The sequence below is a fragment of the Streptopelia decaocto genome (genome assembly GCF_964273445.1).
Source record: "Streptopelia decaocto genome assembly, chromosome: 1".
Classification (NCBI taxonomy): domain Eukaryota; kingdom Metazoa; phylum Chordata; class Aves; order Columbiformes; family Columbidae; genus Streptopelia; species Streptopelia decaocto.
Genome location: NC_138663.1, coordinates 34,663,250 through 34,807,428, shown reverse-complemented (window position 1 = coordinate 34,807,428; position 144,179 = coordinate 34,663,250). Strand labels below are relative to the sequence as shown.

The window sequence follows — 144,179 nt, the reverse complement described above, 5'->3', positions numbered from 1 at the left end:
TTTTATGCCTGCTTAATTGCTATTGATTTCTTGATCTTTTAGTCATATACTAAGTGAGCACATGTATATTAAAGTACAAATGGATTCAAGAAAGAACAGATATCTGCCTGTACTGGCTGTTAAATGCAAAGTCTAGATGCATCCTTCAGATGAGGTTTGCTGAAACAGAGATAATTCAATGCCTGTCTTGTCCTGGAAGGTGAATATTTGGTGAGGTTATCTCTTCAGAGGCTACAGCACAGCCTGGGCATAGATGCTTTTTGTTCCAGACCCTGTTCAGTCAAGAAAACATGGTCATCTTTCATGTAATATCTGCTACCAGCCATGCTGAGAAGCTCCATACCAAATTAGCTGTGGGTTTAGTCTGGCCTCACCCTGCACTCATTTTGTTCTTATATTTCCTTCATTGCTCTCTCTAAAGGGTTTAGAAGCCCAGTACAGCTTAAAACCAGCTTTTTTTACACACTCCTGTTTAAAAGGTTAGTTGGTCTACCTAGGATTTTTTGAAGGATTACTGAGGCTGCTTGTAAAATAGCAACAAGGATTATATCTCATTTGAAAAAATTCTCCACTGGCAGGACTGATCCCCAGGCCAAGCAGAAGGGGACAACCTGTGTTTGTGCTCCTGTGAGCTCTCCCTCTGGAGTAGGTCAGCTATGCCCACACTACACAATGCTCTGGCCTGGGTCTCTCCTGGGTTTTCCATGACTCTCCTATGGTCCTAGAACCTAACTACCTGTCATTCAGTTTACTGAAGTTTGAAATTCCTGAAATGATGGAAGGATTGTGCTGCTGCCCACATGAATACTGTCACAATTATGGTATCATGCCAGGCCTGGGCTCTGGCATTAAGGGAAGTTTTCAAAAGCTATTGGGAATAATGCTGAAGAACCAGGAATGCAGAGGTAGCTCTACCTTCCTCTACTTACACTGCACAGTATGTGCTCCCTGAAGTGTGCTATGCCAGGAGTTGTATATGTTTGTCTCAAAGGAAAATGCATAGTTCATTGCAAAAGAGAATTAAGCAATATGTATACATTCAGGGCAGATTATCAGGGGACCAGGTAGGATTTGGGAGCAAAATAAAAGATGAAATTGTTTGGCAAAATGCACCATCTACTATCTGATTCTCTTTGAAAAATATGTTCGGCACTTCAAAAGTCCTTTCCTCCTGCATGTAAGTATTTTGTGTCCAGATCCATATTTTGTTTCTTCATTGAAATAAGATAACTACCTCATATTTATGCATTATATGTATACACACTTGTATCATGAGGAAAGAATACAAGTGGAACAATGAGAATTAGTTGCACAGTTGTTCTTATCTGTATGTTGCTGAGTTCTCAATAAACCGTGATAGGCAGCAAGAAGGACTAAAATCAACATGTTTTCTACTGGATACTTGGATACATGCTTTCTCTGGATACTTGAAGTGGAATATTCAGAATCAGTTTTACTGTTTCTTTTGTCCCTTGATGCTCTACTAATCAAGAGTTTTTCTTATAAAACCAACCAAACAAAAGCAAACAAACCAAACAAACCTAACAAAATATTAACAAAACAAAAACATGACACACAACTATAAATATCCTCTGTTCTGGTTCTGAAAGACTTTTCCTAGACAGATGAGGGTGGAATGCACTGCACATAAATCAGAAAAGAGAACATGAAGCATCAAAATGAGATATTAACTTCTCTGTTACGGACAAGCAAGGTAACTCCTAAATCAGGTATCTACCATTGTTAGCAGTCAGGGTTCAGCTACTTCTGCCTTCAAAGCCAACTTGTTTTGTATGTGAATATCAAAAATTTATTGGCAAACAATAAACAGAAGCATTGACCTATTTAGAGGAAGAATTATAATGTGATGAGGTCTACAGCAGGGAGTACAGAAATGAAGAGGTCAAGAAAGAGGCTGTGAGGTTGTAATATTTAAAATTATAGACCTAGAAAAAGCTGATGCAATTTACTTACTAAGCAGTTAATACATTGTTCTAGAAAAACATTATCAGATATACCTAAATGATAGAAAAAAACTCAAATAATGAATTAAGGGAAAAAAGTATTTCATAGATATAGTATACTACAGAATACATTAGATTTATTATTTTTTAATTATTCATTTTTTCCTTAATATACTGAGCAATTTTTTCAAAAAGTCATAGTTTCATTATTCCTTAAAGGTATAAGAAACACTTTTCCTTACAGAATACAGCTCTTCACTGGCAGGATCCCATAGATTGTCACGGTTTTACATTTCTCACAATTGCTCAGCCGTTCAGAATGTAAAAGGATGAGCCCTTGCTGTTGGAGATAGAAGCCATATATCAGATGAAAATGTAGAAGATTCAAACCTCAAAAAGGGTGCATGAGGTATATAACTCATATAAAAATATTAGAAATGCAATGAAAGAGTTGTACTTATGGTTGTAGGTGGGCTTTCATAAAACACTGAGTAAATGGAGTAATGTCATTTTGGTATTTTACCTAAAGTTCTGCTTTTGAAATTAGGTTTCTGTAGATAGCTGCCAGTGATCAACTAATTTACAAGTACATAGCTGTGCTGAAAACAATGCTTTTAGGGTGTTGTTCCTTGTCTCTATTTTTTCTCTAGGGAAAGGCAGTAAGTCTGGCTCACTTTCTCATGCTATAGAAATCTCTTAAGCCTAATCAATAGTGGGAAAAAAAATAAAAGCCATTCTTTCCAATCCTCAGTCATTTATGAAAGCCATTCCTCAATCACTCTGATTTTTCAGCTTAGAAATTATTCCCTAATACTCTTGAATAAATTAAGCCTCCTGGCTACTTGTTGTTTGTTTGATTTGTTTTGTTTTGGTTCATTTATCTTACACAGAACCCTCAAAAGTAACAGATTTCAAAGGATCACATGCCTCATAAAGGGAACTGCTACAATGAAGTTAGTTTTATATGAGTCAGCTTCATGTATCCTCACATTAACTACCTAAATGTTGAAGTACATCGCTGGTTGAAAAGCAGACTGGGAATCTAGTTTCCCTCTGTTGTGTCACCCTGTGCTCCTCTCTTTTTTCTCAGTTACCATACTGAGTTCTGAATCATAAAATCACAGAATCATAGAATAGTTTGGGTTGAAAGGGGCCTTCAGAGGTCATCTAGTCCACCCCCCTGCCATGAGCAGGGACATCTTCAACTAGATCAGGTTGCTCAGAGCCCCATCCAGCCTGGCCTGGAATGTTTCCAGGGATGGGGCATCTACCACTTCTCTGGGCAACCTGGGCCAGTGTTCCACCAAATGAAAACAAGCAAGCAAGCAAGCATCTCTTAATCCTTTGTTCTGTTTCTGAACAAAGTTGAGGCACATAGTGGTGGGTCATTCTAAATTTTACACAGATATGCTAGATAGAAGAAGGAAATACCCAGGGAGACTGAATTTGCCAGAGTAAAATGTTAGCGACTTCAGCAGCACATCGAAAGCTCTAGAGCAAACAAAATAAAACCTCAAAATAGAAATAAAAAAGAAGGCAATTTGTTTTAAGCCATTTTTATGATACCTGGAGAAAACCTTTTCATTTTTATGGAAGGAGAAAAAGTAGCAGCATTTTGTGAGAAAAATACTGGTTTTTCTGTTAGATACATCTAATACAAGGATGCCTAAATTAATTATAACTTCTTTATAATAATGCTTATACCATTATACATATTTTTGTTTACTTATAAGAAAGACATCTAACAGGTTTTTTCAGTAGACATTACCTAATAGACAGTGTTTTACCAGTGATCTTATTAGCAGTTTATGTTTTAGAAATACTCTGTTTTGTCTGAGTTCTTAGTATTCCTCTTGACGTGGAAGCCATTACCTTCAAAACTACCATAAAAACTACTTTTTTTTCTTCTACATAAGGGAGCGAGAAGTTGTCTAAATAACTTAAGTTCAACAGATACAGACTGATTCATATGGTTGTTTCTATTTATTGTGAAGTGTTCCTACATAAAGAATGCAGGCTGTGTTTCTAGACCATCAGTTCATGGTGCTCTTAAGAATTAACGAGAAAATGAAGCAGCAGGAGAACTACGTGATAATTTTTCCTGCATGAAGGCACTAATCAGTGTATAAAACTGGTGGGGCAATGCTACTGTCTTTCAGCTGCTTTCTTCACCAGCCATGGCTGATAACAGGAACTCTACTGATGGGGGTGAAGCAGAAGACAAGCTGCGACTTGAAGAAGGTGAATGGAAAGGTGACATAGAAACACACCTTACTGCTGAAACTGGTGAATTAGTTGGTATCCTTAAGGGTTTTCAGCCACAAAGGAGTATGGTTTAAATAAGTGCCTGTATCAGACTTGGAATCCTGTCTGGTATCTTTACTGAGAATCCCAGGGAACACAGTAAAAAAGGAAAACGTATATTTTGGGTGAATTTTCCAAAACTCCTGCAAAACGCCAAGCAATTCTTCTTATTATTTTTGCTGCTAGCTTTTAATTTTCTATTCAAAACTTAATTGCTTTCAGTTTGATCACTCTTTTGATTGTGTTAGTCTAATTTTCACAGTATTCTTCAAACACGGGGCTGGTAGATAGTCACCTCAACTCCATTATCATTCTCAAAGGAGTGATTAATGCTGCACCTGATCTATTTGAGAAGCCAGTAGAAGCTGTAGGCATTAATCTTTTTTCTATTTTTGTAAAATGTAGAACTGTTGATATACCTGTTTATATCATGAAAATTGTCAGTGTGGGAAGGCATGATCCCACACACAAGCAGGTTGTGGTACCACAGATATCTCTAGCAGTACTGACAGGTTTTTTTAGGTGGGAGGAGGGGATTTGGGGTTTTTTTTGGTTGGTTGGGTTTGGTTTTTTTTTACTATTTTGACATATATTTTCTTTTACCTTAGATCCTCACTAGTAGCTACAAGCAGCACAAGCAAGAATTGATTAATTAAATGGAAGAAGCAGAAAAGAAGTGGCAAGAAGACTGCTTCTTCACAACATTTTGCCAGCAGAGAAATTATAACGCTGGGTCACAGTGGATTTTATTGAATAAAGTGGAAAAGAGCATTTTGTACTTGAAAGAATTAAGTGCTTGCTAGTAGTTCTGCTGAATAAATTAGGTATTTCTGTTAGGTCCAATAAACAGAACTTTATGAAAGTGAAGAGCAACTGATAGGCTTGTCTGAGAAGACTCAATGCCTCTGTCATATGGGTAACTAATCCTTCAGGAGGAGTGTCATGGTTTCCGTTGGGATAAAGTTAATTTTTCCTAATAGCTGGTATAGTGCTGTGTTTTGGATTTAGTAGGACAAGAATGTTAATAATACATTGATGTTTTGGATGTTGCCATCAACGTTTATATCAAGTCAAAGACATTTCAGCAAGAAAGCTGCAGGTGCATAAGAAGCTGGAAGGGGGCACACCTGGGACAGCGGACCCCAACTGACCAAAGGGACATCCCACGCCATATGACATCATGCTCAGTATATATTTGGGGGGAAGGAGAGGGGAACATTCAGAGTTATGACGTTTGTCTTCCCAAGTAACTGTTATGCGTGATAGAGCCCTGCTTTCCTGGAGATGGCTGAACACCTGCCTGTCCATGGGAAGCAGTGAATGAATTCCTTGTTTTGCTTTGCTTGAGAGCATGGCTCTTTTGTATTACTTACCAAACTGTCTTTATCAACCCACAGGTTTTCTCACTTTTACCCTTTCAGTGCTCTCCCCCATCGCACCAAGAGGGAGTGAGTGGCTGTGTGGGGCATAGTTGTTTGCTGGCTGGGGTTAAACTATGACTAAAAGAAAACTTCACATTGTAAACTCCACCCTCAAAGCCCTCCCCCAGATGTTGTGGATAAAAAAAGCTAGTGTTCTACCTCAAGGAAATACTTCTTGAGAGGACAGTGTACACTAGGAACCCATGTTCTAAGCCATACAGGGATTGAGTGGGGATCCAACTTCACCAGTGGACAAAGAGGGAGGTATTTGTTTGTGGTTGACTCTGATGGGAGTTTGTTTGGTTCCTTTTGTGTCATATAAATTATGGTATTTTTGTTTCCTATTCTGAGTTTTAGAAACAAAAGACCCCATAGATTAATTCCTAGTTTCCATTGTTTTATGTTATAGCTGGTTACAAGCTAGGTCAAAGCTCACCATCCCTTTGACATACCTTCAGTGAGGCAGGAGGTATATTCTCATCGTTTGAACTCTCTCCCATTTATGGCTCCAGAGAATCTCTATGGTATTATTTGTATTCTCAGCTGTATTAGCCAAAAGCTAGTGAAACAGAAACAGTCATACATGCAAATGAAAATAATTCTCCCAGAAGAGAATAAAGCAGTGAAGAGCAAACCTGCATCTAGAGGTTCCCAGGCAAGATAGTGATGTTTTTATTGTGACTTTTGTCTTTATTATTGTCACTGAATTTCATGACCACAGGGGTAAAATAATCCTCATAAAGGGCTTTCTACAACTGTCATTAAAAATTGTGATAAAATTTGACAAAAACAAAACAAAACAAAAGAAAAAAACCACAAACACTGAGGGCAAAGCTGACATCAATTAAAAAAAGCCTTGTCAAACTGACTTTGAAAAGGACCAGAACCTGTGGTCTTGTTAAACTTCTTTTCCTATCCTCTGGGGAAAGAAAAAAAAACCCACAACTGCCACCAAACACAATAAAACACGGAATTGTTCACTATCATACATACAAAACATCTTATATTGTATAAATATTATAGAATTCTGCAGTTTCTAGCTCTTGATGAATGATTGCAGTTAGCAATAGGACAAGGAGCCATGGGCTTAAACTCTGCCAGGGGAAATTTAGGCTGGATATTAGAAAGAAATTCTTTACAGAGAGGGTGGTCAGGCATTGAAATGACCTGCCCAGGGAGGTGGTGGACTCGCCGTCCCTGGAGGTTTTTAAACTCAGATTGGACATGGCACTTAGTGCCATGATCTAATAAACAGACTAGAGTTGGACCAAGGGTTGGACTTGATGATCTCTGAGGTCTTTTCCAACCCAGTTGATTCTGTGATTCTGTGATTACATCTGGAAACCAACCATTCTTATGCCATAATTATGTGACCTGCTGTTACATCTATAAAAAAACCTTCTTATTCGATATGTTCCTAACAACTTAATACACCTTGTCAGACTTCAAGACATCAAATTCATAAGAGAGATCAGCAAAAATCATAAGACACTTTTAAAAATCTTCATAATGTTAAAGAATGATTGGAAAAATCTCCATCAGAATCACGTTAGCACTCCTCTTTGTTCGTAGTACTACCAGCTTGCTTAATTCTGCCTTATAAAATAAATCTCCTCATGAACTCACTACAGTTTAAGATTAATTTTGTCTATATTAAAACATCTAGGATTTTTGTTGTTCACAGGAACAAGAACATAGTTGAATGTTAGCATTATCTAGATTCCTCAGTGATGTTCATGTGTAGGGCTTGATATGGGAAAATATTTTTCTTCAGAGAAAAAAAATCTTAATTTTTAATATATATTTAAATCCCATAAATCAAATATCACCTTCATGCAGTATGTATGGGTAAGACCACACAGCCCATAACCTGAAGTCATCAAGTCAAGATCAGATTTCTGGAAGAAGTTTCTTAGTCAAAGAAAACTTATAGAACTTGTTACAGAAATAGGTGCATTAAATTTTCCAGTTTTGTTACGTAAAGTGTCAGGCTAGATGCTCTAATTATTGCTTTCAGGATCAAAACCTATGAACATGTTAATATGTTATCTTGAATTATGACAGATTTAGATACGTATTTAAGTAATTTTCTGTACCAGATTTTAAGTTTAAACTTTTTTTTTCTTTTTTTTTTCAAGTCAAATATTCCTGAGAGAATGCAACATTACTTTTCAAATTAAAAAAAAAATATATAAAAATCCTTACCAGTAATGCATTTGGCCTTAACTGTAGCTACTAAATACCGTTTTTTGAAGTAATTCCAGAGACTTTTAATTATGGATTCAGTAGAGAGACAAAAATATTTTTACTGTGATTACTTAAAAAGAATATAATGAGCAGTTTGAAGCAACCTACAAACCAGAGACTGTGCAGAGCAGATAATTATATAATTGGGAATATGTCAGGACCTATACTCTGAATCAGAGAAAGGACTTGAAAAGGAAAACATATTTCTTCTTCTATTCAAATTTTATGGGTTTAAAAAAAAAAAAAATAATCAATCACCTCTCCTTGAGAATAGGTGTTAGGTTTCTTTCCCTGTAATTTATACCAAATGGTCCTCTGACATTTCATTTTGCCGTTTAAAATTGTTGCAACTTTGAATAAAACATTTTTTGTGCTTTTTGTGTTGTAAATTAATTGCTTCTGTCAGACGAACAGCTCATCTAGGGAATATAGCAAATTATTGTATGCTTGACAGTGGTTTTCTAGTGCACCCATGAAATCTGAAGGAAACTGATGCAAAATAAAAACACAAAACAAAACAACAAGCCCCACTCCTCCCTGAAAAAATAAAATAATAAGCAGAGCTTAGTTCATCTTGTAAAAGACCTCCAAGCACTGTCACATCAGATATTGGAGAGTAGAGTACATTCACCCTTCAGGAAAGACATTTTTAAATTCATTTCAGTCATTGCTCATAATCGAGTTTAACAGCACAAAAATCCTTCAGTTGACCTCCTGTCTATCTTTGTTTCTTCTTCTAATACAATTGCTCACAAAGTGAAAAGTTTATCCAAACAATCTGGAATAACAACAGTACATATACATACACATACACACATATATAACAACAATACATTATACATGGGCAACAATATGTATATTGCATTGGTTTTATATACATATATGTGTAATACATGTATTGTTGTTAAATATACATAACAATGGATATTTATATATCCATCATACACCTACACACAGAATAAAAAAATGTCAAAGCCATCTGTTTTGGGAATGTTAGAACCGAGGCAGATAAATAATTTCAATTGCTTAAATTTATTTTTTCCCATACACAAATAAAATCTCAGAGCTACATAATACAAACAGATGAGATATGGAAGCTAATTAAAACCCTATTAAAGTGAGCTTGCTATGTTCAAGTGGATTGAGTGAGCAAGAAAATGGAATAACACTGCTATAAAATTTGGCACAATAAGTTGGTTTTATTTAAAAATATCTTGAGAGAACATAGAAGCTGAAATAGCTTGTTGCAAACACTGTTTCACACCGGGTATACTTGTTGCGCCCCTACTATTTCAATACCTTGAAGTCTGTAACAGTAAAATTCTTCCAGCCTTATTGGAATACTATCCAAACACTAGGTCTGTATCCAATTTTGACAAAAACCTATAATACCTTGTTCTACAGAAGAAAGAGATGCAAAAAAGTAGAATATGGACAGCACAAACTAAACAAAACACCAGTAGGAACTTTGGATTTGCCGCCTTTTAAAGGAGAACCTCCTAAAGGTACCAAGAATGATCTAGTTGCCTAAAGGCCTGAGAGACTGCAACTCTACCTCATTCAAAAGCATTCTTCTTACTTAGAGATGTTGGCTTTGCAGCTCACAAATAATTTCAGCTTTGTACCTGTCATATCAACATTTCTTTTTGAAATGTGATCACTGTGTTTGACTCAGCTAGTAGTAAACTATGGACTTCTGAAGGAGGCACTTACCATTGCACCATCTATCAAATAGAGAAGGTGAGGAAAAAGAAGATTTTGATAATTGGTTTACAAAACTACATTCTCAGACATTGTACAAGTCTGACTTCTACCATTCTTGTTGCCTCATTTATTTCCCAGCTAGGAGAACAGCCAAACCTTTTCACTCCTAAGGAAAGACAAGATAAAGTTTGACATATCTCTACTAATGGTTTAATCATCTTCTGAATACCTTAGATCTGTTCTTCTAAAGGAAAAATATATTCTTACTTAGGTTTTCTGCCTGGTCTATTCCAGTACTTTGTCCAGCTCCACATCTGATAGCAAAAAACACTGTCAAAATTTATCTCCAATATAAAAGAGCTGACTAACCTGGAGTTTCATTGGTATTTCTTTCAGGGCCCTGACCAGCTTCACCTGGAGCCTCCACCCACACCAGTTATCCCAGCACCACTATTTGAATGTCGCCTGGGACATTCAGTTCCTGTCTGAGCTATACCAGAAAAGTGGTAGTTTCTAGCTCAGCTATAGCCTGGTTATGGGTGGTTTTGATCCTGATCTATAGACTGATTTCTTAGCCCTGTCTTATCTGAAAATTGCTGTCCCTCATCCTAACCCTGGACTTCAGGCTAACTAAACTTGATTAAGTATGCAGCATTTTTTATGGCATATCCTTGGGTAGTTAGAAAGTGGTTTTGTCACAATTTGAGAAAAACAGTGGACAAATTAGGGTAGAATTGAAAATCTTTAAATATATTGATTGTAATTATAAAATGGCAGAGAAGTATGATGCAATCCTGTGAGAAGAACCAAAAAAAGGAATACAGTTTCTCCTGTGATTATGTAGGAATGAATAAGGTAACAATGTTAACTTCAATCTAATCATGGTCTGGGACTCTTATGTAAGTTTCACAATTCATTTAAGTATCATTTAAGAAGGGAGGTTTTTTGTCATGTCAATGATGAACAGAGAATGGAAGATTTTGGTAACTAACATTTGTTTATTGCTAATTCTGTGTAACTTCTGCATCCAGTCTGAGTAGTAGGAGTTCGGAATTTGGCTTTAGTTTTTAATGTTTGTTTTCTTTCCTGTAGAATACTTGCACATACACTGGTTAGGTATAAACACGTTGTACCCTGTTTAGGGTAGAAGAAAGTATATTCTGTTAAACAGTATTGCCTTATGAATGGGGATTGGAAGTCAAATCAATATGTGCATGTTTAGACTACTTATATAAGTGAGGTCTGAAAGGTAGCTTTGTGTTTGGAAACAGGCTTCTTTCTTCCCATTTACCTGTCATTAAAATCATAAGTGATATTGCTTTTCATCTTCCTTGGTTGCAGGACTTCTGGACTTCCCATTAAAGTTTTAGGCACTCTATTCTTACAGTGGAAAGTTTATTCAACAGCATGAAGGGTACAGTCATTCACTGCTGCCAACGGAAGCTTCATGTAAATATTTCAAAGATTATTTCTAGTAATTAATATATGTAGCTTTACTACGCCCAGGAGCTCTGGCCTAGAACAAGAATGATTAATTGATCTCTACAGCCTACACTCAGTTTGGGTATCTTCCACTGCACATCCTGCTACCTTGTAAGATTTCCCAGATCCAGACTCTGTTCAGCAGTCATGTCAAAGCAGGACTAGAATAAATCATTGCAGAGTCTCTAAGCCAACAGATATCATTAGGCTTGAAGTTACAAGCTTAGACAGATGTCCTAAAACTGCAGTACAGAACCATCTGTAATCGGTGAAAATGAAGAGAAAAATTACAGTTGTATCTCTATAGTGAGTACTGATTGAATCCAAAACTCAGGTAGAAACAGCCAAGGTAATTTGATCCAGTTCTTTTGATGAGATTTAACATGACTTTATGCAGTGGATCTAGACCTCAGTTTTCATACTTCCAACACATCTACAAATATTAATCCAGGAGGACTATTTAGAAATCTGAATCTCACAGAAAGCAGCCATTCAGTTCCGCCTTCATATTCAGAAATTATGAAGAGGAAGGAAAGGAAGAAGATTTTATCCTTTCTTTTCATTGTGGCTGCAGAATAGTCAGCTGAAAAATTTCAATGGCTGTCAGACTTCTTCCTCCTTAAAAGATCCTGCAGGAAATAAAAGCTCAGGTAACTTCCCATTTCCAGTTCTACCAGTAATGGGAGCACTGGAAGACCTGCCAAGTCTGTACTTTCATGACACTTTTGTTTGGTTGCAGAACGAAGTAGCTCAGAGCATAGAAATTCATATGAGATGAAATGCAGATTTTGTCCTTCAAATTACAATTTCAATGACTTTGACTTTCACCCAATCAGCATTCCAGATTTTCAGACCCTTTCCTTGTAACCTTCCTATGACAGTTTCCTGACATCTCTTGCTGTCATCCACATTCAATAAAGTTACAGAGATAGTGTTTGTAATGTATATATTAATTAGATTCTTTTGAAAAGTAACTCTTATCCTGGCTCTCAGAAGGGACTGGCACATTAGGCAAAGCACAGGAGATGCTTTAACAATACCTGGAAAAACTAGTGAATTTGAATTTCTTTTATTTTTATTTTGTTCTAGTTGATTTATTGCCCTCATTTATAGAATCAGACAACATATCCATAAAATTTCATTCTCTATTCCTCAGCTAAGTTATTGCTCCATTCTTATGTTAAGAAGCCTTCAGAAAGCAGACTTTCACATCTTCATAGCAGAATGGATAATTTAGCTAACATATTTCACTGAATGAATTTATGATGTTTTCTCTTTGTCTGGTCGCTGTGAGTGGATCTATCCAATAATGATGTTCTCACTCATTGGATCAATTAAGAAGATACTAAATTCAATTACACTGTTATAATATTCATATTGCAATGAAAACATCTAAATTGCAAATAATTGTTTTTGTTCCTTAATTGGCTGCAAAATCAAACCCTTTCAACACAAATATTAATGGTAATTTAATACTGCTTTCCATAGTATTCATGCCAGTAAACTGTATTTCTTCAATGCTTGTGGAAAGCAAAAAAACCCTGGAACTTGGCTAAATGGATTAATTTATAATACCAAAGAATGTTCCTAGGACGTTTTGTTTTGTTCACCTTATTCTTTTTAATATTAAGAACTAATGTTGATCCAGGAGAGAACTTGATCCTACAGTGGGGAAGGAGACTAAGCTAGAAAGATGTCATTATCCTGCATTTTGTGGCCATGCATTTCAGCTTGCATTGCACAGTAGCAACTTTAAATAAACTTGAAAAAAAGGAAATTGTTCCTACAAATGTCACCAGTAAATCATTCTGAAGCTGTGGAACATGCAGACAACAGTTGCATGCATTTTTTTGACTTAATATTGTGGTTGTATATATATAGCATAGTGCTGATATTCTAGTACTGAACACTGAATTTCTTTGCAGTAGTATTTTTTTTTTAGTTTTTTTTTAGTTTTTCTTTTTTTTTTTTAACTTCTAATAAACATCTTAAAATACATTTTAAATACATTCTTTTAGGTCATTGAAACTTCTTTTTCAAAGGTTCTGGGTGGATTATGTTTTACTTTGACAGTGTTCACTCACAATTTGCTTCTCTGATCATATGTGAAAGAGAGAATATAGAGCATGTTGAAACAATCATAGATAGGTCTTATTTTGAATGTTGATTTTATTCCTGAGTAACTGAAGAATGGAACATATGACACAGGAAGCATTAAATGCAATTTCTGATATAATCTTTCAAAATTACTGTTATGAAAATTGCAAGGAACTGGATACAGAATGAAATGGCTTCAGTGTTTTTTTAGACTGACTCATGAGTATGAATTCTTACTGATGTTGCAAATCATGCTGTGCTCAGGGTTTGACCATTAGCTGAAGAATTCAAATCAATGGTTCATAATTTCCCCACAAGGAGTCTAAATGCACACCCTTGTCTCATGCAGCTTGACAGAGTACAATTCTTCTTTTACTTCAGATTGCCTTACTGCCTCTATTTATAATATTAACAAGTCCCAAGCAGACTAGACAGGAATGTAGAAATTAAATGTCGCTCTGAAAGCACTCAGGTGGTTTTTTTATTTTGTTCTGTTTTCTCCCTTTATCTGAGAGAGTAGACATTTGAAAACATCACGGTAGTGCAGCAAAAGAGGAGTGATTTCTGAAGAGAAGTTGTAAGCAGAGCTGATGATCAGCAGAGGTAACTGTCAGTTCTTGGAACGGGGAGCAGACAGAATCACTGAGCAACTGCTGAGATGAATAGCACACCAAAAAAATGTTCACACATCATAAAGAATCAAGAAAGAAGGAAAAACATAATTTAAAAATTGCAATAGAAGGAATAACTTCTGATTTACCCGATACATCCATTGTCTAACTTTCTAGAAGAATTGTTCCTGGTTCATACGTTGCTACTTGGGAATGCAGTGGCCTCTTCCTACTATCCTAATATTTCTAATCTCTACTGTCCTGAACTGGAAAGGTGATTATGTTGACAGTCCTGACTCATATACAGATTAGTTTCAAAATATAAATGCATGTCTATATATTTAGTCATTTACACAATCATTCCCATATATCATATAATGGATTTCTGGGCAGATATTATGCCAATCCATTCATCACAGGAGAAAATTAATATTCTAGCTCAATTTTTTACCTGATACAGAACTTTAAAATAGTTTAGGTATGGAGGTGTGCTCAGAAATCTCAGCAGCTGGTCACATTATCTGCCTAAACAATGTCCTCTGCCATACAAAATAAACTGACTCATACTGTTCTGAATATTCCCCTCTTAATCTCCCTTCACTGTGTGTTGAATACATATTAATATTTAGGTATGTGTGTATATGTGTATACACCCCCCATGTATGTACATGAATACCTGAGGGCTTTTGTCATTTCCAAGGACTTTGGCTTGAAGAAATACTTGGATAACAGTTGTGCTATTTTTAACACATCCCTTCTGAAATGTCTGTCAGGCTTGAATTTGATGACTTCATCTATTTTGTCCTGTGTGCTTCAAGCTACAACTTAAATGAAACCTGAGAAAACTTCGTCATCAAATAGTCGAAGAATGAACTAAATAGTATGCAGCAAGATATCCAACATGAAAGTTGGAAATTAAAGACCTTCCTGTCAGCTCCTGTTTTGAATCTTTACAAGTATAATGTTATGTATCTTTTAATCTAGTTTTTAGTCTTGAAGCCTCAATAATTTTCTTTTTTTTTTTTTTCCTTTTTTCTTTTTTTTTTTTTTTAAGGTAAAATAACTGATCTGGGGGAATTGAGTTAATGGCACTCTTGTAATTTGCTTGCTATTGTGAATTTTCTCTAAACATTATTAGTAAGCAGATACGTGTGGTATTTTCTAAATTTATCACACTTATTTTAAGAAAAAAACAGGATGTGTGTTATGAACAATTAGGGATCTTCATTTATTCATTAATGAGCAAAGCAATGCCTCAGATTATGTATCTCAGAGGCCTGAATTACATACTTATCACTTAATATGATCACACCTATTGTTATTGTAGAGAAAAAAAAAAAAGGTAAGAGAAGACAGTCCTTTAAAATAATACACTTCTGTTCCTTCTCTCTCTTCTAAAGAAAAATAGAAACAAAAAGGAGGAAATACTCCTAAGCAAAATTCTGCAATGTAAATTGTCATAGTTTAATAAGTTGGTGAATGAAAATTGGCTGGTTTTGCTGAAATTTAACCAAAATATGTATTCTGTGTTCTGACATAAATGCTTTGTGCTATTCTTGCAGCGTGACACATCCCAGCTTCTCTTTTATCTTTTTTGTCATTGTAACTGTTTCTTTTGCGTTGTGATTTTCTGGTGTTTAGGGGAGAATATGGGTTTCTCTCTGATACTATGAAGAGATTGCTCTTCCAGTCCTAAGTGACTGAGTTCTACAGAACATTATGTGGTCTATTTTTCTTTCCCAGTTGAAGACTGCTAGCAAATACACCTATGGAAGGTGTTAGGAGATGAAATTATACACTACATCCTCAATGAATGGTAAGTGAATGGTGAAATACCTTCATCTCAAAACTTACATATCATCTGAAGTGTTGATTCTATCAGGGAAGGAAATGTAAATTAATGCATAAGCCTTTATGCAGCTTACATATTTTCTCAAGGATCTCTGTTTAGACGCCTGAGAAAAAACAAGGCTTTATTTTTACTGGTTCTAAGTCAATACTTGAATTCCAAATGGCAACTGATTTTTTTGTCTGACTCATGGATCACTAGAACTGCTATATTCAAGTTAGGAATATATTAGCATATGTTGTGCCTGCCAAAGTTGTTCCTGAAGCTTCAGAGTAAACTAGTCTTCTTAAATTCGTTCTTCACATTTCATATTGAACTATTTTATAAAAAGAGGAGGAGATACAGGGGAAAGTGGGATAATCATTGAGAAGTTTTTTTTAACCCTAAGCTTTTTTATCATCAGTCTGCCTCACTATCTCTAAAATTAAGCACCAATATTGATTACTGAATGCCACACAGAGAAAGCCAAGATGAAATACAGAGTACACAAAATTTCCAAGAGGCATCTTCTTACTTTCTGTATTATTAAATATTCAGCTTTCTAGCTATAATATTCAAACTGATGTAGCCACTTAAAAGTCAATCTGTTAATTTTAGTCAAATTTTGAGTTATAGTATAAAATGCAGAAAGGACCATGAAACAGAGTTTTCACCAAAACTGATAATGTTGCTCTCTTCAAAGATATTTCTTAATCTCTTCAGAGTTTAAGATACAGGATTATGGGAAAGGCTTAAAAAAATTTATCTTCTCTAAAAATTTGTAGATAACATTAAAAAATTGTTGATATTTTTAAGCTTCCCATGTTTGGTGGCTGAAATCTTGGTATTTTTGACATCAGTGAGATCAGAATTTCAGCAATGAGTTATAAAGTTACTGCAACAATATCTCTAGCATACAGATATATTTTGGAGTTCTCCACATACCAGTACTGAACTATTGTAATAAGTTACAAGAGTCATTTCAATAAATATTTGAGAGTTCATGTACATTTATCTGAAATTTTACAAAAATATTCCACTAGAACTCGATAAGTTTGTTCATATAGCAATTTAGAACTACAGACTGCAACTGATGACAATAAAATCTTATAATGAGGAAATAGGTTTTGTAATTTTGCAGGTCCTACTGGTTTTGCTGTATTCCTGAGTTAATACCTATTCAATACTATTGTTAGCACACATAGACAGAATAAGATGTAACAGCCATGCATTTTTTAAAGCCATGCCTTGACAAGTGCTGACAGTTGAACATGACAATTTTGGAGATGTTTATTTGTTAAGAATTCACAATAATCACTTTTCAGACTTCTCACAAAATTTCTGTTAAATAATAGTTTGAGGCAGCTCAGCAATAGTATTCTATTAAACTAGAAAATTCCTCCTCAAGCCATCTGGGCTGGCAGGTGTTCATCATCATCTGATCGAGGTTGCTATGAGACAAGAGATGCTAATTAGTTATGTAGCAAGAAATTCCAATTTTGCTCATTTGAAACAACTTACATTTGCAAGGACATATTATCAGTACCTGTAAAGCTCAAGGTGTAAAATTCAAATTAAGAATGTGAGAAAAAGCTGCTTTATATCATGGTCTGTGATAGGGCTACTCATACACATAAAAGCTCTCAGGTTCACCCCTACCTCTCTGACCCACGAAGACCTGCTTTATATGAACAATGTGTTAGCATTTACCTATGTGAAATAGATTTAGTCCCAAGTCCATCTCAGTCTTTTAGTTTAACTAACGGAAATTTGGAGTGTCTCTCCAAGCTGGAGGCATTGTAGTGTTTAATTTTTCTGCTGTGAACCTTCTTAATGCTTCCAAGACCAGGACAGGAGAAGGCAGGAAATACTATGCAGTTCAAATACTCCAGTTACGAGTTTTTGTTATTTGTGTCATAATAAAAGCCAGAAGCTCAATCTACAGTTAATGGAATATTACGTGGCTACGGAATGTTCCAAGCTGAAGTTGGAACAAGCAGACGATAAAATTCAGACTAAAATTCAGTCTAAAATCTGCTTAAATTGAAATAAATTCAGACCAGACCACCTAATCCTGGTAACACTAAGTAAAAGAAGACTCCAATTTTGGATCCCAAGTTCCCTACATACTGGCTCCCAAACAATCCATTGCATATGACCATCTAATCACTTAGTCTCTTTGTAAACAACATCAAATTCAAAGATAGGTTGAAAGAGGTACGCAAGAACTGATTTTGTCCCCACTTAGGCCAAGACAATAGAAAAGGGGCTGAGTTTATTCTGAAGTACTGTTGTTCATGATTTCACAGTTGTGGTTTCATTCAAGAATGTAACAGCAGGGGACAGCATAAATAACTCTTGTCCCTGCATCCAGGGTTCTGTTTGCATATTTTTTCTTCGATGCAATATGTGTAAGGATTTCCAAAAGACCAGAACTCAGGAAGTCCTCAAGCCACTGGGATACAGTCAAACTTGACTTTGCTTATTGTTATTTTTGTCTTGTAAATCTTGCAAAGCTTGTATAATCGCCTTTGGTGGGAGAAAGGCAGCTTGTCAAAGTCTTACTCATAGCTGTAGAATAATATTGTAAGTGAAAACTGAGGGTTTGAATTCTCTCCAACTTGTGGAGTCCCCATCACCCTTATCTAATGCAGTTTCTCTGCTTTTTCTAGTACTCAAAAGCAGGTTATTTTTCTCTTCAAGTTTCCTATGTCTATTCTGAAACCCAGCTAAGAGATAACTAATGAGCGGCCCTTAATCAACTGTCAGGGCACCAGAAATCACCTTAGACATTTTCTTTGTCTACTGTTTTTCATTGGCTGGTTGTAGTTGCTCCCTGCCAAACCTTCTAGAGCACTGAATCACTCATTGAAGGTCCTGCTGTCTGTTAAAGGACTGAGACTCCCATATCTGTGGCCATGTTCTCTCAGTGCAAGGTCATGAAGTTATATCAGATCCAGAGACAGCATCTTGATCTCTTGAGGTCATATATTCCAGGTATGTAATTTGTTCAAATAGCATAACAAAATTTTTATTTTTGCAGCTGAAGTTTGTGTTGGGTGGGTTTTTTTGGTGTTGTTTGTTTTGTTTGCTTGTTTGTTTGGGTTTGTTTGTTTGTTTTTCTACTTTGTCTCTCTCCTGTTTATTTTTTGTTTACTCAACATGATACCTGTGGACTTACTCCAAGACACTCCAGGCAGTTGTAGCTTCCCCGGTGACTAAAATACTTGATCATGTCTGTTCCAGGACAAGCATCCACCTGGCTTAACTGACATACAGTGGCTCAGACTCTGTTTTCCTTTCTCTTGATGGCACACATCCACCTTGACAATAAAGCATTAAAAAAAACAAAACAAAACAAAACAAAACAAAACAAAACAAAACAAATCTGTTTTTACTGTGACAAACCAGCCCATGATGAGCACAAAAGTGCATTAGACTTTTAATTCATAGTGCTAATAAGCAAGAGGCAGCTTTCCACTAAGTAGTGATCTGCAGTGTGCAGGTTATGTTGTTATCCCTGATTCTACACATGCCCCTCATTTTTTTTTTTCCTTTTTTTTTTTTAATCAGAAGAGTCCCTGTTTTCAATTTAAATACTTGCAGAATAGCCAGAATCCTAGGACAAAACTTTACAGATAAAACTATGCATTTACATTAACGTTGCAGGCCAAATTTTACTTAAGATCCTCCGGGTGAACATTAACCATCCTTGGCTCTGTCTACATAAACAAGTCACAGGAATAACAGAGGTGCATCTTCAAGAATGAATCACATGATGCTGAGGACCTGATGTCCATATGTGTTTAGGAGGTTGAGATGGTGTTGTTAGAATTGGTATACTTTATTTCACAAAGTTCTAATGCTTGACTGAAGATGTGATTTTGGATCTCAGCCCATTCCTAAATTTTTATTTTCATTGTCTCAAAATATTAAAAGGCTCAAAACCTCTAGTCTAGTTTAACTCTGAATAGTGGTACTATTGGAATTCTTGCAGAGCCTCTCTATTACAGGTTGAAAATAAATGTCCCCCCTGCCTCCCAATCCTTAAACTTCCCATAACAAACAAAACCAAAAAAAATAAAGTAAAATAAATCATCTTTGTGAAGTTGACCTGAAAGGGATTCTTTGCTTTCCCCACATAGAAAACTGTTGTGGCAAGATATAAAGCAATGTAAAGTGTTGCACTTAATTGATGAATGGAATCATTCGGTTGAAATCCTTTAAGTCTTATTCACTCATGCAGCAACCAAACTGAGAAACCTGCTGATTCAAGAAAAGTTTGATCATTTTATAAACATAATTCTTCAGCCAATTAAGGAGATGCAAAGTTTGGTGCTATCTTGGTGTGGGGAAGAGGAAAACAGGCATTTAATTTTCTGGTAGTAGAAGCTCTTTACAGATTGAGAAAAACAAACAAACCAATAAAAAACAAATTAATCCTAATTTTTTCATGAACCATGTACCCAATGCTTCTCTTTTTAAGCTTAGTGAAATGTAAAAAACTGTAGGGATATTGTGAGATTTACATAAATTATTGATGCGTACCTTCTTATCTTAATTCACCTCTGTTTCTGAGATTGATAGTTATCCCACTGACATTTATGCTATGTTGTTGGAACGAATAAAAGACTCTGCACTCCGATTCAATGTGAATCACGCTAGAGCCATTTATTACAGAAACAAGCCTCCTTATATATGCAACTATTCTCTAATCATGCATCCACGCTGCAAGCATGCATTCACTAATTGGATATCATTTATGTTCATGAGCTGTCCACATGCTGGAGTCACTGCTGATAGGTCCATTGATTTAGTCATGTTGAGGCCCTGTTATTGTAGAACTGCCTCACCCCCACAGCAGGTCCTGTTTTCAGCTTTCTGAGGTGGCCTTGAAAGTCCTTTGGGCCTGGCTAGTTCAATAACAAATCTCCATCTAATAGAAACCCATCCACACTATGTGTTTTTGTGTAATTTTTTTTGTTTGCAGATATATCTAAGGAAGAGATTTTATCTGCAACTTGTACATGTCACAGTACAAACACTGGTGGTTTTTTTTACTGTATGCTTGCCTCAGGTGGTCTGAAATGCATGTGTCACAACAAGAGGAAAAGGTTAGTTTTCCAAGTCACCAAACAATCAATTAAGATGAGTGAGAACGAGGAGGACTGTGAGGATTATCCTATGCACATAAGGGTCCTTTGCTGGAGAGCTTTTGTTTTTCTTTAAAAAAAGTGTCCACTGTGTAGCTGGGTTATAAGTTGAAATATTAGACATAGCATAACATGCACTCTGCATGGCTGCATTTGTGCAGACACAGCATAATGGGCTATGGGCTTCCTGACTAGTCTGACTAGTCGAAGAGCTGATGGGAAGGAGAAATAGCGAACACAGTTCTTTGTTCAGGGAGAAGTGCAGAACCAGGAAAAAAAGGAGGAAAGGCAGTCATAGAAACAGAACAACACTACTTCTTATAAGTTGTGTACCACCCCTCCAACAATATAAAGGCTGCTGAATCTTTTATCATATAGTCCTACTGTATTCTGACTAGCATCTCATTTTCTGAAGTGCAGGTCACTAAATTCCAAAATAGTAATTTAGAAAGCAATGTTTCTAAATTTTTAACGAAGTTTTTAGCTTAGAACATCAACTCTTAAATTCCATTTTCAGAGACCCATGAATACCTATCATTGAAAGCATTGAAAGGCAAAGAAATACTATATTTTCTATTGTTTCTTTAGGTGTTTTTAAGCAAACATCTTTTCTATCTGCTAAATCAAAGTCAGATGCAGCCTGGAAGTTGAGATGCTCTATATGTCTGAAAATAACCTGTTCAGACAGCTGTCAGAACAGGAACTAAAAAGAAAAGCTGATTCTGTAATAAAGAATATATAACCTGTGATTTTTATTCAATCTATAGTATTACTAACATGGACAAAATAGTGTATGTGTGCACACATACAAAACCATGCAAAGGCAGGAAGAGCAGGTGCTGCAGTAGTCACAGCCATTGTGGTGGGTATTGCAAAACTTCAGCTGGGTATAAGAAATTGGTTTTGCATAACAAAGAAATAAGAAGGAGGAGAGGAAAAGAAAGTTCTGACGTAAAAAAAAAAAAAAGGCAGAAAAAGAAAATAAGAAATTATGCAGATTATGGAGTTTTCTCTGGGAAGAGTTAACATTAGCTCAATACCAACCATAACTTTACTTACTTTTAGAATAGAGGCTCAGGAAATATTGTGTCCTGTAGTCTTTGGTATTGAAGTCACATATGGTGTGTCACCCTGTTTGCACTTTTGAGTCAGTCACACAGTAAATTAGAATAGTTTTTCACTCTTCTTCCACTGCCCGTGTCCTTAAAATACCTATTGGTGAACAAAGTAAAAGTCAAGTCAGCTAGTCTGACTGCTGAGAGGCAATTGTTCCCGCAGCTGGTGGTCCTGGCTGGCAGGTCACAGCCCCAACTCCTCAGCGGAAACGACGTGTGCCCACATGGCACTCCCCACTATGAGGTCTACAATGCACACTGCCCATGGAAGCTAGGGAAGCTGCCTAACCACCCCCTCAGCAGTAGCAGTCATGTCAAGCAATGTGCCTAGTAAAGAGGGAGCACCCCAACCCACCTCAAGGCACTGGGGACAGAAAGTGCCCTGGCAGTGTGGTTACAAAGCTGCCATGATAGTGAGCTCGTGCTTTGTCTCCTGATTTTTAGGACAAACCTGAGCTCCCTGTGCCATTCAGAGAAGCCTATGTCCTTCCATGACTGAACACAGAGCGCTGCCCCTACACTATAACTGAGAAGGGTAAGTAACAGCCACACATTTCAAATAACACTTGAGAATTTCCATGCCACTGGAAATTTCTCTTGGACCTCCATTGCTACCCCTACAAGACCCCTATGATTCTTCAATGATGTATAAGGATGGAGCCACAAATTTGGCCCGCACCACACTGCTGCATACAAATAACATTGCTCTGAATTCTTTGTCTCAAAGGATGTTGACAGAATTTTAAAACATGCTTCACAGAAAAACATAGTCTTAGCCATATATAAAGTCCTATAAAAACACTTCCCTTAAATGAATCGCTAATTGCAAAGTGTTTAATGCTTATAGTTCACAACACAGGACATTCAATTATTTTTTAAAATTTTAAATAAATTAGTGAAATTCTGTCGCTAAACTAATTAGGCATTGCCTTTCATTATATGCTGTTTCGGCTTCTTGCCAGCTTGGATTTTTAGAAGTGAAAAGATTATGATGATTCCAGCTTACTTTCTAGCAACGTGATACACTGAACCCTTATATCTGACATACCTCAGCAATTAGTATAATGTCCAAATTTAATGGGTTTGCTGGTATAGCATCTGAGCTCCACCTCTGGTAACTAATGTAATTAACTAAACAAAATAAACCAAGCATGCTTTGTTGAAGCAGAAGCTTATTGACAGCAAGACATATGAAAGCTTGAACCCTGCTTTACTTCAGCTGCACATTCTCTCCCGGCATTTGTTCCATCTATGAGAATAATAAGGTAAACAAGAGTGAGTAACAGTTCAAGCAGAGGATTGCTGTGTATGTGTAGAAGACTGGGTATACAGTGATAAGAAGGACTTCATCATCAGTCTCTGCAATGTAAATGGGCAAATTTGGAAATGTTCAAGGTCAGGTTGGATGTGGCAGCAACCTGATATAGTGAAAGATGTCTAAGCTTGTCCAAAGGTATGCTGCTTCTTAGGTGGTAAGCTGTGAAATAAAGACAATGGCTTCTCAGTGAGAAAAAATACATTTGGAGACCAGGGCAACAGGATACAATAGGTAAAGATGTGCTGACAGCTAAAACAAACATTCATTCCTTTCTATGACACAAAGAAATAACTAAATTCTGCAGCAAGGTGGACATAAGGTCTCCTCAAAACTCCCTTTTTTACCTCCCATCACATTTTCTTATCCTTGAACTCATTGCCATAACAAAGCACCTGACAAAACAAACAAACAAACAAACAAGCAAATAAATAACTCAGCTTCTCTGCCCCTCAACCAAAAACGTATTGCTGTTGTTTTCTTCAGATGAAAGCAAGACTGAAAAAAGGTGGGAGTTTAGTACAAGTTGAGTAATAACCAAGCCTTCCACAGTAAGTACACTTTTCAAGACTCAAATCAAGAAAACAAGATAAGAAGCCTTCTACAAAGTGATAATGGATACATTGTTCATAATAATACCAGCAATAACAGCAAGTTGCATTTTACAATAATGTATTTTCTTGTACAGATGATAGTGTTAAGACTCCTCTATGCCCTTTTTTTTCTTGCTATGAAAAATGAATTGTAAACATTAACAAGTGCTTCTGCTTAGTGTCTCGATTTTCTGTTTGAAATACGCCACTTTTAGGTAAAGAAAGCTTCAAAACCCTGCCATTATCAAATCACAGAATCACACAGAATCACAGAATGTCAGTGATTGGAAGGAACCTCAAAAGATTATCTAGTCCAATCCCCCTGCCGGAGCAGGAACACCTAGATGAGGCTACACCAGAATGTGTCCAGGTGGGTTTTGAATGTCTCCAGAGTAGGAGAATCCACAACCCCCCTGGGCAGCCTGTTCCAGTGTTCTGTCACCCTCACTGAGAAGTTTCTTCTCAATTTTAAGTGGAACCTCTTGTCTTCCAGTTTGAAACCATTACCCCTTGTCCTACCATTGGTTGTCACCGAGAAGAGCCTGGCTCCATCCTCATGACACTCACCCTTTATATATTTGTAAACATTAATAAGGTCACCCCTCAGTCTCCTCCAAACTAAAGACACCCATCTCCCTCAGCCTTTACTCATAAGGGAGATGTTCCACTCCCTTAATCATCTTTATTGCCCTGCACTGTACTCTCTTCAGCAGTTCCCTGTCCTTCTTGAACTGAGAGACACAGAACTGGACAGAATATTCCAGGTGTGGTCTCACCAGGGCAGAGTAGAGGGGAAGGAGAACCTCTCTCAACTTACTAACCACCCCCCTTCTAATACACCCCAGGATGCCATTGGCCTTCTTGGCCACAAGGGCACAGTGCTGGGTCATGGTTATCCTGCTGTCCACCAGAACCCCCAGGTCCCTTTCTCCTACACTGTTCTCTAATAGGTCATTCCCCAACCTATACTGGAACCTGGGGTTGTTCCTGCCCAGATGCAAGACTCTACGCTTGCCCTTGTTATATTTCATTAAGTTTTCCACCCCCTCAAACCCTCCAGCCTGTCTAGGTCTTGCTGGATGGCAGCACAGCCTGCTGGCATGTCAGCCTCCTCTCCCAGCTTGGTGTCATCAGCAAACTTGCTGATAGTACACTCTATTCCCTCACCCAAATCAATGAATATATTGAATAATACAGGTCCCAGTACTGACTCCTGAGGCACTCCACTAGATACAGGCCTCCAACTAGACTCCAGCTCATTGACCACAACTCTCTGGCTTCTCTCCTTCAGCCAGTTTGCAGTCCACCTCACTACCTGATCGTCCAGACATCACTCCCTCAGTTTAGCTGTGAGGATGCTGTGGGACACTTGTGTCAAACACTTTGCTGAAGTCAAGGTAGACCACATCCACCACTCTGCCATCATCTATCCAACTCGTTATGTCCTCATAAAAGTCAATGAGGTTGGTCAAGCACGACTTCCCCTTGGTGAAGCCATGTTGACTGCCTCTAATGACCCCCTTATCCTTGATATCCCTTGAGATGGCACCAAGGATAAGTTGTTCCATCACTTTCCCAGGGATGGAGGTGAGGTTGACCAGTCTATAGTTACCCGGGTCCTCCTTCTTGCCCTTTTTGAAAACTGGAGTGACATTTGCTTTCCTCCAGTCCTCAGGCACCTCTCCCATTTCCCAAGACTTGGCAAAGATGATGGAGAGTGGTCCAGTAATGACCTCAGCCAGCTCCCTCAGCACCCGCGGATGCATCCCATCCGGACCCATGGATTTATGGATGTTCAGATTGCCTAATTGCTCCCTAACCCCATCCTCATCAACCGAGCCAAACTCCTCCACTGTCTTGACTTCCTCTGAGGCCTCAGCAGTACGGGGCTCCTCAGAACAGCCTCTGGCAGAGTAAACAGAGACAAAGAAGTCATTCAGTAACTCTGTCTTCTCCATATCTTCTGTCACCAGGGCACCCACCTCATTCAGCAGTGAGTCTACATTGCCTCTGGTGTTAGTTTTAACTGCCACGTATTTGGAAAAGCTTTTTCTGCTGTCCTTGACCCCTCTTGCCAGGTTTAATTCTAAGGAGGCGTTAGCTTTCCTAGTTGCCTCCCTACATCCTCTGACAACAGCCTTATATTCTTCCCAAGTGGCCAGCCCCTCCTTCCATGATCTATAAACTCTCTTCTTCCACTTGAGCTTACCCAGCAGTTCCCTGTTTAATCAAGCAGGTCTCCTGGCTCCCTTCCTTGACTTCCTATGTGTCGGGATGCTCTGATCTTGAGCCTGGTAAAGCAGTCCCTGAACACTAACCAACTATCTTGGGCCCCTTTACCTTCAAGCAGCCTTGCCCATGGGATTTCTCCTAGCAATTGTTTGAAAAGGCCAAAGTTTGCCCTGCTGAAGTCCAGGGTTGTAATTCTGCTTGCTATTCTGTTCCTGCCACACAAGATCCTGAACTCCACCATATCAAGGCCGCTGTACCCAAGGCAGCCCTCGACATTTACTGCTTCAACCAGATCCTCCTTGTTAGTGAGGATGAGGTCCAGCAGTGCACCTCTCCTAGTCGGCTCCTCCACCATCTGCATGAGGAAGTTATCATCAATGCACTGGAGGAATCTCCTGGACTGTGGCTGGTTGGCTGAGTAGTCCTTCCAGCAAACTATTCAGGGAATTTAAAATCCCCCACAACAACCAGGGCCTGTGACTGTGAGGCTGCTCTCAGCTCCCTGTAGAAACCTTCATCAACTTCTTCACCCTGATCTGGTGGCCTGTAATAGACGCTCACAACAGTATCACCCCTGCCAGCCTGCCCCTTAATTCTCACCCATAGACTCTCAACTCGCTCCTCATCTGTGCTGGACAATATTCAATATATTGTAGTTGCTCTCTCACGTAAAGAGGAACTCCACCACCTTGCCTGGCTGGCCTGTCTTTCCTGAAAAGGACATAGCCATCCATGACCACATTCCAGTCATGTGAGCTGTCCTACCATGTCTCTGTAATTGCCACCAGGTCATAATCTCCTGCCCGAACACAGGTTTCTAACTTCTCCTGCTGATTCCCCATGCTGCGTGCATTGGTGTACAGGCATTTCAGAAAGCAAACCAATTTCACGCAAGGAGTATGGGAGGCCTCCCAGTCTTCACCAACTCTAGAGTGCTGCCCCACTGACACAAGCCCAGCCACAACCCCATCCCCCTTCAAGTCTAGTTTAAAGCTCTCCAAATGAGCCCTGCTAATTCCTGTCCCAGCATCCTTTGGCCCCTGCAAGATAAACCTTTCCCACATATCACTGTCCAGACTGGTGTCTTGTAAAACCATCTGTTATCAAAGAACCCAAAGCTATATATGTATATATATACATATATATATATATTTGTATATATATATATACTGAAATAAAATCAGTATGAGCTCAGGCATTTGTACTCTCAACCCTTGTTGGATCTGTAGCAGCATTAACACTCACACTCAAATAACCCTGAGAAAGCATCCCATGCCCACCACACACACACACACACACACGCACACACACGAGACAAAATTTACTATATTATTTCATTCATTTATTTCTTTGGATGTAATTTTGTGCTGAAGTTCACTAGTCAAACCTCCTTACTCTTTAAAATTTACCATGGCTGATCCCCTGTATAAAGGCAAAGAAAAATATATATCAAATCGCACTGTCATCACCCACTCTTCTAAAAGAGCAGTGAGTAGCCAAGTAGCTGTAGACTGTAGTTGGAGCCATGATTTCTATCCAGATTTGATGCCTGGATGAGGGCGAGTCCAAGGCAAACCACAGATGTGCAAGGAGTTCATGCTGGTGCCATAGCTGTGACTCAGCTGGTGTTCCTGCCTTAACATCAGAACTGAACGGCTTGGCATTGGGATGAAGAAATGGACCAAAAAGCTGCAGATGGTGTTCTTTTAGTAACTGAGGCAATTAAATAACATGAGAGTGGAAAGAAATTGGATATTCCAGAAACTTGTGCAGGTATATTAAGTTGTGCACAACTAGAAGTTGACTGATAGTGCAATTACCCAATGGAAAATAAAATTAAGTATTTCCAAGAATTTTTAACGCTTGTTTTTCTGTTACCCTCTGACCCACATGGAACTGTTCATCTGTCTGTCATGCTCAAGGGAGTCAAAATGGAAATAACAGAATCATCAAACAAGTAAAGAGCAAATGACAAGAACTGGAGAGAAGGAAGTCTAATCTCTGCCCCTCAAAGGCTAAACCCACACCGAATTTGGCAAGGATTCAGCAAAGGCTCTTCCCATGCTGCCTGTGCCATGGAAGGGAGTATGAATATTTTCATAAACTAGTAGTTCGCTCCATTTCCTAGTAGTTCACCAGAAACAATCCTCATGAGTTGCTCAGATGGTGACAATGGAAGTTCTGAATCTTTTATTTTCATCTCTACCTGATGCAGAAAGCCTTAATTACTTCCATGGAGTTAAAACAAACCAAAACCAAATGAAACCAAAACAAAAAAAGACAAGTTAATAAATACAACAGTTTGAGTTTTATTCTTGTTAACACAATTTTCAAGACAGCTCAGTAGTTGCACTAGATTTGTCCCTATGTGAGAATTAAAAAGAAAAACCAACTTCAGTACAGCGTATTGCATAAGCAAGACCTGCCATTCTTACTTTCAGAAACGATTTTTTGGTCGAGTAGATGTTCTCTGGATGCAAAGATTCATTAGCAATTGAATGTGATTACTGATGAGTTTTAGACTTATTCTGTCTCAATTCACGGAGAGATATCAAGATTACAACTTCCTGTGGAAATTAGCATTTTCTTTTATCTCTCTTTTTCCCTTCAGCTTTTTCACCTAGAAGTGCTTAGAACAAATGACCATAGTTATGGGCACAGATATATCATTCCTAATCTAAATGAAATACTATCTGCATTTTTATGTTCATATTCACTGAGGCTCTAAAAAAGGTTAGCAGAATCGTATATGGGTTTTATTATTTCATAGCAAACAAAGATTTTAAATACAGCAAAAAAATACATTTATTGCACAAACATGCGCATTTAAAAAACTATATATAATATCAACACCCAAAGGTAAGTCTGAGTTTTGAATTCATAACTCATTTTCAGAAGCAATTTAAAGTAATAAATGAGGTAGTCAAAGGTTATATCTCTATGGGCCCACCAAACATTTGATCTACATGCAAGAGAACTCAATGGCAAAATGTACTCATTTCACTCCACTCTAAGGTACAGAGTCTTAAATAAATAAATTAACTCACAAAATCCATGGGAGTGTAAAATCTATTACTTAATCCTGGTTATTATTTTTCATACTTAGCTATTGGTGACAAAATCACATAGAAATGTGATTTGATCAAAATCAAATTGTTTTCTGTAATTGCATAAACCAGATTGCACATAAGAAAACTCTCTAATGAACTTCCCCGTAAAACTTTGTAAGAGACAGCAGATTTCCATAACAAGCATACAAGTACTTTAAATGTCCCCAATATAGAGTAAGTCTTCTCTCATTTTAAAAGTCATCAGAAGTGTCATCCCAAAGGCAGGAGAAGATTGAAAAAGTTTCTTGATAGCAAGCATGTAGAATACATCACCTTCCATTAAAAAATCGCAAATGTTTCCCGTTATATCAAATGCAATTTCCTTCTCCAACTCCTAGGAGGTTTTGAAGATGATTCCAATCCTATAAATTTTACAGACATGTCAAGTTACCATTTCTCAATAAAATACCTGTGCTTATTTAACTTCAGTGCCATGATTCCCAGGAACCTTTATCTTTTGTGTAGTCTGTATTTCTTAAAATTCCTCAATAAGGCATTAAGCCACATTAAATTACATTTAATCAAGAAACTATTAGTTTTTAATGAAGTAAGGCTGCAGGAAAAAAAAAAAAGAAAAAAAGCTGGACCGTTTTACTGTTATAATGTCAGTGGATTTAGTATTTCTGGAAATAAAATTTGATTTCAACAACTTTGGCAATGCACATTACCACACAGTGCAAACACTATTGACAGTGACCACAGGGCTCTGCCATGGGAACTGGGGTGTGATTAATCTTTGGACACAGAGTAAAAGGCTAATAGTCATGAATGCGTTCTCACGGCCTTTTGATGTAGCTGTGAGGAATGATTAAGTTGGAAACACTAATCTCTCTCATTTTCCTTTGTAAACCAAGACAGCATGTGAACAAAGGCTTTCAGAGATGAAATAAGATGTATTGACTGACAGTGTCATTAGTCCTCAGCATTGCATGTCTGGATTTGGAGAATATATTTCCGCTTAGAAAAACACAGAGTTTTATAGTAAAAATATGTAAATCAAGGGAGTTAGAGAATTGTTACATCATCCAACTGCTGGGAAATCGACTCAAGAAAGTTTGTCTTTCATAGCTATATGTGACAACAGGCAAGAATGTTTGACCTCTATGGGATTTTTCCTATCAGATATTGGTGACAATACTATCACATACACAATTCTTTACAGAGGAGTGTGCGCTTCTAATGTTGTCCATCCTCATCATGAAATGTCCCCTGCTGGGTAACATGACAAAAGCTGCGCCTCACACACAAGGAAGTGCAGAGGAACACCACAATTAGGGGAATCCCAGTACCACCCTGCCCAGTTCCTCCAAGTTCCCCACAGGATCCATCAGCCTGTGAAAGGCTCATCCCCATGGCCGCAAAGGATCACAGAAAGATAATGATGAGGGGTGACCCCAATGCCCCAGTCAGACACAGGAGCTCCTGTCCTGGCCCCAGCATTGTCTCAGTGCAGCCCCAGTCCCATGGTCCAGGGGACACCCAGCACCAGGAATCAGTGAAGAGGCTCTCTAGGTCATCCCACAGACCAGGCACACTGCTTGAGGTACAGGGCTTGCTGAGGGGTGTAGGGAAGAACATTTCAGGGCTGCACAGGACTTACTATAGTATGTTAAGAGGAAGTAAGGAAGGTGGGGAATGGGAGGGATTGAGGTAATTACTCCAACATTTATACAGTCCTAAAATTACATTTGAACCTTTGAAGGCAACTGTGAGGCTGATGTGGCCTCCTGGTGAAAAGGAGTTTGACACCCCTGAACTATAGGCTTTAGTTGTACAGTTTAGTCAGGGTGATGTCCTCATGTGCCACTGGGGGAGAGGAAATAAAGTCTCTGCTATTTCCTAGTATTCGAGATTTTTATTTCATGTATGTGTGTGTGTGTGTAATCTCCACCTTAAAGTACTTGAATAAAATTTGGATATGTTCACGGAAAACATGTAGCAAGGTTACATGCAAAAAACATCTGTTGTTTCAGCAGAATATTTTAGGTGTTCCCATTATTTCAGTCATGGGGAGCACAGGGATACTTTGAAAGCACAGTATTACTTCATTTTTCAGGGAAGAACATGGTACTGGTGGGTCTGAAAATGCAAGAGTTTTCAGGGAGAAAATCATTGGGAAATGATCAGTGGGAAATCATTGGTGACTGCAGAGTAAATTGCTAGAGGCTGAATGGCTATCAACTGCAGTACCAAGTTGCTGATTTACATGTTGTACACTTGAAAAGAAGTCGGTGAGTCTAACAGACAGGAGATGTGTTTACTTTCTTTAACAGTTTTTTCTTGCTCCAAGTATTTATGCTTTTCCTTGAGGTGCTTACCATGAGGGAATGTTTGTGACTAATATATGCTTTCCTTAAACATGACTTTTTGGCTACATCCATTTATAATATTTGAATCTGCTGATGGAGATTTAATATTTAAAATTGATGTAGTTACTAAAAGCAATTAGATGTATTTACCAGCGTTTATTCAAATTATGGATTAGATTGATTAAAAAAAATCAGATGAAATTTCTATCAGCAATGAAAAAACTTGAGAAGGTAACTGCTTAATAACTGATCTCAGTTTAAGCATTACTATGTTCCTCTTGCCTGTGTGAGGAGCTATTTTTTGACAGTTAGGTTTTTTTCCTGCCTAGTAATCTATAAAGCTATATCTTGTTACATATTCTCATTAAAAATTTTAGGGTCTAAGGTCCAACGAAAATAAATCTGCTCATAAAAAGAATGTATATACTTTGGCCTAATGATAATTTTAAATACCCACATTGTTTCAGAAGCCTTTCAAATTAACAAAAAACAACCAAAAAAACCCACATCAAATAGATTTAATTTTTAGCACTGATGTTGAATATCTACACTTTACAATTTGAGATGTCAAATTGATGAAAAAATTGAGGATGAATTCTATATAAATCTTTGGAAATAAGAAGAAAACAACTGATATATGGGATTAACAATAGTTTGCAATCTACAAACAGAAGTAAAGGAATATTTAGCAAAAATTTCTGAATTATTGAGAACTCCAGGATTTGTTTTGGTTTTCTTTCAGCTTAAAAGTGCAATTTCAAGCAGGTTAAATAAATAAATAAATAAAAGATGATCCTGTGGTTATAGCTGGGTGTCTACTTGACATGTACATGATATTAATCTTTACGAGGAAAAAAAAAACAAAAACAAAAACACAACAAAAAACAACAAAAACCCCAAACAAACAAAAAAAAAACAAAAAAAACCCACAAACAACACAAACATAACCCCCTAAAATAAAACAAAGGAACATCAACAAAACAGGCAAACAAATAAACAAACAAAAACCCCCACAACCAAAAATCAAGATTAGTTGGGTAACTTTTTGTGCTGGGTTAGCTGAAATCAAGGAAATTTCCATGCAGTTATAATCTTTTCTTCTTTATAGCTAGCATGGTCTTTTGTTTCGGATTTAGTTTTAGAATAATGAGATAACACTCCAGGACAGATTTCATGTTTTCTTCCAGTAGTTTTCCAGCGTTTGGAATTTGATACAGAAAAAAATATAAGAACTCACTAATATCTTTGCTGTTGTCAAGGAAATGAAAGACTTCTCCAACTGTCCAGCTGCAGGTGCAAATTAGTGGGAGGAGGGGCACAGATGGGACAGCACCTAGATTGACATCCAAGTTGATCAATGAAGTATTCCATGCTGTGAACATCATGTTCCATACATAAGTGGGAAGTTGCTGGGGACGGCCCTTCTTTGATGTCCACTGTCCATGAATGGTCCTGCTACTGCTCCCATTGCCTGAACCACTACTTCCCTACTTCCCTGCTCTTTTTTAATTATTCTATTAAATTTGCTTCCATTTCAACCCATGACCCTTTCCTCCTTTCCTGTTCCTTCCCCTAGGAGAAGGAAAGGCAAGAGGGAGAGCGGCTGTTTACTGTTTGGCTGCTGGCCCAGGGCTGAATGGTAACATGAAAGTCCAAAGTTACCACTGAAATGAAACTGTATACAACAGCTGCTTACATGTAAAGGTGTATTTGTGCTCTTTGATCTGAGAGTTCCCCTGATTCCTGCACATCTGGCTATGGTGCATGCACGAGCAGGTTTGGACTTTACATTTGCCTAAGCATTACTGAATTCTAAGAACTACAGTAATAATCCAAAGGTTACTTGACTTGTTCTATAGACAACTTTTCCACATGTCTAATGACACTAACAGGAATTAGGCATTCATTAAATGGCAGGTGCAGCTTCTCACTACTACCTACCCTACACATCCTAGTGATTATATCCTTTAGCCCTACTAGAATAATAAGTTTTCCCTACTTGAAATGGAGAGTTCTATATTTACATTTCTCCATTTAATTTCCTACAAAATCCTTAGTAGGCCAGATAGCCTGCAAAGCCAGTATTATCCCTTCTCCTCTGGAAACAGTATAAAAAAAATGGAGTTTAATGGTTAGGCTGCTGACTGACTTCAGTGTTACTAGACACAAGCCCCTCAAGTACTTCTGCAATTTGCATTATATCGCTACTGAATAAAACAAACAACAACAACATAACAAAACAACAACAACAAAACACTGGCTGACCAAAATTCAAGACTCCTTTTGGTAGGAATTGCATAATATAAAATTATAGAATCACAGTCTTTTTTTCTCTTCCTCATGTCTGCAGGACAAGGATTCAGCATCACAAGAATTACACAGAAGAGAGATAAAACATTCTCAGCCCCCAGATCATACCTCTGCTGGAAGTTAAAGCACTTTCCTAGGAAGCATAACTTTGAATCCTAGTTTTCCCTGAAACACTGAACCAAGGTATTCCTCTCTTGAATAACCCTTTTGATAATTACATTAAAAAAGGCAAGCTTCTTGTACACCACTGCCATCAGAAAAACAAATAACATAACTAAATTCTGAACAACAATCCTCTGAATTCATTTCAGGGTCTAGATTCTAAGCAGTAGTCTGTATTCTTGCAGTACAGGACTGACTAGGGTTCAGTAGCCTGAGTCTGACAAACTTTGAAAAGGAGGCCTAGTTTGAAGGCATACTATCTGCACTGTTTAACTTAAAGACACCTAAGCATTTAACTGGATCTAGTCTTAGAAGATATTTGCAGGACTATCTTCAAATATGTAACCAGCTCTGCTTCAATGTAATGCACGAACAATTGCAGAACAAGAAAATGGTACTGCATTAACTGACAGGCTGCACAAGTTCCTGTCCCTTACTATTTCAGGAAAAAGATTTAACCATTTAACCTAGCACCAAGTGGAGATTATTGTATGTTCTAACTCAAAGGAAAACTGTTAGATAACCACCACTAGTAATTCCAGCGTCATGCATATTTTACTTGATCGCCGATGCAGATTGAATGCCTCCACCCTTCCTCCCACACATTATTTATAAGATCCAACAAGATAACAGTCCAGAGCAATATGGCTGCAGGACACATAAATAAATATTTAACATCTACTAAGGGAAATACATTTTTTTTTGCTAATAACACTGAATTTTACAAAGGCAAGATAGAAGAGTCTGCAGGTGCTCCATAGCCTTAGAGGAGGTTCTAGTCACATGATGGAACTTACTAATATTCTCTCCAACTGGAAAAACAAGCAAACGTGGTATTTAGAAGCTGGCCAAGTCACATCATCCCCAGTGGTAACAGGTCTTACTACTGTCAGGACAAACTGCAGCTGTACTCTGGAATGCCTCTCAGAGTCTCAATGTTGCACTATCAGGACAATTGTAGCCATGTCACAGATCCCTTGTCTTTCCAGTATCCAGCATAGACCAGTAGTCACTCTGATTTCCAGCTGGTATACACACACCGACATATGCACCCTCACACAACATGCACACACACAACAGTCTGTCCAGGTGCTGGCACCACAGATGTGCGGACCCACAGCCAGTAGTCTACCCCTGGCACTGTCACTCAGCTCCTGCCCCACACATGCACACAGCCCAGACAGCCCTTCACCCAGAAAATCACTAGACATAGAGTTTAGTGAGAAGCTGGGACAGACTGCACAGCCAGCCATACAACCATCCCAGTTCCTCTTTGCACAGAACTGGCTCCTTTTCTCCCCTTCTCCCTCCATTTTCCCACATTGTTCCTCCCCAAACCACCTCAATTCCTCCCATTCCCCAGCTTCATTACTTCCCCTGAACATACTACAATAAGTCCTGTGCAGTCCTGAAATGCTTTTCCCTACTCCCCTGAGAAAGCCCTGTACCCCGAGCAGTACCCCAGAGAGCCTCCTCACTGACCCCTGGTGCTGAGTGTCTGCTGGCCTGTGGGACTTGGGCTGCCCTGGGACAACCCTGGGGCCAGGACAGGGGTCCTGTGTCTGACTGGGGCATTGGGTCACCTCTGCTATTGCAATTCTGTGTTCCTTCTTGGACATAAGGATAAGCCTTTCAACATCCCATGAGATCAGCCTATGGTTAACACAGGCAGGGTCTGCAAAAGTGCCTTAGGAATGGTGGCATGAAACCTCCATTTTTACTCCACTCTTCCAAATGGAGTATATGTGAATCCCTAAAGGTCTCATGAGTCTCTTTTTTTTTTTTTTTTTTTTGAGATTTGAGGTCTCTTTATCGTTCCACAAATTAGGTTGGCTAACAAGTACAGAGGTATCTGTGCATTACCCTTTACACACAGTTTTCTTAGATTTGTTAAAAGAAGAAATACAGCTTGCAAATATAATATTCTTCTCCTGTCTTGAAAATGATTTTCTCAAACCCATCAAATGCAACTAGTGAGACTTCATTTCCCAAAGTAAATCAAGATCTTATATTTGAGAGTCTATGCAGAACATCTCTGGTACATAAAAGAATGCTCCTAGAAATATTAACATTCTTTTTTTCTTCTATTTACATTTGTCCATTACTTGAAGTGTCAGATAAGAACAGATATTGAACAGATATTCTCTATTTCTCTATAGTTTTTATAGCTAGGACTGTCTTACTTCTTTTTTTTTTTTTTTTTTAATCAGTATTTGCTTTTTATATTTTATAGAAATCTTGATAGTAAACTTTTCTGGTTTGTGTATTTAGCTGTATGCCATGATCTATCATGTAAGTGAATTCTGTTCTTACCAATGATTAAAGGCAAAAGCTTTCAGATTCCATTATATTAAATGTTTCAGAGGCTGATTATAGTCAGTAATTTAAAAAAAAAAAAAAAAAAAGGGAAACAAAAAACCAAACAGAAAACAAAAACCCCCAAACCCAAAAAACAATGTTGGAAAACTGCACAAAGAAGTAGAAAGAAAAAAAAAAAAACAAACCTTTAAATAAACTTAAATAAACTTATGGGCTTAAAATTAAGCAAATACAAGAAAGAAGGTGAAGCATAAAGTAATAGCCATTTTTATATAAGTATAGTTCACTAAAATTAAAAAAGTAATCTCATCGCATCTAAGTCAGTTGGTCCCTTATTCATTAATTAGTCAATAAAAGGGATTTTCTACTAAGAGTATTTTTGTGTAGGGGATATTCTTTAGGATTTTGTTCACAATCACATCCAAGCTAGTGCTCAATTATTCGTATTAATTAAAAACAAAGGTCAGCTCAAAGGGGTTATTTAAGAAGACTTACGTCTTTTTAAATAACCAGTAGAGCACATTCACAGGCTATTTTGTAATAATTCCAGATTTACTTCTTTCTGATTATTACAAAAGGGCAGTAAATTTTATTTTGTAAAAACATTTTCAGTTAAGAGACATAAGGATTAATTTATGACTTATTTTTGTTTTTTAATTTGATAAATTATGAGAAGTGACTCAAACATCAGTAATGACATTTTCAACTGTTAATGTAGGAATTCAAGCACAGTACACAGAGAGGAGTTATCATTTCTCTGTCTTGTCAAACTCCTCAATTCTTGCCCATTTTGCAGTCATTTACATGTGTGAGTGACAAATGAGAGTCAGAAACAAATGAAAATAAAAGCTTTTTCATTCCCTTTGAATACATAAAATGGCTAAAGTGAATTCTGTGATTTGGCTTTTATGATGTCCCATTCGAAGTGGTGTTTTAATCTAGCCTTGGTATGTTATTCTTCTCAAATGAAATAATGGACAAATTTAAGCACAAATTTAATTGAATGTAAGTTCAACAAACCAACTAGCACTTCAGTCTTCCTCTTGTTGGCATTAGCTCATCCTATATCCATGTTCTACTGTCTAATAATGGTGCTTTGGCAAGGCACAGCCTACATCTCTGAGGGAGATAAATATGTCATATTGCTTCATAACAGGATTCTTTGTTTCCACACAACTTCTGATACAGTTACCCTTTATCCATTTTATTTTCCTAGCTCAAGGAAAAGAAGAACAAACAAGCAAAAAATAACCCCTGTATCTTCCAGTATCAGTGATAAAACATCACTGACTGCTGAGAAAATCATTCCAGTGGGATAGAAGATCTGGAAAGAATTCTGTGGTAGAGGATGCATAAGAATAACTGAGAAGAAAATTAGTTACTAGAAAAAAACTTGCAACTAGAAAATTAGAAGATCTTAGGTCTGATTCTGATATGAAGATATACATTACTTGATTCCTGTTTTATTTTAGATTTTTTTAATTACTGACTTATACTTGGTTCAGCAGAGTCCTATTCTTTCTGATGATCAAGAGGAATCAATAGTTACCATTATTTTCCTTTCATCTCTGAGGTATAGTAAAGAACAGCACAAACTTGTAGAGTTGGCAGGATAAAGTCCAAAAATAAAGAAATAAATAAGAGATAGGCAAGCATAGCAACATGATTGGGAGAGAAGAAGGAATATTTACAAATTGGAAAAGATTTAAATAGTCACACAAATTTCTTTAGTGGTAGAGACAAGATATGGTACCAAGCAGTTTTGATTTTCTTTCTGTTCCTCACCAAGGCTGACCCAGTCTCGCACTTAGTAATTACATGTCTTTTATCACAAAAAGTACATCTTTGAAATGAGACTCCATGAGCCAATTAGGCAGATTGGTTTCAAAACACACAGGATGCAGCAGTTCTCATTTGTTGACCTTTGGACAGCTGTGCTAATGGCTTTGTCTTTAAATTATCAATGTATTAGCTCAATTACAGCTACTTTGTTTTTTTAAAAATGTTAGGAACCTGATTAGCTTTCCTAGCCTAGCTTGAATATGTGGGCTGACTGTCCAGCTGTATCTTCTGTTGCTGAGTTTACAAAACATAAAGAGGACAAAGACACAGTCAGTGAAGTGGAGTGTCAGCTCAAAGTCCAGGTCTAAATGGTCCTAATTGTGATTGCTTTAATTGGTTTTATCAACAGGAATTTTCTCTGTAAACAGTGCATTGTTTATTCAAGATATAGCTAGCAACATCACCAGAAAAAATACGTATTTTTCTCTTACTACATAAGCATGATGAATGTTTTTATTTATTTCTGGTTTGATTTATTTTTAGAATGTTTTTAATTTCTACATTTTTACTTTCAATATTATGTTATGTATAAAGATACATGCTTTAATTAATGTGAAAATATGGAAGCATATGCAGTAGTCATTACAATTCAGTAGTCATATTTATGTCTTGTCTTGAATTTTAGAATTATTTGTAATAAGGTAAGGAATCTACAGTCATTCCTCTCCCTGCTAAAGTTATGTGGAATACTAAACTTGCAAACAAATAATAAGGTTTAATAATTCAACAGGAATAAGTCAGCATATTATATCATAACTTCCTCTCAGCCTGCTGAATATTAATTAGTTATGGCCAAGAAAATACTCAGAGTTGAAGCATGATGATCTTCGAAAGACTGAAGCAATGTGAAGTTTATAACATCGTTTCCTCTGCTTGCCACTAATGTTATGGGGAAAATGACCCTTATGCCAGACTTCTTGTGTCACACTGGTGATGGTGATGACTGTACTCCCAAATCCATTAGACGACTGCTGATGAGAATAAAAACAGTTCAGGAAGACTGGTCTGTGCAAAGCACCATCAGGACCAGGGTTCTGTGAAAAACAAATTTATGAACTTCAGCCTGATCTAGCTCTATCCCAGAGGTGAACTAGGGTTATGATAATACTGAATTTTACTGTTTCTTAAAAAATAATTTTTACAGGATTTTAACTTTGATAAGGTTTTTGTTGATTTTTTTTGTTGTTGTTGATGATGGGTGAAAACAGTTTTTTGTAGTTTTTTCAGTGAAATCCAAACCCTGTGAAGGAAAATTAAATTTTACAGGGAGAAAAGAAGTGAGGGAGAAGGAGAAGGAGAAGGAGAAGGAGAAGGAGAAGGAGAAGGAGAAGGAGAAGGAGAAGGAGAAGGAGAAGGAGAAGGAGAAGGAGAAGGAGAAGGAGAAGGAGGAGAGGTATTCCACAGTCAAAGTGTGCAGGAAGAGACAGGAATCTCAAAAAAGTAATTAATCTCACCTTACTTAGAGATCTGAGAACAGCAGTAATCCTCCTCTAGAATTAATGTCAAGAAAGAGAAAAGTGATTTGATGTGTCACATAACTGAGGTATCAAATTCTAGCAATACACTAGTACTGAGTTACGTTCAAATAGAGTAAAACTAGCTCGATAGCACAATACCTGCATAAATAACAATCAGATTTATCATGAGTAGGGTACAAAATCAGATCTATCATGTAGCTAATGCACTTTTAATGAAAATGTTGGATTTATTTATTGAGCTCGTGAAAACTAAGAGCTCATTTTTTTTTCTTGGAGTACTTTCTACTATGACTTCAAACCTCATAAAACCTTTGTTCTTTTTTTGTTAGTTGAATATAATGATTAAGTAGGAAAAATGTTATCTGAAAAAAAGAAATACACTATGCTTGTATACTGTGCAACATTGCAATAATAGTACTGATTTACATCAGACAAGGATCTAGGTTCTCAAAGAGCATTATTTAATCAAATGTTATGGACAGTTTTATTTGGATGTATTTTTGCTTAACACAGACTTACACTTGTTTGTATATATTAAATGTTTCACAGGTTAGATGTGCGACACATCAAATCTTCTCATTTTTCCTCAAACTATTTGTGACGAATTCATAACTTTTAGCACCAGGCTTGGAATTCTCCAGATGATGTATGGCTTATATGGTGAGCTCCTCAAATGACCCAGTATCAGATGACATATCTTCTATATGCCAGTCAAATCTCATTTAATTCTGGGAGGGTAATCTTATTTTTTAAATTATTTCTTGCATTCTGTCGACAATTTATTTTTCCCTCACAGTGTTGAATACAAATATCTAGCAGAAATAAGCCAAGAAATTCCATGGAAAAGCATATGCCACTGGGGTGCAAGGAGGCTATTGCTATATGAGAGTCATGATGGAGATATTTTCCATAATGTCATGGAAATAAAAGAATCAGAACTGGAGGATTACTGACTTTGCACAGGTATTCACTGCAATGCAATGGGCAGCACACTGGAAGATCAGGTTAACAGAGACATGCTGAAGGGTCAGAAAGCTGCAGACGGCCATAAAATCGAAAATTCTCAGATGATTGCCTAAAGGGTTGCTTCAGAACATTAACCAGGACTTTGAGGAGCTTTAAATATGGTGTTTGTTTGTTTTGTTTTGTTTTGCTTTGTTTCGTATTGTTTTGCTTTTTAGTGGGTACACTTTGTTCACTTTGTTGTACTTGGGAGAGCCTTTTCAAACTACTTTAAATCAGTTTTTCAAACCTAGCCCAAACTGATTTTCTTACAGGAAGACTTGAATCACCCTTTAAAGCTTTAAACCTAATTTTTTTATTCTCCTCAGCTCAATTGTAATCTGCAATCTTGAAGTCTGAGAAGGCCAGGGATGCCTTTCAACTTCTGTTAAAGTATGGATTTTTTGAACAGAGCAGCAAGTATGCTTTTTGACTTTACATGACTTCGATTACCAGAACATTTCAGAGCCCTTCCTTTAATCTTCTGAGAAGATTCTCTTGATGACTTAGATTATAAGGATAGATCTCATTTACTGATCAGTGCAAGCTGACTAAGTTTCTGACACTTTTATAAATACCATTTTTCTTAATAACCTTCCTAACAGAAGAGCTTAAGGAGATGAAATATAAAATAGACAGTTAATTATGAATATAGAGAAGCTGCCTGAATTAAATGAGGATTGTTCCCTATGAGTAGGAAAGATTTAAAACTTGAAATATGAAATATTTTTTTAGTAATTAGTATTTTTTGATTCAAATGAACCAAATGGAAATTCAGCTGAAAGTTACCTAGAGAGCTCCAGAAGACGTGTATACTCAGTACAGCAGATTCCCATGCACCTTCAAGCAGAATTGTTAGGGAAAATGAAAGTGAAGAGCTATAAAAGCTGGATTCAGTACTGAGATTTTTAAATTATTTGATTGGGCAGAGAACTTTTTTTTAGTGTTAAGTGAAAACTTGCCTGACCTTTTTTATAACTCTATTTTCATTAAATGAAAAAGAGACCAAGTAAACAGTTCTGGGAAGTATCTGCTTTCTGAAGTAAATTATTTACATTCTTTCATCTTTAGGGACATTTACAGTATGTTGAATGTTAAAGCACGTGTTTATTAATGTAATAAGACAATTTTTAGAAAGATATGTATGTTTTTTCTGTTTATATTTATAATGTAAATATATATATATGTTCCTGGGGATTCATTTAAAATTACGATTCACTGCAGTCACAGTCAGTTTTCAGAACTGTTACTTGTCTAACCAGCTGGCAGATTTTAACAGTAGGATTTATCCAATGAAACAAATGGCTGGTATTTTCAAAGCTGTTCCTTACATATTCAGCTGAGACTCATAAGCTCTTTTAAAACAGGTTACAATCAAGTAACAAAACTGTTATACAAGATTGAAATTTGCAGAGCTCCATGAAGACCCTAGGTTTTCATGCATATTCAGAAATTCATTTGTAAATCCATAGCTAGGTTTGGATGCACATCAGAACGGGCATTTGCACTCTTGCTCTGTGTTAAAAGATTAATTGCAGAAGGCCATAAACTATCTTCTTAGAAGTTTTTTTCAACTCTTCTATAATGTAATAAAAATCATGCTTTAAATAAAAAGTGACATTCAGAACTACATCACAGCAGGCAGAAACTCTGCATTACACTTGTTAGTCATTGTCATGTAATGCAACTGAAGACAGGAGGCTAATTGTGATTTTTGTCTGTTCACAAAGAGTTTCAGAAACATTTGTTACCTTCAGAAAAGAGACTGCTACAGTTTGAACTTCACAAATCAGACAATGACTAAGAAACAAACTGAGCTGATCATGTCCTTTGTGGATTGCACTCATTGCTTCCTTCCTCCTTGCTCCTTGTGTTGGTACTGTTGAAATGAAGGCTTTGGAGAACACCTTACTTCCTGCTCCTGGGGAAACGTTTCTTTCCATTGTAGAGTCCTAACAGGCAATTAATTTATGGTGGTCGCACAGGCACACGTACAGACACATGTGGGTTAGTAAAGCAGAAGCAACCACAGCATGTGATGCTAGATCTCCCCACTTTCTCCTCTCACCTTGTAGCTTTACTAATGGAGATTCAGAAGCTAGTTTGAAGTGCTGCTCATCAGCCCATAGGCTGCCTGTGAGGACTCCACACACCCACCCTCTTCAAAGTTATTCACATTTTTAGAGGAAGTTGTTGATTTCAGGTGGGTCAAAAGAGCAATATATGATGTGGTTTAGAGAGTTACCTGTTTAGTGGTGTGGGTCAGCCAGACTGAGGAGAGCAGATAAAACAGAAATTGTGTGGATGGTAAGTTAGCGGAGATATAAGTGGTCTACTTCTCCATCTTGAACACTGCATAAGTGAAAGAAGGCTTACGTCGTCTTCTTTTCTTTTCCCCACATAAGTCCCTACAGGTCTACTGTAAAAACCCTGACTGAAGCAAGTGGCTGCTGTGATGTAGATGTTTCAGTGAATAGCTACAACATATGTCACAACCTGTCACACAGCAGCAGTGTCATATTGTTGTAAAATTATAAAATTATTCATTTTCAGGAATCACATACATTTTCAGTTAGAGAACATTTTGGGAGACAGAACAGTGCATTTGGAAAGACCCTGTGAAAGGAAAAAGTGTGAGAAGAGCTAACCAGATAAGAACCAGGTCTTAGACTCTATTTGCTAGCTTTTAGGGTAGGCACTATTCATGTGTTTACAGGAAAGCTGAGTCTCTCCCTTTTGTTGTATCCTGTCTCTAGACTGGGAACTATAAAAGAGCATGCCCTCTTTTGTGAAATGGAGGGAAAGTTGTAGTGGGAAAAGAGCATGTTACACCAGCTTTGCTGCGTATGATCTTCTCTTCCACCACCCTTGACAAAAAGGAGCTGCACTTCAACACATCACCTAGGAGTGCTCAAAGGAGTAAAAGGAGGTATGGACCTTCCCTTTGCTCCACATCTGATGCAGGTCCACAAAGCTGTGTAGTGTTAACCAATTAATACACTTTTGGGGTAACCAAAATCAGCTGGACTCACAGATCCTTATTTTCATAGTAGAAAAGCAGGACTGGTGACTGTGAGCAAGATAGCTTTTCATGTATATTAGATACTGTTCCTGAAATTCTGGCACTTCTATTTTTAGCTTCACAGGGCAATATACATTCTTTAACATCTAATCCATTAGCACTGTTACAAATGTGCATATCCTTTCATGTGGTAATAAAATTCACTTAGAAATAAACAGCTGAGTAGAGAAATGGTTGCTTTTAATTTAATATGTGGCTTTTAGTTTTGTTGAACTATGAAGTTATTTCTAGGCCAGAGGTGTTAGAAATTGAATAGGTGTGTGGTGCTCTTTCTTTAGGGATGCCAGCAACCTCACGCTGAGAACTTATTACCTGCAATTCTGTAAAAGGAGAAGTGGTTCTTCAGCTGCTACAAAGGTGAAACGGAAAACGGTATGTGTTCTGAGAACATAAAAATATTAGTAATAACTGATATTACACCTTGAATTCATATGTTTCACCTTTTTTGTGAAGATTTCTAGGCATAATTTCTTTTATGTTTAGAAAATAGAGACAAGTCCAGAAATTGCTTGGAAATTTCCTAAAATGATCTGTAGGATAAATGTGAAACAAATTCCAGTTGTCCTGCATTTTAATATCTTTTTATTTATACTGTCACTCTATTTTAAAGGGACAACTTTCTAAATACACAAGCTTTCCCGTGAAGTCTGTATCAAACAAGAAAAGCTTTTCAGGAGTAGAAGAGAGACTCCTGAATCTGAAGTTCCTGAGTCTTTTTATATTTGAGGTTTGCTTATGTTGCTTTCACCCACTCAAATATACTTCCAGCATAGAATTCCTTAAAATTTTCACAGGTACATGTGTATATTGATCAAAAAAACTATTTCAGAATATAATTTTCCATACAGTAACTAAAAAATTCTGGACAGAGAAACCCTCCTAAGGACAGGAATCCTGAAGTGGAAATATCTGTTCATAAAGTTTTTTTTTATTTGCTTTCATGTGAGGTTCTTAAGTTTTCTTGCAAAATCTGTCAGAAAGAGAAGTCCCAAAATTAAATACTTTACATTTTTCCTGTGGGTTATATTCATGCACACCGAGGTTTACAACTGTCACTGAAAGAACCACAGAAAATATTCAGCCTAAAAGCTGTCCAATGAGATGGGTGCCTGAATTGAGCACCTTTCAGTGCTGAAGCAAGGCATTGCTTAGCTGTTGTGTATTGAGGGTGCTTAGCTGTAGGATGGAGAATGTGTGAAAAGTGTGAGGCAAGCAATTTCCATCCCAGGCTCTGCAGTCAGCTGTCTGGTCTGCACTTGGAGGAAGGTGAGAGAAAGGTTATTCCGTGGATGCCTCTCAGTGACTGTTGCTTCAGTAAACAGAAAACACATTGCCTACTCTGGTGACACAGATGTGGGAATAAGTTATTAACTGACACACAAAATGGAGTTGTAAATGGCTTGTTGTTGATGCCCTACACCAACTGCAGAATTTAAAGCAGTCCTCTGGCTGCAAATTCATTTTAATCTAAAATTATTGAGGGCAATTGAGTATGTCACACTTTTTAGCCTGTGGGACTACACACTTCTGTTAACAGCCCACTTGCCACCCTCTGCCAGCTGCACTGAATCTCCAGGTTGTAACTGCTGCTGTTCTCAATGCAGAGTTTAAGAATGAGTTTTTAATGTCTTTTTACTTGATTCATTCTAAGACAAAATCTTGCTTTAATAAACTTGAGTGGAACCTAGAATTAAGACCACTTAATGACACTGCTACTGTTGGGAAAAATATTGCTAGAAAGAGTAAGTCTCTTGGAAAATAATTGCTACTTTGGGGCATTATTTCCTATTTTCAGTTTCATTTTGTATCCAGACAGAACTTCTGTGCCTCTGGATTCTAGGATGGGAAGATAAATATCTATTTCTGTGAGGCAGTCATTTTCAATCAACTCAGACTCCACCACTGATAAAACAAATGCATTGTCCTTGTAAACACAAAACAGTTGACTGTGGATTTATTAATACCCAATGATGAAACCTTTTACTTGCAGTGGACATCAGCTGAGTAAAAAGAAAGAGAATATTAGCAATTACAATCTACTTTATTTCAGTCTTTCAAAATATATGGATAGTGTATATTTTCAAACCAATGCATTTTCTATAATATTCCCCAAACACAATTCATATTTTTTTTCTGGCGTGCAGGTATCAACAATTTATTTTATTGGTGCTCCTTCACTTTGCTTAAAATATTGGCTGTTGGAAGACATGTAGTCCAGATGCTAGAGTGCCGCCATGCAAGATGGAACAAAAGATTGCCTGTCTCTGCATTGGTAAAAATTATCAGCGGCACAGAAACTCACTCTTGAATCCCAAACAGCTTTAGAAGAGGGAATCATAGGTTGGTTCATGTCAGAGAGAAGAAAGAACTGAATCTGTCTCTCTGCATGTCTGATGAATTATGTGATGATTGCCTAATCCTGTTGTTTCATATATGGTATCCAACTCACCCTTTATTTCCATTCAGAAGATCCAAAATGGAATAAAAGAGCTTTGTTTTGTAATTAAGATAAAGAAACAGTTTTTCTGTGAGTGGAAAAAAAGCCCCTTCAGATCAACCACAACCATTTTCCCCTAATTATTCAGTTCAGTAATGGAACTGAATAATTACACTGCCTAACTGCTACTCATCTATCATTCAGGCCACACTGGAATTGCAATTATTAATCAAAGTATATTATGAAGGTTGGCAAAATGAATCACTGTTCCTCCAAAATAAACTCTTTGTCAGTGAAAGCTGATGCATATATGGTATTTCAGAAAATTTTCCATTTCTTTTGGTACCTAGCTACAGCTTTAAGGTTCTACAGGATAATTTCTGAAAATATTTATTTTGTGGAAAATTCAAGCACATATAGATTATGGATATCTGAACCAGACTATGCAAGAGAAATATTTTCTATTAGCATTCAGTTTGAACTTATTTTAACAGTAACTTTTGAAAGTTTTAAATGTCTGAATAACACATTTTTGTAAATATTTCACGTGGCTTTTGTGCTCAGAATTCAAATAACATACAAAGAGTTTTATTAAATGATTTTGAGTTTTGTAGGTCTCCATAAACTTTGGTGAGGACAAATAAACCAAAATAAACTGTGCTGATGTACTTCTGCCTGTTTTAAATTAAGAAACAAGTGAAGTGGCATTAGCAAATTTCCCATTCCAATATCATAGACCTTAAAGGGTTCAAATAGATTACGCACATTTCCAACTTATGAAAAATTATATGAAACATAGAATCATGGAATGTCCTGAGTTGGAAGGTACCCACAAGAAAAGCGGGTCCTCAAAAAGGTAATTATGAAGCGGAAAAGCCATAAGACTTGGGTTGGCTGGTGTATAGTTGGTATAGAAGGCACCAAAATTCTTCTGCTGTTACAGTAAATCTGCAGTGGCTTTATAGACATGTCATGGTTTAACCCAGGCAGGCAACTAAGCACCACCCACCTGCTTGCTTGCTTCCCCACAGTAGGATGGGGAAGAGAACTGGAAGGGTAAAAGTGAGAAAACTCACAGGTTGAGATAGAGACCATTTAATAGGTAAAGTGAAAAAAACGTGCATGCAAGCAAAGCAAAATAAGGAATTCATTCACTGCTTCCCTGGGCTTGCATGTGTTCAGCCACCTCCAGGAAAGCTGGGCTATGTCACGTGTAATGGTTACTTGAGAAGACAAATGTCATACTTTCAAATGTCACCCCCTTTCCTCTTCTTCCCCCAGCTTTATATGCTGAGCATGACATGATAAGGTAAGCAATATCCCTTTGGTCAGTTGGGGTCAGAGTCATATCAAAAGAACGAAAATCAATAGTTTTCGTAACCAAACAAAATAAACTTTTGCATAGATACTACTGCTTAAAAGCACTCATTAAAATTGCCAATTTCCAGGCACTAGCATCTAATTATATCTTTAATTGAAACAACATGTGCAAAATTTTAGGATCATATCTGCAAATGCTGAACAGTATATCCTGCAGTCATGCATTTGGATTCAGTTTTTTCTTTATGGAGACTTGGCCAAGAAATTTCTCAGAGATTTTTTTTTTCATAAAATTTGAGAGTTTTTGCTTTTCTCAATGGTTGGAAAATAACTCCCCCTCCCAATTATGTTCTACTTATTGCTGTTCTTTGGGTGTTTTTTTTTTTTTTAAAAAAAGAAGATCCATGCTTTGCAGCTAAAACATATTACTTGATGGATATTTTTTCAGTGTGGTTAGTATGAGTGAAAAAGTTAGGAGAAGAATAGAACATGAAAGAGGGAAAGTGACTTAGTTACCTTCCAGGCCCATTTACTCCAAATTTTGACAAAATGCTAAAAGGCAGATCAATTAAGATTAATATTAGTTTTTAATATTAATTTTTAAAACTTACTTTTCTTTCAGATATACCAATTTGAAATCTTGATGTGAGGTAATTTGTAAATAATAGCTGGAATCTGCCATTCCAAAATCTAAATATACCCTCATAGCTGAATCAGCACTTCCTTATAAAGATTATAGATAATATACTTTGAAAGCAGATTTTACAGTTATTAGAAATCTAAAAATAAATACAATTTGTTTTCATAGACAAAGTTATTTCTTTCTTATTCAATAGTTCATCTTTTAGACCTTTGTTTCCAAATAGCTTATTGTTCTTCTGTGACCTTAGCATCTCTAATATTAATATTATCTCTAATTTCTCCTTAATATCTCTAATTTTAGATATCCAATCACATTCAATAAATAAAGACCAATTTAACTGGGGCAAGCAATCATAACCTTAAGTCAATTGACAAATATGTAGCATCTGGGAACGCTTATAAAAATGAGAATAGAGTTAACTACATCTACTATTTCAAGCTATGTGGATAGACTTTTCTGTATAAAAATGAGCATTAGTGATAAATGAATGATATTGCATGTACATGGAATATAGAAAAACAGCCCACTCAGAGTAATGGGGAAAAATCCTGGGTGCCCAGATGGTATTTGAGTAATGTCTGAGATTAAGTCATAATTGTGGAATTAGGAACAGCAAGGGGCTGGTAGCATGTTCTGCTGCTCATACTGTCTTTCTACGCAGGAAATTTTCCAGTTCTGTCCCTGTATGCAAGGAGAAGCGATTCTCAGATCTTAGCTACATTTGAATAGTGAATCAATTAATATATTAATATTTGCGTACTTTAAAAGTGTAAATAACTTACTATTAAAGAGTCTAAAAAACAGCAGTTACATGCTTTCGGAAATTTACATGGAAAATTTATTTTAATTTTTCTTTCTTTTAATTGTTTATCTTACACATTTTTCATTCTAAATTTTCATAAATATATATGGGCAAACTTGACATATTAGACACTAGTACAAGCTTGGAATAGAAGTTAATGAGCACATATGCTTTTAAATACAATGTAATGCAGTGCAAAAGCATTTTACTGGGTTAATATACATTATGAACAATGAATTTTGTCAGGTCAAAAAAGGATTTGGCATCTAGAAAGAGAATGTTATCATTCATCCAAGTCTCTTTGGAACATAAATAGCACCTCTAACTAATAAATGATTGTCAACAAAAAAACCCCCAAAACTAGCCAATATATTCAAGTGAAAACCATACAGTATTGCAAAATACAAAAAGAAAAAAATTTGTTACTCAACAACTATGGCTACTGCATGTTTCATTATTGCATAGCAATACCAAGTTCTGTTGGTAGACTGCAGATATGGTGAACTTTCCAAGTAGGCTGTAAATGGAAAATGCACCTATGTCACACTTCAGGAAGGGTATTTTTGTAAGTACTTTACCACTCTCAAAAAATATCTCAATAACTTTAAGGTAGAACTTTTAAGGAGCCAGAGACAAATGTAGACATTTCATTGGCTTGCCTACTTGCAGACAAGTAAAAAAGAAAAGAGAACAAACAAAAAAAATTCTGGAAAAGATAATTTAACAGGAAAACTGTTTTCAGGGCTTTGAGTACCCTCATTCTCCACACTTTTTACAACAGTATCATGTCCCTCAATACCTCATATAATCTTGTCATACGGAATAAGATAGATAAAAACTCAGTCTATGTGTTACAGTCTGTTCAGAGATCATCTAGTTAATACCTTCACAACAAAACCAACCAATCAACCCCTCCACCAACAACGTAGGTTTTACAGTCTAACAACAATGAAAATTCTCAGTGATTGTATGCCACTTTGAACACAATCATGGTTGAAATACTGGTGTTATATAATATTTCAGTTTTCTGAATGAATTTCCAACATAAATAAAACCAGCAGAAATGGAAAAACTATAAAATATTACTCTTGTAGAAAACCTTTACATTTTTTGTCATTTGCTGAAGTCTTTTATCTGCTTACAAATATGATTTATTTATCAGGCACAGTATATAACTTACTCTAAGACATTATATATATTTTATATATACATAAATATATATAATATATATAAATTAGAGTTTTATATATAGGGGAATAAATATACACACACATATGCATATGTATTCCCTTGTATATAAATCTATATATACATTCCCAAAAGACATAAACCATTTTCTCTGGAAATAACAAAAATGAAGATTATAAACTAATGAAGAAAGGCTTGAAAGAAAATAGATAATTTCCTTTGGGGTAAAACAGAATTGTTTGGATATTTATTTAAATATATCCACTATATTTTATAATCTACATTCAGAGTTAATGTTCGATTTTTTTTTTTATTATTTACATAGGCTATTAAAATGATACATATTGTGCATTAATTTAGGGACTGATTCATTCAGAATATTATGCAAGCATAGCTTGATTGCCAGTTGCCACAAATTCTGCATTTGCTGTGTTATGTCTGACACTCCTGAGATTTGATATGGAGAAAATAAGGCTGAAGCCTCCATTGAAGCCACATTACCTCCAATGTCTGATAAAGCTTTTTGACTTTGAAAGGAATTTTTATGTTGGCTTCATTGGACTTCATACTAGATTCTAGAAGTCAAGAATAGTTTGCAGAATAAAAAGAAGAATATATTTGAAGAAACAATCATCTCTGGTTTTGTAAAGAGTATATGAAGGACAATCATTATTCCTTGGCCCCAGTCCAGCATTCTGTGACCATCTCCCTCATCTGCCCCACAAAAGGGAAATGAAGCTAAAATTCTGTATTATTTCTAAACCAAAGAAACTTCTTTTTTTTTTTTTCAGGGATGCAAAATGTGTTCTGTAATACTTTTTAAAAACTGCTTGGGTATATTAACTACATAATGTTTGCATTTAGTTACTTTCACTAACTGAGAAATGGAAATAAAATTTAAAAAAAAAATGGAGAGCCAGCATCTCACAAAAAGGGCAGTAGACTTTGGATATCTACAGAAGATGTTGAGTTTTTATACCAGTTCAGTGATGTAAAAACTACAGGAGTATGGGTTAAAATCTTTAGATTTAATAAAGCTATGCCAATTGAAACAATAATTTGGTCATAAATATGTACTGACTTAAAAATAGAACTGTAAGTAGCTTAAAATATTTGGGAGACTTTCTAATAGTCTGTAGAGGTTTTATCATTACGCTTTTTGCTAACTGTATGTTAACTGAGTCATGCAAGTCTCCAAAGTTGAGTTAAGAGGTAGATTACAAGAAAAATTTGAACTGCAAAACAACAATATGCAAATAATGTTGAAATTACATAGCAATGCTTATGCAAATTGTGATCAAAAAGGTGATAAAACATGCAAACACTTTCAATATATATGCAAAAATATCGGAAAAGCATCCACACTCAAAAAAATCCAAAGTGCCTTGTTAAAATTGATATGTCATCTCAGAAAATAATTATTTAAAAATTCCCCTTATATTCCTCTCTTTTAGTAGAAAAATAGTAATCTATAGAGAAACTAACAAAAGTTGCCTTGATTCAATTTTGTTATAGGTAAAACTGTCCGTATCAGTTACAGCATGTTCATCCATAAAAGTGGTCAGTGGCTTTGTTCAGTGAAATCCTGATGGCTGCCGCAAATCTTGCCGCATGTGGTATCTGAAGTTTATTATGTATCTGAATAATACCTCCCCACTGATACTCATAACCATCCAGACATGAAAGTAGCAAGTGAAAAATGTTGCTTAGGAAACAAGGAAGCATTTAAGTCACTAGTGCCAGGCTCAACTTCTTTGTGTTACATCCAAATGGAAAACAGGGTGGGGGTGGGGAACCTTCAAGAGGAATAGGACTTCTTTGGGAGGAACAGTTACGTACATAGTGAAAAATGTTTTTTAGGCACACTGGATGCTGACATACAAAAAGACCAATAAAACTCATGCGAATTTTGAATCCTGATGTCAGTGAAATTGCTGCCATTCACTGCAGTAGTAACTTGAACTTCCCCTCATAAGGACAGCATCATTTAAAAAAAAAAAATCTATTTGAAGATAAAATAAGATTTTCCCTAGCTCTGTCAAAACAGTTCATACATCATATTCCTGAAATAAAAGGATTGTAGTCTGATTACTTATGTTACAGGAATTCATACAAAAAGATGCTTTTGGGATTTTAAATGAAATACAGAACTGGCAACAGTTGCAAGCACAGTTCAACATGGAGAGGTGGGAGGAGTGAACCTTTGATATGTTCTTGAAAAAGTACTGAGAATTACTGGTGAGAAGTCTTCCTCTGGAGTTGGAAAGGGCAATACAGAAGAAACCTGCAGCTACTAGAGAGTACGATATCAAAAAACCATAAAAGTATCCACATGTATACTCTGAAACTACTTAAAATAAAACTTTGACATTAAATAGGAAAAATATTATTTAAATTATCCCCTTTTCTACTAATTCTAAAATTTTGGCATTATTTTTCTTGATTGATCAAATAAGAGCAAGATGATAATTGTGACAGAGACATGAAGAGGATGAAGTATACATAAGTATAAATGAGATTAAGATCAGTTAAGGATTTGCTTGCAATGACTGACAGAGACTACAGACTCCACAGTGCAAAACAGATTCATGTGGTATGTCCTGATGTTTGAGAGCACATTTCTTCATTGCAGGACAGGGGTATCTCTTAGTCCTGACCTTGCAGTGGTCCAGACATGGGGAGAGGTAATTAAAAGAAACCAGGAGGATTTAGAGAGATGGTATATACCCAGGTCTTATCTCGAAAGCAGAAATGTGATGATGAAATGATTTGCAGTACAAATTGCAGCTCATTGCAAGTAAGAGTGATATTCAGGGGTTTGAAGGCAAGTTACACTAATTTCGCTACTCTGTTGCTCAGTATAGAATTGATTCAAGGCAATATATTATTATTATTACTTTTAGAATTAAGAGCTACATATTCAAGACAATTGCCCCTTTAAGACCTGTTATTTGGAAGACACAGGTTTTTTTTTAATTCCAGACTGGTTTTGCATAGATATGGTTCCAATTTTCTTCATTCATCTCTGGATTTTAATTTTAATTTTCAGTAATATCAGCATATTCTGATGGTTTTTGTTCTGTTGCTAGTATTAAGAGGAAAAGTAATGAAAGAGGTGTAAGGGAATGTTTCACTTGACTCAGTTCCCACTTTATAGTGCTCTAGTTGTCTGCTCCATCATTTTACCTGATGGGATTAAAAATTGCACACTGGTGAGTGGTGGTAAAGCAGGTCATTCATTCCTGTTATTTATCAATATAATTGACCAGAGATGAAAGAGAAGTACCTCTGCAGAGGATTATGTTTATATAAATTTTTATTTCCTCTGAGATAGCAACATAATTTTTGTTGCTGTTGGTCAAGTGCATCTATGGCTCAAGGAACCTTGTTTGTCCCTTATTTCCTATGCTATGTTGCGTCGCATTCTGTGATCCTGCATAAATACATAAGTTGCTTGCATGTTTCCTGAGAACCTTTTTGATCTTTTTTCTGAGTCCTTTATTTACTCAGCAGCAACTTTTAACAGACTTAAGTCAGAAGTTGACACTAGTTGTCTTCTACCCTGAAATCTTAATCAAACTTTTTTGCAAAGAGATAATAAGCACCTAGAATTTTGCCTCAGTTATTTTGGTTCAACCTCTATATTAATCTCTTTTCAGATAATCTCTGCCTTTCTACCACTTGCTGTCAAGAGCAGAGTGATGTTCCTGATGAACTCTTTAGCTAAAATTTCAGTTAATCTTTCCCAATCCAGTATTTATAAATGATATTCCTCATTGTATGAAAGCCGAGTGTCGATGAAACTCTTCATTAGTTTTTGGCTCTGGGCACACAGAGCCTTCACAGATCCTGGAATTCACCCTATATATCTGTATAGCCAAAACCAGAGCACTATTATTACCTCATGGGGTGCTGTCAGGGCTACGGTTTGGAAGGAGGCACTATGTTTTTATTTCTTCCCTGAAGCTGGGGACTGAGAGAGGAACTCTAATTTTATGGGGACTAAATAATTCTCCTTTACACAGTTCACTGCTCAAATCTGAGCATGTAACCCGTATTTTCCCCCAAAACTCTGAAAAGCACATATTTTGTTGCTGATGCACCTATAAAATTACAGGACTTATAGAAGGTGTTTGTTTTTTTTGCATATCATTAGCTAAAAAGTAGGTATTAATTTCTGTACCATGCTGTGAGTAGATTCATGATGCTTCTCCTCTAAAACTGTGCCAACACAATGAAAAAGTTCAGCATTACTGTGGAAGTTCATAGTATATAAGATGATAACCCAGCAAAACAGAAACAAAACTTTTAGAAGAATGAAAATATTATATTGGACACCACTCTTCAGGAATGGCTTTCCTAAAAGCACTGACCTATATGCTAGATTTTACTATTATTTTTTTTTCTTTTGTTATCGGCACTTCAATGGGTGTTTAACACAGCTTGTTGTCAGTACAATATATTTGCAACTTTTTCAGGTTTAGAAGAGGGCTAAAATGAGTGATATGCTTTTCCGTGAATTGAATCTATGTGCATCCTGCATAAACAGTGTATAAATGTTTTATGAATCAGACCCTTAATTTTCACAATTTTTGAGGCATTTATATGCACGTCTCCCAAATGAATAGCTCCTTTCCCCACCTACAAATAGAACAGAAATATTGTCACTTAATACCTTCAGAAGCTTGCACTTTTAGTTTTCAAGTCCAATGCTAAATAATTTCTGTGAAGTAAAATTGTAGATTCACATTTTCTTTAGCCTAAAGGAAGAGAAACAATTGTGTACATTTTAATTGATACAAAAATCAGTGTGAAATTGTAGACACAAGACCAAATATCTGGCACAAAAATGATATGTTAATACAAGGCTTCCAGACTGGCACTGTTCTGTGTGCCTTGCAGCAATTTTGCTCAAACTGGCATTAATAACAAGAATTAACTTTTCACTGAATACATGGGAAAGGGAGGAGAGAACTGGTATGAAGTTACCTGTCTGCAAAGAGCTGAAGTTCGACCTTAACTCTTCTCTCAGTAGGCTGTCAAACAACTAGTGACTTGTCAATAAACCCATGCATCTACTCTGAAGTCGTTGCCATGAAACTGATTCAGGCCACAAAAGCCAAGGTTAAGCATCTTTTTAACATCAGCAAGTTCTGAATCTAGTCCCTTTGGAAGAAGGCTTCATAGTCCAGCCCAGTTCCTTCAGCCATACAGGAATACATAACCAAAAAAGCTAATTACCACTCTTGTTAGCCATGTAAATCTTAGTTTTAAAGGCTTTTATGTACAGGCAGATTTTAGCTTAGTTTGAATTAAGTGAGGTCTGAACGTATTTTGTGTTCAAATGTATATGTTGAAGTACAATGTAGTCAGCTATCACAGGAGGAAACAACATCTGGAATATATTGTAATTCAGCTGTTTATTGCATTTTAGAGATGATGCCCACCAATTGTTTGTTTTCTAGCCTTAACTTTTACATTCATATTATAATTGTTTATACAGATATAATGTATCTTTTTGATCTAGTGGGCATACAAAAGAGAAAAAAGTTTTAGTGTGCTTCACCCAGGTGGTTTGTCTCTTTTGAAACAGATCTTTGAGCTTATATTCTTTGTAATATTAGTGGTAAGTACAGTTTGCGCAGATTATTTCAACAGACTTTAATAACACTCTAAAGATGAACACAAAGTATCTTCCCAAATAAGACTAAGGGATGCTTTTGCATTAGATATAATTTTGAAACAAATCTGTTTGACATTGGAAGGCTTTATAGTGTGGTTTACCTGACTCTTGATTGTCCAGAGTCATAATCTGATGGACTCATTTGCATGAAGTCTCTACCCCTGTAATCTCAATTTTGTATCACTGAAATAAATAAACTGTAGATAGTAATTTGAGTCTTGCCACATGGCAAAATCTGTTCCCATCCAATATTGTGACTGATCATTATTACCACAAAACCTGGCCTGTGCCTTGGAGACATATTTCTAATGGAAGTCATAAATGTTGCATTCTGAGTTATATTGCAGATTAAATATTGGTTTCTCTTTCTGAAGGATCTTCAACAGCTTTGTCAGCTCTGCTGGCAGCATCTTCATTCTCATTGTTCGTTAATGGTTCTGCTTCCTTCGGGTCAGCATTCTTCTGTTGTTTCTGCTTCTCATCTTCTAGCTTCTTTTCTTTTGCCAAAAGCCTGTAGTTAATGGCGTTGCCAATGAACAACCAGATACTGGCCACAATCACAATCACTCCACAGACAAAATACATGTACTGATATTCACCAGTAACATCCACTAACCAACCTGAAATACAAAGACAAAAAGAAAGAAAAACAGTTTTTAGGATAGAATGTCCGACACAATACAGATCTTCCCCTAGGAGGAATATATATATCTTGTCCGGTTTTGAAGTTGGAGCAGAAAATAATTTTCAACATGTTCAAGTTGTCTAACATATACAGCAGAACTTTAATGAAACCTGTACTAGTCAAGCTAGCAATTGTCATTGGATTCACTGACAATGATAAAATATTGAAGAACAAAGTAAAGTTAAATTAATAATGACAGACTGTTTTTTAGCTCTTTCATTTTCATTCTTTCATTGTCTTATTATTTTATTCACTGCCTAATTTTGTTTCCTATTGTTTTGGAGTGACTGTCTGATACTCATGGAGGCTGCATACAGACAAAAGGATAAAGAGGTATGTGCCTTTTTAGGCTGCTAACACTGTGCATCAGCTGCTTGATTTTCAATTTTACTTTCCTGTGACTGGTGAAAGAGATAGAAAGGCTTGTCCCTTCAACTATCACATTCAACTGCTGAGTTTTGAACTCTGAAGCCTGTACCTGAAAATTATATCCACACCTCTGAGATTAATATGGACATTACAAAGAAAATAAAATAAAACTGCTCTTCCACTTTATGAGCAATTCTTTCTAATTTTTCCCAACTTGCAAATGAACTGTATGCATTCAACTATTTAGCTCTGAACTCTGCTACATTGTCATTGAAATTCACAGGGTAACCTGCACCCTTCAATTTAGTATGTATGTAGATGCTTTTACTGGGTTGAAGCCATAACACCAGCCTATTTACCTGATACACATTCACAAGCCTTCAAATAATTTTAGTCTTTTCTTTATTTCACACCTATCAGTGTAAACAGTACAATTTACTGGTTTCTATTAATAAAATGTCTGATAAAACTGATGATTAAATATGAAATTCTGCATTATTTCAGCATAAAATTGTAAAAGTTATGTAAAAGTCAAAGTTGGAATTTAGCTTTTCCATGGATTCATCCCCCTTTGTTGTCTCTATTTAACAAGATAAAACAATTATTCATAAAGTTATAACACAAACACTTGTTTTTCAAAACTTCTGCAAAGCTATTACACTGAAAAACAAATAGTTGCATATGCTGTTGCTCAAAAATATTAGATTTAATCTAATCTGTAGAGTTAATATTAGTATTCACTTCAGAATCTGACTGAAAGGGCTGGACTCCAGTGGTCACAGGCTCAGTCCCCCCACTAGGTGGCATAGGAAGAGTCTGTGTGAGAATATATTGTGTTCTGCCATCACCAAAATGAATTTGTGTTTTAGAAGATGAGGGAAATGTGGACTTTTTTGAGGACTATTAAGCATTTACTTGTACAAATATTATTGTACTGAAGTGAGTGGAATTATTTTGGCATATTTAAAATTTCACTCAACAATGCTATTTTTATAGAAATACTGACAGTAATCCTTAAAAAATGTGATACATATAAATTGGTTTAGGCACACACAATCTTGCTGACTTTTCTGACATTGTTTATGTGGGTATAGTGTATGTGGGTATAGTCTGATAATCTCAGTATCTTCCTGTTTTCATATTGTTGGGCTTACACTGCAACACACACACATGCATATGTACTTTTAACCAATACTTTTCAATAAGATCTGAGCATCTATTTCTTTAGTCCTTATATCCTCAGAAGCCTGAAAATTATAAAACTTATTAACACCATTACTATATATTGACTAAAAAGCTAGCAAACAGAAAATATTTTAGATAAGACTCTTTCTCATTTTTGGTGTTAGAAGCCCAAAAGTTATGAAGAGTCCAAGCTATATATGTAGGCTCCTTTTTAAGCTCCTCTTACACTCAAAAGAGAGAAGTTGACACCATCATCATCCTTCAGTCCATGTAGGATGGTTCATACTCTGAATTGCCTTACACATACCTGTTGGCTGCAGAAACAGGCTAAAGGACTGGCTGTGAGCAGGACCACAATGTGAAATCGTGCCAGGGCGCAACGCTTCATGGCACCAGCTGGCATCCCATCACATGCATGCCCTGCCAAGTCTGTTGAGCCTCTCCCTACCCTTTCTGGCACCTCCCTCCTGTTTTTTTTCTCTCTAGAAGTGTCAGTCCTCTCTTTTTAGGCAAACTAAAGTTGCTACTTTAAATTTACATGCATGTGTATCTAGCTGCCATCAGAGAAAATAATTATAAGTCCCTCTGTGAGATGTTCACAAGAACTGACCAGTGGATTCACCTAATTCAAGAGAGTAAGAACTGTGTTGGCAAAGAGCAAATTTGAGCTGAATCCTAGTCACAGAGAAAACATTAAATAACATTAAGGACTATGTTTATATTAATTCAATGCTAAATTGCAAGATTATGCTGTAATGTCTAAAAAAAATGGAATAAAAGAAATTCTTACCTCCCAGAGGAGGGCCTATGAGTACAGGGCAACACTCCACAATGGTGACAAGTCCAACTGCACTGGAAAATCTGGCAGCCCCAACAAGGTCCATCAATGTCTCAAAAAGAACACTGCTAACCATGCCAAATGCAAACCCAAAAAATACAGCATATATCACCAAGCCAGTGTAATTTGTTGCCAGAGGACACAAGACATGACAGACGCCATTGTAAAAGACAGCAAAACTAAAAAAGTACTGAATCTTTGGCCGGATAAACTTGGAGTTTGCTACGAGTCCCATTGAAGGCCTAGCAAACATGTCTACAAAGGCTAAGATAGATAGCAAAAAAGCAGAAGAATATTCATCAATTCCCTTGTGCTTCGCATATGGAGCCAAGAATACTATTGGAGCAAAAAACCCGATAAACATAATGACATTTCCTGACAAATAGATCAGAAACCCTCTGTGTTTGAAGAGGGACAGATCTAGATATTTATTCATAGTTTGCCAAAAAGACTTCTTGTTGTTTTTGTGCAAGGTAGAATCTCCTGTGCCTTTCTCAGCATCTTTTTTCACAGGAGGGACTGGTTTTGGTCCAACAGGTCTCATAAGTGACCCAGCCACACAGCAGTTCAACAGAAGTCCTCCCAGAATGAGAAAGCTTCCTTTCCAGCCAAAGGCATTAAAGAGGAATTGATTGAGAGGTGCCAATGTGCTCAGAAACACTGGACTTCCAGCCATGGCCAATCCATTAGCAATGGGACGCTTCTTATAGAAATACTTGCCAATCATGGTCAAGGCAGGCTGTAAGTTGAATGCTAATCCCAGACCTAAACAACACAGAAAAAACAGTATTATTTCAGGTCATGCACTAAAAATATATATCACATCTATCTTGAGTTATTTTTTAAATTACCAGTATATAATGCAGTGATTTCCAATGAAGATATTATAGCAGCAAACTAGCATTAGTGAATGAAATCCAGCTTCTTTGCTAATGTGTGTTAATGCCAAGACTATTACCATTCTGCCATTTCGCCCGGTAGCACTGCAATAAAAGTCAAAACTCCTTGTGTTTCAGCAATGATAGAGACAAGAGAATCACAGAGGAATTATGGTATCAGCACCTTGACTCACCATTTTTATGTTTACTAAGCTATAATTTCTTGGCTCATTTGACAAAAGTTATTAAATGTCACCTGGGCTACAATGAATGCAGTGTGTATTTAAATGCATAAATCTCCTCATTTCTTTCTTACAGCCCTATTTAAGATCAAACTTGTGTACAAAAGTGAACCTTAAAATGGCTAATTATTTTGGAGCACATTTAGCTCCACTTCCTCAGGCATGGAACTCACTGTTAAAGATGGAAGTGTTGTAGAGGACAAACACTGGAGCAGACCACCCATCCAGATCAGCTGAGTGTATAAACTGAACCTCTAGGCCTTATCTCTGTATTAAGACATCCAGACAATAACATCTAATTAGCTATGAATCTGCTTTTCTTCCCTGATAGGCTCATTCCTGGACCATGACTTTATTCTTTCAGTGGGCCCCAAATTTAGGATGTAAAAAATAAAAACTTCAAGAAATAATCACTGAACAAAGGACTTCTTTAGTCCCAACATAAAGACAGATGAGCTTGAATATAGGAACAAGTATTATCTCATTCACTTATTACCTGACAATATTTCACCTTACTTGCCTTCTTTATTCTGAGAATGTAGTTTAAAAAAAGAAAAACCACTACTTCTGATAAGCAGGTTATTTCATTTACTGGCTTTATGATTACTTTGGTTCATTGCCTTAGGCAATATCCAGGCCTTTTATGATACATAAATAACTTTATTTGGGGATTGACCCTGAAGGATTTTAAACAGAAAGCTACTGATCTGAAAGTTGTTATATTTTTCTGTGAGAGCATATGTATGTACAAACCTACAGAAAGCTGGTTCTAGCTTCTGCATTTTTTCTAGAATTCTGCTAGCCTCTGTCACCCCATTTAAAGTGCAACATAACTGAAAGAATAAATGTGAAATTCTACACAAATGACTGTAATAAGTGCTGTCACAAGTCAATCAGTTTTTATACCATAATTACAGTGCAGTGTGGAACAGTACCTACACACAACATTTATTGAATAAAATCATCAGTTGCTCCTGAAATATCCAAAGAAATAATTTAACATCATACCAGCTAATTTAAAGGATTAAATAGTTCAGGTAACTGAAATGAACTGGTCTTGCTAGCTTCTCAGTTTGCATTTGTACAATGCCTTGAACAGTGGGTTCTTGATCAGTAAGGCTCATTGTTAGAACAGTACTAGAAATAATATGATAGAATGGAATGGAATGGAATGGAATGGAATGGAATGGAATGGAATAGAATGTATCTTTTAAACAGGGCTCTTACCTCCAACAACACCAATACATATGTAAAGTTCCAGGACGCTATTGCAGAAAGAGGAAGCAATCATTCCAAATGAACACAGGATACCTCCTGCTATCATCACAGGCCGGCTACCATACTTATTCACCAAAATACTGCTTATGGGACCTGTTGGTAGAAAGAAAACACAATACATAACAGGTTACTCCATCATACATGTCTTTGTATTTTGGACATGTTGGAATGCTTTCCTCTTCCATCCTGGAAGATGTTTAGCTCTTTCTATACCAATTTGTCTTACAAGCACACTCTGTGAGTGTGCAGATACATGAGCCTGGATGTGGATATATTGCCTGCATGACAATATAAATATTGATTAGTCATGGAGATGGATCAAAATATTAAAGACATCAGACAAGCAAGAGGGATTGTTACAGTTTGCAAGCACTCAATACTGAGATTGGTCAATGGAAGTTTTGAAAGTGCAAGGACTGAAGAATTTCACATATGAGACAGATATTGAAAGTCCAACTTACAGAACAGGAGGAATCTCCAGGCAAGCAAACTAATAATTGACCTTAGTACTATAGCATGTCCTGGACCTCTACTTAGACTACACATAGACTTGAAAATATTGTCAAATCAGAACGTAAATCTCTGGCCCCTGAGGCTTGTTTTCCCTTACCTCATCCAGAAAGGAGGGTAGTAAGATGACTTACTTGTGGGAAAACCTAAGATGTGGTTTAGCACAAAGACCTATAAACTTCAAAAATATTGCTCCAAGTCCATTTTTCAGTTTCAACTGCAATCCAGTTTATGGTGTAATTACATCCACACTAAACAAACACCTAGTATGCAATTTAGCATGACATGCATTATATGTTTTTTTAAAATGCCCGTGACTGGAATAGATGGTGTGCTACATATCAAGATTAAGAGGTTGTCAAAGCTCTTTAGGTAAACCTGCATACCATCTGACTGCACTATATTTGGTCCAAACCATTACGAATAGTCTTGCTTTTGCAATAACTGAATTTATCCAGTTGAGAAATAAAAACATCCGTAACAAAAAGCAATAAATTTCAAACTCAAGATCAAGCAGGCATCTGGCATAAAATGGAATGCCAAGCACTGCATCTGATTTCACTGCAAATCATTCATTGTACTGGTAACAGTTTTAAGGTGTTCCTGTCCAGGCAGCACAGACATTGGCCAATATACTCAGCTTTCCACCAGCAAAAGCAATCACTCTTCTTGCCCAGGCAGTTGTATTGTTCAAGGTACATGGGGAAACAGAGGACAAACAGGGTGGCTATTCTACTGGAAAGGTGAAGAATGCTCAGACTGAAGGCATTAGGGCTCATCTCCCAGACACAGAAGCACAGGAGACCAGGCTCTGCTGTTCATTTAACTGCCACTTAAGCACAACTGTGTATCAAAAGTAGCAGACTTGAAAATCCACAGCATGGAAAGCCCCACCAAATATACAATAGCCCGGAGATTTATTAAAAGATTTGAAGTCACATATGAAGCACTAAAACATTTCACTGACAGATTATACCATGAGATGCCTAACACTTCTTTATTTCCATTTGGGGGAACCACTGAGCAGAACAGTGACGAGCTGGTGTTTCTCCTTTGAGGCCATATACAGAAAGCAGTGAAACATGAAGGACAGACAAATTACACTCCAAACACTTCTCAAATATATCATGCTTACTTTTCCTGTCTTAATAAACTTGGGCTCTCCTAAGTATGGTGAAGCATAACTTCAATAATGATTTTTTTATTCATAGAGCTATATTTAGACAATCAGCAGTTTGGTTCATGTTTGAATTAGAATGAAAACCATTTCAAAATATGTGAACAATACAAATATTTCCTCTGGGTCAAAAAAGCCCCTTTGTACTTGAACTCTTTGTTGAACTCAAAGCAAAATGTTTCATTCCAATATCAAGTAGTATTTGTATTTTTGAAAATAAATTAAATTTCAGGCAATTTTATGGGAAAAGGGAGGTTTAATTGTTATCACAGCTAAACAAAATAACAGTATTTCACTTCAAAGACAGCAAAAGAATGATTTTAAAAATTATTTTCAAGTTATTTTACCTCTGATGAGATGGAAGTATTTACAAAATTGACCTGAGCACATAAAAATCTGTTCAGTATTTGTTAGTATTCTGACCTCCCCCCTAATTACTACTGTAATGAATGTTGCCTCGTTGTAGTCTTACTTAAGATATACCTTTGCTAGTCCTTAGGAAAAAAATCTAGGATTGGGACATCACAGCAGGTGAGTATTTGACCCTGCTTTTTATGGACTCATTCACTACAGGCAGCACCTTGAATTGTACCCTTATATAGATACTTCAGTAATGATCTAGATAGACCTCTTAGCAATCTGTTTCTTTTCACATTAAAAAAAGACAGCATGAAAAGCCAGAAGGATAGCTGTGAGACCAAATGACACGTAGCAGACTATCAAGTGTTGGAAAGAGAAGAATTGCATTAAAAAATATTGCTGTGAAATATTGCTATATTGTTAGCATTTTAAATAAAAATATTGATCAGAAAGACAGCATTGCACAGCACTAACGAAGTTTTCCAACAATAATCAAGGACAAAGATGAGCTCTGCTGTAATATTCACCCCAGAAGAGTACTGACTGTAATAATATTCTTTTCCATCAGTCCTTCCTTCCTTCATTCCTTCTCCTGTAGAACAGGAAAATGAGCCAGATTCTTGTTTGTTTAGGGATTTGGGGAAGAGGTTTGGTTTTAGTTTTTGGCTGATTGTCTTTTTGGGAGAGTTTCCAGAAATGGCAAGTTTCATAGTACAGTCCTTTGAGGGGTATCATTTTGCAAACAGTTCCTTACTAGGAACAAGAAAACTGGACATCTGTGGACCTTAACTGTGGCAGTTAGGCCAGGACCGTAAGTTACACCTTTTCAGATCAAAGCATGCGATGTTAGCCTCACCTACAAGACCTGTTAGCTAGAGGTCAAACATGGATGTATTAATTTATGTAGGCAGTGGATGAAGACACCAGAGGAAAGACAAGGCTGTCTGTTGGGTCTGAGCCCTGTACTTTCAAATGACCTAAATCTGCAATGCATTATGAATTTTAAATCCCTGTAAATGTAACATTCTCCTTGAGACATTTTCCTTAAGTTAATGATGTGTATTCACCACCACAGCTCCAGTTAATTTGGAGTTTTCTTTTAGTATGTCCCAGTGTTTTGATTTAAAATTTGTGCATGTGGGAAATATTAATTGTTCTATAAGCCATAAAGTTAGTTTAAGCTCACTCCTTAAGTTATCTAGGAACTCTTCCAATCTGATGAGCAGGTTAAATATTTTCTTGTGATGTCTGTGTATATACTTGGTTTTGGAGTTTCATAAAATGATGCATATTCATACCTTAAAGTATATGAGTATGCATAAATTCCAACCATTTGCTTGCCATCATACATTTTATAGCTATGCACAAATTCCATTTCACATCTAACAGCTTCTAAAATTATTTAAGCAATGTTCAAATGCTAGGATGTATCTATATTCTGTGCATATTTTTTTCTTTTTAGCAGAAGGAAGATCAAGCTGTTTAAGCACTGTACCACTGCCAAAATCATGCTATACGTTAATGCACGTTAACGCACTAACGGACTGCTAGATCTCTGAGTCTACTTTCCAGACATCTGAAGTAACCACATAACAGATGTTAAGTCAGGAAGCCCACAAGAATATTTACTCTGATCTCTCCCTTAACACCTACAAACCATCAGCCACAAAAGACTATACACTTCCTAAACCAAATTTAAGACCATTATCATAATATGCTAACAGTCTCCTGGCTGTATTTTTGTTTTATATCTTTCTGTTTGAGGCAAATGACCAGACTGTGAGAAGGAATAAGACAGCAACTATAACCAGCACCACTGAAAAACCATTTCAGGAAAGCTGTGCAGCAGGACACAAATGCTTTAGAAGAAGACAAGAAAAAATAGCAGCTTTTCACATTCTTAGTTGTATGTCAAGGGAAAGATGTCAAAAGTCATTTCAGCTATGTAAGCAGAGACTGGCTTATGCATTTGGGAGCTGTTTATGATGTTTTATACAAATTCTTTAATAATGTGACACCTACTTTCTGTTTTGATGGCTCAGCAGAACATTTGCACATAGGTATTGTGCAAAATGTGAGGGCAAAGCTGCTTTCGCTGGTCTTCAGTGAATACCAAGACCTCTCTGAAGAAAAATATTGCTTACAAATAAGAGTAATTATTTCTTATAATAACAAGGGTAGCAATAATCCATATTTTCCTCTCACCTCCAAGTTTAACTTTTCAGTCACTATGTAAATCTTCCTTATTCTGCTAAGCCATGTTGTAAATAAAAAGTAATAAAAAGGCTACATAACTGAATAATAAGTAGATTTTAAAATCAGATGTTTGAAGAAATAATCACTTTTTTCCACTTAAATTATGCTTATTGTGCTAATATGGTTAACTCAAATATTAAAGTTTCTTTTTGAAGAAATATACTGCTTGTTATTTTTGTGGAAATGAAGAGAGCTCAAACTATGCAATAAAAATTAATATTATTTCTCACACAGTTACATTCTCAGAGATACACATGAACTCATATACACACATCTATCTATTTATTAACTTTTTTCAACCCTAAGAAAATATACACTACAAAAAATTATCTGACTCTCGAGACAATAAACCAACTCTATATCTAGTACCTCTATAAGCTTAAAGGATACAAATCAGATAAAAATATTTCTATTTCCTAACACCTTGAGGTATTAGTACAGGCAGATCAGTTTTAAGACCATGAAATAGAATAAAAGAAGATTTATTATGCATAAAATCTATACCTTGCTCAGTTCTCAGGTAGAATAACATTTGTAATTCCAAATGTATTAGGTATACTCCATTAATTTATAAGACGAAGAGAATCTAGGACACTGGAATTCTTGCTGCCTTTTCTCTTTTCCATACATTTTTTTCTTACCAAAATGAAAAAAAAAAAAAGAAATATTTACTTTAGACAGTTCTCCCATAAATAGACAGCACTTTATGTGAGGGATGAAAAAATGTCCTACATTTTTAATGTATAATACCTAGGCAGTATGGTTACAATATTAGGGATTGTTTTGTAACAGTATCAAGCTGCCATAATTGTCTTCTATGTCTCTAATAAGATCATCTTTGGCTCTATTCTATATTTATATTCACTGTAGGAATGAAAGCTTTTTTAAAAGCATATAATCTTGATTTTATTATTTAATTTATTTGTCCTGGTTTGGTTCCTCACTGCTATTATACAGTCAGGCAATTAAAGATCATTCGCATCTGTAAATTTTTCATACAGTCAGTGCTTTTTAGTTTACTATCTCCATTATTTTTAGTATGGAACTAGAGATAAACATATATTGATGGTACCATACAGTGTTTGTCGTGTCACTGATCCAAAGCAACCTGAAATGATTCAGTCTGAACAATATGGCATATATTTAAATAAAGGGAATTGCTGAAAGAAGTTGAAAATAAATGCAATAATAATATTTCAAGTTGTACTAATGCAATATTGTCGATTGCATCCTGTCAAGTCAAGTGATTTAAACACAAGTATGTTTTCAGCCATCTGCTCTGTAGAGTCAACGCAGATATCCTTCCAGTATGGCTTTATTTTTTATTTCTGTTTCCTGCAGGGCTGGAAAAGCCAAGAATTCACATTAGGATCAACGACTTGCTAATATCAGACTTTTTTTTTTTTTTAATGAATTATAAAATCCACTTGTAGGAGCTGATTTGCTTTGTTTGGCAAAGAATCCCCAATATTTTGCCAGAGTAGAGCCTTACCTTTTGCTTTAGAACTACTTTTTCAACAAAAAATGCTTTAAGCAAGTGCTTGGTACTGCTATTTAAATGTCATCTCTGGTATCCACAGGAAAAGGAAGTCACAATTGGTTCTGGTCATGTCAAAAACATGTTCATGAACTTGGAAAATGCTTTAAAAGTATGCTCCTTTTTGCAAGCAGGACTAAGTGAGCATTCTGTGACAGTCACCTCTAGTTCTACCTTTGGCTAAATACTCTTTAACAGGCACTTAGAGAAGAAAGATGATAGAAAAAAAAAGTACCAATGAATTGATAATATTAAAATGTCACACAACTATTTTAGTGTTAGACTCTTTATCACCTTCCTGGGAATGGTAACCTGCATTTCTGACACTTTTTTGTGTGTTTGCATAATGATAACAAAGGTAACATCATTCAACAATTGCTTTAAAGCTTTCTCTGTAGTTCCTCTGTGCATTTGGCAGTATTTTTCTTCCATTTCATGTAACATTTACAACTGGTTGCACTGATTCCATAAACCCAGATAATATAGTAACCTTGACAAAAAGAGTAAAAAATGCTCTTGCAATAAAAATCACCAAAAAGAAATGGATAATGTTGAGTTAGGGTTGCTAAGCCGTGAGTTAAGATAGCTCAGCAGCTGAAGCACAGCATGCCGGGGAGTGAGCAGTCAGTCGTTCAATCATCCATCACACTTTGCTCACCACTTCCCCTCTTCTAACTACATTTCCTCAGTGTCATTACCCTGAATGCACACATTCTCACTTGTGTCCTGCAGGGTCCTTGAATTCTATTAAGTTTCTGTCTTTTGATTACTAATGAGGATTAATTTGACCTTCAGATATTCCTTGGGATTTTTATGACAAATACAATAATCATGTATGTGGTAACCCATAGGAGCCTGGGTGATAGCAGAGTGCCTCAGCACACTGACTGCTTCTTCATGGTGTTTCCCTGCAAAAGGTTATATCTCATAATTTTGAACTGATGTGCTCAAGTCAGGAACATGTGTGTTGGGCTGCAAATAATGAGCTTTTTCCTGAAATGTCCAGAAGTAATAAGTGATCAGTGGTGCTGATGCCTGCTTTAAATATACTGCTTTTATGTAGAAATTAGAGAACCTTGATCTGTGTTTTGTTTGTTTGTTAGTTTGGGGTAATTTGTTCATTTGTTTGTTTTTCCAGTGATACATCAGAGACCTTTGATCAAAGCTGTTGATTGGTTTTAAGTTTTTGTTCTTGTTTGCTAGGGTGCAAATACGTAGGGAGTTATGCACCATGTAATTTAAAAAATTTATCTTCAAGTCAACAAATTACTCTATATCTATGAATTTAAAGAAGTTTGGAAATCGCCCAGCTTTTAATCAAGGAGTAGCCATGCTGATTATTATTTACATGGATTCATATCAATTTTTTCTATTAATTATCTTTTGCATGCTGTGCTATAGAATTTTTTTCATGAAAGGCTGGAACACTTGATCACAAAGCAGAAGACTTTTAGATGATTTATGACATTTCTTTTGAAATTAGAAATATGAAACTTCATAATATTTAATAAGAAATAAATGAGTGTAATCTACGAGCTGCTGAACACTCCACAGGTTTCAGAAACATTTATGATCATCGACTACAAGAAAAATTTGTGTCCTAAAATTAACTGCCCAAATTTTGCGTTGACACACTTCCTGTGAAATGAAGTCAGATGCAGAAAAATATTTCAGCATTTTATTTTTTTTTTCTTATATTTGTATTCTTGCTTCCTTCAATATCACTGAGTGAAGCCCATGTATATATATTTGGAAAAAAATAGTCTTTCAACTTGGAAAAAGGCAAAAACCAAGAAAGAAGAAGGGAGGGAACAAGCTAATGATGAGGTGGAACCAAAGCACCTGTAAGAGAGATGCATATAAATAGAGATATTTTAACATCAAGTGCATATTTCACAAAGTGTCCTGCATGCTTCTGTAATTGGGATAGCCGGAAATAGCATCAGACATAATATGTGAATTGCAAATGATCTTCTCAGAAAACTGTTCTTTTCTTCTCAGAAACAACTATGCAACCAGCTTGTAACTTAAGTCATAAATGTCATATAGTGTATCAACAGAAACATTAGAAAATTCAGTGGCAAATAGAAGGTACTACTGAAAGTTTCCTGCAGAAGTAGACAATTTTTCTAGCTTAGTATTTAACCATAATTAACTCCTTGGAACTTTGTGTCCTTGCATGAATCTAACACACCTTTTCAGACCCAAAAATTAGTTGGGGATTTCACCTAAATAATATTACTGTTGACAGGTACAATGAACCTGTGCCATAAAAGGTTCCTCTCTTTCAAAAGAAAAATGAAACATGGACTTACTAATTTTGCCTCTCTGGAAATACAGCAAATATAATAATATAAATATATAAATATGAGCAAATATAATTCTCTATAGCAACAGTTAATATGAAGGTATTAATAATAAAACACTAAATTTATATCCTTTTCAGGGTTTCACCTGGAATTCCAGGAGGCACAACTCTAACTATAGAAATGCTCCCATTAAAACATTTAGTATTTTTTATCCAGAGGTCTTATGCTTGAAGTATTATCCATTAATCTCAGTGGTTGCTTATTCTTTTGACTTAGTTCAATTTGTATTTGTGTTTGAGCACTGGAAGAAGCATCAAGTTTCTGAACAGACTAAAATAAATCCTGTCTAGTATGTCTACTTTCGTAGCTATCCAGTGTGGCTACTAGTTGTATCACACACAGACATACACACATGCACACGGTTAATAGAAAGTACTTGACAAACGAGTTCTGCTGTTACAAAGGGAGGATGATTGTATTGTTGCAGAACATAAAACTGAAAAGAAAGACAAAGGTGCAGTATACCATTGTCACAATGACAATTATAGTAACTTGAAAATACATCGTGAATCTCAGAACTAATTGCTGGCAAGAAAAACAAAAACAACAAAACCAGTACTTGCTAATATTAATATTTATTTTGATCCATAATAGATATTTTCCTAAACCATGTTATTGGCTAGTTACATATATTACCCATTTTTCTTTCTTCCTCTTCGAGTAATGACTTCTCCACAAATCTGTGTGTGCACATGTGAACAAAATATTCATAAATGTTAATTACTCATTACTTCCTATTTATTATTCCTTATTATCATTCATGATTTTTACACACCATCTTAAAAATCTGTGTCTACTTTTCCTGCAAGCAGAATAATACTTTGTCATTTGAAAGCCTAGCATACATCACAGAGACCAAAAGTCAAAACAAACATTTTCAGAAGACCTTGCACAGGCTATTTAGTAGTTCTTATCAATGTAGGGTATATTCTCTGCAACTCAAACCAGTACATTTTCCAGATAATGCATTCATTGTGAAAATTTCAGCCAACTTCAGATAAGACTAATATTGTCATTTGGATTTCTCTGTCTCTACAAATTGCCCATCATATTAATGTTCATACAATATCCCATTTTTCCCTGCACATCATCCTACAGTTAGTTTTCCTCCAGAATAATATTATACCTAACTCAGCTTGAAAATGATTCTGTGAATATTCTTACAGGCAATAATATGTAATTTCAGAGAAAGCACAAGATACATGCTTCTTCTTAGTTGCTTCTTTATCATATTCCTTTCTGGTCTCAATTTTTGCATTGTATAATTAAAATCCAAATTGAAAATACTCAGTCTACTACCTATGATGTTTCTGTGGACCACTTATGGTGAATTATGGATCATAAGTGGTCATCAAGTGATCATCACCTCATATACATATTTAGAATATATGCAACAAGTATAAATCTGGATGTATTTATAACTTGGAATTTGTCCTGAAAATTCATCATATTTAGGTCATTGTCAATAACATTGCCAGATTATTTCCAAATGCATTTTCTATTTAACACTTACGTAACATTAAGCTTAAAATGTATTTTATAGAAGTTTTTTTCTAAAACATTGCTTTATCATTATTTTCATTGTAATTGTATTTTAATAATATCCAATAAAATGCATATGAAGACTTCCAGTGGTAACAATTAGAACCTTAAGAGGGGGAATTTCCTGTGTTCCTTCAGAGCCTGTAAATTAGGTCATGTCTGAAGAACTGCATAAGGTAAATATATCTGAATAATATTTAGTTCCAAATATAGTGTGGTATAACAAGAAGAGGGAGAGAAGGAGGGCAAGGGAATTTATTTGTGTTTCAGATATATATGAAGGGGGAACTGAGCATTCTCTTTAGGTTTTGGCACCTAAGGTGTTCAGAGTGTAAGTGTAATGGCAGTATATTAATGGGATCATACCAGGTACAGAATTTGCACTTCACCCAGTATTTTGCATAAGGGAGACTGAGAAACCAGGGTGGGGAGTCAGAAGAGGGACAAGTACACTCATTTGTCAATTAAAAGTGAGATCTTTAGAGGAGGGGGATTTTTTTTTTTCTGTTTTCAGACAAGAGAAAACATAAGAGGTATGTCTATTGAGAAAGACTGTTTAATTACAGAATGATATGTAAAGGTAACATTGAATATTCTGTCTTCCATGTCAAAAAGACTGAAAGTAATATAAGCTGTTAAATAGCTAAAACATGACCAAAAAAAACCCCAAACTACAATGACAAATAAAAAAAGTTATCATAAGATTATCCTCTTGATCAGTAATAGCAACAAGATTTATGTGATTTTTTTTCCATCTTTCAGTGCATTTATTTCAGCTGAGACTGAACAAGTAGCCTTTATTACACCTTAGAGGAAGGTGAACCTCTGGAGACAACAGGTCCAGAACTCTGGAAGTGTCCCACAGGTTCAGATCAGAACATTTGCCAGTATACTTAAACTTAAGACACTCCACATTTTGTTGCATTTTAAAAATAGTAATCTTCAGGAAAATATTTACTGACCGATCAATAATTTAAGAATGAGTTCTAGTCTCTTCTCATTCTTTTTTTCCTAGCCTTTCACAGCAAAATACACATGCCTGAGAATAACAGTCTATCCAATAGAATTTAAAGAGAAATCACATATTTACTTTTTATATCTACGTTATCTGAGCAGATGTCAGTTTATTTTTACACATTCCTGTACCCCCCTCACATATTTTTTGTCATCAGAGTTGAATTTGTCATGAAGTTGACATTTTTAGATTTCTGTCTACTATGGAGAGAGCTTTACCTGATAAGTCTTTCAAAATATTAAATGTTTCCTATGTATAGTCACATGCTATTTCTTTTGTGGACTAGATCAACAAATACACTTTCCATGGACTACAGTCAATCAAAACATGATGACTTCCTCCAATGAGGGGGAAAGTATGCCTTCCCCTACAAAAACAATATTTCATAAAATATGTGAAAGAATCATGAAAAATAAGTAGAGGAAGCCTGGGACTTCAACAGTGGAAAAGGAATACATTATGAGGGAGCTGGGCTAAGGTTTTTATGGCTTTTGTGTATTGCCTGAACTAGGTAGGAAACAACATCTATAATGTTCTCTACAACCCATTTCCCTTGTAGCAACAGAGGATACACCTCCACAGACAAGGTCTTCTAATAATTAGAGGGTGGAGGGGGGGTGGATCTAGACCAGGTTTGCTTACATATATTACATATATTCCACATATAAACTTGCTTACATATATGACACATAGAGGTAATATTTAAACTCCGCTGCAAAAAGCAACATGAAGTGACTTGGTGACCTAATGCCATCTTATTGCACTTCAAGATAATATTTGTGTGGCTTTTGAACCACACATTTTCTTACCTGGTGTGAAGAAATAAAACCACCCACCACTGGCAAAAAATTTATTCTCCACCAAGTAACATGAAGCAACTTCCTTCTAATAATTATGATGCATCATAAATTCAAAATAAATTAGTGTCCATTAAAATTTAGGCTTCTCATGATTTGTGTTACTGATGCTGCTTATACAACACACACTCCTGGAGCCACCTTTCATCTAAGGAGTTATGTTGATATTCTTCAGCCAGAACATATTAAAACTATCCAATGAAATATACCACTTCTGCAAGGACTTAACATGTATGCCTGTGAGGAGAATATTACTTAGGTTTCCTAATGAAAGAATTATTTTCTTCCCACAGGGGGAACTACGTTTCTTGAGTCAATTTTAATATATCCTACTGAAAAGCATTTGGTTAGAAAGTTGAATGATCTAGGCAATATGTATATCTGAAGACCTGTCAGGTAAATTTTTTATAACATCAGGAGAAATTATCCAGAAGAAATTCTATTATATGAATTTGTTCTTGTCTTAATCCCATATGCCACTTCAGCTCTGTTTCTCTGAACATAGGGTCAAGTGCTTTGCACTCAGGTTACTGTTTACATTTGAGTAAGTAAATATGAAAACCTTCTAAATCACAATGGCAATGATTTATATAACCTTGCACACTCTTTGCACAGGTAAAATCTATGGCACTGTCTCAAAGACAAGAAAATCACTGCCACATAGACTATGTTTGTGGCATGCTACTTGATTTAAAAGGAACAATACATAAAATTAAAACTAGCATTGCATGAAGCACTCTTATGATTTAACATTGATTTTATTTCCAAACTGAAATAAAAGTTTCAAGTCTCAGAATGTTCAGTTCAATTAAAACTCTTCAAATAAATCACTCTAAAGTATCTAAATGTCTTCTGTCATACAAATAAACAAATTAGAAACATAACTATCCAGTATTCCCATGATCTAATTCTTCCTCTTAGCTTTTCAAAATAATTGCATTTTGTTTCAGGTCATCTGGTACTATATTGCCATAGAATCATACAATCAAAGAATCATAGAATTATTTTGGTTGGAAAATACCCTCAGGATCATAGAGTCCAACCATAACCTAATCTAACTCTACCACTAAACCGTGTCCCTAAGTGCATCATCTAAATGTCTTTTAAACACCTCCAGGGATGGTGACTCCACCACTTTCCTGGGTAGCCTGTTTCAATGTCTGACAACCCCTTCCGTGAAGAATTTTTCCTAATATCCAAACTAAACCTCCCCTGACACAACTTGAGGCCATGTCCTCTTGTCCTATCACTTGCTACTTGGGAGAAGAAACCAACACCCTCCATGCTACAACCTCTTTTCAGGTAGTTGTAGACAGTGATAAGGTCTCCCCTCAGCCTCCCTTTCTCAAGGCTAAACAGCCCCAGTTCCCTCAACTGCACCTCATCAGGCTTGTGCTCCAGGCCCCTCACCAACTTCATCACCCTCCTCTACACTCTCTCTAGTGCTTGAATGTCTTTCTTACAATGAAGGGCCCAAAACTGAACACACTATTCAAGGTGGGGCCTCACCAGTGCTGAGTACAGTGATATGATCATTTCTCCAGTCCTGTTGGCCACACTATTCCTGATACAAGCCAGGATGCTGTTGACCTTTTTGATCACCTGGGTACACTGCTGTCTCATATTCAGCCAGCTGTCAATCAACATCCCCAGGTCCTTTTCTGCCAGGCAGCTTTCCAGCCACTCTTCCCCAATCCTGTAGTGTTGCCTGGGGTTGTTGTGACCCAAGTGCAGGACATGGCACTTGGCCTTGTTAAACCTCATACAATTGGCCTCAGCCCAATGATCCAGCCAGTCCAGATCTCTCTGTATGGCGATCCTATCCTCCTAACGGATCAACACTCCCACCCAATTTGGTGTAATCTGCAAACTTACTAAGGGTGCACTCAATCCTCTCATCTAGATTATTGATAAAGAGATTAAACAGAACTGACCCCAATACTGAGCCCTGGGGAACACCACTTGTGACTGGCTGCCAACTGGATTTGGCTCTGTTCACCACAACTCTTTGGACCCAGCCATCCAACCAGTTCTTTTTCCCTCGCAGAGTACACCCATCCAGGCCATGAGCTGCCAGCTTCTCCAGGAGAATGCTGTGGGATATGGTGTCAAAGGCTTTACTGAAGTCTAACACAACATCCAAAGCCTTTCCCTCATCTACTAGGTGGGTCACCTTGTCATAGAAGGAGGTCAGGTTGGTCAAACACGACTTGCCTTTTATAAACCCAGGTTTACTGGGCCTGATCACATGGTTTTCTTCTATGTGCCATGCGATGTCACTCAGGATGTTCTGTTCCATGACCGCCAACTCTCTCAGCACCCTTGGGGGTATCCCATCTGGCCCCATAGACTTGTGGGTGTCCCAGTGGTGTAGCAGGTGTACCAAACTGTTTTAAAAAAATTGCGACTCTACAGTTTTTAATTTAGTATAAGCCCAATTGCTGGACTATGTTGCTGTTCATTATATATATAGTCACATAATGCACATTGGGCCTCGCTCTAAGATTAATTTCCCCACCGCATTTTGGGATGTGTAGTCCTTCTGCAAGTTTAGCCCACAGAAGCAAGGTGTTTGCAATTTGTTTTTGTCATTTTTTTTTTTTTTTTAATTTTCCCTAACTTCTTATGACAATAAAAATGTGTTAATCAAACCTGATTATTCAGGTCATCAGCCCCTTATAACCATCTCTGATGTTGACTAAATTCTCTTCTCACACGACAATCATACAATTTCAGGTCATTACCTGAAAGTGTTTTGCTAAATAGTTTGTTGCTTCAATGAATAATCAGAATGATCCTTGCTGTCGCAGTGCCTGATTCTCCACTCCTCAGTGCACTTTTCAGCACTGGAACTCTACAAAATCCAATAAATTAAAATTGAAGTTTGGAGACTCATACTTTAGGTGAAATTATACTGTGTTCTTACATTTTTACTTTTTATTTATGAAGCAGAGATAAGCTTACTGCCAAATAAGTCAGGAGTTTAATCAAATGATTAGTTTAATAAAGTGAAAATCACCAGTTTTGCACAAATTCTGTAAATCCTCAAAACTAATCTCCTATATTTCATTTATATTTTATTTTGGAGAAAGTACATTAATCATTTATGGATGTCTTTTTAAGGTTGACATAAATAAAAATGAGATTTTAATGAGTGCCTCTGGGAGCACTTAAGTCATTGAAAGTACACTGTCAAGAGATCTTGATGTTACAAACTCTTATGGATAAACATATTTGCATAAATATATAAACGTGTTTATATGTTGTCTTGAAGCAGGTTAAAAATGTATTTTAACTTTGAACTTTAGGAGATCACTAAGGTATTTAAAATTTAGCACATATTGGAGGATTAGCACCATGGTACCCATACTTGGAACAGAGTCCCAGGAAGTTATTTCACATGCCTCTGAAAAGAGCATAACATCATCAGTGAAAACTGTCGTTCATCACTATGCATATTGATTAATCTCTTGTAAGTTTTACTTTATTCTTTTATTTCTTCCAGCGTCACTAGCCAAAGTGTGACTCTAGAACATTTGGCTATAAATTCAAAGATGACCTGCAGATTCACTATATGTAGCACATGACTTCTTTATCAATAATGTAGCTAGTTTAATTCTTTTATTTTACTGTTTTTGCTTTGCAGATGCCCATGTAAACTAATTAAATAACTAAGTAACTAAATTAAAAAATCTTATTTCACCAGAGTAATGTCATGCCTCTTTGCACCAGCTTTAAAACCTTATATTCCTTAATCAAGTGTTTCATAGTAACATTTATGGTCTCTTATGGACTGAATAGTTCCTGCAAAGACAGTCTTTAAGTAGCATATACAGAAGTAAAACCTCCTGCACTTTTTTTATTTGCTGCTCTGGAAATTACAGCTATTCTGATTAGGCAAATAACAACAGATTCAGCTACTTAATTACACAAAGTTAGCACCATCACAGTAAGGAGGGATTAATTCAGTCATTTGGGTATATGTCAATAATTCAAACAATTTAGAACCGAACTGCTCTTGAAGCTTTTCTGAGTGAATTTTGTCTTCCAAGGACACAAGATTACTCCCCTTCTAGGAAAGGTCAAACAGGACAGCCACCACCTTTACTTGTGCCAGTCCTACCCTAAGCTATTGCAGTCCTTTGAAAGTCCTGACATTAAGTTATATACTACTATGTAGAAAATAACAACAAGATAAAAACTAGAATATATCTGCAAATCTGGAAGCAGCATGCGTGGGACAGAGAAGTTCATTCTTTTTAAAAGGAGAAAAAAATTCAGCAAAGTAAATCCTGTTCCTGGAAAAACAGAGTCCTCCACAGAAGGAGTATGAGTAAGGTTTATACCATGACAAAATTGGCTCTGCCAGCTGATACTGATAGGGAAGCATTTGGGGATCTTGTTACAAAGAGGCTTAAGTGTATTAAGTTTTCAAATCATTCACCCAACAGAAGTAAATATAACAGATCCATAGATTCCTATCAGCTTATAATCAGCTACAAAGGAATGTGAACTTGGTCAATTATTAGACAAACCAGCTATTCTCCTGGTTGTGTTTTTTTCTTAGCTAGTGATGGAAGAAGGGGAATTATGGGTACGATGAAAGTCATTGCAAGATTAGAGAAGATTTACAAGCTAATAGGTAATCTTTAAATTACCACGTATTATTAACAGTATCAAACCTAGTATAACTGAGTCAGTGACACTGAAATATAGGAGAATCATAATGTGTGCAGCATACAAGAGGAAGATTAAAGAAGAACATCAAACCTTAATCAGAATAGCTCAAAACCACCAACCATGGGTGCATATCTCTAAAAGGAAGCATTCTTAGATTTCAGGGTCTCCCTATAAAATATTAGTATATTTGTGCAAAATGGACATCTGAACTCTTCCTCTAGATTCCTTTAGCATTCACAAACCAGAGAAGTCTTTCTGAAACATCATTCATTTGACGTGTTTTGGACACTTAACATAGGAAGGGATGAATCAGAAATTCCCATTTTTATTGACTGACAACAGAGGATGTCTAGACAACTGGATCAGATGTGTAGTTGCCTATGCTGAGGAATATGAAAGACATTAATCTTGTCCATATAATCTCTAGTTACTATTATTAAAAAGCTGTAAGGGTAGTACTACTTCCTTCAAAGTTTTCTAAAAGTCAAAGTACTTAACGATAAGTGTTTCAAAGCAGTACAAGTAGAAAACCAAACATAGCATATTTCCATTATCAGTGGGAAAGTGTTGTGAGAAGTGTTTAAACTAGATGAGGAAATCAACATCTTATTTCACAATAGAGTCTCCTATTTAAATTACATTCTTTCATTTGGTTGTCTAGTCATAGTATATATTCAAGCAAACAAAAGAAGGTAAAATTGCAGTGAAAAAAAACGTTTCTTGACCATTAAAAAAACCTTGCCAAAAGTCGTGGAAAAGAAAGGTAAGCTTTTCTTTTGCTTATATGCATCAACATATATTAACTACTAAAGCTACAGTTGCTTGTGCTCTTTGATGTATATAATCTTGATAGAATATCACTGTTAGATGAAAAGGTTCTGATTTATCAAAAATTCTTCATATGATATAGATGTTTATCTACGTGTTGTATGCGATCTCTGCAAAAATCTTCAAAATCGTTTAATCAGTTAAAAGACTGAAGTAATTATAAAAGACAATTTAGAACCACCTCATTCTTTGATTCCTGTAGGTTTCCTGGCATCAGCATAAGCCTGTCACTAAGACCCTGGTCCACTTACCTCTATTGATGACTACAAATCTACCTATCTTTATAAATCACAGCAAAAATCTCTGCTGTTGCCATTTGATATTGGCTTAGAATATCTTCTAAACATATCAGTACAACTCTGTTTCCCTTAAATATACCCTTCAAAACAAACAAAGGAATAGTTCTTAGACATTCCAAAACAATGGACCAGTAAATTTCTATAATAAGTTCTTTGTAAAGTGCTGGGTTTATTATTTCATTTGAAGTGCTGGTGTGACTACAATGGTATACACAGCTTGAGTAGATAGACCTTTCCTTCCCCACAGTACTTCTCTGGTATCTGCTTAAATATCTCCTAATTCCCAGTTGTACTAGACCATTGTTTCACTACCTTTGAATTATGCGATACACATCACAAATACAGCCATTGTATGATCCAGTGATATGAAAAACTCTACGGGAACTAATCCAACATTATTAGTACACACAAAATCAGCACTCTTTCGTCAAAGTTTTACAAGCTCAATGAACATATCAAAGGCCTAAGTTTGTCCCTTGTTATCTTTCTTAAACAACCCCAAAGCTTTAGTCCCTTAGAAAACGTATTTTATGAGGCATGCTATTTATTTTTTTTTGACTTTGACCCTTTACTTGAAGCTAAGTGGGAGAAAAAAAAAGAATCTTCTTTGCAGATAAAAAACCTGTCAATATTGATTACTGTACTTACAGAAATTCCTGCCTACAAACCCAAATGAAGATCAAAACAAATACAGAGCCTTAAATAGGAAAAAAGCGCTTAACTAACATTCATCATGTAGTCCACATTGCCTACTTGTATGTAAATGAGAACTGTTTTAGTAAAGGGCTTGAGTTAATCAAATTAAGGTTAGCACAAATATTTCTATGATATGCATGAAATCAGTATTAATAACCTATGGTTTGGATACTTGAAGAGCTTGGTAGAAACAAAGTGGAAATTCTTTGTCACATAATGTCTTTCTGACAATTATTCAAAATTAACATAAGCATACAGTAAATGACAAAAAAACCCTTATTTTTCTCAGTGGGAGCATGTCCTTAACTTTGAGACTGGCTTCTTGAGTGGCTTAACAGATGCCAGTACAAACTATATTTCATGAAAATTTGACAAAATTGGATCCCCAAAAGTCATTTAATATTTTACAATTAGATCTCATCTGTTCAGCCAAACATAACAAGTTGCAGAGTGAAAAAACAGGTTGTTCCTGTAGATAGGATGATAAATCTGTTTGGAAAAAAAAAAAGTATAAAATCATCTAGAACAGATCTGCTTTTTAAAATCTTTCTTCCCATGACCACTTTAAAGAGTGTTTTCTAAATGTTAGGGAAGGCCTCTTTAAAACAGCCATTGCTACTGCAGAACACTGCCCTGCAAGGTACAGTCTTACTAAAAATCAAAGCCTTCCAAGATATGCAAAAAGTGGCTGCACTACCCTTCCAAGGCTTTATCAGGCTTCCTTATCATTCAGGTCTTATTTTAAAAACTGAACTACTGTTTGTTTGTTTGTTTGTTTTACTTTTGATACCTCTTTTTTGTATTTATCTCCATTTGTTAGTAAGATTCAAAATGCTCTGTTCTTGCGTCACCTCATTATTACTTCTTGTCCTTTACCTGTGAGTCTCAAATTAACTCGACATAGATGTTTTACATGTATTTTAGGCTAAATGTGAAGTATTCCCTCATGCCCATGAGGCATTCAGTAAGTTGATAAGTTCTCCTTTCAAGGACACTCGAAATGAGGTTATTAAAATTCAATGCTTTGCATATTCTGATGGCGAAAAACACTTGTCCCTGACAACAAAGGACATAGGTCAATTTAAGAAAGCTTCTCAATCTCCTTATCCATGGCCACTGAATTCCTTGTGCCAGTACTTGTAAAACCAAAATAAGAAAATATTACCAGGGAGGAAGAAAAGTGTAGGAGTCCAGGTCCTGTCCAAAAGTAAAAAGCTATAACCATCTGTTGTTTGTGTTACATGGATTTCGCAACTGTCATCTCCACTGTGCACGCCATTTCATCTTCACAGCAATATCACCAAAACACCCACTGAGATAAAAATCACAAATATTTTGAACATACCATATGATATGTTATTTTCCAAATTAATATTTGACAAAGTCAAAATGAGAACTTGTCTACAGGTTACTTTTTTGTTGTCACCTTAAAAGTCCTTTAAGTGTTTGCTACTATTTGGAAATATTTAACTTCAAACTTGAATAATTTAAGAAATAGCAAAGAGAGAGGAAGTTATTAAATGTTGCATTTTTTAGTTATTAGCATGTTTTGAAAAATAGTAAAGAACATCACTGTATTTAAACAGCATCTTTCTTCAAAAGGGGTCCAAATGTGCTTTTTAAATTATTTACTTAGAAACATAACCTAGAATTTAAATGGACCTTTCTTTTTTGAACTTCAGACTGGCAAAACTGTCTCACATTTCACATGTGGGTATGGCTTGAAGGATTTATCAGCTCTCAAGCTAATCTCTATATCCCAATGTCACTCCCCAAAAGTTATTAAAAACCAAAGCAAAACAAAACAAAGCAAAACACAACAACAACAATCAAGACCCCAAACTGAAACTGTCCTTGGAAAAATGACAGAAAAAGAGTAATAGACAAGTGAGTAAACCAACTGCTTTTTCCCTGAGGAAATCTAAAACTCAAGGTCAGCTGTGTCTGAAATCACCGGACCTGTCACATGGTTTTCATAGCAGCCACTAAGACTCCTATCAAACCTACACTGAAAGCAATGAAAACATTTTTACTGGAAACAGATAGAGCTGATAAGAAGCTCTCTAATCACCTTTGGCTGGTTAGTGCTGTGCAAAGTGAGGGGTGAATTTCTGAAAGAGAGAAAAATGAGCTGAGAGAACTTGAGGTCAAATGTATATTAACTTTTTCTTGAATTCCTTAATACTCGTATGTGTTAGAGCACACATATGGTTTTATAAGTATGTATACATATATGAATACATATATAGTTTATAAATATAAGAATATATACATGCACACACATTTTATATATGTGTGTTCATAGTCATACAGCAACACAGGTTGCTCTATCCGGATAACTTACCTAATTCTATTTCACCCCAGCTTCTGCCCTCCAGTAACAAAAGTTTGGAGGTCTCAGTCACAGTCCCTTGGGTGTAGGACTCCATCACAAAACCATCACCCTTAATTTAATTCAATTGACAGTCTCTGCTCAAGAGAGGCAGAAGAAGGAGTTGCCATGGAGACTGAACTATCGCTCTTCTCCAGAGGATGCTTTTTTCAAGCATAGGCTGAACAGTAGAGGCTGTGCAATACCTCTAACCTTGATCACATCACAGGATCTTGCTTTTTGGGATGGCTTTTCAGTAAACTCTAACAAATGTCCAGGAGATGGGGGTGGGGGAAGAGAGAGCTTAAGAAAACAAACAAACAAACCCAACAAAAAACAGTATCAAAGTGCATAGTATACCAGATTGAGAGAGGAAAAGTGTTTCATATTGATTTGATTTATCAGATTTGTCACCTCTGCTTAGTGCTTTCCTAATGGGGTGAATGCTGTGCTTGACCTATTTGCTGGAATGAACCAGGACTGCAGGAGACCATATGGATTGCCAGATGGTCCGCTATAATTTAATACCATTTATTCTAAGTATGAAGTAAGTGATAAACATAATTAACATTCTTTTAGCTCCTTACTAGATGCCTTTTATTAGTTTCTTTTTTTCTTTTTTTTCTCAGGCATTGAAAGGTAAGTTAATACCTTGTTACTGGAACACAGATGCCAGCTAATTACCGCAAGAGGCTGCAGCCTCCAAAGCAAAGAGCATCTGCACAGACTCTAACTTATTCACTGACCCCACTGTGATGATTAATAGGTTGAATGCTAATCTCTAATGAGGATGACAGATCTTAGATGTTTTCAGGTTACCTTAATTAGTAGTATGATGAACAGTGTTCATTACAAAGGTACGTGTCACACTTCATAGTAAACAAGACACCTTGTACTCATGGTCTGAACATGTATTTCACATTACAGCACATCAAATGCTAAGGAATCAAACCACCTTCAGACAGTAAAAACAATGGAGTGATTTCCTTCAGAAATGTTTTTCCTGATTGCTATTTCATATGCTGCCAGTGATTGTCTAAATGGCCTATGTTTTAGGAAGTGGTTCTAGAGAACCTATGGCTTCAAAGAGTGTTTACATCAGGCAGGGTTGTTGTTCTCAACATTTTAAGACCATGAGTCTATAACAAGATATTCAGACAGCTTAGCCTACTGCTCCTGTGCTGATAATATTCACAGTAACTGGAGTAGGTGTTAGCAGAACAAATAGTAAGCTATTTTGTAATTTTTAATGTCAATGTACAGGTGAAGTTACTATGCTGGTACTCAGAACAGTAAAATAAGTATTAGTGAAAAGGTAGTATTACTGAATGCTTTATATTTTACATTAGAAGTGGTGCACATTGAATCTCACAGATAAAAATGACTACAGCTAAACGTCCTGTGATTTTCATCTGTACTGTTAATAAAACTTGGAAGAACTCTGAGATTATAGGAACAGCATAAATCAAATGTTATTCAAAGATCAAAACAAAAGAACAGCACCTGTGCTATAAAGCAAATCTGCCCTTAGAATATTTATCTCCAGTTAGAAAACATGGTGAAAAACAGTCTAGGTCAAAAGTCACAGCACAGGCAAAACAGAAACAAACTCTGGGTTTTCCACACCTGCATTCTTACTTGTTTCAGCACTTGGGCCCCGCACTTGTTCAGGGGCCTCCACACTTATATGTGTACCTCCACAGCGCAAGTGCTGATGCATCCTTAAGAAGCAGCTACTTTAGAGGGGATCCAAATGTGACAGGACATATCTGCTCATTTACTCCACTCTTGACTGCAGTAGTTCAAGTTCAAGTAGTTCAAATTCACCCAGTGAATTTTGGTGATTCACTTTATGATTCTCTACTAGTATATGAATAAAAATGGGATCAAAATACCTGAAGAGCAAGCTTTTGTCAATAGTGACATCACATGTCAAGACATCTTTATAAGGTCTCTCTGCCAACATTCTAAAAAAAAGGATCCATTTTCCATCCCATTAACTGAAGAGTATTTACCTGAGGTGCTTAAGCTAATGCTATGCTTACTGCAGGTTCGTTTTTACAGTCAGAAGGGAAAGGCAAGTACTTAGAGAGAGCAACCTAAGTAGCCTGAATTCCCCTCTGTAGGCATTTGCCTCTTTTCCCTGACTGCTGAAGGAGCTAGGGTCATTTGGGTGTCAAAACTTCAGGGAGGTTGAAATCAGAGATAAAAAGTTACCATGTTAAAAATGAGACTTCATGCTTCCTTCAATAGGTTTACTGGATAATACTGGTCTTTATTATTACACAGACACAACCTCTGAAAAGTATTGGAGTGATGCTCTTCAGTGTTTAAAGATATTGAATTTCAGTGTGCTCTTGGCATAAGGTTTTCAGTTTCTATGTATATACATTTATACATATGTATATATACACACACACACACATATATATGTATGCATATAACTGCTCCATCATTGCAAACAGTCTGAGATGTTCCAAGTGGTCACCTCACAACATCTGAAGAAAGGGCAATGCCAGATCTATTGACAAAATAACCTCTCGACTGCCTGAAAAAGTGTTCTGCCTAAATATTGGCTAGCTCCCAGCAATACTTTAAAAAAATATTCTGAAAGAATGAAGAAATTGAGTAGAATTTAAGAGCTGGTCTTTGAAGTTGATAGACCAAAACCTACCAAACCAGGTTTGACAGTATTTAAACATGACTTCATACTTTAAAATCCTTCTTCATCTATCTTGTTCTTTACTTACTTGCTCATAAGAAAGATTATTACCCAAATTCTTTAGGTAATAATGATAAGATCACATAGTAATTAACTTGAAACATTTTTAGAACACAGAAAAAGAACCACCAAACTATATTTCCAAATTTCACAAATGTCTTACCTCCTGCATACATGACAGCCAACATTATTGATGATATCCAAGCTATCTCACTATATGATGTGTGGAAGATTTCTTGTATTTCTTTGAAGAATACCGTGATGGCTTTGGGGAATGCATAGGAAAATCCAATGGAGATAAAAGCCCCAAAGACCACAACCCATCCCCAGCCTCCATCTGGAGGTGGGTACTGTGGCGCTCCTATTGCTGGTGGCATTTTTGGTCTCTGTCTCTTCTTTAACTAGGCTGAAAAATAAGAGAAGAAAGACAGTTTCAAACAGTTTTCCTTTATCAAACTACAGTATTCAATAATCATCTGCGGGAATTATAAAGAATCCTCAGAGCAGAGACCAATTTCCTGCTTTCATGGGACCACAAAGTGTGAGTACCTGATTATAGAAGCAAAATCTTTTCTGAAAAAAAAAAAATGATGTAGCAAGAATATTTGCAATATCCTATTCAGCTTGTGGTGACTACCACAAATCACTGATCTCAGTCACCGAAGTTGCATTTGCAATTAGTCACTTACTGGAAAGTGATGTGTTTGTGCACGTTAATTTATGTAGCTATATGCACAGTGTGGATCTAGCATAGGAATGAAACAGAGAAAAAAATGGAAAAGTGACTTATAGGAAGCTATGGGAAAAAGTTATAATAAATTATCGCTAAATGCCATTTTGCTATCAAGATTTACTGGTACTTCAGCAAAATCATCTGCAATGACAGCAAAGAATTATTACACACTATTTTATCATACGCTGTCATTATCCAATTTTTACCATTGTTGGTCTCTCTTGCTTATGTCATGAGAATATCTAAAGAACAGATCCTAAGCAGGGATTTAAAATTCCTTGTGTATCCATAAAATAAATACAAAATATTACAATTCCATATTGAACTCTTATTTTTGTAATTTTCATCTTCATATCAATTGATGCTGATATTACTTGAAGGAACAAGGTGGATCTTGATGGTTCTATTTTTTGTCTGTTTTCATGTTAGAAGACATCAGGAAGTCTTTCACTAATAACCTCACAAACTTTCCATAGCTTTTCTCTAATTTAGAATTTACTATAATAGATGCCACCAGAATGATATCTTAGAGAGGTTCTGAGAAGTGCAACCAAGACATTCAAGTAGCCCAAGAAATTATAGGTAATCCGCACAAAACTCCTAAGGCCTGAAATAATTTTTATACTGTCATTATTATCCTGATACCTAAAAACTTAAGATTTCTACATTCTGCATAACCATTTTAGAAAATATGTAGTAGCAAGAATCCATTTAGCAATTCTGAGATTTTTTCACCATAAAAACCCCTTATTATTAAACAAAGAGCTGGAGTCCACTGTGTTTTGTTCCGTGTAATCCAACCTACACAGACAGCATGAAATGAAAATTCCTTCTTCCTCCCTGTTTCTTTCTTGGCCATTTAGGCAACTTATTACTCTTGATTGGTCTCCTGTCATAACGGTATCGAAAGCTGTGGATGATAACACTGTGTAGGCTGCTGTTATGCTTATGCATAACTGCCAGCGAATTTCTATGTGATTTCTTCCGTGCCACTTACGGCATATTCCAATTTCTCGTAGCAAACTGCATTAGCACTGAGAGTGATATGATTACCTTAACAAAAACTAAAAAATGAACTGTGTCAGCTTATATTAATCTCTCGGGATAGTGCCTGGAGTATTTTCAGGGTAAACATCATATAGCACTGCATGCAATATACGCCACAAAACTATCAAAGTGTTGCTTTTAAGATTACCTAGCACTAGACTAGAGCTGTGATAGAAACCCACTGTATTTCTGATTCTTCACTTTACTGATGCTGATTGCAGATATTGCAGATATTGCCCTATATTGACAGACCTCTGGAGGGGCAGCAAAATCAACCAAAAGATCTGGCTTCTACGCAAGGTTGGAAAAGCCCAGGTAGTTTGGCTACTGCATCATATCATACAGATTTGCTGCTGGCAGCAATAGATCTATTGCTCTGTCTACAGTGCACATAAATATTTTTCTCTATGCGTGTCCAGAAAGAACCCCTGGCGTGTACTTTGTTTCTGCTTATCCTAGTCTCAGTTTAATATTAGTCCACAGACATACATCAGTGAGGAAAAACTAGGCCTGCCTCTAGAAGTAGTTGGACTAGTAGAGGCAATTCTAGTTGCTGAGACTCAACTTGGGCAAAGTAGTTAAATGCCAAGGGTTTTTTGTCAAATCAGGACCCATTAGAAGGAATACTATCTCAGTAGGTGATGAACTTGTAACTTATAATAGACATTGTAATGGTCGATTGCCTTCAAAAGCACAAAATATCAAATTGGCAAAAAGAGCAGAACTGCATGTGAACTGAGTGACAGTAAACAACACAGTTTGCTATCTGTCCCCGAAAGCTGTTGTTGTGCTCATCTGAGAAAACTTTTGGTTATTTCCTAAAAAAAAGGTTGACTATTGTTTTCTTACACTTCAAAGGTTTGAGCATATTTGTTTTCATATTTCATATTCATATGACAACACTTCTATTTCTAGTATAAATTTTAGTAATGCCACACAACTTCAAGGCATTGCTCTCCGTAAAAATTGAAAGGGATTATCAATTTATTGAGCAAGCACTCATTTTCCTAAAAATAATATACAGCCACTTTGAAAAATCACTGTGGCCATATTAGTCAGAAGAATGCTGAAGGTTCTGGAATGTCACTGAAGGATTAGCGCTTTGGAAAGATCATAGTTCAGTGCTTTCTTCCTTTCAAAAGCTTTATAGTAAACTAACATGGCATTAGGGAGACGAGCAGAGGGGCATTGGCTGCTTCTATGCCACAGCCAAGAAGCAAGATGCTGCAAAGCCCACTGCATCGCCAGCTTGTAACACTGTGCAGTAAAAGGCTGTCTGTTAACATACACTAGATATTGCACTGCCACAAAGTAGAGTCTGGATCACTGTATCTCACACCTCCTGTTTATCCCACAGAGTAGAGTTAATAATAGCTTCCCTGATGTTCCTTTATGATCATGATAGACAATTTTAGCTCCAGTTAATAAAAGGTGAAAAGGAGAGAAAAAATAATTAATACGTGTTTGCACCAAAAGGAAAGAAGCATTCATTCTGTGAAGAATATAAAGAAATATGATAGAAAACATAAAAACCAGACATGAGTGATGATGTTCATGTGAAGGACACGGTACCAGACTGGAAAAAAAGGTGAACAGGCAGCACTTGAGTAAATGAAGGTCACCACCAGTGTTTTTAGTCAGTCATGTGAATTCCATCATGTGCGCACAGCTAGCGAGAGCACTGCTCATGCCTGTGCTTTTATAGGCAAGCAGTGGGTGAGGAGCACTGCCTGCCATTCGCCCAGGGAAGCAGCAGGGGAATGCCGACTGGAGCGGGTCCTGAGTGAAGTCATCCATCTCCCTTGTCTCTCTCAGGCACAGAGAGCTTGCTCAGCCTTTCCATACCCTGAGTCAGACAGTGCACAAGGATTTTCTCCTAAGCTCCTTCTAGTTCTCCTGTATAAATCCCATTTATATAAGCAGTGAACAAGAACATAGCCTACTATAATAAGAGCTGCATGTGTCTACTAAATAATAATAGGAGAGAAACAGGGTAAGAGCACATATTTAAAATACCTGATATGCAACATTATATATTATATTATAATTATTATATACATGTGTCAGCATATTTGAACTTAATTGTGTAAATAAGAATCAGTGAATAAAAGAGGGAAAGAGAGAAAAGGAGGGAAGGGGGAAATTAGGAAGTGAAAGAAAGAAAATTGGAAAGAGAGAAAGCAGCAAGCAAGCAACAAGATTAAACTAAGCAAATACTACAGCCAAGTAATGCATCTTGAGATCATACACTGTAAAGTTCAGTCATGATCAACCTGTTCAGACTGCTCTTATACCAATGCTACATTTCTATTCTGCAGCTGCCAGCTGCCACAATCAACCATCAATACAACAGCTTGTCAAAGACTCTTCTGAGAAGGGGTTATGTTGGTCTCTTTTTTACAGAGACTGATTTTACCAGGAGTTTTAGTATTGTTTATTCTGCAATATTAGAGTAATTGTTTGCTTTTCTCCTTGCATTTTGTCTGCCTTGTCCTCAATGTGCCACATCACCACTTGACTCAGCAGCCATTTGTCTCAGAGTGAAAGAGCTGGCATGTGAAAAATCTGTCCCCAGTTGCCACAGTACAGTAGGAATATATGGGACGCGTATACTGCATTCCGGTTCCACACAGTAAGCCATCCTCGTGGAGTGGCTGAGAAGCACCATCCACTTTCAGACATACTAAACAGCTATAAGAACAGGCTAAATAACCTAAGTCTTTTCCTGTATCAGTGGCAGAGCTGGGATGTGGACTAATGTCCAAGTAAGCTGTGAGTTATGACTGTGATTTTAAAGTACATGTGTGTTTTATAAGCTCATTAAGTAGCAAATGTAGATTAATTGTACTGCTTAATACTTGAGTTAGGAGCACAGGTGGGGTACAATGTTAGCTTTATAGGTTTGAATAGTCTGTTGCTCTAGCTTGTCCCTAACGAATGTTAATTACGTGCTGCATTTGAAATAAATGACTGTGGTAGTATCAGCAAAACAATGAGCTATAAAGGATTTATACTCTTATCAAAGATCCTTGTTTAAAACCTGCAAAAATTTCAATTTTCTTATTTTTATTAACAGCTCTTTAACGAGTTCCAAGCAGGATGGTAAGACAGAGAGTATCATCTCATTAAATGGTATTGCCTCATCAACTTCTACAAGCTATTGCCATTATCTTGTGAGCAATATTCAGTATTTGAAGAAAAAAAAATCTCATTAGTTTTGTGAGATAGTTTCACTCTGACACAGGAATTTTTTTTTTTTGTGTGTGTGTGTGTGGAGAAAGGGAGGATGTGGAAAAACTGACTGAAGGGATCAAGAGAACTTATTCTTTGCTTTCAGCTCTAACTACTCAGTTCTGGAGGCAAAGCAGCTCCTAATGAGCTCTGGTAACCAGCCTTAAACAACTGGTAATAGTCCTGAAGGAGGAAAATAGTCTACATTTTGTCTGAACATCTGTATTCAGAGAATGAGGGATATGCAATATATGAAACCCAGATATATGAAAGATACACTCAGAATCTGACTTTGCTGCATTTTTTCCACTAGCGTCTAACCTGCAGCACAAATACACCCTGTGTGAGACTAAAATTGCCAAAATGTGCCCAGGCTACTAAGCGTTTTAGAAAGCTGCTGGTTTTTGTAAAGTTTCTCCAATAAGCTTGAATCAAAGGGCCATGTCTGTGAATGCTTTTCAGACTTCTATGTGACAATAAAATATATATGTATTATATTTTTGAGGCTTATGATAGTATTTACTATTTTTGCTAAAAGTCTAAGCAAATCTTAAAAAACACTATTTAACTTCAGTCTTTAATAGCACCATATCTAAAAATATTAAGATATATTACTGCAGATATTTTAAGTATCAAGCTATATCTTACTGAGAAAAGACAAACTTTTTTTTTTTCCTCAAAGACGAGGTGAAAGAACTTGTTCTAAATATCCACATATATGAAACAAACATGGAGTCATGTAACCCATTCATAATTTATAGTTAAGAATCAATATTATAGTATATTTGTCATCCCATTAAAGCAGCGACAAGTCAAGTATGTGCTTGAAGACAGTGTGGGAAAGTAATAGCCTCTCACACATCCAAGGCAGGCATATTAATATCATTCTTCCAAATGCCTAGGAGGCTGGCAGAGGCGGGCTCTGTGGAGGGAAGCAGAAGAGAGGCAAAGGCACATGTTGTAAGATAAAAATAAATTAACAACCTCAATAACTTTCTTTCTTCTTAGGGTGTGGCATTGTAATGGGCTGGTTCTTAGTAACAGCATCAGCTGAGCAAATAATTGGATGTAAACGCAAAAACTGTTTGATGAATTAAACAATGATGATTACAGATGTGAGTTCCTGGTGGCTGTGGGAATAATAAAATGTCTAATTCAGTTTTACCAAGACGACAGGAATAAAGGCACATATCATGTAATTCCTTCTTCCTGTTTGACGACTCAAAATAGGATTACTGAGAGAGAAGTGAGCCCTGTAAGATATTGCTGTATAAAATGCAAAAATGTATAAATTATGCTGTGAGAGTGTAATTAAATTCCCATTTGTACTAAGGCCCTATTTCATCAGAGGCTGAGGCCAAAAACTCTTACGAAGTCAGCCACTAAAGTCAGGTTTTCACATAACTGCAGCCCCCATCTGAAAAAAAATACATTGAAACTGCATTGGAATTGTTGCATCATTGAAATCAGATTTTGAGCACTGCTGAGTCAATAGTGAGATGACTAACACAATTTGTCAAAACTAATATTAATGCAGCATTTACAATTCATTGGAGTTTTGTTGGGAGGGGGTGATTTTTTTTTTTCCTTAATGTCATATGTTGTGCTGTCACATTCTTCTGGGAAACCATAATCTATATTCACAATCACAGTCATGGGTTGGAATTCCATTCATCATGTCACCTGTTATTACTTTTTTTCATTGACTTTAAGGGAAACATAAATGACTGGCTTACTCTGGATGACTAAATGCCTGGATGACTAAAGTTAAGCGAAATGAATTCCAACAAAAGTGATTGCAATTCTGGTTTAATTACTTCAAAAAAAGCAGTCAATAACATGTCTCGCCTAAAGAGGTTGGCACTCCACCCAAATTGAAGTGCACTGAAATGAAATGTTGATGACTAAATTGAAAATGCCAGCGATCCAGTCTGAAGAATTAATCAGTTTTAGCAATAAGTTGATTGAGGTTGACGAAAAATTCTGTATACCTGGGAAAAAAACAAAAAAAAACAAAAAAATTGAACTAATCAACCTTTCCAAAAATGCCCAAACCAAAACTTTGTTGTGCCTCTGAAGAGCTAGGTTTAATAAGCTTGGCTAATCCTGTCCTTTATCACTCAAAGTGTTGGCTCCCCACACTTCAAGAATATTGATCCACTTATTAATTCATTTCTAACCACCTGCATCACCCTTTAAATTCTAGTACTACTCCCTCATATTTAACTACAGTAGTTACCAGCTTTACAACCTGTTGCATAAGCTTATTATTTTAACTCTATATAGACCAAGTTTAAAACATTTTTGGTAATATAAGCCTTTTCAATACACCAACACACTCATCTTCTTTAAAATTCACATTGAGTGAAGGTTATATACCCAGATTAGCAGAAGTCGTGTAAATCTGGAGCTGCATGTTTGATACATATTTTTAAGAATTCTGATGTTTGGAAGATGGGGAGTTATATTTTCACTTAGTTGTAATGTTTTATAAATGGAAGAACTAAGGTTTCAAGTCAGTGTTAATGGAGTTGTCTGCAGAGCTGCAGCACATTGCTTGAAAAATAAATAGCATAATCTTCCTAAAGCAACAGATTTTCCATTATCAATAATAACATATATTCATTTTGATATCATTCTCTCAATACGAATCTGTAGAAAAAAATCAATGATGGGAAAAGCTAGTCTATTCTTAGGCTGTGTTATCAGTTAACGTTTTCAAAATCAAAATTCATATCTTTTTACATAAACATATAATTTGAAAGCGGCAATATTTAATTCATTTATTGCTGAAGATTATATTCACATCCATCTATCAGCTTAATATTTGATGTTATGAAGATACAACAGATTCCAATTCAAATTCTGCTGACATTAATCTTCATAAACTTTATCAAAGTTACTCAGTGCTCTTGAGACTAGACTGCAACCCATCTGTTTTCTGTGCTTCAAGATTATGGCCCAGTGTACTTTCTGTATATGTCCTACCACTCGCCTAAATTTTGGCCTGGAAGCATCATCTCACACATACTGGGAAAATATTTTATTTCTATGCTCCTACAGCACATGATTCCTATGGGTGGAAACAGTTACTAATGCTTACGTCTCAGTGACAACTACTTAGATTATGTAATAGGAAGTAAATTGATCTGGATTCTGTTCCTAAGAGCATATGACTGGAAACACATAACAGGCCAAGGATGAAAAATAACTCCAGACTGCAAAAGCCTAGGCAAGGTTCACATTTCATCTGTTTCTGCCAGTTTGGAAGTTGTTGCTAGTTTAAGAAATATTTTCTATGTTATTAATAACATGGAAAACATTAGGAATGCTTCTGATGACATAGAGACATTTCAAAGCATGAAATGGGAAATCTAATGAAATATGAATTACCTGTTAGCAAAACTACAGTTTACATACGTACTATGTAGAAAATTACATAAATAAGGCAAAAAGGAAATGGGCAGAACTGCCAAAACTTACAACGAGGAAAACAGCTTTTAAAATAAACTACTTGGAATCTATTTTATCTTGGAAAAGCCAGGATAGTTTCTGCAATTGTAGGTATCCAGTCTAAAAAATTGCCCAGGATTTAGGTCCTAAGTAAGAAGCTATTTGGTTAATGCAGGTTTTAAAACTGTGTCAGAATGGAGGAACTAAGCCATCTGTTTGTATGAAATAAATTTTAAAACATATAGATAATTCATACTGAAAAATCCAACCAATACAGCTGTGCCCTTAAAGGCTTGATGCATGAACTTCTTTTGCCAGTGAAAGTTAAAATGTGAACCACTAATTCCAAGCACAATATTGCCAAAAGATAAATTAATCCAGACATCCTTCAAGAATTATTAAAAGAAGGAAGGAAGGAAGGAAGGAAGGAAGGAAGGAAGGAAGGAAGGAAGGAAGGAAGGAAGGAAGGAAGGAAGGAAGGAAGGAAGGAAGGAAGGAAGGAAGGAAGGAAGGAAGGAAGGAAGGAAGGAAGGAAGGAAGGAAGGAAGGAAGGAAGAACTTTATCTGCCTTAAAATTTAGCAGAGATAAAACCTTTTTATACATTTATAAAAAAACATTTTTAGAACTGAATCAGTGTGGCTTCATAAAACAAAGTGGAAGAATTCTAAAAATGTGAACATTTTTCTCACAGACATAATCTACCTGAGAGTTTTCTCAAGTTGGAGACACTTATTTTCATTTTATTAATCTCATGACCAGTGAGACCCATGGCTCTGAAAATGCAAAACATGACAGCAAGGTATGCTCGTCACTCCAGCTGTCTACAGTTTCAGGCAGATAGATAATCACGCAGATATACTAAAACAGTGCTTGTGTTTGGGGCCATGCAGGGGCCATCCTTGAAGATGAAATTGCCATTCCTTAAGTACAGAAATCAGTTTGCAGTAGCACCCACAGGACTGTGCAGGGGAAGGTAACATCTCTAACCACCTACTCCTCAAGTAGAAAGCTACATCCAGTGCACTGAACTTTCAGCCTTTCTTATGCTGATATTTTTGCAGGTAAAAAAAGGTATATTCTTATTTGATAGTCCGTAACTTTGAGCAGACAGCTGAACAAATGGGACAGTGTAGTACTACATAGATACTCATGCTATTTCTTGATAGCTAAACATGGCTAGTAGGAGCAGAACAGCTATGTTAACTCAGTATCCCATTAAGGCAAAGTAGTTCTACTCCAGTATCATGGCATTATGCTACATAAAATACGTACATGTATGATGATTATTTGTCCAGTCTGGAACACGATGATAAAAAGTTCATTTGAAGTATGTACCAAAACTAATATAATTTAGGCAGTGGTAATGTTTTAGCATAAACAAATACAGGGAAGGAAGAAGTTATGATTGTTTTGATTTACATGAGAAGGAAGAGGATGTTTAATTACAAACTTACTATGTACTTTGTCCAAGCGTTAATGAGGTGACCTGCTGATATATATACAAAAAAACCTTTAAAGAGCAAGACAGTTTCATCAAATTCTGATGTGTACTCCTCCACCCATTGTGAAAAATTTGACATGGGGAGATCAAAAAACCTCTCTTTTCTATTATGGAAGACACTTTTTCCTAACACAGTACGTAACACCTAAAGAGTACAACATACTGCTGTACCTCTCAGAGAGTAGTTCTACAATGCTACATTTAAAACAATCTCTGACTAATTTGCAACAAGCTTAGACTCATCAAGAGGCTAATATAAATCATGTTGTTTATACATGTATCATTTGCAAATTTTTTATTCTGACATTTATTAAACACCCATAAAATGTCCCGAATACTTGTGTGAAGGGTTCTGCTCTGGCACAGCAGCACTGAAAAGTTGTTTAGTGGTTGTGAATACACTCAAAGAAACAAACAGATGATGAACCACTGAAGGATGCAAGTGAAGTGTTGCATAATTCTAAAACACCTCCCCTCTCATGTTAACATCAGGAATTTCTGAAGACTCTAAAATTCCCTTTTTTTTTTTTCATATTTTCCATATTTCAATCTCTCTTTATAGATTTTCCCTTTAATCCCAGCACTATTTATTTATCTTATATACCATCCATAAGCAGATACATACACAATTGTGGTTGTTATCATATGATTTTTACTGAAGGCCAACTTATATATAAAACCAAGAGTTTAGCCAAACTTTCTACATGTAAAATTGTTCATAAAGTGTAAAAACATCTACAACACACTCCACATATCTATTCATTTTGTCTTGGTAACAAGACAAGGAAGTGGAAGTGGGGTTTTGTAAATCTCCAGGTTTTTCCTTGCAAAAGCAATACAATGCTGGGATTCACAATTGAAGAGCATTATAGTCCGCTGAAGATTACTCTCTCAGTCTTCAAGACAATAGTCCTTCTATTTTTGTACAAAACACTCAGCTCTGGAGTTTATAAGTTTTTCTAAAACCTTTAAAGACATCTCTTTTACTCATTTCTCCAAAGTCTTAACTATTATCCTATCTCTGCACAGACTGTGCATACGCTTCCTATACACAGACTTCTACTTTCACATACAGCCCAACTAACTTCAAAGGGTCTTAGATGGATTTGAACTACTAATTCTTAGATCTAATTGTCAGTTAGTTACATCCTTTCTCAGTCAATAGCTGCAGATGAAACAATAGCTATCTTCGGGAAGGACTGGATTTAAGTAAGCATTTTTTTTTCTTTGAAGATTCTTCTCCAAACACACTTTTCAGTGTTTCACTTATCTCTCACAATATTACTGGATGTACTGCCAGGTGTTCCAAGGGGAGGTTGTACTTGTTTCACTCTGTTTGATTCAAGCACAAAATCTGTGTCCTCTTCAATCCTAGTGTGATTATTCCCTTTTCATGATATTTTGCATACTAAAGACAAAATCTTTGTTCTATTATTTTTTTCCATCTTTAAGCTATGCAGTGTGATTCTCTTCAGTCCACAAAATGTTTATGCTAAGAGACAAAGATTGGGTGGGTAAAATGAACTCTGCCCTAATTCCAAATAAATCTGTGTGGCTTTTATGTGGAGAAAGAGCACAGATTGTTTCTATCTCTTCTCCCTAGTTCAATTTCTTAATTCAAAAACTATATCAGTAAAATACCACGCAAATTTATTGCACCATTTACATGATAAAAGTAGTATGTGATGGAAAAACATATCTAAGTTGCATTTTTGTGCCTTTGCATCTCGGAAAATGGTACAATGTATGTAGGTGGTACTACCTATGCAATGAAATTTGAATGCACAGAATGTTTCATCTGTCCTCTGTGGGGAAATGTGTGATTGTCCCCTAAAGAATAAAGCTGACTATTAAAAGATGCAGCACTTATTGAATTTTTAGGAAATGAAGAAGGACAGTAACAGAATGCACCTGTTCAGGTTTCCTGAGCAAATATCAGTGCAGAAGGATGAAGGAAATAATGCTGTTTTCATCTCCAAAGTGTGAGTAAAGCTATAATTCATCTTCTTTGCAAAACGAAATAGGACTTTACATTGCTGTAAGTTGCTTCTAACTAAGTGTTGTAAAAGGCTGACCATTACCTGAGCCATGAATCACCCACATTCACCCTCTTAAAAGCTTTTGTGTCACTCACTGAAATTCACTATATTTTGGCTTCTTCTGCATGAGGAATGCCTCCAACATTCATTAGACAAATACTTAGATACAACTACTCTAGAATTTTGTAGTTGTTTTTTTTTTAATTATATTAAAAGCATAATTATCTACAAGTTAACACAGTTTGATAGAAAAAAAATTACAAAGTTATCTTTCTTTAAAAACCTAAGAAAGTGAAAGAGGACAATATCCTTTGTGAATAATAACTATATATCATTCAAAATTGGGAAAATGACTTAGAATAGTAATGATGTTGACATGAGCTAGACAATAAGGTTGTACTTGTGCCTTCTCCATAATTACATAAGGAAAAGATAAGTTACAGTTACATATTTCACACACGCTATATATACAAGTCTACGATACACACAAGTCTACGATAAAGACATGCATAGGTACACCTTCAGAAAATTATTTCTTTTGTCTGTTAATAGGGCAAAGTCTTCGTTTATTCACTGTAATATGTCATACATACCTGCTCTAATGTGAAATAATGTAATATTACTCTACCATTTACTAACACATAACTACAAAAATCATTGTTAATTGCAAATTTACTTGAAATAAAGTGCTTATTTAAGCAAAGCAAAGATGGCTCAAGGGCATATTTGCACCATGAGACTGACATAAAGTGGCTAATATATAATCTGAGATGAAGTCTTTATCCTTATCAATTGCAAAGAAAGACATATTTTACCAACAAACCACTATCCAAAATAGTATTATTATGTGCATTCCAGAATATTACACTTCACAGAAGAATGTAACATACAGATAAATTTAAATATAATAACTAGTTGTAGGTTTTTATTTCTTCTGGATATCAATTCTGAGTAGCTGAATGTGAAAAATACGCAGCATTTCTGAAGTATGATGTTTATTCTACAAATAGGTTGATGTACCCAAGAAAGGAAACATGTAGTGGAGAGATGTAATAAGTCTTTCAAGGTATACATTAGCTCTTTCACCCTGAAGCATACTTACACTCCCGTATGAGTTGATGTGTATTTGTCAAGTTGATTGACACATTTAATTCATCCTTTTTGCAATTTATTGTTTTTAGTAGATTCCACTGTATTTATTCTTTCATCTTAATTATGAATTTTTCATTATCTATATTTATCATATGAGTGTACCAGTAATATTAAGTATACATCTGGTTATTTTTAATTCCATGCATGACACGGAAGCATAGTCTTCCACTCAAGCCAATGACTTAGGTTTCAGATGACCTGGACCCACTCTCCAATTCTACATCAAACTTTTCTTGTAATTTTAGGCAAGCCTTTCATGTCCCAGTTCCACAAAGGGCTTAAGAACCTGTATACATTCATTTTTACTTTAAACAAAACACTTAGGTTCAAGAACTTTGCAAACTTGTTGTTGGTTACAGGTGTCTACCATCTCTGTAGTGGAAAGACAGTCACTTCTGGAAAACCTAAAATCTACATATCCACCCCCAAAGCAGCAATCTCTCCAGCTCAGTCTAAATTTTGTTAGTACTTGCATCCTCTGTGGTCAAGGAATAGGAGATTATTGCCTTCAAAATAAAATGATGTTATCAAGATGTACTGACAATGTCCTCCTGAATAGTCTTACAACTGAAGTAATGTCTTAAAATGGAAAAGACGTTGGCTATAATTTTCTTGGATAGAAAACAAACTTGAACATTAAGTTATGTTCTGATTGAGCAGTGCCTAAAAAGGATGTGCCAGTGTCACCTAACACAACCAACGGTGTGACACCCTATTGACCAGGTAACCTCTGAAAATGCAGAACAGTCCAGACCTACCAAACATCCTCATGTTCTTTACTTAATAGACCTGAATGAATGAGAGTAAGACATCCAGCACAATCAAGGCTGGGGCATTTCTGACCCTGCTAAGAAACAGAATGTTAGTACTCTGAATTGACTAGGAGAAGAACGTTAAGGACCTCCTTCACTGTCATGCAGCAGTCTTTTGAGGTTTTGATTACTGAAGTTTATACATAAGCTTATATTTATGATCATGTATGTATGAAGCTTATATATTGAGCTTACATATGAAGCTTATACTCCTTTCTGTATCAAACTTTACTGTAGTGAATTGAGGGATGATGAGAACTGACTGAATACATGTCCCAAATGCAAATAGTAATCAACAGCATTTTCTTGGGTCATGAAAAGCTCTCCATTTAAGTGCTTATATATGATCAGTTCTGTTATCTTTATTTTGTCCATTAAGGGAACTCAGTAATGGGTGGGACTGTTGTAGAATATATTGTCTATCCACTTTTTCCCTCATTCAGTCTTCAGTGTGAGAGAGTATGTATGTTTCTCGATGGCAAGATCTTTAACACTGTATAATTTTTGACCTTTAGAATTGCCTTTTGCACAAGCCAGTGTCAAAACCTGTTTAATCTATCTGCATTTTTAAAGTGTTTATCACTGTGGCATTGCTGCCAGAGTGGTGTACAAAGATTAAAAACAATAGGTAGGCTACCTGCAGGTAGGCAGTAGAATCTAAGTTTTTGGAGTACTGTGATACCATGAAGATTCTCTGCAACAACCAGTGGAGACAGAAAAAAAAAAAAAGGGTTCTGCACAAAACTTGACAGTGGTAATGGGAAATCCAACATTTTTTCTAAAAAAACATTTATTTATTTATTTGCCCATATTCATGGAAAAACATTAGAGGTTTATTTATGCAAATAACCTGAACTCAATGAGAAAAATGTTATCTCAGAAATATTCTTTCTCACTCTCTCCTTCAGAAACAAAATAAAACAAAACATAACACAACAAAACACAACAAAACAAAACACATTTGATTTTTAAACACAACTTTCTTATTTGGTCTAGCACACTCATTCAACATTTATGGATGCATATATTTTGCAGGGCAAAAAAAATAACAGGTCTTTTTTTTAGCTGAAAAAGAGACAAAAAGCATTAAAGTCAACATTTCAGCTGAGGAGAAGTTTTAGTTACATTAGAAATCATAAAAGATTAAAGCCCATGTTTCAGATGTTACAAAAAATATTCCCCTTTGTCTTCAGTATAAACTTAGCAATTTCAATGCCAATCACATTTTTAACTGAAAAATAATATAGCCTAGTAGCAGGATTAACTTGCCAATTATATGATAGCAACAGTCTCTCTACAGTTCATCCCACAGTATTTCTCTCTCCTAGGCAAAGAAATGTATCTTTTTGATTATTCTGAATTCAACAGATTCTGTCTTTAGTGAGCCAAGTGGTGTCCTGTGCTTGGCTGGGATAGAGTTAATTTTCACAGAAAGCTAAGAGGGGACACAGCCAGGACAGCTGACCCAGACTAGCCAAAGGGGTATTCAATTCCATTTGACATCACCCTTAGTATATAAACCAGGGGAGCTGGTGGGGGGCAGGGAGCAGTAATCACTGCTTGCGAGCAGGATGGACATTGTCCTCCAAGTGGTGAACAATTGCATTGTGTACCCTCTCTTTGCATATTCTTTTATTGTTGTTATTGTTTATCTCTTCACTTTGATGTCTGTTAAACTGTTTTTAACCCAACCCACGAGTTCTCTCTTTTTTTTTCTGATTCTTCTGCCCATTCCATTGCTGTGAGGGAGACATGAGTGAGCAGCTCCATGGTACTTAGTTACTGGCTGAGGCTAAACCACAACAAGTGATTTTGAAAGTTTGAAATGATATAGCAAATGATATAACCTCTTCCTTCACTTGTTGTAGAAGAAAGAAGCAATCCATAGAAGACCCAGTGTTCAACCTGAAATGGAAGTATTTACTGGGAAAATTAAAGTCAATGCTGGCTTTGTTGTTATACATCACTTAGCTGAAATCATATATGCAAATTCCACACATTCAGCACTAGCCAAGCTATTGCGTGTTTGTATTTTGCGGCATGAGTAAATGCTTGTTTAAAGACACAGGAAGAGGAACAGATTAACATATTTTTTGTGCCAAAGTAGAATTTACTCATAAAAGACAAAAAGCTGCATAATATTTTTAAGTCTTGGTAGTATTTGACATCTATTCTGCCTCCTATATCACCACATTTATCTTATTTAAACTGTCTTTTATTTCTCCAGTATTTTAAGACCTGTGCACATGCTCAAGGATATCGCAGGACTCAGCTGAGATTTCAGATTAAATATTGGGCATCACAGCAGAACAAGGTCACCTTTTAGTCTCATGACTAAAAGTTTTGGTTTACCCTCATTGACCCTGCCTGGACTACATTCTGAGTTAAGTCATGCAGGGAGGTGGGAAGGATTGCACAAGAAAATGTGGGCAGGCTCAGTAATGTGTATAACCATTTGAATCTGTTACAGAAGGAGCACTCTGCTCTTGCCTTGAAGTAGGGTTTGCTTCTCCCTGTGGTCTTTCAGTTGCCTCTTCCTTTCTCTTGTTTTGTATTCAAGCCAGAGGAAAATTCTGTGCTTTCACACAAATAATTAAGGTATCTTTTTTTTTTTTTTTTTTTTTGTACAGTATAGCACAGTCACGGGGATTTTTAAAAACTATTCATGGCTTGCTATCGTTCTGCAGCACTTTTTCCGATAGTTGTTCTTGCCCCAGCTGACCAGAACAGAATGCCACAGCATTTCTGGAGAAGAGCTGCCACGCAAACAGCTTTCAACTGTGAAATCATTCAACAGATTTGGGAAACAATGTAGATCTCGGCCAAACTGCTAGGTTTTATTTGACAGAATTTATCGACACAGAATTTCCCAGTTATAAACTAACTTCTTCATCAGGTGGTCTGATTAAACACTATTTTTAGAAGAAAATATGAAACAATTTCCATTCTCTGTAACTGTTTTGCTACTCTTTAGCTTGTTCCCTGGCATCCAGCATATACCCAGTTGTTTCTTTACAATGATGAGATTAATTATTTCCTGCAAGAAATATGGATACATGGGCTTGATCCTGTTCTCCAAAATACTGTGGGACAACAGAATAGAGTAAGCACAGAAAAGATTAGATACAACAAATAAAACTGTAGAAAACTTACATTGTGTAAAGTAACACAATGCAATAATTAAGGGCATAAGGCCATAGGAACCTTATTCTGTGAATGCAAGGCACTGACCAAATTTCTCATTCAGAAATTCAATGTATTTTCAAAGCAAATACATCTGTATTCTGTATAGCTCCCACCATCATCTAATCCCAAACATTATAGGAGCTGTAGTCTTAAAGAAGACTTTTGACTGGTTATGGGTTGAATATCCAGACTTCAGATCAATGCTGCCTGGGCCTGTTTTATTTCTACCTGAGGTTCTGCAGAGGTATGAGCATCTGTTTTTATATGACAAAGGAGTGTGTCTCAGATGCCAACCTCCAGGATACCACTGTGTGTCCACAACAGACATATCTGAGATTCCTGGATAATTGCCAGAAGTCCTAAATTTCTTACTTGAAAAGATTTCCAAATGAGAAACAAGGATCTGCACATCAGGATGTAAATATCTGCCAGATGTACTCAACCAAGCCATAACCAAATTACAATGAACTACATAAACACTCCATCTATTCTAGTAGTCTGGATAATATTTATATATTTGCTTTTGACAATCTCAATTCCTGTCATTCATCCTTTCTTCCTCACTTTGTTGTGAAAAAAATAAATAGCATTTAGAAAGAATTATTTTTGCACTGATACTGGTTTAAATTCCTTATGGTTTCTTTTCAGAAAGAGGCAAAATAATCTTATTCAGAAATCATTTATTAATTCAGAGTTCATCAGGCATCAATGGAGTATATTTTCCACAGACATTCCAAATTCCAGTGACAAATATTTTTCTAAAAATGTTAAAGGAAAGTCTCAGCTGTACGAGCAGTGAATGGAGCTGGCTGGGAATAATCAGCTGACAATCTAGAAAAAGAAACAGACAATGCTTACATAGCTTTGAAAGTTTGTCCTGTCAAACCTTACAGTTCTGAGAAGCAAACAATACTTATTTAAGCCAAAGGAAAAATTCCCAGTGAGTTACACTATTAGGATGAGGACTCCAAATTATTCTACTTCACCTTCCAATTTCAAAACGAAAAGTTTCTTTCTGAGGCAACACATGAAACTTCACCTTGATAATGCAAATAAACAATAGGATCTGAGTATTTCATATCCAAGACATTGATTTATATGTAACAAAACCTACTTAAGCATATCACATATAATATATAATATTTTATGAAACATGAGCAACAAGGCAACTAAAGCACCGTGATGAACATTGGAAAATATGTCGAAAGGAATAAAACCAAACCAAACCAAATCAAAAGCAGACATATTTTAGCTTTATTGCACACAATGCACCTCAGAAATAATCCTGCATTTTACAAAACTTGTTGCAGGACTCAAACTACAAAACCCTTTGCTAATACCTGACAGTGGTAATTAATGATCCAGAAATGACAAGGAAGTAAATTTTATACTAACAGAGTAATGCGCTGAACCACCCTCAGCTGGCTGGATGCAGATAAATGAACCAAGTCATGCCATACTATGCCAAGGCTAAAGAACAATTTTCCCACTTGCATGGTATGCCTGTAACAAATACAGCCTGAGGTTTCCAACAACAGACATGCTGTTATTATGGCAACTGCACAGAGTAATAAAAGAAAGATTGTGAAAATCACATGTGACAAAAGTTGAAAGGAAAGTCACAGTAAATAACTTCTCTCTTGAAGCCAGGCCTACTGCTATTCTTTCAAGTACTTCCATGAATGTACATGTACATTACACTAATTCCACAATAAAATAATTTTTATTTATGTTACAGGTATATACATGATATTAGATGCTGAAATGAGAATTTGGTAAAGCAGGCTTTAGGCTAGAAGAATGCATAGATATCTGATTATTATATCATGATAGCACCAATCCGTTATCTTTAATAGACTTCATCCTTACAGGGAATAAGAAAGAAATTAATTTTATTCTCTATTTGTAAAGATGTTTGAATATTCAAAACCAGGAAAAGGTGGATGTGTCTTTGTGATTTCCATGAAACAAAATTGCATTTTATTGCAATACCTGTTTAAATAGGTAAGGTACTTCTGGTTAGTAATACAAAGATACATGAATTTGGTGAAAGAAAGAGAAATTAAGGTGAAAAATAAACAGAAAAAAAAAAAGGAACAGGTGTTTAAAAGATTAAATTCGGCATAAAAACTTAGATGAAACGTGCTGATATAACAACAGGTAACTTTGCAAAGTAATTTTTTAACTTGTAATGCTGCCAGATTTTCCCCTGACATGTCCTCCCAGAAATATTGTCTATGAAGACACGAAGATCTTCTGGAAACTTAGCACTCTAAATTTGTATGAACCTTTTCAGTTCTGAGTAGGCAGAATCACATTTTTCCTGTTCGTATTGTGCAACAAAAGATCATAAAGTGGCTAAATATTGGTAGCTAGGCCCTTCTCGCTCATGCTACAAGTTCAGAAAAATACTCTTTCCAGTTCATTACAGTCAACATGTTTCAGAAATCGTAGTACTCACAATGAAAAAATAAATAAGCAATGCTCTGAAAGCAAGTTAGATGCTGTCCTAAGAAATGAGGCAATAGTGGAAGTAAGCCTCTCTCCTACCTGCCATTTGGAGGTATCAGATTGAGATACCTCAGAGGCCAAGATCTAGCTCACCGGTTTAAAATTACCCCCAGATTCATCAGCAATGTTTTTTGTCTGATATGCCCCATACATGGGTCCATCAGGACAGTCTGTACTTTACTTGTTTCATATAAAAAGCCAATACACACATCTCTTCTTGTCACTGGCTTCCCTTACCAGGGGCTGTGTGGCATTTGGAAAAACAGATTTAGTACTATCTCAGTTGGATGAGGACAATGTGAGTGTGTTTGAATGAAGGAAGAGATGGAAAGAGAAGAGAGATGAGGAATTTATATTCAGCTAGAGAACTATATTTCCCAAGTGAGACAAGGAAATTAATGCATGCCTACTTTTCTATGAACTTAAGGTTAAGTTGCCCTTCAGACACCTCTCTGCTAGAAGCTAAATGCTGTATCAACTGTCAACCTGGTACTTAGAAGCAATTTTGTGACTCAGCTAATAAAACAGTTGAAATAACTAATGAAGCTGCATTTCTGTCATTTATATATTTCATCGTGATATGTATAATAATTCTATTTGTGAAGGATTTGCATCTATAATTTCTCTTCAAATCTTCTGTTTCAGCTGTACAATACCCAGCAAATCATCAGCCTTACAGTATGATTTGATTACACATAGGGCTAGCAATATTTTCCTCAGTTTATATCTACTGCTTGAATTACAGTAACTTTTATTTTGGATCTAATTGCATTTTCTCATATTAACACATCTCAAAATATCTCTGCTTTTTCAGTCTGTTTAACCAGCATTGCACAAGAATACTGGGCCCTTGAGCCTAAAATTATGTATATTTGCTTGCCATTTTCTTCTTTTACTGCTATCGCATGAGTAATTCAGCTGCACTATGCAGCCAGATGTTAGTACATACTGTTATCTATATCATTCTTGCCAAGTCAGAAATGAATATCATGAGATCATTTTGAATAAAGTACTTACTGAGGGACAGAAAACAATGTGTCTCGTGTGAAGGATGCAATGCATCCCACAAAGCTATTTTATAGCCTGTAATTAACTCTTTAATATTTTCATAGATTATAGAAAGTCTCCCTCATAAATCTGAGATTAATTACAAAGCAAAAAAATGCTTATGTCCATTCCAGTGATGTATTTCATACTGATTGATACAAATTCATTTCTTACTTCTATGTGAACAGAGTTCATTACTAAAGCAAAAATTCCTGCTCTACAGAATTACATTCCTGTTCACCTCTGTTTTTATTTCCAAGTTAAAAATTACTCATTTGGAATTTAAAACTGAGGACATATCCCTAATTTTTTGTATCACAATGATACTAAAACATGATTCATAATCTCTGAAAAGTCTTACAAAAAATAAAGAATTAAATCAAGCCAGTTAAGATACAGAAATAGACACTCAAAAGCACTTAAACTGTTTTTTTCATTATACCAGTATTTTAGTATTTACTAGTGATTTAAAGTGTCTGTAATATCACATCTGGTTAAAATATTTCTAAAAGATTCCTGATTTGTCATTGAGTGGGATTTCTTCCCCTTTTTCTGTTTTTCTTTATTCCATTGTATTCAATATCTTTAAGTGTCTGGTTTGTGGGGATAAAGGTGTATAGAATGAAAAATTGCTTCCTCCTCACATTGTTCTTAGTATTCTGATTTTCAGGAGATGTACTTTTTCCCTCATTCAAACAGATCTTTTTAAATGTTGACTTCTACTCTTTAGATGAGTGGTTGTTATAAAACTATCTGGGGAGAAGGAGGATGACTTTCCCTCTCACAGCTTAAAGATTTGCATGGCTAAGCTCAGATAACCATGCCCAAAAAGAGCTAATTCTCCTTCTTGTAGCCCTATCTCTAACGTCCTAATCCAGAAAACACCAAAAAGAAGGGTCTTTTGTTACCTTTTACGGAGCCTTCATTATGTTGTATGCTCATGTACATCGTATTCTCTTCATCCCAGATACCTCCTCAGTACTTTTGCCTTTCTACTGCATGATTCAAGGTCTCACCTCACTTCATACTTGCTATCATTCTCTTTGTGAAAAAGGACAAAATCTAAGGGGCTCAAAAAAGACTTTTTCCTACAGATCAACTGTTCTAGCTTTGCTTTTCTACCTCCTCCTCTTGATCTAGCGCACTACCAATGCAGCTTGCTTGAGTTGCACACCACCATCAGGCCGTCAGATGAAGTTATATTGATCTCAATCTGAAGTTACATCAACCTGCCATTTACAATGCAGATTAACATTTTTTTCTGCTGGTGTCCTAATGCAGATGTCTACAGGCCCGGGCCAGCCAGCAGCATTGTCATATGTATGAGTTACCTCCTAACTTCTTTTGGGAGTGCTGGCTGCTGTGTGCAGCCTGCCAGTGGCTTCCTTTCCACCAGCAACCTGGGTACCCAGGCTACACCAGCACGTCTCTATGTCTGCGTTCCCACAAAGTGCAGGCTGCAAACAAAACACAAAGACCAAGCCAAAAACATTCACACTGTGTTATCTAATGAGTATCCCTTTTCTGCAGAATCCATTTTTATCATAGTCTTCTTTCACAAATACCTGATGTTTACTGTCAACCAGAGCAAGCGCTTCAGCTTTAATGAATCTGATAGCAATGGGAGAGAATGGGAAAATGAATTAACATTACATACAGCCACCACAGATAGCTGCCCAGAATGAAGTGCAATACATGAGAAGGCTCATACCAGTCACTCTAAAGATGATGTAACAACATCAATCACATACTCTTGCTTTTCTGCGTCTGTGACACTGGCAAAACTGAATGATGTAGAGGATAGCAGGTAACAACTACTTGCTATTTCTCACAATAAAAGGATGAGGAGCTACTCCAAGAAATTATCAGGTAGATTGTTTAATGATGCATGTTTTTAAGGCAAATTGCAAAGAATGAATTGTATTCCATTCCACTTTTCTAAATAAGCTTTGAACTTTGCCTGAAAACTGGGGAAAACAAACAAAAAAAATACCAAACAAAACCGCAACCCACACCAACCTTCCCTTAGAAAGCCTACTCCTCAGATAATATTAACAGCCATGTCACCATCCCTTTCTCTGAGAACAAACATTAAAGAGGTTTTTCTTGTTATTTTATCTTTCTCCCACAGGTCTAGATTTCAGAAGACACGGTGTGGACTACCATATTTTGCAGTCACTGTCTGTGTATTTCCTAAATATATTGCAAAAAAATAACTATTTTATAAAGGAAAAGTAATTATTATTCCCAAATATGGGAGTTAGCCCTTAGAGACAGTGACACAAGGCAATGGTTAATTTTATGAAATATAAAATAGGTTGTTAAATAATACGCGTTGTAAACCAGTAGCTACCAGGAAAGCACCCATTTCTTCCAGTGATACTCCCCATAACAAACCTCAGTAAACAATCTCATTATCTATCCTAACAAAGATGCTATGCTTCTCTCTAGGAAAAGACTCTTCAGCAATTCAGTAGCACAAACACATGCTAAGTATTTTCTCTGGATGGGAGCTAGAAAACCAGACACACCAAGGGACTGAATTCTAGGCAGGCAAACGACTGTGATGAAGTGCACCTTCCCCTTTGGATTCATGTCTGTAGCTGAGCTGCATGACGGCTCGAGAGCGTAACTATTACTGTCAGGCTGATCTCATGAAAAGGCGGGGGATGTACAGGACAGCTGGCCAGCAACAGATGGGGATACGCTGTTCCATCTTGCAGGTTGGTAGAGCTCCTGTTGCAGCACATGCTCTCCCGGTGGAAATCTAACTGTAATGCAGCACCAGTCTTCCAAAGGAGGCCTGGCTTTAAGCCACAGTCAAGTCCTAGAATTCAAAGTACTTCTTAAATTATCTAGCTACTCCTTAAACAGCCCAGTCATTTGTAGTTCAGATCATTTGCTTATACTGGAAATAAATTAGTCAGCCCTTTAAATGCTTTTTTGCTTAAGATAAGGTGAAAGCATGCCATAACCTTCTCCAGTTTTGTGAACAGAACTTCATATATCTATTGACAGTTTAAGATTTTTTATCCTTGAAGGAGAAAATTATTTGCTTTTCTAATCACATGATAAATGCAGAAAGGTCATCATCACTCCCAGTCACCACAAGGATGATTGCTTTCGCTCATTCTACTTTACAGTAACATTGGCTTTGACCATCAATTGACTTCTGAAACAGTTACACTGCATTAAAATTAGACTGTTGTTACTGAAATTTACAATGAGCTGAATTTATCTTTTATTCATGTTTCTAACTTTGTATAGACACCTAGACCTTAATTTTATTCTTTTGATATTTCAAATTAAATAACACTTGAAAACGAAAAAGTAAAACTCATTTGAAAATTTATAGAAACAGAAATGAAGATACCAGTTAATTTTGACCTTGCAAGTGGAAAGAAATGAATAAATTAAACATTTATACCATTTCATTATCAAGGTGACTGGAGGTAATTGTATGGAGCTTATTCTACTATGGGAACTCACCCTAACCCAACTAGTGATTGTCAGTCAATATAAAGAATCACCATCTTGTCTTAACTCCTTAAAACAGATAGATTCTGCCTACTATGGATAAAGTGATCTCTACTATGTCATGCACATAATGTCAGAGTACAGTATTCATTTGTAGTGCTAGATTAACACTAGGGTTTAAATTGCAAGACACAAATGTAAACTAATGGAAAAGCTGAAATGTGCAAAATGTAACTTGAATATACAAAATGTGACAAGCAAGTTAAAGAGGATTACAAAATAAGATTTGGCTGAGAAATACTGCTTCTCTGAGTTATCGTCTGTGCATAAAAAAGGTGTTATAACTTCACAGGGTATGACAAGACACCTTGTGCTCACACTTGGCAGGTTATTAGAAATGTTATGCAAAAGACACCTGCACAATCCCATGCAGAGCCATAAGAGTTCAGCGGGACATTTTTTTCTTTATGTCTTTTCTTTTTTTGTAAAATAGCTTTAAAGTAAAAAAAACATATTTTAACCATGATGTATAAACATAACTTTGTAGTAGATCCTTTTTAAACACATAAATTATAAATTAGAAAAATAGATATGGTCTAATACTCATTAAATGATAATTTTGTATTATGCATTTCCTTTATTTTAAATGAAAGATCAATTTACAGAAATACGTCTATGGTCTGACCTTTTTGAAATGCCTACTGACATCAAAGAAAAGCTAAGAACAGAAAGGTGTGTTTTACAGCTTCTTCCTCATTATCAACAAATATTTCTGTATTCAAACTAAAGGAGCAGTTATTGTGAATGCTTACACACAGAATTTTAGTACTTGAGCATATTCCTACAAGACCCTACAGCATTAACTTTCACTCTGATGAGCCTCTTAAAGGGAGTCTTGATGAACAAAAAACCCACAACTTTGCGTAATGTGCTCTATAAAAAAGCAACAGGATACTCAGAGTACTCATACAAATAAAATTAATATTCAGACTAAATGTTTACAGATGTAAGCCTTTAAACAAATGCGGTGAGCTAGAACTGAGTTTACCTTACTCTCTTAGCTACTAATTCACTCTCACCACAAAACAGAACACAAATCAGACATAGGTCTACCCAGAAAAAGGAGTTGAACTTGCTGAATAAAATATTGCCAATTTTATGTCTTTTCTTTCTCTACAAAGTCACACCCTACCCTTTTCATTTTTAATGGTCTTTCTGTTCTTAAATTTGAGGCCTAGAGTTGAAGGCGCATCATCAACTTATCAACTGTCAAATATATTTTCAACTTATTACTAAAACAGTTGAATTATTATTCTAACCTATTTTTTCTCTAGTTTCTCCATATATCAGACATTATTGGTACTGATTTACACATAACATGTGCTACATAATATCCATGTAAATCACAATACCTATATCAGAGTTCAAAACCTATTGTAAAAGGACAAATATAAGTATACTTTTATAATTTTCATAATTTACAGAATTGGCATATATTCAGTATATAGCTTTTGTATCAGCACACATCACATACACTGACATTTTTGTGAATACAGGAATGCATGAATTATTATTTACAGCTCCTAAACATATTTGTTTGTTGCAGTACAATGGAAGAATATAAATTTAAATAGCAATCTGAAGATGGAGATAGTTAGGTGGTTTGTCAGTTTTCAGGATCTTCAGGACCAAGCATCACATATGGTAATTTTGTTTGAGGTTGATGACCAGTTCTACTTGTCATCTACAAGAAGTTGGTTCCATCAGTTTTGTATTGTTTTGAATCACCAGATGGCACTTTTCCCTGCTCTGAAGATTTACCATCTGAGCACGTAGGAGTTAGATCTGGAGAAACACTGCCAGCTGAACTGAGATGCTATATAGATGCTAAGTGTTTTAGCAGTAAAGAAACACTTGTCTTGTTTCAATCTCTCTCTTTAGCTGAAAATATTCTTTCTCAAATTAGTTACTGTAGACAAGCTATGTCTACAGAAGTGGGGAAAAAAAAATTAAAAAAAATCACTTTCGTCAACACATATGCACTGCCCAGGGACATTTTTAAAGGCATTCTTTCACATTCCCCCCAAGTCTATATTTAAAGCTTCACTTCTAACTTGAATAAAATAATATTGACAAAATGAAATAAAACTGTGTTGAAAAGTTTGTCCACTTCTAATACCATTATAATTTTGCTTCTATTCTGGTTATGTTCTTCAAGTAATTTCTCTCCCTTATTTCAATGTGCAATGCACAGAGAAGAAAAACAAATCAGGAAAGTATGCAGTCATAAGAGCTCTCAGTGAAGTACAATCCTGATTCATTATCATCACATACTAATGGAATATCTCAGTGGAAACACCATAGAGCAATGTTTAAACACCATGCAGTGATTGTTTCATAATGTCTGTAACTACACTGCACACACATCTTTCTCTCTCCTGCTTTCTTCTGTTATGTGGGTCAAGCACAGTGTTTTCTTTCTCTGTGACTCTGGGGAGAAGAAACAGGCTTCCCCCCCCGCCCTCAATTTCTTTCTAACTATTTAAGGGGATAGGGAGTTCTACTGGTAAATCAATTTTTTTCTGCCAATGTGAAAAACAGGTTTTTTAGGAGGTAAGTTAAGCAAAAGGAATTTTCTTCATATTGAAAATTCACCAAGGTTGCATGCACCTTCACAAAAAAATACTTGTTCAAACATGACTCCTTTATGTAAAGACTTGGGGACCTGTCTACCATTGCCCTGTAGCAATACTTTTCTATTATATCCTTCTGTTTTTACTAACACACAAGTGGCTGGTTTTACTCTTGCAATACATCAGGTTTACATGAGGATGGGACTACATGAATAAACACTGGGGTCCCAGTCACTGGTGAAAAACAAAATATTGCTTATTTTTTTTATTTCCCTAATATTTTTTTCATAAATAATTTATTAATAACATTTTGTGTAGATTTATTGAGAAACATATAATAAGCAAATACAAACTAAAAAAAAAAAAAAAAGTAAGTATAAAAATACTCATTGGAAAAAAGCATGAAAACTGTCACCATTGACTGGTTTTGTCATTTTTTTCGTTTGCAGTTTGACCCATTTAAGTCCATAGCCTTCCTATGTGATAAGCCATAACAGTTCTGATGTCAGAAGAGTTGTGAAGGTAACAGTCAAAATTCTGGCCTCTAAGCCAACAGCCTGTTCTAGTGAAATCAAAGGCAGCTTTGCACTCCATTTTGAGCTCAGTAAACAAAGAATTAGACCTTGAGGTTTTAAACTTTGATAACAGGGATGACAAAAACAGCACCAAAAATCACCAGGTTATCTCCATGAAACAAACTCAGTACACTTTTGCCCAAAATTATGTATAATCAGCCATTGTAAAACTGCTAGTGCGTTATCTATTGGCAACACTGTTTATGTTGGTTGGAGATTTTAGGGAGGTTGTAATATATGAAAAACAATTGGAAATTACTTCTGCACTTGCTTTAGTCAAAGGAATGTGGTAATTTTAAAGTGCCTACAGCTAAAACTAGGCATTGAACACTGAGTTCTGAGGTTGCAAAAGGCTGAAACAGAGTTACTTGTGCCAGTGAAATATACACCCACATTGCTCGCTTTAAACCTTTAAAGCAACCCCTCACTCCTTATTATAAAAATCTCTGGCACTGCAAAAGAATTGACTGTGTAAGTGCTCAGCGAGACTGAATAGCCTTCATTCCATCCCTTAGTTTCATGCAGGGGGATTATGTTATTGCTACCCTCCCAAATCCTTATGTTTATCATGATGACTTGTCTTGTAAGTAAAACTGATACTAGATTTATAAATTATTTGTTACTTCAGAACACATGGGATTAATGCTCCCTGTCAGCTCAGGCTCTGGTCTTCATTCCCACACATGCTGCCAACGCAATCATCTACCTTGCCCATTGTCTCAGCTATGTCCAACTTGTCTTCAAATGTTCTCCTGCCCTCATTTATCTTTTTCCATATTAGCTGTGAGCTTCTTGAGCTTCTTCAAAGCTTTGTTTCTGCCAAAAACTTTGCTTGCGCTCTTTATCACTGTCTCATCATTCCTCTAATTCAATCCAAGACACATAGCCACAGAACCACTTCCAGTATGCCCTTCACTCTAACTCTGATTTACATTTCACATCCATCAGTTCTGAAATCTGACCTGAGCTACACTGATGCTTTTCTTTCTTTAAAGTTTCTCTTTAGAAGAGAACTTTGAACTCTATTTTCTCAGAAATGTTGGCAAAATACATTAAAAAAAAATTCAATCAAATCTATAAAGCCTGATGACTGGGGAGTGTCACCATTCAGTCATTAATCCTTGTTATAACTTTATAGGAGTAGACAGAGTGTAAGAATATTTCTTCTTTAAAGTACTTCACAGTCTTTCATCAATATATGCTAGATAATCATTAAAAAGCCAATAGCAAATATTGTGCAATGTGCACTGGCGCATTGACTTGTCTTGCATTTAATTAGCCAATTAGTTTTGCATGGATTACCACAGTAATCTGAAACTACCTATTGCCAGTAAGTAAAACTAAAAGGAAATAGCAAACCAGCACATTACCTGGCAGAGAGCTGCTGTCCAAGACAATAATCTGGAATTGATAAATACAGAGCCTTTGTTCAGTTTGAACATTTAAAGACTCTTTGGAGACCTGATTGGCTGATTATCACACATGATGTTTAGACAGTTTATTTTGTGTGACCAATTGCCAAACCAACAAGCATCTCAAATTACTGAGGCACAAGAGGTTATTGTGAAGCTCAACATTCAGAAAACGATCTCACAAAAGGATATCCTAGGTTTATGAACATTTCATCATTTGTTTGGGATTTCTTTCACAGTTTCTTTGTCTGATATGCAGGATTTTTCCTTATAATCCTCTGTGTATATTCACAAGTGTATTTAGATGCTATAGCCTTTAAAATGAGTGCTGATATCTGGAGACACCTGAACATAGTTTGTGCCTAATGCTACTGGAATTCAGCATATACTGAGATACAGTTTGTGAACCTGCCATTTAAAACATATAGTAAGTTAAGATCAGCACTCACATGATTTTGTTAAAACAATTAAAAGTGTAATAAAAATGCTCTAAAGATCATCAGCAGAAGCTTAAAGGCAAAATTGCGAGCACTCAATGCAGCCAACATGTTGCAAAAGTCTAATTTTTTTCTCATTTGAACAAAATTGTCCAGTAATTAACAGTAAATATGCAATTAACTTGGACTTTTTCGGAGTGCTCCATTTACAGGCATAGTAAAATACCACATCAGGCTTTACAGAGTAATTAGAAACTTCTTTGTATTATTAAGCAATGCTAGCTACTACATTATTTAAAAAGCTGTATTTTGCTGGAGATAATGTAGAATTTGCTTCAGAGTTCCAAAAAAAATGTTCTGTTATTTCTTAAAATTTACAAAAACTCACCATTTGTGTATAGGAAAAAACCTGAATCATCTGCAATACTGATGATAAAATAAATGCATACATAAAAGCTAAGTTGTACCTTAGACCAGATCATAACTTCACTCAAGAATTCTGAGCAAAATGTTTTTGTAAGTTCACATAAAAAGCCCTTTTTTTTTAATTGCAAAAATGATGTTAACTCTTTTGTTGGAGAAGAAAAAGTTGTATGTGTCATTACAATTGCTATTTTTCACCAGTCTCTCACATCATACTTGCCTTGACCCAATAAATGCTGGAAGGGATGAAACTGGATGGCCAAATGAAACACAAAAACATTCAGAGGACTCAGGTTAAAATTCTTTTTCTTGTCCTAGATATTCACTGTGCAACCAATATTAAAGCCTCAAAGCTCATAGAAGTGCTTTGCTTGAGAATTTTAGGCAGTGCCTGGGACAAATATTATTATAAAACTGCTGTTACTTTCACTGTCCACCACTTCAAATATTCACAGGGAAAGAAGCAGTTCTCACAATGAATTTATTAATTTATCTGAAAATAATGATGCAAATGATGATCTGCATTTCTAAGACCTGTGTCAATCTCACATGAAAAGTGAGATGTGCTCTGACGCTACTGGAAGCACACCCAATATGAGAGTTGCTTAAAGGAAAAGACTAGCCTAATCATGAGAAACTATTATAATTTAATTGATCTCTATACTGTCTATAACTTTAATTTGAACCTAAAATGGTTCATTCGGGAAGGATGAAATATATTGGAGATAATACATCACAGTGATATTTAAGCCCCTCATGCCAAACTGCAAGGAGGACTATTTGCAAGGGGTGTTCGTCTCAACACTGCGGACAACAGCAGGAAGGGATCGTGTTTGCTGACACAGGCACATAAGAAGAGGAAAAAAAGGAAGTAAACATGGGTTGCTGAACTCTGATGGAGACCCTGTGGTGACAACAATACCACATTTCCTATTATTGGAGAAAAATAGGAAACGAGGCATTGTTTGTACTGGACACCCTCTGTTAGATTTTGACAACTTGTGTTTAGTCCCAGGTACAGCTTCTCACTTGTGTCAGCAGAGTTGGTACCCCCTGCTGTGCCCTTCAGTGGCAGGCCCTTCCTTCCACAGGATCCCCATCCCACCCGGGGCAGGGGAAGAGAAAATCACCTCTGGCCTCAAGATTTCTGCATCTGTGATAAGCAGCCACAGAAAGAGGGATTAATAGCAGGTATCACTGTGATGTCCCTAGAAAGTGAGGCTGCAGTTGTCCTTTAAGGACACTGAGAGCAGGGCCAACATGAGCAAGCACAGCACCGCACCAGCTTGGCAACACAGTGGCAGACCACAGCTGCCTTTTGTCCATCCATTTCAGAGAGTGAACAGAAGGGCTTAAATCTGTGCCCACACTGAGGCTGATCTTCTAAATTCAGGGAACTGAGCAAGAGGTAGAAGGTCAGAGCTAATGTTAAAGTGTGCTTCTGACTGACAGAGCTAATTGGCACAGGGCACACCAGTGGCAGGCAGCTGGCCTGCAGTTCGCAGTCAGCTTGAACCTGATGAAAATAAAAGTTAATACTGTCTTGGACCATTGTCTATAAACATGTATAGACACCAGGAGGGCTATTACTCAATTCACCATATGAGACTAAACTAGCAGTGTGTTTTGTGAATAATAATGGCAGTGGGCTTTTAGATATAATAGAAATCCAGCTACTTGAGAGCTCCTCTGAGATAGGTGCCTAGAGGTAGATACTTACTGCACCTTGCTGCCCACACACACAGAGGCATATACTTATTAAGTTTAACTGTTCCTTCCTGGAAAAGAGCCAGACACCAGGAAAAGACTGACATTTTCTTTTGGGATCATGAGCTTAAACTGTTAAAACTGAAGTAAGTTCACCATGACCATTTAGTCTGGATGCCTATCTGAACTTCAGCTCAGGTTTGCTATGCAATAACATCTGTTCCAGTATGTCTGTTTATTAATAGACACCTAAAAAAATAATCTCTTTTACACACAGCCAAGTGATATATTTAATATGACAGCACAATTTTTCCTTCAGTCACAGTACAAAGATGTTGCCTTTCTTGAAAGAATGCTTTACGTTAACAGTGGCAATAGTACTTAAAGTTGTATAGTGGTGTTTTCTAATAACGGAGGTTTGGTTGCAAACTGTTCTCTGTTAGAGGGGATTTTTTTGGTTTTGTCTAATCTTCTGTAAGACCTCAGATATTGGGTGGCAATCTCAATTTCTCCTGTTTATCCTACTAGCGTATACTTTTAGCTTATCACACTTTTTGGGAAGATTTAGGTTTGTAAAAAGTTCTGCAAGATATTATTTGGCTTACGCACAATTTGTGACTGTCTCTGATTTAAGAGATGGATTCATCACAGACATCTTTAGACTGTGCTGACATTTGCACGTGATCTGTATACCTAGGTTCCAGATTGATTTATAGTCAATGGGCAGAAATGAACTTCTGGTACGTATCCTTCTGACCTGTTTTAGACATCTAAGTTATAATGAAATTACACGTGGCCTACAAATGGCTATATCTCTCCATTATATAAGGTGAGTCTAGATAACTGGCTGAATTATAGATATCTGTGCTGCTGAACTCTGCATTTGGATGAACGCAGCCCTACAGGCTCATAATATAGTTTATTGGTATTGCAGGGAAATGGAAATAAAGGCTCAGATCATTCTTCCAGTCCAATGTTTTAAAATCGTGTTTTGAGGTAGGTAGGAGGAGGATTTTCTTGTTTGTTTATTTAACTCTTATGAAATCAGAAAGTGAAAAACACATGTTCTGAATTCTAAAAATGTTCTTTCCATGTTATTTGAAGTAAATCCACAGCTTAGCAGTATGGTGTTGAAATCTGAAATTTTGCAGTCTATTCTATATTGCTAAGAAAAATAAGTTCAGTTTTGCTGAGTAATGAGTCACTGAAACGCATGTGCTTATATACCCATATTTTGTGCGGGATTTTATTTTGCTGTGTTTGTAAAATGTACAACTCAGGAATGTTCCATTATGAACACTTTTGTGGCTATCATGGCTACGTAGAAGAAAATTTACGGAAGGTATCGATAAACTATCTCATGCTTCATGTACATACCATAGACAACTAATACTATCCTTTTAGAAAGTATATCTTCAAGCCAAGTCTTATATAGCAAAAGCAAATCTGAGTGAGAAAATTCATATGTGTAATTTTGATTCACAATTTAGTCAACTAACTCATTGAATAAACAAGCCAATTAAAACTTGAAACAATGTTCAATGCCTTATAGAACAGCATAGAGGGAAGCTTACCTTATGTAAAGACTAGACAGTTGCCCAGAGCAGCAGAATTGGAGAAGCAGCAATTTTAGAGCCAATTTGTGACTGCACTCATTACATTGCTAATAAGACATTAATTTTTATAATGTAGAAATACTTTATCTCAAATTTTTCTGGAATTTTGTGAGTCTGTATTTCATAATAGCTGAATATGTGGCATTCTAAAATTCTAGAAAAAATGTATTAAATATTATTTCTTGCAAATTTTGGAGTAGGGGCAGCAGAATATATTTTACTCAAGGCAATGAAACAGCTAGGGCTGTCTCTGATGATACGGATATTGAACATGCATCAGGGACTGCTCATAACTGATCAGAAAAACAGTAACTGTTTGCCAGAGAAACTGGCAAGCCTTTGCATAAGCTCAGGAATTCCATAGTAGATCCATTTGCAGGAAAAAGGCAATATAATTTAAAACTATTTTACATTAATTATTTAAAAAGTGTTAGCATTCAGGCCTGAATACATTCTGATAACTGCAGATACACAAGAGCTTGAGTAATAAGATATGAAATAGGGTGTGACAGTGCACAAGTTAGAGTGTGTTAGGTATGAAGAAAATGCACAAACTGAATGGTATGTTGCACGTTACATTGTCCAACATTGTGTGAACATGCAGCCTTTTGGGCCGGTTCTTTCCTGATTCTCCTGTAAGTGCTCTTTTGCAGTAGTTAGCATCAAGGCATAGTAAAGAAGGAATGAAGAAGACCATAAGGAACAGCAGGACCAGACAAAGTTGTTGTACCTGGACAATGAGAAAGACAGAGATTTTGCCATTTGCCTCCAAAATGGCAATAACTCTCTTCTTGTACATCACCGTTCAGAATGACCTAGACACATCAGTGGGTTAAAAACTGCAGGTCACATAGGGCTACATCTGCCTGCACACAAGTTGCAAACGCATGTACTTTAGCTCTCATTGCAATGGCATTGTGATGAAAACACATGCTCCCCCACCAGCCCCTTAGTCTGCCAGCCCTACACAGCAGCAACCACTGCCTCAATCTGCTCCACAGAAACACTGCCGTCCTCCACCCTTCCCCCCTAATCCTCCAACCTCAAAGGCCAGCACTCTCACCCCCCCTTGCTCTAACAGCCCTAGTAACTCAAAAACATACCAACATACAAAGTCCAAGGTAAGGAAAAACTACTTTGTAACTGACTTAAGACTTGTTCGTTATAAGAGTGAGATTTCATGTTTCCCCTGGTGCCTTAATTTCCCTTCAGTCTTCCTCAATATTTTGTATTTAGATGCATCTATATGAATATATAGATAATTGTACACAAAATGCAAAGCCTTCAAAGTAATTTTTAAGGTTACTCTATCAGGACAGAGTTAAGCCATGTTTATTTGAATATCACCTAATGCCTTAAATAAAGAAATATAAACTTGGCCACTAATATTCTTACTTTTTTAAAACACTACAGTAGCTCATGAAAACAAAATATGTTCAAGTCACTAATATTAGTTTGCAATTTCTGTTTTGCTCAGATCACTTTAGATTCTTATACCAAATCCCTTCCTTTATATTTCATAAATTATTTGTAAGCAAGTGTATTTTTAGAGTAGAAAAATATATTTTTCTAGTCTGATCAGCTAATGTGTGTGAGCCTAATTCAGTGAAACTCAGTGTGCCCGTGAGACTGAGTATTAGAAAATAAAGGGTGTAGGACAAGGGGTAATGTCTTTAAACTGAAAGAGAATATATTTAGATTAGATAGAAGGAAAAAATTCTTCACCATGAGTGTGGTGAGACACTGGAACAGGCTGCCCAGAGAAGTCGTGGAGGTCCCATCCCTGTCAGTGTTCAAGGCCAGGGTGGATGGGGCTTTGAGCAACCTGGTCTAGTGGAAGGTATCCCTGCCCAACACAGGAGGGTTGGAACTACATGATGTTTAAGGTTCCTTCCAACCCAAACTATTCTAGAACTCTAAGAATCTTCATAGGGGAGAGGATGTTGCAAGGACATTGCAAAATACAAGTGAAAAGGAAAATGAGCTTGAATTGAATGATACTACTGCCTTTACTGGCATCTTAATTTTTAATGGTATGCATCTTGTGAAATCCTGTAACTTCTAGCTTTAACTTAACAAATCTTTGTAGTTGCATAATTATTATGTTAAGCAAAAATATATTTGTTTCCAGCCTGTAAGAAAATGAAAGAAAGTCTCCAGAGTGAAAGTTTATGATTTACATACAATTATATAAATTGCTAAATATATATTATATTTGTTAGAGGTACACTCAGCTTTTCAGCCAAATTTGGACCATGATTAAGGGAGTCATTTAGAACAAGTAAGCAATAAATGTAGGTGTACTTTACAGTGGGAACATGACAGTTGTACTTGGGTAAATGTTACTTTAACATATAAGCATAGTGATAAAAATATTCAGCAATTGAAGTAATTTTGTTTAAAGTCAAGAAGGAGGTAGAACTCACATTGATTAAAGGGGGCAGTATAATGTCTTTGTACTTTGCCTAGACGGGCAGCTGTGCTGGCAGCAGCTTTCACCCCCAAGGGATCAACTCTTGGCTACGGTTTCTACAAGGGTAAAGCAGCTTTATTTTTATGGGCAGAAAACCACACATATCCTGCCAACTGAGGCTCCTCAGGAGACAGATGAATTTTACGCAACTCCCAGCTGGCCTGAATACCGCGACAGCAGCACCTTTCCCCTACAGCTCAGGTTTTTTTTCTGCTCTCTGAACTAATCAGCTTCTTTCAAGCCACACTGAGTATGTCTATTTGAGATGAATACAACACTCTTAGCTCCCACAGGTAAAAGATTCGGATCAATGTGGAGGTTCACTGTAGCTCCACAGCAGCTGTTTTCTGCATATGTGTTTTTTTAAGATGGTAACCTTAGCAGTAACACAAACAGCCTCCCAAAACTCAGCCCATAACCCATAACAGAACTGCTCAATCTGATCTAATCCTTAAAAAACCAAATCAAAAAATGTCTTACATAAACCCTTCACTCTTTAGGACAAGTGATAGTCTCTTGTGTTTCACGTTTGCAGCAGAAAGTAGGCAGCCCATTTCTATCCTCAGCAGGGCCCAGATAAACAGTTCTACCAAATGAAGAAATAAACAGGGATTCCCTCTGGCAAGGTCAAAGAAGCAGATGAAAATAACCCAGGGAGCACAAATTCAACCAGATACTAAAGGTTCCATGCTCAGTGGGGTTTGGTTAAATAATCCAGGTCCAGTCTTTTAGGAACACAAATACAAACCATTCCTTCTCAATGGGGTAACAGAAACAAACACACAAAGTTAATGAAGCCAGCAGGGATTGGCCAAACAGTTCAAACTTCCCTTTGGAGCAGTGAGAACAGCTATGTAGCAAACAACCTCAGCCACTTGGCATGGGAAACATGACCCTGCTCTGCTTTAGTTGGATGAGCAAAACCTTGCTTGATTATAGGAGTCCTTCATTCTTTAGGGAGCTAAATTTACTATTAAATGGTGCCTAAAGAATCACCCATTCAGTTCTGACAGTTTGTGCGCTAAGTCAGAGCAATGGCAGTGAAGTCTTCCCCAGGCATTCCATCCTTTTATTTTCTTACTGGGTCCAGAATCTACATATCGTCTCACTCCTGTACTGTCAACACGCAGTTTCTCTCTTTTAGTCCCATGCTTTTTTTCACACTAGTCTCCTCATATGAAACATTCTTTTTTATCCATGAGTAGCCAGTATCCCTTCTGCACACCTGGTCACAGAAATGTTTCGAAGGAATCTAAAGGATTTTATGGAAAATACATCCACATATATCTGTGGTACTCATGGTGAATCAATATAGTCTATAAATACCATATCGCAACACTCAGACTTCCTGAAACTTCAAACCAATACACCTGCACTTCTTTTTCCAGTGCTGCCTTCTCTCCACTTCATGTCCTAGTATGCAGCATGTTGCATATTTCTTCCTATATTTCTATCACCCTGTGTGCTTGCATAGATACATACAATTATTTCTATTCCAAAACTATCATCTCCTCACTTATGTATATTCAGTTGCCATAATGAGAAACAAGTATTACAGATACTTCCTTGAGACTACACCAGAATGCAAGATTCTCTGCTTATAAAATAACTATATCTGCTGTTCAAAGTACTTCTAAATAGCCTGTTCAGCATACAGTAATAACTTCTGATTTCATCCTGTGAGTGTTAGTGAGAAGAGAGGATTGACTTAAAAGTAGGATTTAAGCTTCAGTTATTAAGAGATAACAACTTATTCACCCAGGAACTAGCAACAGGGAAATTAAACATACTAATTTAGGTGGCTAATTTACGTTTCACAAGACTATTATGCTACATACAAAAAAGATGTTGTATTTATACACCTGGGACAAAACTAGTAAACGGAAAAAAAAAAAAAATTGTAACTACCTTATTAAGGTAAAAAGCATATATTGGATCCTCAATAAAAAGTATCATTCAGTAGTCTGTAAGAACCCTGTTCTATTAGATTAGCAATTTAGGTATAAGAATTTAAAAGTAAGCTTGGACGTGGTAACTACAATAGCTTTGCTATTTTTTCAGGAAATAGGTACCAGAAAAAAAAAAAAAACCAAAACAAACATGATCTCATAGCTGAAACACATTTGCAATGGGAACAATACAAGTCATCATTTTAGATACACAGTATTTCAGCAATGCTAAAGTATATTCAACAGTGCAAGCTGATTACTTAGTTAAGCAAGAACATCTTGTTTTATTAACAGCTTTCTATGCTATCACATTCAGAAGAAGGACCTATTTTAATAGTGGAAAGGACAGGCGCTTGTATTCTATTGCATTATAAATACAATATGACTCTAGTTTCCAGGTTGCACAAAACAATCAGCTTTATTATTAAGCATTAGTTGTGGAAGTCACTATTATTTTTTTAATCACAAAAATAATTCTGAGCTGGAAACTGTCAACTGGATCAACACTCCTTTATGCATGCAGCTACTAGTGGACACAGCAATCTACACATCACAGAATCAGAGAATCACAGAATGTTAGGGATTGGAAGAGACCTGGAAATATCATCTAGTCCAATCCCCTCGCTGGAGCAGGAACACCTAGATGAGGTTACCCAGGAAGGATCCAGGCAGGTTTTGAATGTCTCCAGAGAAGGAGATTCCACAACCTCCCTGGGCACATGACATATTCACATATCCTATGTCAGAGCTCCTTTTTCATGGTATGACTGAGGAGGCATCACTTAACAAACAGGCAGGGTGGGATGCGTCAGCAGGGTACAGGCTGGCATGGGGCTTCCCTGTGCTGTACAAGCCATAAGCCAGGAGCAATCCCCTTTTTGCCTGACCACTGTTAAAGCACCCATACTGCAGAGTCCACATTGGCTCCCACTGAGGTCACAGGCTGTCATTGCTCAAGTACATCTGAATAATAGTTCTAGCCTTTATTTAATTTTACAGTGTTAAGTGTAATGGTTTTGAATGTGTCTTACATTATTCCATGTAATTCAAGATATTCTCAGTCACCAGGCTAAACAGTGACTATAAAACTCAACACTTGCTTCTTGCCTTTTATTTTCAAGGTTGCAATATTAATGTTTGAGAATTGTATTGCTCAATTGTTTTTAATTTTTTTCTCATATTGTATTTCATATGCATTCCCTTATTAACATCTTGTTCGATGGATATTAAAAACAGAAGAGTACATAATGTAAACATTTGTAACTCAAAAGATAAAAATAGCATGATAAAACATAAATACTAGTTAGTACAGAGGAACATCATCTATGCCACGTAAAAGCTGTCCTACAAGAGAGTATGTCTCTGACAGTTTCCAGTTTTAGTGTGGAAAACCCACTACACCAGTAGGATGAGCAGAGCAGAAGAGTAATTTGATATTTTACCTTGAGTATTTTCATTCTAATAAATGGAGAGAGAGAAAATGCTCTCACAGAAAGAAATATGGGAAGAGAAGGACAAAGATGGACACATGAAAGCATTTGTTTGGAAACATATAAATCATTCTGGTAATCATGATGAGAAGTAATTTCCATTTAAACTAATCAGGCAAGCCAAAGCAAGTTATCCAAAAGGCAAACTGAGTTTTGAGAAGCAATCAAAAGAGTTTCTTCAGACATCACTTTGTGTAAACTACAAGTAACTCCTTTTCACCCAGTGGAACTGCATGAGAGGAATGGAGCTCAAGTTTGGACTTGGAGTCACAGAAGCAGAGGAAACGCCAATCAAGCAACACTGACATATTATTTGACTGAGAGAAAACACCACAGCACTTTTAGGTCTCAGTTTTGAATGCTCTTGCTGGATTTCTCTACTTCATGTGAGTTTGGCCCTTGTATTCATTAGCTTTGCTTATAAACCTCTTTCACTATTGTAATACAGCTAACACCGAAACAGGCCATGCACAGTGCCTACAACACTCTAGTGTTCTTATAGATGAATGAGGAAATAGGCTAAATTGAAATAAAGCACCCTCATATCCAGCATAACTACGTCAAAATATCTCTTTTTGGATAACTACATCAGAAAAACATGAGAACAAAAACTACCTGATGCCTCTAGCCAACATAATTATATCTGCACCTGAACGAGGAAACAGGGTCTCTTTTTTTCTTATTCTTCACAAATACAACGCATACTTCATGCTTTGTAAATACAGACTATTATGATATATTCTTTTCTACCTATTTTCCTCAAATATACAACCCAGAGATCTCAAAATACACCACCTTTTTTCACTCCTTGCTAAAATCTGGTGGTGTGGCTTCTAATCATGAGCTATTGAGTCCCTCGATTCACCTTTTGTAGTGTTGTTAAGAAGAAGGGAAAGGGGCTGCCTAATGGAAGGCAGGGAGGTAGAACCCCTGTGTGACACAATGAGCAGAGATCTTACAATTTTCACAGGGAATTTTCACAAAAAGGAAGCCTTCAGTTTAACATTATGTACAAACTATTATGAAGATGTACATCCTAAGAAGGGTTTGGTAATGGGATGATAGGCCCATTGCCTTCTTCATCTTCCAGTACCCATTTCTCTCCACGGTCTATTCTGTTCTCTCCACCTGCTCCCAGATGCAGCCCCTCCTGCTCAGCCGGCTTGAGTCTCTGTTTAAGGCACATTTTTTCTGTCTCTGAAACTAGTCTTCAGTTCCAGTTTGCTGTTTATAGCTCACCAGTTTCCATTTCTAACATCAACGGGCAGCATTGCTGAGGACACAGGGCCCAGTACAGTTTCGGATCTACATCTGTCCCTGGCATAGCAGGCGAAAGGAGTTAACTTCTAGAAAACTTCAATGGAGAGTGTACTCAGCACAGGCAGAATTGTCAGCGAGTTTTACACATAAAATTCAAATTGTTAAGAAATCAGACACCTTCGTTCCCATGGGAAGTTTATTTGCACCAAGTTGCCCTTTTTTTTTTCTTTCTTGAACCTGCCCTGAGCACCGTATTATGAATCCAAACTATAGGAGGTCAATGTGGTAAACCCAAGTCCTATGGTATTTTAATTCAATAACATGGCAAACTGTTAAGATGTTCTACATTTTAAGGTTTTCAATTTCCATAACTCTGTAAGATCAGCAGAGAAAAGCAGCTATGTCTCTCAGAAGCCAAGTTGTTATGGTTGGTAGTTTGAACATAATCCTGTGTCACTTGAAAAATTCTAACCTTCATTGCCATATATTTATATTATTATCCCACTTATATGAAAAAAAAAAAAGCCACAAACCACTTCACATCTAATGTTAAAAAGAAAACCACCTCTTTAACACAACTTATTTCAAATGCATATACTGAAAGTGAGTGCATTTCTTTGTCTGCAATGCTAATTAAACACATTACAGTAGGAACTGATTTTCTGGACAAATTGGAGAACTGCACAACCACCAACCACATGAAGTTCAACAAGAGCAAGCGCCGGATTTTGGACCTGGGACATGGCAGCCCTGGCTGTACATACAGACTAGGGGACGAGATGCTGGAAAGCAGCTCCACGGGAAAGGGATGTGGGGATTCTGGTCGATGGCAAGTTGAACATGAGCCAACAGTGTGCCCTGGCAGATACTGGAGAGTGTCCAGAAGAGGGCTGTGAAGTTGGTGAAGGGTTTGGAAAGGATGTATGAGGAGTGGCTAAAGTCACTTGGTTTGTTCAGCCTGGAGAAGAGGATACTGAGAGGAGACTTTATAACAGTCTACAGCTTCCTCACAAGAGGAGGAGGAAGGGTAGGCACTGAACTCTTCCCTTTAGTGACCAACCAGAGGGTTGTGGACACTGGAACAGGCTCCCCAGGGAGGTGTCACAGCCCCAAGCCTGACAGTGTTCAAGAAGAGACTGGACAATGCCCTCAGACACATGGTGTGATCTGTGGAGTTGTCATATGCAGGGACAGGAGTTGGACTTGATGATCCTTGTGGGTCCCTTCCAACTCAGGACATTCTATGATTCTATGTATGCTTTTGCCATTTTTGCTGGCACAGAAATGGTAAAGGTTTGTTCCTTCACATGTTCTTAGTGCTGTAAAATACATATTTGTTCTCAGTATTTCTTGAATTCAGAAAACAATACTGAGAAGTACAAGTCTGAAACTAACACTATGAGTTTGATACTAATACAAGAGACAAACTGGGATTTCATCTTCTTTTGTGTCCTTTTTTTTTGTACGATAGACTGCAAGGGTGCTTAAGTCATGAGTGGCAGGCACAAACGCTAACATCTTAATTAATCTATTTCTATGAAAAAAACAAACAAACTCTATTTTTAGGGATGATGTAGTGCTGTTTTGTGACTGATTTTAATAATTTCTATTGCATGGAACACATGCAAAAGGCAACATACATCATTGCTCTGTTGTTATCACCACTGTAGGGACAGCAAATGGGTAAAGTTCTTTGACGTCAAACATATTTTGAACACCATTACAACTCTTCGTCATAGGTTCTATCCTTAAGTGCAAAACTTGGGAGTGCTGCCAACAGTTTGCTGACACTGAGGCCATGTGATGGAAGGGCACTGTACAATGGTCATGCCTGAAGCTACAGCAGCAGTCTGCAAGCAGGTGTGGGAAGATGAGCTATTATAAAGGACCAGAGCTTTCAAAAATATGTAAAGATAAGAAAAGCCATTAAATACAGGAGGTGTTCTGAGCTGTCTTCTGTGTAATGTGCTTTCTGAATGTTCCCACAGGACCTTGATCATCACCTACAGCTTAGTCCTCTGTTGGAAAGCCTTAAAGAAAGATAAAAGTGAAATAACTACCAAGCTTACTGTCAAAACAACTGGAAAGTGTTCTTTTGGGGGATACAAATGTTCAGTCTGGAAGAAAGCAAACACTGTTTAAACAAACCTGCATGTTCAGGCAACTCCAGTCCACAGAGTTTTATGCTTTGACTGTTAAAAATAGATGCTGTCATTATCTTTCACAGTAACCATATGAAAAGAATGTCAAATCTACCTATTCTGAAATATTCCAGCTTCTATAATGTTTGGGCTTTCTGCAGCTTATGAATAGTTGACTTAAAAGTTTCCTGCAGTCTAAAGTTATTAGCCAATTCTATATGATTTACACTATTATTTAGAGCACTTCTTTCTTTTTGGTTGGAACTGAAACATATTCAATACTTCACATTCAATAATCATGACACCAGGTTAAAAGAAAATGCATCAACAGCTAAATTAAAAAAAAAGCCAACAGGGTTAAGTTTGTTTTCTAGTGCTCTAGTGCTTTCTATTCCTTTTGTGAATTAACACTAATTCCATTTTTTATGATCTTAAGTCTTACAATCACAAAGCAAAAGCTTATGCTAAGGCTCCACTCTTTTCCATTAATTTTCCTCCTTCATTTTGGGAACTTTTTTCATTGTCCTAGTTATGTTAATATCCTTTTGGAAATGCTTATTCAGTTTTTCTCAAGCAAATGTTCTCAATGCACACTTCTGATTCCACATTACTGCAAGTGTCATGAGACAGGAAAGTATCATGTCCTGAAAATAAAAAAATATTAGCATGTAACTGGAGGCTTGACCTTGAAAATAACAAATAAAGGAACTACTTAAACACATTGCATAAACTAAACTTAAAAATATAACAACAAAAGAATGAGCTGCTGATGATTAATCACCCTGCCAGAAACAAATATTATGAATTTAAAATCTTGAGATTGAGAGGAAAAAAAAAAAGCAAACTGAGATCCTAGTTGTCAGCCACCGTGACCTGGTTAGCTAGACATTTTCTCTTCAAGAAAAGCTTAACATTATTTTGATTGCTTGGCTACAAGACCAAGAACTATAAGAAATATCAGAAATATATGATAGATTAGAAAGCCAAGTAGTGTTCCCCAGTCAGTCTGTCCAACCCACTCTGTTCCTCAGGTCATGGAATATCATGCCCTTATTCATATATCCCAATTACTTTTGTTTGAATACTGCAAATTTTCTTCAAATGTTCCAAGATTCACAATAAAACTATGAAAGCTGGCACAACAGCTCACGAATACATGCAAGTCAAGGAATGCAGGTTTGGACTGAGCTGTGTATGTGGAACACAGCCTGTTTCTCACTTTCAGTTGGTCAATGAGGTCCTGTTTTCCCATCTAACTCCTCCTTGATTCTGTTCAAACACTAGGCCATATATATTACATGAACAGATACAGAAACTGGAAATGTTCTCTATCAATGATTAATGGCTATGACCTAACCCTTTTTAATAAAAATCAAATGAGAATTATACGTTTTCATAATCATATTGACCTTGAAACATAAGATTCATTTAACAGCACAGATTACTAGCACAGCCCAAAAACATTCTTCTTTTCTTGGTCCTTGCATAAGAAAATGGACAGCTCTAACTCTAGCAAATGGTGTAAAGGATACAACTAGTTAAGAATTATATTCAGACACCATCTTTGCTAAAGCAATCATTCAGCTCTTTACAAGAATCTTGTGAAGTTACAATAGAAAAAAAAAAATAAATTAAAAAAAAAAGGCAGGTGAGTCGTAGTCTCTTTTCTTGGACTGGAAGGGCCCCAACAATAACCAGCGTTACTGGAAGCACTACCACCTGCTCATTGTGAAAAATGGACAATATAATTTACTTAAGAAAATAAAGGATATCTAGGAGGATATATTTTTCTAAATTAAGAAAACCAATAAGCAATGGGGCAATGGGTGCCAGGAATATATATTTTATATATGTATAAATATTTAAAGAAATAGACAGAAAGCATGAAATAGTGAAAAAAATTCAGGAAAGAAGAGTAATGAAAGAAAAACAATAAAATAAAAAAAAAAGCTTGTGATTCAAGTAGAAGTGCTTTTTTCTCTCCCTTAACTTGCCTGTCCATAAATAACAGCATCTCCTTTAAGTCTGCCCATAAGATCTCCTGCCTCCATAAAATTCAGATTCTAGAATGAGGATTTTGCCATAGCAAGAGCTGAGTGAGCTTAAATCCAATATATATCGCAGATAAGTGACAGATGGAGTTAGGTTAAAGAGCTGGAAGGAGACTTTTTTGTGTACTATTAATGATGCATTCATTTACACTGAAAATTGCTGAAACATAATTCCAACTCTCTTCACTGCAGCTGCAGAGCCACAATGTTTAACTGCATTCAGTTTCTTTGATATTTCCCTTTGTATATTTCAAAGTCTCCTGCAAAAGTTTATATCTACTCTTCCTTCATCACTTTACATGTCAAATACCTGTTCAGATCAGTTGTATCACTACATAATCCAAAGTATTTCTTATCCATAAAACACGTGAATTTATTTCTGTACCATCCATGAAGACCGTCCATGAAGACCACAGCTGATATTTATGTTATTCCAAATTCTATCATGTAAATAAAATAAGACTGACTTCATTAACCAAAATCACTTACTGCTGCCATAAATTAATACCCATAACCTCCAGCTACCACTCTTCACCTCTTCAAAATGATTACTGGTTTTGCTCTGAAGTCACTTACATTTTAAACACTATGTTGCAAACTAAGCTAGCTGGGCCATTACAGATACATGGAGTTACAGTTTTATAATAAACTGCACAAATAACAGAAACATCTGAAGTATAATTTCTTCTCTGAACTTATTCCACCATGAAGACAGAGTAGATAGTCAGCACTGATTCTCAGGTATGGTATTCAAAGCTAGCAGACAATAATGGAAGGAGAGAGAGTTGTCTTTAAAAAATAAGGAGGGAATCACATATACATTATTTCCAGATTTAATACTTGTACATAAAAGCATTTACAACTTGTATTGAACTATTTGTCAGTTTTCTGCTTCCTTTAAATATCAGTCTACCTCCCTCTGTCTTGAAGACTAACTTTAAATATCATGATTCATCTAGACTGAGGTGAGGCAATATTTTGTTGGCTCAATTGGTATGCTGTTAAGTTTATGGCCCCATTCCTGCAAAGGAAGCTGCAAGCACCTATTTCATTACTATTTGATAAGTAACTTGAGAGGCACAGATGGATGTCACTATGGAAACATGAGGGATTATTATTGAGACCAATGAAACAGGAATGGACATTTCCACGAGGCATTAGCTTCCTTCAGTTTCTCTTTCCCCAAACAGCTTTCAATAATAATTTCAGTAAGACTCTTCTTTAAATGTTATTAATTTTTTCTTTGTTTTCCTGTCCACCTGACTGGAAAAGCACTAGAGGACCTGTGTCAGTCCTGCAACCCTGTAGGACTGAGAGGTAACATCCCCTCCCAGGAGTAGCCAGGGACACTCTGGTCTCTGAAATGTGAACAGGGCAACTTCTCAGCCTCTTCTAAGACTGTTTCCTTGCTTCAGTGTCTTGTAGGGGCCACTTCAACAACTACAAACCCAGGGCACAGGGGTCTGCATGAGCACAGAAGGCCCCTTTTCTCTTGGGATGATTGCCCCTTGCCAAGGAGGCTGCTCAAACCATTCCCTTCAAGGACCTTGAATCCACTGTGTGATAGCAGAGGTCAAGTAAAGAGAATGATGGAGAAGCAATATTTTCCCTCCTCTGGTGCCAGTTACACAAGGAGTACACAATCACTAACTAAAACCAGCAATGTTTGCAGATAATCATGCCTGCATTATCGGGCTCACAGCAGCCCAGAGCAGAGTTAACAGGTGGTGCAGCTGGCATGTGCAGCAAAGGGTTCATCCAGACCCACATTCCCCAAGGTCATCCTGACCACAGAGCTATGACATCAGTGCTTCTCGCAGGCCCGTTTCTGATGACGGCAAGAGCGGCAGCACGGTCCTCGCTTCGCTGCTGGCGCCGCTGCTGCTCCCCGCCCACATTTCCCAGCGGAGCTGCCCCCGGGGCGGGGGCGCCCCGGGCCGTGGCTCTGCTCGGGGCGGGCGGTGCCGCAGCGCCCGGGGATGCGGCGGGAGGCGGCCCCTGCGCCCCAGCTCGCCACCCCGCTGAGATTCGCGCAGCGGTTCGGGGGCGGGATCGCGCCGCTCCCCTCCGAAGCTGCAGTCTCGGCTCGGCCCCGCCACCCGCCTCCTTGCCCTTCTGTCAAAGCCGGACGCCCACATGGCAGCGGTGAAGCCGCTGGCTGCAGAGCCGGCGGGGATTGCGGCGTCTCCCTGCAGTGGCTGCTTTGGTACCGGGGGACAGAGCCCGACAGGGGCAGCGCCCGCGAGGGGCGGTGGCTGCGCCCCATGCGGCGTCCGTCCGTGCGTCCATCCATCCATCCATCCATACCTGCGTGGGCGGTGGCTCGTGTGTGCGTGTGTGTCAGTGACTGACAGTGCTGCGCGCACAGCGCGGGGGCAGCTGCCCTCACGCAACCAGCCGGGGACCATGCCAGCACGCCCCGGCTGCGGCAGCCACTTCTCCGTCCCCCGGAGCCCTCCCCTGCGGGGGCGACCTCAGCGGCCACGCTGCTCCTCCTCCTCCCTCCTAGCGGGTAGGTTACGTTACCTGGTCGCTAGCTTGGGCCGGATCTAATCCCGCGGCCGCCGCCGGCTTCTCTCCCTGCCGCGGGGGCGAGTGGGGTAATTAATTTATTTATTTCCCATGAGGTGTCCTCGGCAGCAGAGCAGCGGCGGGAGAGCCCGGGCCGGGCGGTAGAGAGGGAGGCCCGGGTGCTGCTGCGGGGCCGACGGGGCGCCGCTGTCCCGGGGGTGCTGCTGGGGAGCGGCCGAGGCGCTTCAGCACGGGCGGGGGGGGCGGGGGCTGCGGAGGAGACGCCTCCCGGGCTGCCCAACCCGGCTCCGCGGGGTTGGCGGGGGCGCGGCGCCCGGCCCGCAGAGACGGAGCCAGCGCGGGAGGTGGGACGCTCCGCGCCGGGCTGCGCCGGCCCGGCCCGGGCTGGGTCGGCCCGGGCCGGGGGGTGTAGGCGGGCAGCAGCGGGTCCCCGCGCCCGCCAGGGCGAGGCGTGAGCCCCCCCGCTTGCGGCCTCCCCGCCTACCTGCCCGCCCGGCGCTGCCGCAGCGGGTTCCGAAGCAGCCGAGGGCGCACCCACCCTCGCTCGGAGGCGCGGCCACGGCCGTGTGCGCTCGCCGGGGAGGAGAGGGGCGCAGAGAGCCCCACCGGCCACGTGTCGCGCTCTTCACCTCGTTTCTGGCAGCACAAGACGTGTCCACCCACCCCTCCCGGGCCCCACCCCGTTCTCCTTTTCAGAGCTGAGTTTGCCAAGTATTTCATGTTGTAAGGCCGTTTGCCCTCACGATTCCAAGAAAAGGTTGCATAAAGTAGCATCATTGTGGTTGTATTAAAAAAAAAAAAAAATAAATCAGAGTGGGTTTTGTGCGGGAAATTTGTCTTCTGAAACAGGAACTTAAATTTGACAAGTCAGCAATGATTGTTGTTGATTAAAATCTTGGTCATCTCTTCCTTTGCCTCCTTTTTTTCTACCATTAAAAAAAAAAGTTTCAATAACTGTTTTGTATATATCATTAACGTGTTTATGAAAGTGGCCACTAAATTCTCCAAAAGTTCTGTCCTTAAGCCTAAAATCCTGTAGGGAAAGAGAACATAATCATATAATTGCATAATTAAAGCCTTTATCATAATGTCTATTCTCACGGGTACAAGTTGCACATAATGTGCAACATTTAAAGTACTGTGAAGAGACTGGAGTAATCACAGTTGTTGACATTATGTTGCAAAATGTGTACAAAAGTCAATGTGGTTAACATGGGATCATTTTTTATTTTAAAATTTATTGCATGTTATTTGTTTAGTGAGAGCTTTATGAATAGGATCTTCACATACATGCTAGGAACTGAGACTGCTTGTGTAAGGGCAGGGAGAGAGAGAACGTGTGTTGTAGTTGGGGATATTCCAGTTTGCTGAACTGTTGGTGAAGAAGGGAAGGACTTGATAGGGTTGTCTATTTATTTTCCATTAATGACATTTGAATCACCTAACTAGCTTCAGACACAGCAAACAAAAAAAGTTTGAAAAATTATCTAGAAAAAAAGCATGACAGCCCCCCAAAAAAGCTGCAGCATGATTGGCAATACCTGTTACGCATCACAGAATCCATCCACAGAGGACTGCCATCTTGAAGCGCAAATTCCTTTGCATATGAATCTGTTTGCTTTTGTGTGAGAAGTGTTAGGAATTGTTCTATGTTTTAAACTCTAATCATTAAACCATAAGACAGATCCAGAAAGCTCAGTAATGTAACATTTTATCAGTCCTTCTTTCTCAAGGATACTGTTGTTATGATTTGTGTGTCGTCTGCTTCCACTGCAAGTTATTCAAATTCAGGAGAGAATACTTTGTCACGTGTTTGTAAAGCAGCCAGGTCGCTACAGTCTCTGGGCAGATCCTGGCACTGTAGTTGTAAGGAGCAGTAAGTAATTCATCAGGAGACACAGCAAATACTTTTATTCCTGAAACAGACTGAACAGTTTGGAGTCATTTTCATTACATCACATACACTAAGTAATATTCGAGTTACCTACCTGAGTCCAGGGACATTTTTAGGAGCAAATATCCTTGGTGACTGCCAGATAAGCTTGTGGAAGTCACATTTGCATTAATTTGGGTAGTGGTGTCAGTCATCTCTTGTGCAAGTGTGTGAAGGGAACCTGTGCCCAGCATCCCAGCAGTCACAGCATCTGTCCTGGCAACAGGTTGCACTACTGGCCTTGAAAGACCAACAAGCTTTCAAAAGAGGTCCCCTGAACCAAGTGGAGAGAAGAGCAAACACTAAGCAGTGAACTTGGGCATACAAAGGGGGCTTGGGTACAGATGCCCATGGTCAAACTCGCTGTCACTTCCAGACAGGCCGACAATTACAGGATTAAAAATGTGTAAATTAGAATGAAATCTGATGTAAGGTCTTTCACAGAGAAGCTGCTAGTACTGAAATCAAAGTTGTACACTTGACAGTGTTAAGCTCTCTTCCATATTCAAACACTTTGAATGTCCTGAAGAAAATCATAGGACACATAGGGCCTCAGACAGTTCCTGTAAAATGAAAAGCCTGGCTACATTGTATTTTACAGTGAAATATTAAAGTTTAGGTATTGTTTTATAGAATGTTAGGAAAATGATTTTCAAATGAAGATGATAAATAAATAAAATTAAATTTTGTGTCATTCTGGCCTACATAAGATTACATTCTGATTATGTTGCTTTGTTTTCTTTTGTTTTCTGGACTGACTGCCGTTCCATAAATACACAATTCAAACTTCTCTGATGTCCACGTGCAACATATCCATGGTGTGGTGTGCATGCTTTTCACCTCTAGCAAATACACAGGGTATTATCATTAGAATTATATTGGTAAATCACCTAGGCCAGCTTCTGTAAGATTTGTATCAACAACTAATCATTGTCAGTCTGTGTCTCACTCTGCCCTCATTCCTACACACAGATAGCTGTCACTAGCATAAAATCGTAATCCTAGTTCTCTAAGTGAAAGAGATATGTATACTTCAATTTTTGTGATAAAATTCATATGAATATGATTAGACTGTAGAATTCTAATGATAAAATATAGCCAAGGCATGTCTTTCTATTGAGGTCAGTTTCATCTATAAGCATCAATCATGTTTGTTCCTCACCCAATAAAATTATTTTTCTTTTACAGCTTCCAGGGACACAGAACACAGGACGTTGTAACTACAGCAATAGACTCAACTGCAAAAGATCTCTATCAGGCATCACAGAGAATTTGAGGCAGCTGGCAGTTATCAGCTGAAGCAGGTAGTCAGTAGAAGTGTAGAAGATAAATAGATAATAGAAAAGCAATCTGGAAACCTGGGAGAGATAATAAACCTCTCTTCTAGAGGGGAGGTAACAAATCAGGTAGGTCACTGATGAACTGAACTCCCAGATCAGTGCTGTGTCTAATACTGCTGAAAATACAGTAGCAGTTCATGCCTGTCAGCTCTGAAGTAGTACTCAAGATGTTGTTGAAAATGCAGTTTGACATATTCGGTTATAGAAATCAGTATTGCCGTGAAGTGAAGAAGGATCACACTGTTGAAAGCTGACCAAAATCCCAGGGACACCATGACCCTCTATGAAATTACAGTTGCCAGAATAGAAAACTAGTTCCACCTCCTTCTCCTCCTGCCTGCTGCTGTGTCTATACTGCCAGTGCAACCATTACATAATATTCCTGTCATACTGCTCATGATCATCTGTGGGCCTTGTGATTTCTCTTTTGTGTGGTTTCTACTTGTCTTGAAATAACTGAACCATTCTGTTTTCACTACCACAAGCACAGAGAAGAGAGGGAAATGCCCATGTCTATGAGTAAAAGGATGTGTTGTTCTTAGTAGCTGTATATTAAAACAGTCCTACAAAACATCTTTATCTTCATGTCACTCTTATAATTCTCAAATTCCTATCTGTGAAAAGTGTGAAATCTTGCATGAACATGCAAGGAAACAGATACCATTTGATAACACTTCTCGCTGTTTTCTGAGATGTTGTAGGACTATATTGATGGTAGGGAAATAGCATCAGGAGATATTTCTGTGAGAGTGGGCACAGAAAATAAGTCTGTCAGTGGCATCTTTCAACTAAAGAAGTGATAGAGTTCCTTCACTGACATCTGTCTTTATTTTGTTAACCCACTTAGGTGGACCATACTAATGTCAGTGAAATATGAATTCTTGTGGAGTTGAATGACAAAATGAAAAAAAAAAAATAAAACCACAACAAACAAACAAACAAAACTTCTGCTCAATTTGCTTTGAAACATGCTTTAAAGAAATATGTCTGTACCACAGAAGTTATAAATCATTCTGTGTATTTACACTGAAAGAGCATAAACCAAGACACATACATGAAATATTTTGAGAGTATTAGCTACCCCTATTAAAGAAAGTCCTAACCAGGAAAGCAACATGTCATATTCAAAGAATCACAGAGTGGTTGGGGCTGGAAGGGGTCTCTGGAGATCATCTAGTCCAACCCACCTGCTAAACCAGGTTCACCTAGAGCAGATTGTACAGGAATGTGTCCAGGCAGGTTTTGAATGTCTCCAGAGGAGACCCCACAACCTCTCTGGGCAGCCTGTTCCAGCTCTCTGGCACACTCAAAGTAAAGAAGTTTCTCTTCATATCCAGATGGAATCTCCTGTCCTTCAGTCTGTGCCCGTTGCCCCTCACCCTATTGTTGAGCACCACTGAAAAGAGTCTGGTCCCATTCTCTTGACAACCACCCTTAAGATACTTATAAACATAAATAAGATTCCCTCTCAGCCTTCTCTAACACAAAGCCCATCAACAAAATTTAGATGTGTCCATGTTGCTGGTTGCATAAATAATGTGTGTCCTTTGAACAGTTCTCTCTAATTCTTAAAAAGTAACAGATGTACATTTTTATTTTCTAAGTATTGTTTTAATAATTGTTTTACTATGCCACTGCACATGAATTAATTGTGTGCCTCTAAATTCTGCCTCTAAATAGCGATTGCTCAGGGTGTTTTCCCTTTCACATCTCATTCTATGATTGCTAAAATAAGAAAAGGCCAAAATTTCAAAGCTTCTATACATTAGGAGTTTAAAATGACCTTACACTATTTTGAGGTCTGATTTGTCTTTTCATTGTTCCAGTATAATCCTAGTGATAGATTCCCATGTATCCCTTGAATGTTTTGGTCTTTTTCTACGCTGTGATTCAGATTCAACAGGGAAATTGGCAAATAAATAGTTAACTCAGTCCAAGCTACATACCTGTCTGAGGTTCAGGTACTTCCATAAGAGGTGTAAACAGAGTGAGATCTTAGCATCTCTTTGTGGTCAGGTTCCCTAATTGTGTATAAAAGGAGTCATCTTTCATTATCTGATTGTGCTCAAAAGTAAATTCAGTGCTCTGAATCTCAGGGAATGAAGGTATCTCTTCTATGTAGGTATAAGAGTTAGGTAACTGTTAGACAAACATAATGGTTGAGCTCTTCCAAAGATACTTACTTGCTGTACTGCCAGTGGAAAGGAAAAGGCTTCCTCCTTAATGTTTCTGAATTTCCTGGTGGAGGCGCTTAACCCACTGACTGTATGAGAGGTGGAATACCTAAGGGAATAAATATGAATCATGCTGCCAGGCTGTTGTTGTAGCACTGGCAGCTATAATAGTCTGAATACAGCCCTTAAGTGTAGATGGTTTTGCAGAAACCTTAAGCATCAATGAGCATACTCCAATGGGAACACATGCTTCACTCAAGGTAACATGAAAACCTAACTCCTGAGTTGGCCTATGGAATATCATGAACATCTTGAATATTGTGAGCATATTGAATGCACAATTCATCTTTGGTAGTTTCATTTGTTATTCATTGGGTTGAAAGTACAAGACTGTACCAAAATCATATGTGGAGCGCTTTTACTTCTTGCCTTTATATCTTCTTGTTAGAATCATGGTTTTCTTTGGAACTCTACTCTGGGATAGTCACATTTTCCCAAAGTGGGTAAAACATAACAAATAGAAGTATGTTTTGATTGCTAGTGCTTTGCATGCTTCAAAACAGTAAAAATCCTTGGTATATCATGTATTTACTTTCTTTACTGATGAGATCAAAAAAGTACCTTTGCAATTCAAAATAATTATAAAAGAATTCAGATGTAGTAATATGTTTAATTTTTTCAGATGTAGTGATATGTTTAAGTTTTGGGGGCTACATACTCGACAGGCCCCTTTCTCTACACACAAATCAATGTTGGGAGATTTTTGCAGAGAAAACCACACTATACTTATGTGTGTGGTTCTACTCACATGAGGAAGCAGAATTCAACTCTCTTTTTGGGGAAGACCTTGAACTGCTAATCCAAATGCTGTTTTGCTGTTTTCCCCAACAGATTTGTAGTATGGCAACTATGTGTTTGCAGATGTGCTCTTACTTATTTTTGGTGACTCTCTTATTCTGTTTACAATTAGACCTGCTGGAGCTTCTGATGGTGTCCTGGGATCACACTGTTCTGTTTGACCATTCCAAAAAATCAGGAGTAAAAATTTCTTTCTTCATGTTTCCATTTTATTGTCAGTCATTGTCTCATTGCCGGTGATGTCTTTGGATAAACAAGCATGATATCTTGTACTGAAATATCCACTTCCTACCAAATGGCTTGAATTATGCGGCAGTTTATTGTGGTCCAGGGTGAGACTTCAGTGGCAATTAGGACTCCTTAGACATCTATATGGAAGTGCTCATGTGTAAGCTATATGTGTAAACTCCTGTTCTAAACAGAGTCAATGCAATCTATGGAGCCTACTCCATGCCTTTTCAGCTGACAAACTACTTTGCATATGTTTCAGAGTGAGCCGGGTTGTTCTCTAAGCTTCATCTCAGCACAGAGAAAAAATATGGCATAATGTAAAATGTACTGTCAGTTTCTGTGTCTCACTGTTCCCTAAAGGATGCAGCTTCCAGAAACTGTAAAAATATTCTACTGTAATAATTAAGTTTCTGACAAAAATATTAAAAATAACTTTCATGAGTTTCTTGCAGAAATAAGCTAGGATTCCATGAAATTATCAAATTGTCTCCTGTCATTTGCTGTGATTTGTGCACATCATACACCTGTATACTCTAAACTTATAACATGTATTTGGCCAAGTAAAAACAGTCCTGGGTGGTCTTTGTGTGCCTTTATCCATCGATGTAATGATGTCAGTTCCTGAATCTCTCAGGCTTATTCCATACATTTAAGATCTGAACAGGATTATTTGAGTTGGCAGCCTGTAATAATGGGAGACTGCATTTGTTGATGCAGAAGGTTACTCTGAATTCAGTGTCTGTGTATCTTACATGTTCCGTGTGAATAAAATACTTTGCTGTAAACATAGTTTTGTGTTTCCTTTATACATATTGGGGAAAGGGAAGTTGTTTGTCCCTTAGCCTAAAGATTTTTACTTCCCATACCACCATCAACCTGTTTTGTTTTAGAGCATTGGGTTAATCTGAAGATCCCTGGCTAATACAGCAGAGAGCAAGTTTGAATGCAACCATCAAATCAATTGGAAAGCAATAACAAAGGACACAATCCAAATTATAGTTGGACTAAGGTTACACATGGTGGCTACTGACCCAAGACAACTTTAGAGACAGAACCTAGACAGCTGCAGAGCAGTGGCAGCCAGCCAGTGTTTCTGAACAGATGTAGATGAGGCTAAAAGGAGGAAGACTTAAATCTCAGCTATTAACTGCTCTAATACAGAACAAACAAGCTATAGAAGAACCTTACATGCTGTAACAAGAATTACAACAGCTAGTTAATAACAAAGACCTTAGAACTTCCTATGCAACTTTTCAAATAGAAATTCTTACAACCAAAGTATTTAAAAAACACTAGCTTTTGAAACAAAAGTTCTAAAAATTGTATACACTAGGTATGGCATAAACAATTTTTGCCATTAAATAAGTCATATACTGAGTCATCAAAGAAAGGCCATGGCTTCACAGGCACATTTTAGTTTATGCAATGATAATTCTAGCTATCCTTCTTTGGCTGGGAATAAGAGTATGTGAGCACTGGTATATTGGTTTTAGTATCCCAAATAGCCCATTCTTCACGATGGTACACTGTGTCTTGTGTACTTTAATTGTTGTTTGAACAAGCAAAAGCTATTTTTGAAAGCAATGTTTCTCTCTGTAAGTGCATTTTTCAAATATAATCTATACACTATGTGTATCTATCTCCACTGGATGAAAAGGTCGCTTTTCCTATCCTATTTATAAAGCATTTTAATACTTTACCAAATAATTGTGGACACAAAGGCTTGGCAATTGAAAACCAGGCAACAGCTCGAACAGGAGGAGAAGAAATGCAGCACAGAAAGATACCTGCAGAGAACCCAGAGCTGTCTGTGACTCTCCCCATTGTTCTGTGTAGGACATATTCAACTAGTTTGGATTAGCCATGGATAAAGATGATGTGAGAATGAGTCCTCTAAATATTTTCAATTTTCCATTATGACAATATGCCATAGAACTGTAGTATCAGATATGAAACCACCCCTTACATGTTCTATCAATAGAATTATTCATCATTAAGTTTTAATTCATGTGTGCTGTATACCATGTATATTTTTTTCCTTCTAAATCTAAAAACCTTTCCTGATAAGGGCATCCTTTCTCAAAGTGCTTCTTAAAATAGAATAGCTTGATGCTGTGGATAGCACTTTGACATTGACAAAAACCAGGGAGATGCAAACAAATTCTAACAAGTCTGGAAGTAGTGCCTGTATACTTCAGAATTGGTTTGACTCATTAGTAGACTAATAGGCTGCACAGAGAGCTGGATCATTGAAAGAAGACAGTGAATCAAGGGCAGACTATCACCCTGTAGCTCCCATTAGCCTGCACATTAAACAGATAGATCTACAGATATTTCTGTTTCATACAAATCACTGGAACAATAGATAGAGGTTTCATATAAAATCAGCATGGCCATAAAAAGGAATGTAGGAACATTTTACAATTACTGCAATTAGAATGACCAAAGCTTTTGAATACAGCTTTGTCAGGATTTTTTTTCTCAAGAACCTGTACCACAAATCTGAAGTAGCTGAACAGCACAGACATCAGAGTTTCCTAGTGTGGTTATTTTTTCTCAATAATAACTTATAAAACCTTTAACAACTTTGATGTAAAAATATATTTATATCTACCTGGAAGAAAACATACCTGGTTTAGACTGAGGGCAAAGAATGGCTAAGATGACCTGTCACCTAGGATTGCAAGCCACTGTTCTTATCCTTTATCCTTCAGAAAGGAATCAGTTGTGTTGACAGATACAGTGAGATCCAGCAGTCCCTTCCAAAATGCTTGTAGTGTTCTGTGAGTGCAGGAAGGTCATAGAAAGGGTCAGCAAGGTCCCAAACACTGCACATTAAAGAGCTCAGTTGTGAGGAGGAGTCTCTGCCAGGCACATTTTGGATTTAAGTTACCTTATGTGAGATTCATATGACTAAATGGAACTCTTGTAATGTAACAGCTATATAGGAGCTAAGCATCTAGGCTACCCTTATTCTCGGTGGTTATAAGTAGGCATCTGAAGGACACATTTAATTTCATCAAAAAAGTCTAAATGGGCCAGAGGATTTGTGTTCTGGAACTGTCCATTTGTCTCTATCGACTACAAAGACAACACAGGGTGTTAGTACAGATGTAAACATCTGCAGTTTAAAAATCTAAAGTTAAGTGAAATGACTTCCATCACAACTTTTCCCTTTTTTGTATATTACCATCCTTTTTGAAGGAAACATTGATCAGTGGACTTATCGTACTGCTTTTAGCTGATTTTTGACTGCTCAATAGTTCATTATATCCACTCTGTTTGCATCCTGTAGTATAATGACTTATCCCAGGCTTCCAATTTTGGCTGATAGTTATGTACTAGATAAGCACATTATTAGTTAACCTGAAGAAAATAATAATAAAAGAGCCATTAAGTTATGGATGAGAACTTATGAATTTCAAGACTACCCGACTTTCTCCTATATTCTGCAACACTGAGTGATTACAAGGATGGAGAAGACAAGGATTGTGTTGCCTTTCCTGATTTTACTTTAGATGTAGTAAGAAAAAAATCATCCTAGTTCTGCCAGTCCATCAATTTATGCCCCTAAACATACAGACTTAAAACTTCATTGGTCAGTTCACTATACTTTAACTGCAGGTTACTACTTTTATGTACTCCATATGGACTATTACTTGAAAAGTGTGCTTTGAATAGATCTTGTAGTGTGGCTGTAATATCCAATAGAAGTGAAAAAATGGTGCAATTATGCTGTGCTCATATTTTGTGTAAGGTATAAAGAATGTACTTACAGATGGCTTGAACCTCCATAAAGCTCTGCAGGACCAGGGATGTTTTATGTACTGACAAGTCCAAAGCTACAGCTGATGAACTCAGGCCAGCAATACAGCTACTACAGACCTGCACATAACTGGCAGCTGATCTGTGGTATTCGTGGAGAAGATATTTTTCTCCTGCATGCAACATGCCTTTGCCAGCTGTATCAGACTTGGCACAGGTAGAAATATTTGATGCTTAGCTACTTTCTGCTTTGAGAGGAAATATTGGTGTTGAATTTTTCCTCCCATATGTGAAAACTATATTCTTGGTTTCTTACAGCCTTAATCAAATACTTAGCTAACCATAGTTACAAAAACATACTAAAAGAAGTATTATTCATTAAAAATCCCTTGCTACCAGTCTTCTTGTAGTGATACTGATAATTTAGAATTAACAAATATAATAAGGAATTATTTTCAAAGGGGACCAAATGGGATGTGTGTATAATGAGTTCATTATCCATTTATTTCTCAGTGAGAATTTTAATATTATAGAATTTTTTTTGAGCAACCACAGTGAGACTGACTTGTTTATAAACCAACACTCATGTTTTGTTATGCATGTGTGAGTAGACAATTCATTTTACATCCTAGAAAACTCTTTGTTTAGTTCTTTGTGATGCATTCCTGTCAATATCCTGAATGAAAGGAATGAAGATAGAATGGCTTAAAAAAAGTGAAAAAGAACCAAAACAAACAAACAAACAAACCAAAACAAAAATAAGCAAACAAACCCACCAACTGTTCCAGTGGGGAAAAGTTCTCTCTATGTTGGGGTAATATTTGACATAATTTATTGGTGTTTGTCTGAGTGTTTCATTTTGGTATTATGGTAATGTTTTTACTGTGAATTAAGAAGTGCCTAGATTAGCAAATGAGTGCTTTTCTAAATCTTAATAATGAAAGATCAATAAGTGATTTTAAAATTACTTGTGACAGATCTCAGCAATAATAGAGGAATATAGTTTTCAATTCACTTGTGTACTTCACATTTATGTCAATGAGACTGATTATGTTTTAAGGCTTTGCAAAGAATTGATTTTTCAATTTCACTTCTGAATTAAGCAATAGAAATAATTTTTATTCTGAGAAGCCAGTGTTTTGTGTTTGTGTTTCTCCTTTTTTTTTTTTTTTTTTCCCCTCCCTTTAGGTCCCAGATCAATGAAAAAAAAAAATCAGTTCATTTGAGACTGAAGTATTGTATGGCCTTGCACAAACAATTTTCTTGGAACACAGGTAAGAAATAGCAAAGGAGAAGATGGACTAGATGCAGACAAAGCTGCTGGAGAAAGCCATGTTTTTATTTCTGCTGAAGAGTTGGAATGTCTGCCTGCATTGTGCAGCCTACGTTTAGTTTTTAGTTCACCTTGTCATAATCAAATGTTAAATTCCTCTAATCCTAATTGCCAAGATGTGAATGGTTTTGTGAAGAGAAAAACAATTCTAGCAGAAGTAACATAAGTCTTCTATTTTCTCTATATCACCCTCAGAATATCTATAGCCTTGGAAGAAAGTATTAATTTAAAATATGAAATAAACTTTTTCCTATTGCTACCCTCAATCAGAAAGAGGACAGATCTGAGTTCAGACAAGCACCCTGAGAGGCAGGGTGTGGAGTATGTGAACACTGAGAAATCTCTGGATAGGATATGTATATGTTGGAGGTACTCCATTTTTGTGTAAGACATGATCACTGGATTCAGAGAACAATGTAGGAGCGACTGGCTTTATAAGCACTAATACAAAACAGCATATTAAAACATAAATATGATCTCCCATTTCTGCTTTGTAGTCTAAAGTTAGGATGCTCACCTAGGATCTGGTGGAAAGTTGGGAATTTAATGGGAATTTAAGCAGGAACTGCCAAATTTTGTATGAGTGTCAGGAGCACTAGATTAAGCAGGCATAATGATAGTTCTACGTTTATGTGTGATGAAACTTTTAAAATTCTGGTAATGAGCACATTTGGCTTGCACTCACACAATTTTGAAGTGACTGCAAATGCATTTTTTGTGGAATTTATACTTTGTCAAATCATCATCAACATCATAATCTCTACTCATCTCTGCTCATCTGATAACAGCCTTAGCTGCAGTCCTTCAATGGATTAGGATGGAGCAGAATTAAAGGATACCATTGGGAACACTTGGCACAATGAAGGTTTTTGATATGGGGTAGGTTTCATTTTGCATCCTGTTACCAAATTACTGCAGTTAGAGGAAAGGGGAGAAGAACTATTTCTAGTTACTCAAACACACCAAATGTTGGAGTTACAGAACTAAACTTTTTGGACTTAAAGAAATGAAATGTATAAATGCGTATTCAGAGAAAAAAAAAAAATAAGATGCTGATGCATTGCAAATTTGTAACATGACTGCATGAATAAGGGCGATATGGTAGCATGGCAATCACTTCCTCCAGTCCTCTGCTCATGGACCTCAGTGACTCCCCTCACTCTATTTTTGCCAGTCTTTGCTTTCTTTATCATGTCTCTCCATGCATTT

At 36.8% G+C, this 144,179-nt stretch overlaps 1 protein-coding gene across 2 annotated transcripts; it reads right to left on the bottom strand.

Moving 5' to 3' along the window:
• Positions 1 to 45,708: 45,708 nt before the first annotated feature.
• SLC16A7 (solute carrier family 16 member 7) lies at positions 45,709 to 131,883 on the bottom strand. Of its 2 annotated transcripts, none has more exons than XM_082046200.1 (5): positions 131,821 to 131,883; positions 84,611 to 84,853; positions 61,178 to 61,321; positions 58,783 to 59,595; positions 45,709 to 56,373 (listed from the first exon to the last, which is right to left on the bottom strand). In XM_082046200.1, exons 2-5 carry the CDS (start codon positions 84,822 to 84,824, stop codon positions 56,102 to 56,104), a joined length of 1,443 nt encoding a protein of 480 aa, XP_081902326.1. In that variant the 5' UTR covers positions 84,825 to 84,853; positions 131,821 to 131,883; the 3' UTR covers positions 45,709 to 56,101. The 2 variants fall into 2 exon arrangements, with proteins under 2 accessions (XP_081902326.1, XP_081902325.1); XM_082046199.1 differs by lacking the exon at positions 131,821 to 131,883 and adding an exon at positions 131,331 to 131,524.
• Between the last annotated feature and the right edge of the window lie 12,296 nt (positions 131,884 to 144,179).

Coding starts and splice junctions, on each gene's coding strand:
- SLC16A7 (XM_082046200.1), bottom strand. CDS start 84,824: ATGCCACCAGCAATAGGAGCGCCACAGTACCCACCTCCAGATGGAGGC. Junction 61,322..84,610: donor GGCTGTCATGTATGCAGGAG/GTAAGACATTTG, acceptor TTCTACCAACAG/GTCCCATAAGCAGTATTTTG. Junction 59,596..61,177: donor ATGTATTGGTGTTGTTGGAG/GTAAGAGCCCTG, acceptor TGTGTTGTTTAG/GTCTGGGATTAGCATTCAAC.